Source organism: Harpia harpyja, chromosome 4 (genome assembly GCF_026419915.1).
Source record: "Harpia harpyja isolate bHarHar1 chromosome 4, bHarHar1 primary haplotype, whole genome shotgun sequence".
Classification (NCBI taxonomy): Eukaryota; Metazoa; Chordata; class Aves; order Accipitriformes; family Accipitridae; genus Harpia; species Harpia harpyja.
This window is the reverse complement of record NC_068943.1, coordinates 54,361,542-54,485,651: the sequence shown is the minus strand read 5'-3', so window position 1 is coordinate 54,485,651 and position 124,110 is coordinate 54,361,542. Positions and strand designations below refer to the sequence as shown.

Sequence of the window (124,110 nt, the reverse complement as noted above, 5' to 3'; positions counted from 1 at the left end):
CTCTTAAAATATTCAACACACAATGCCGTTTAATCCTTTACTAATGCAGCCCCTCCCACCTAAGAGGGGCTCTGTGTGTGTGTAAGTAGGGGTTAGCTGTCTGATAGTCTGCTCTTATTTTAGCACATTTTCCTGATGAAGCTGCAAGTTTGTTCTGGTAAGGTGCTAGTACAAAGCTGAAGGAACAATTAACAGTGTGAAACCAACTCAGTTGAAAAATAATAATTGAAAAATAGGGTCAGGCTGCTGCTTGTACTTCAGCTTAAAGGAACCCACTGCAAGGTTAGGCCTTTTCATCCATATTTTGTTTATAGTAAATAGAGATACTTTATATAATGCTTGCTGTGATATGAATACAACGAACACTTAAAAGATCTGATAGCAAGATATTCTCTGTTCTGTACCTTCTTTACAGCTGTCTTAAAAAAAATGGATAAAATCTATTTAGTGTTACTTTTTATTTCAACCTCACTTTGGAAAATTCTAACTTGTTGCTACACTACCTTGAAAGGGAGACGCTCTTACTCTTTGCAATCACATGCCATGTAACTTAAGCACTGGAGAATCATCAGTTTATTGCCTGCTGAATGGGAAGTCAATAAGGTTAGCTTCATCTGACCACTTCAATAATTCCTCATCCAACAAATCCCATGCGTATTTATTTCCCTTTGTTCCCTGACTTCTACAATCTGCAATAAAGCAAACACTTTGTGTCTAAAAAAACTACTTAATAGAATCTTCCACCTGCCTCAGAAGTACAAAGTTGAGGCCATTAAATGAATGCTTTTCCATACTTTCAATATTGAATTAACCATCTTCCTGATATCTACTGTTCACACAGGTTTCAAATTCAATGCTGCAGAAACCAACTACCTTTTCTAAATGACTGAAACATTTATACCTGAATTTGTAGGAATAAATCTGAGTCTGCCTTCTATTAAGCAAAGGCAAAAAAAAAAAAAATCAGGCTTTTGCTAGTCCTGGGAACAGGGATTTGACAGGCTACTTCAAAACCTACTGAGGCAAATTGTAATTACAGACTTAATCGTTTAATACATTGACAAAGCTGTTTAGATCTCTGAAGACTCCATGTAGAGCAAAACCTGGGTTCCTCAAGCTTCAAAACTTGTCAAAGCCTTGAGCGCTGTATTCATTTAGTTAGTTATTTCCAGCCTTTCCTGTGCTACAAAGTACGGTACTGACCATGCGGAGGTTTTGTTACTGCCAAGTTTCTCCATACATAAACTATTTTTCCCATATAACTCATTTCATTGCTACCTCATAGCGTTATAAAATTAGAGCTGCACAAGTTGTACAGGGGGAGAGAAGCTAATTCTGTGAAAATGCTATAATGATATTTTAAAATTATATCCTCTTATTTCAGTGGTAGCTTCAAAATTTACACTGGTGAATATAACACAAACGCAGTCTTCCAAAGCCCAGAACCACCACCAAGCTGGGGGCTGGTATATGAAGTGTTTTCCGCTGCCGTGAAAATAAATAGAAACACAAAGTTTAAGACCTTCCCATTAGAAATCCAAAGCACATTTATTTTTGTGGAAATTATACTTTGCCAGTTCATGGTGTACTACTCTGGGAAGATACATTCTCTTTAGTCAGGAGAAGTTTCCCGCTGCTCGTGTGTGTTTGTTCTTTGGATCCTTGTTCATCTAAGAACTGAAAAATGTGTGCTTCCTGAGCTGCCATTTAAACATAGGAGCTTTAAAACAAAATAAATAGCAAAATTACTCCCCTTAGCACCCTCAGCTTTGCTCTACCTACAGCTAATTGAACCTGTCGAACCTGGGTTTGATTCAACTAGAGCTGAGAATCACCACATCAAAGCCTCTGCACCTCCGCATGGAAAGGGCCCATCTCACATAGAGGCAACTTGCGAAAAGGCGCTGATCGTGCACGTTTTACATCAGCCATAACGCCAATATATTCATGTCACTGGGGGAAAGACAGCCTTGGGAACAGCTATTTCTGCATTGCTAATAGGAGCAAATGACAGCCAGCTAGCGCTCGTACATCTGAAGCCTAGCAAGTGACTAACATAAACCAGTTTAGGGCCTAAACAAGCCATTTCGCTGATGAAGCTGTTTGCCTTTCCACAGAAACAACACTTTTCTTACACCAGCTGACAGACCTACCCAGCAAGAGTTAATATTATTAATCAGCTCTCTGCCAAGCTAGAAAATGTACAAGGCTACGCTCTCAGTTGCTCCTTGCGGACTGCACGATTCGGCTCCTCACCCGCCAGCCCCCAGGGCGGCTGCCCCAGCCCTCCAGCTGAAGCTAGCCTTGCCTCCTCAGCTAGCTGGGGGCCCACATCGCTACCCTTGCCCTTTGCAGAGCCCCCCCCAAGAACAAGCCACAAGGCAGAGGCTTAATGTTTTTATTGGTGTATGCAAAGACGAGAAGTTCTGACAAGGGAAGTACCAAATTCAGCCTTTTCCTCCCCAGAAGACGGAAGTGATTGTGTAAGCTCCCCCTCCCCTTCTAAACGGAGCAAGAATATTCAAGTGTATTTAAGAATTTTTTAACTTCCTCTTTTTCAGTATTGACACCAGCAGCCATCATGGTTACTGTTCACCAGTGCACACGGAGTTTGCTTTTAAAGGTTAGCTGTTACTCCCCAAAGCGGGAAAAACCAGCAAAATAGCTGTGCAATGATTAATTCCAATTTCTGGGGGTGCGGAGGCGGAAAGCGGTGAAGGTTCTGTATGGTCTGCTGCCACCGGATGGAGGTTCAGCAGATGGCTCACCTAGCACTGGGGCAGTACTGGAGCGATGTGGTATCAGACAGGGTGTCAGACCAGAGTTCCAGCCCAGATCTTCCAGTGAGCGCCTTCTCTGTGATGTGCAAACTGTTTCAACCAGTTTCTCTACAGGGTGGAGAAATAAGACTCTATTCTTATCATTCTAGTACTATGAGATCATATTAATATTAAAAAGGGGCGTGCCCATCTCTAGAATTATAGCTCAAGACACTTTTCTTTAAAGATCTGATGCATAAATCAAAAAGACAGTTTTTCTGGCAGCAAGTAAAGCAGTCATGGAGCTAGATCACCAATTCCTGCTACCAAGGTACTATGTCTCAGTTATACTAAAGGATTGAACTTTGACAGAATGGGAGCAAATCAGCGAAATGCTCATTCAAAAAAGCTGCATTGTCAGCTCTCACAGGAACCAATTCCCAGCTCTGGAATAATTGAAATGGATAGTAAAGGAGGTAGGATGGTGGAGGTTAATTCCCTGGGCGATTTCCAGGTTACAGCTGAAATGCCCTGTGACACGACATCATTTGCACAACCCTTACGATTTCTCAGCATAGGCCGACACCACCAAACAAACAAAAAGTCCCCGTCTAAAAATGTCACCTTTTGCCACTGTGGAAAGGACAAGGTCACGCGCTACCAGGTTCCATTTTAATTATCTGATAAAAAAAGAAAGTGAACAAGATGGGAGAACCGTGTTCAAAAATACTTGAACGAGTTGATGGAAGAGTTTGCAGTACGAGTTCCTTAACCAGCTTGCTTTACTTCGAAGAAATTGCTTACCCTCAGTGCTGCCCCAAATGTCAAAATAAGCATATTCATATCCCTCCCAGGTTCAGCTGCAGAATGCTTTGATATCCCTTTGATGAAAGGCTCCGTGTGCTGCTATTCCCCCATCCCACATCTTCTCGTTCACATAGGTTTTTGGATCCTAGCTAATGCTTATTAGAGAAGAAAAAAGCAGCAAGCAAAGAAGTGAGGAGTGCCTTTTATTAAAGCTAATTTCTGAGGCCAACCCACACTTCCCACTGCTGGCTAAAAGACTCTTGATACTATTAACTCTGTTTGCTCAAGCCTGCATTAGAGTGTTTTAATACAGTATGAAACTTTTTATTAGATACTGATATGGGCAAAGAGATAACTACTCATAACATGCAATCTGGGACAGTCTAACTACATTTTACATCTTTCTGATTCCAATTACAAACAAAAAATTCTTTTCTCCAACTTTTTCCTTAAAAAAGGATCCATTTTCCACTCAAAAGCCAATGAAATTAAGATATAAAAACTTCAATTAAAAATTAGCCAATGAGACCCACATGCAGAGCGGCGAGAGGGAAGGAAGTTCACACTGACAAAATAAACGCCTTCCGAAGGCTACTTAACACCTCACTTGGTCAAAACTTTCTGCAGCGAGGAAAGTTTTTGTTCTTAAAATTCTCCTTTTTTGTTAGAAACAGGTGCTCTTGAATTATTCAAGTCAAGCGTAACACAGAAACGTGGCTACGCAATTGTAGTAACACACTAACATACGCTGTAGACCCTTGTATGCAGAACGACAACCTGAGATAATATCAGAACTAGCAGAAAGCTTATTACTCAAAATAACTCTTGCGATAGTTAAAACCTTCCTACCGATCAACACTGGGCAAGGGAGATTTTACATCAGCCTGCTTCCTCTTTATAAATAAATACGTAAAAGGCTGGTCTAGCTTTTGATGTGTGTTTAAACACAAAAGTTCACTAAACAAATATTTTTCGCTACTTTGATGTAAAGAATAATGGAAACGATAGTCTGCACACATTAGAAAGTGTTTGGCTAGGAAAGGACTGTTTGACTATCAGCAAACAGCACAGACCAAATTAACCAGATATTCATTAAAAAAAAACCCAAAACAAACCACAAAGCTGGCTGGTTTGGAATAGACAGTTATTTCTCGTGAAGACAAACATGTATTTTTCAATGTGAGCTCTGCATTGTGGGCTTTAGCCAGTCTCAGATCTACACATATTTCAGAAGAGTTCAAAGAAGCTCTGAAAATGAAAAAAACCAACATAACAAACACACACAAAAGAAACTGTTTCTGTGCTTCAATGGCAGTTTCAGAACAGAGCCTTAAATATTTATTACTTTTAACAGAAAGGTATGCTAATGCTGCTCAGAAGCAAATTGGTAACAGAAAGCCACAGCCAAGACTTGCAAACTGCTAATTTTACTCTAGCTCAGTTTCCAGCTTGCTTTTTTTTTTTTCCCCTAAACCTGATTTAGGAAATCAGGTTTGTGGTTCAAGAGCATGTCAGACCACACCTCTGCCAGTCATCTGGGTGCAGGGGGATTGTTGATAAACACAAAGCCTGAGAAGACAACCTTGGGCTTAAAGTACAGAGGTAACAGAGACATGGTAACAATACAGCCTGGATGTCACAGCACCGCATAAACACCCACGAGGTTTGCAAAAGGGAAACTTCTAGAATAGTCCTGCTGCACAGGCAAAAGAAAGAACAGTTTTGAGCAGCGACACCATCTAAAATCCAGAAAGGACCATGAATTCAAAGCTTTTTTCCCTGAATAACTGCATTTCTGAGAGGATCCAAGAGACAACTTTTTAAAGTAACTAAGCGCTAAATACACAGCTACAAAGAGCATAGGAATCTAACAAGTCAGTAATTACAGTAAGGATGATGCAACTATGCACTTTTGAGGAAGTCCGCTTGTATTTGTTCTGTCTGTCTAGGCTCTAACACCTTCATTTGATCTAGCCCTACATTTCTTGTTGTTGCACAATGACTGTTTTAAAAGGAGGATGTTCCCATGCTATCAGTGAGGTGATGGAAAACAGCATTTTAACTAACATAACAAAATAGCCTAAAGGAAAGATCAAGTGTTCTTAGCTATATAGACAATGGTTTAATCTACCCAAGCCCCCTATAAATGTATGACATTCATTTGTAAGGTGTATGCAGGTATGTTATTCAGTTAAGATTAAAACTAAATTGTAATTATAAGGTTGAACTATATATAACAACAGTATATATGATGATACAAACTATATGTGGTTGCCCTCTGGTTTCTAATACTTGAGTGAAATGGGTTAGGAGAGGAGAGAGGCAATAGGAAAGGAAGCTTCAGAATCCGAAACTGTTAGCAGTAATAGCTTGGGGGGTCCTTGCTCAAGACCATCCACAATTTTCACAGATACCATCAGCGTGTTCGCCAGTTTGCAAAAGCATGCATAAGGTCTTTTTCCTAATCAGAATGAAATGAAAAGAAGTAACTGAAATGACTTTATAAACTCAGCATGTGGCTGTTACTGCATAATCATCTAAACCTCTCCCGCAGGTACCTGCTACAACCGAAAACATCATCACAAAGATCCAAGGAAAAGCAAAGTAAAAATAACGGAAATTTAAAACTGCAGTCTAGAATATATGCTTGTACCATTTTCAGCAGTTTATTTGTATTATTATTTTATGTACATTATTTATTATCAGTTTTTATTCACTGTGAGAACTTAAAGAAGCCACCCAGAAAATCTACACTAAGACTTTAATATAAACTATCAAATTATTCTATTTTAATTACTCTTATTTTTCTGATAAATACTTAATTAAACATACTTATACCTCTTTTAAGTTGATCCAAAAGGTGCTTTTTACTCCCTTCCTGGCCCAGTATCTCGAGTCCATACAAAAGACAACAGTAAACATACCTCAGGCTATTCTTCCTCCAAACCCAGGTTCATTTGCAGCCTGGGTTTTGCTGTTACTAGGAAAGACCTTTGTGCAGAGCCTGAAGACTGGTAAGCATTAGCAACCTTATTGCAAAGCACTGTGAGAAACATCACACAAACAGGCTGAAAGAAAAAAGAGAAAATGTCTTCTAGCAGGCACACAGGATCTTTTTCATTTATAGCAAAAGCAGAAATTATTTATAGCAGAAAGATGCTGTTCAACTGACAGTATCTTGCTGTCAACTGCCAAGTTGCTAACTCTCATAAGGACCTGAATTGTAGTACCAACTCTAAGGCTGATGGATGTGAATCTTCTTCTTAACCTAAATGAGGATATCCACAGTTGTTAAGTATTTGTCAGTAAGATTTTTCAAAATGCTTCACATAAAATGTCTGTGGTCACACTGATTTTAAGAGAATGATCAAAGAAAATTGCTTATAATTTTATTTTAAACATTTAAAAAGATAAGCATGAGATAAAAAGTTACATTTCTTTAGCTCATTAGCATGTAAGTTCCAAAAGCAGCATGAAAAAGCACTGTGCAATTAAAAATTACCTCTATCTTAAAATAACAAATAACTCGGGTATTACTAACACATGATAAACAGTGTGTTGCCCTTGCACACAAACAACACCTGACTTTGAAACATGAATGCGTGAAGATGCGTATGCATGTTTATGTATGAACTTTTCCCAATAGCAATGTTTGCACACATCCAGGTGACCGCATATATAAAACCAATCTTCATTTTTTCCAAAGATGGAATGCATGATCACTTGAATCCACAACTCTAGTGAGAAATAAACGTTCGTATCAAAACTGCACAAGCAGAAACTATAGTTATTTTGAAACCTCACTGAAAAGGCAGGCCTTAAATTATCAGCAACATTAAATCCTGGTTAAAGATTTATTTGAAATAATCTCAATTCGCCTTACTGTTGTAAAGATCATGTGAATAAATCATGAACTTCCTAACACAGAGAAAGGATTTTTACTAAAATAAAGAAACAAGCAAAACACTGAATAACTGCAGCTGCTAACGGATCACAAGTGTTTTTTTTAACGTTTGCTGTCATCAGCTGATATGACTTTTTAATACTAAAACATCCATAGATCTAAAATTTTGCTTAGTAAATATTATAAGATTTTTCTTTCTACAAATATTACAGTGCTTCATACAATATTAACATCTAATTCCTAAAGACTTAACAGAATTACCTTCATTACAGTTCCCAATGACGAAGATGCTTAGTTAACTAAATTTTCTTAAAAAGTTATATCTAATTTTGACTTTGTATTTTTATTATTTTTCATTACTTTTAATTGCTTCCTACTTTTTGCACATGCTTTCCAAATGCAAATTTGGCTGTCCACCCATGCCATCAAGGTAATATTTCAGACTTTATGACTTCTTAAGCCTTATGACTTCTTAAGCCTTCTCAGTTTTAACTTCCTGAGACCATTTTCAACTTCTTTTTTTCTTTTTTGGATAAGCTTCTCTGAAGATACAGGCTGCAGTTCTAAACAAGATGATGGCATCACAAGCAATTCTTCAGTGGTTGCGCTTGGCTCATTTTGGCTTGTCTGCACTATATTGTTTCTCACAGAAAGAGGCCGGGAGAGGTTTCTTCTCAAAGCTAGTGACTCCTCATCAGACACAGTCTTTGTCATGTTTTTGTTAGAAAACAAACTGGAACTAAGTGGGGTCTTCTCCTCCAGGAACAGACCTGAACAATCATCATTGCTCTTGCTCATTTCTGTATTGCTAGGAATTAAAGGAGTCCCTTCAGAGGATACTTTTTTGAAATGCTGTAACTTTTCTTCTGCACCACAGCTCTTTTGTTGAGCCTCTGTTTTGGTCACTTCTTGACTTTGTTTTGGACCTAGCGCTGCTGACTCAGAGCTACAAGGAGGGTTTTCACTTAGAAGACTCGACTTCAACCACTCCACAGAGTGAGGTTTTTGCTGGCTGCTAACATCATCTGGCTGTCTCTGATTAACATAATTTTCCAGCTCTAAAACAGGAAGCTCCAAGTTGCTCTCAGCTGTATTTATGCAGTCCTTTAGCAGTCCTGTACTCCTACATTTCACTTCAGACTGAGGACTGAGAGAAGTTTGACAGTCGTTCTTTCTGTTCCCTGTCTGTGAGTCCACTGAGCCAAGATACACTTTCTTGGAGTCCTTGCTGATTTGAGGTTTGCTTGTGCTACTTTTCCTTGGTTTTGTCCTTTTCACACTGCAATAAAAAGGATTTTTTTTTTTTTTAATTAAAAAAGAATCTTCCCTGCCTCAATCTGCCCTTCTTACAAACTCTGAAACACCACTAGGGCAACCCTCTTTCTGAATGTGGAAAAAAACCCTGTATATCATCTTGACAAGCAGTAATGTTTGTCTAGTGTGGATAATATCAAGTGTTATCCATCTGATTTCCACTGCACTAGGGGAACCCTATTTATTAATGACTAAGCCATGAAGGAGTTCACGTTCTATTCCAAGAGGCAGAACTGGATTCATTACAGATGTTAAAAGGTCAACACAGCATAAGTATATTGAATTCCTTCCCAAACTGGCTAGATAAAATAGTATTTCATAAGTGCCTAAATGATTTCAAACCATTCCCATATATTCACATGCATAACGTATATCTAAAGAATAGAGGGGGGCAGGCAGGGAGAGGCAGCATATGCGTCTCTGTGTAAGAGTTTCTAATCTCTATTTTAGAATGTTCCTCTGGAATTTTTCCCAGGACATTTCAAAGCATTACTTTAAAGTTAACCACTACTCATCTAGTATCAAGCCCGTTCATCTGGGAAGGACTTAGGTAATGCAAGTAGATGATATTCTAAAAGGAATTCTACAGGAAAATGGGATCACAAGGGACCTGATAGTCAGTACATAAACACTCCTTAGCAGCATGTTACCTACAAATCTAGATTTCACACAGGCTGCAAGATGAACTTTATGCACAGGTACTGAAGCTGCCTATGTAAGATTTTGAGTCTAAAGATATTACTATAGATCGTCCCATGCTGAGACCGCTTTCTGCTGCTCTGCTGCTTCTGAGCAGTTCCCAGGTCGGCGTATCTAACTCTTCAGAAAGAGGGCTCTTCCAAAATAGGTAGAGCTGGCATACTTCCAAATCTAATCTCATTTCTAAAGACAACACAGATGAGACAACATAGGTAAAAAGGAAAGTTGCCAGGGTTCACAGCAAATCCCTGATTCCACAGTTGATTTGGGGCTACTGGCAACTTGTGCAAGTAACAATGGCATCCTGGCACAGCAGAGGACCAGTAAAATGTTCAGCTGACCAACTAACCCTCCCCATCCACTACACCAAAGACACTCTTTAATTGTGACCAAAGATCCAGCCTAATATTGTGGTACACTGCAGACTCTCAAAATGAACAAAAAGTATATTTGCAAAATGTTTTTCACCAAACGTCACATATTTATTTTGGCTCAGAGCTTCATTCAAGGAAAAAACACCCTATTTTGATTCTGCCTAGTGCTATGGGAGATATCTATGTGGGTTGTAATAGCTTTTTTCATGCCATACAAAACAACAATGATCATTTTATGTGCTTATTCATACTAGAGTAGTAGTTTCTTAGTAATTTAAAATAATCTTTTGTAAAGGAGTTTATATGATTTGAAATGTTATTACATAGGCTATTTACCCAAATTTACCAGATTATAAATTTAACACCTTAGAAAGAATAGTGACATACATTTCTTTCAAGTTGTCTTGCTTTATTTGTTCATTCAGACTAATCTTAAGCTTCTTGTTCTCCACAGATTCAGTAAAATATTCAGACGTCCCATTGGAAAGTTCTTTCTGCTCCAAAAGAAAAAACAGGTTTAAAACACAATACATCAAGCTATGATCATTCAACATAAAACTCCATTTCTAATACTAAGACTTACAGATGTTCTTTATTATTTTGATCTGAGCAGTCTGAGAGAAACAGCATTATTTTTAATCTTTTAATATTTGCGAGTCTAGTCAGTTCCCTCTCCTTTCAGACTCCCAAGGAACATATTTCATATGCTAAAATATACCGCAAACAAACAAGACTGTAACGTAAAGGACGCAGCTTTCCAAACCATCTGAGGAAACTGTTGGCAAATATTTGACATCTTTGTGGCTCAAACTGTGACAAATGCCAGGAATCTCTCTTGCAGACAGGAGCATATTTGTCAGGTTTTTTTCTGAAGAGACTGACTGGCGCAGTGGTCTATACACTTATTCTCAGAAGAATTCCCATAATTTTCCATACTTACAAAAAATATACAGTATTATTTGCTCATTTAAGAAGGCAAGGGTTAAAACTTTTAATACTAACATTCAAACGCTCACAGCTTGTAGTGGTTGGCTACTACAGGACAACAGGGGAATTCTTTCTGGTCTCAGCTAACAGCAGCACCATGGTTTTATATAATACGAGATTGGGGTGAGAGGGAGGGAAGGAAAATGCTCTTTTTCTTCAAGCTGTGAGCATTTCCCTTCACAATGAAACAATCTCAATGAGAGAAGGGCCATTTGCTGACTTCACTATTAACTACCACATACTTCAAAAAAGTATTATCTCTGAGGCTATGGAGAAGAGAGAAAAAAATGCTGCAAAGTCAAGAAGAGAAGAGGCTTTGTGCATCTCCTTTTCTTTGATAGCATTTTTCGTCATCAGCCTGCATGATGCAACTGCTGACTGGGGCTCATCAAATGGAGGGAGTGCTTATTTATACTGTTTCTTGCTCCGCACTGTGAAGCTAGCACACTGGAGCAGGGTGGTACAAAAGAACTGGAGAAAGTCGAGAAAGACTGCGGAGGTGCAAGGCCAAAGCATGTACATTACCGCTGCCTGGAACACCCCTCAGGAACTTTGCACTTCTAGGGGATTAAGCCCTGCCCATTTTTGTTTTCATTTCTATTTTAAAGGAGAGGGGGTAAACCTCACTGCTCTTTCCAGAAAAGTAAGCCAATGAAAACAACTTCCTGTTTTGTAAGCAGAAAGCGTAGTCAGGCAAAGAAATAAAGCCATTTCGACAGTTTAAAAAACTACAGCTGTTTTGCACCCTCTTTTCAGAGGCAAGTTACGCAAACGTTTTTGTGTGTGTACTGATAGATGCATGAAGTTCTGTCCACTAATGCTGAATCACGTGTGTTTATAGTAGGCAGAAAACACATGGGACATACGTGCAATGTGATTTCAACCTCAGAAATCAAGCCTAACTAGTTTAATCTGAGGGATTAATTGCTGCTTCTACTTTTGTTAGAGGTATGGATTCCCCTAATGTGACTAACTACATTTTCATGTTTTGTAAACTATTAAAGAAAGGAATATTAAGATACTCAAGAGCTTTGTTAATTTTAAGAGAAGGCACAGACTCTTAACTGTAAAGTCTGTAAAAACTGTTCTGATTTCCAGTAACGTTCATACAAGTCAGACTGAATGATCTTGCACAATCATTCTGCATGAAAGCAGCTGGAGAGCACTCTTACTTGGCCAGAGAACAGGAGCGCAAGCAGAAGCAGTTGAACTGTCCTTGTTCTGCTTTATGGTAACTGGTAAGGCTAATTCTATTAAATCATCTTCAGTCCTCAGCTGAAGCCATCAACACAGCAGACTGACAGGATCACCAGTATGCAAAGGCAATTCTTGTAGATGTGGTAAGCAATGGGTGGAACGTAGCACTTTATACAAAATCCAGAGGAGGACTGGGGACAGTTCCTGTCCACACGTACTCACTACTGCAGATAAGCAATAAACCTCAGTTCAAACTTACATCTGATTATGAACAGTGCATGATCATTGCCTGGAGTGTACACTCATGCTAAGGTGTGAAGAGCAGACCCTGGGGAGAGGCAAAGATGATGAAGCCATGTCACTTGTGAGTTGAGTCAGACTGGAGTTAATGGTCCGGAGTTGAAGGGCTAACACATTCCCTCACTATGCCACTGTCAACCTTTTATTTTGTCTTCAAATAACTTATCACATAAAGCAGTGACAGAAAAGGGTTAAGGCATTAAAAAAATTAAAAATCAAAATGATTTATATGTGAAACACTTCTGAACATGCCCTCTAAGTACAGTAGATTTTCCCCTTGGAACCACACCCTGTAAGTGCTGTATTTTGAGAGCTGAACAATTAACATAAGGCATATGAGTCAGTCTTTGAAAGACTCTGTGGGAACCAGAGAGCCTTTTGCTATTAGGAGTGATGTAAACTCCCTAAGGCTGGAATAAGTCCACAATAGAAGGCAAAGAGAGTCATAAATAACAACAATGGGCACTCCATATACTACTAAGACACTCAGCCATTATTGGTGATACTTCCTTTATTTTCTTTATTAGACTTAATAATTTTAGTTAATTAAAAAACATAAAAAAACACAGTCTGTTTTGGGAATACTATTTATTTCCTATGGGAACTTCAGGACTTGTTAAAGAAAGAAAAAAAGCTAATCTGCTCTCATCCTGTCTAGTAATTCCAAATTCCTTTTAGGCAGTGAAATAATTAAAGAAAAATATTCCAGGCATAAAAAGGAGGACAGCAGAAGCAGACATCATATAAACAATGACACCATGACAGAGAAAAACGTCAAAGCACCGCCAGACTTGTGACTTGACTCTGAAACTGCTGCAGGGAGTGGGATTGCTGCTAACAAATTAAAACCACATTTCTTGGCAAATTGTTAAAGACAGACATATTTACATTTGTATAGAGACTGGGTGGGCATGAAAGATTAAAATGCTTCTTTAGCCCTTGAACTGCCAAGTTCTATTAGAAATATGTGCTCTTAAAATCCTAGGGTAAGCTCACCTCTTTTTGTCACTAAAACTCAGCAAAGGAGGGCCTGCAGAAATTAAGCTTACAAAGTCTTACTACCCTACCTGCTCATAATATTGGCTTCTCCAAACCTGATTTTAAGATCCTTAGTACTTATCTAAAGAAATGTCTGGGAAAAACACTCTATTAAGACCTACAGAGAAACATGACTGTTAGGCAAACAATATACTTGCTCTAAGGCTTATCAAATGGAAAATTCAGTCTTTTATATCTTAATCAACTTACTATCTCACTCAAAATGAAAAAGAAGCCCTCAGAAATGTAAAAGCGGTGACTGTCATCTGCAGCTCTCTCCAGGACAGCTGAGTTCAGCAATACAGCATTAAATACCTGTAAAAGAACTACTCATGGATGTGCACTTGTGAGGAATCCTTACAACTCATTATCCTGAAGAAGGTGGAAGGTTTGACCTTTTCAGCCTGACAATAATATTCATACAAATATTGATTTTTTTTTTTTTTTCTTTCAGTCTAGGGTTTGGGATGCTGGGCTGAAAGAAGAATTTCCAAAGTGAACAATGCTGCCCCCCTTCCTGCCTCTCATTTTGTTTCATACTTTCTAGTTGTCTCTTACTATGCTCAGATAACAGTTGCACATGCTTATGCACCAATAAAGTAACACTAAGGGATAAGTAAATTTTGTGTCTGGTTAACAAAAAACCCCCCACCACACAGAATAAAAAAACCACACATTGTTTCTGAATTGCATTTATCAATGTGGCTCAACTTGCTCATCAAAAAATACTTAATAGAAAACATCAATGGGTCCAATAAATCAAATTTAGTATCAGAGAGCCATACGGGAGGGGACTCTGAATATAATAATGTAGATGAAGCAATGAAATAAAGTATTATCCCAGGCATACACAAATGAATAAAATTAAAATTAGTAAAAGGAATCAGACAGAAACAGTTATTTAGGGGAGCTTTATGTGAGCGTGCAATTGCATGATTTCTCTTAATGTCACTCTAAGCAGTATCATGAGCTCAACCATCTAAGATAACCTTTAGGTCTCAAAACTGTTCTAGTAGATGATTGGCAGATCAGAGAGGTCATACAGGACTCTTTCCAATCTGATAAACAGAAAAGGGCTCCTAAAGCAAGTGACAAGGCTTGTCAGTGAAGGCTGAATCGGATGCTATCATCTAACTGACAGAAAATCGACAGAGACAGGACTTTGGGTCTAGTCTTCTGCCCTCTCCCATCCCACATGAAGGAAAAGCTTCCCACAATTTCACAATGCAAATTTTTCAGCGTTTCCAATGTAGTGATGTATCTGTCCTAGCAATTCTACTTAGTAACTCCCACCACATCATAAAACATTCATAGATGTTGTTCAAGTACAGAAATGGATATTATTCTCAAACTGAAATACAGTTCCTTGATTGGACTTGCAGACTATTGCTCTACATTTTAAAATGGACTGTGCTGCTCTATATGTCAGTAAGTTCCAGTAAAAAACATTAAGGATCATTCTATGTTAGACACGGGAGTACTGAATTTTAATTTGAAATAGGTATTTTTAAGCAATGCTGGTGGTTTTGAAAAATACATTCTTTTCAAGATTGAAATCAGAAAAACAACCAGAGAAAACTCCATCTCTCCGGTGAAAAGCGGAACTGTATAACCTACCTGTGTCCTAGCACAGAAAGCAAAATCTAACTTATGGATCAGTACAGTCTTCATTATCTACTACCAAAATTCATTTTGATTTGACACCATGGATCTTAACTATTAAGATTTTGCTTGTCAAGAGTCTCTATGGTCTGTACTATTTAGTCCAAGAGTTGGCCCAATCTGTTACAAGCCCCTGTGACACACATTCCACTTTCTCAAAATGCAAGGTGTGAATCTGGGTTTCTCACTCGATAACGTAAGTCCTGGCAACTCCAAAGGTCCCCAAAGCATCATCAGATTAGCTTAAAGCAAATGACTTCTATGAGGAAAATGCCTTCTTGCTTTTTAAGTCTTTTGTTTGGATTTTAATCATATTTTACAAATAGCAGGAACCCCAGACTATTCTGAATGTAGGAAATTCAGAGTTCTCTAGATTTGCATTTGAACGCTTGCTAGATAATAGAAAATAGAAAAATTCCTAATAAGCTGCAAATGGCATAAAACAAATAAAATGTGATACTTCATAAAAAAACTAAAGTTGCAGGGGGGCCTTTTTAAAAATTGATACACATTTGTAACACAGATTGCGAGAACGTAGATAACACTTTCTAAAGCCACAGAAGGTGCTCCCGAAAAAACCAATTTATTTACCTACTGAGAAGCATATGATACATGCTGTGTATTTGCTTGAAGGCAAAAAGTGTTAAAATTAATGTTAAGTAATTGAGCTATTAATCATTCTGATTTCATATACTGATGCTACAATACTCAGATTCTATCTACAGAGAAAGTGTCCACTGATAAGAAATGGACAAAAAGACAATAGCTTTTCAACCAAAATAACTTCTCTCAATGACACTGAAGAAAAATGTAAAGCATATTAATGCTGAATTTTTATTTTTTTAAAGAAAACCAATGTCTTAAAAGCATGCATCTTTAGGTAGCCTTTCCCATCCATTTTAAGGTTCCTGCCTCCAGTAGTTATGAAAGAGAACATGCATGCAAGATACACATTTTATACTTTAAAGACCTTTTTATAAAATAAGAAGATACATATTTTATGTGGAGCTCAACCCCTTTCCCCAACTTAAAACCATGAGGGAAGGAATCTACTACTCAATTGTCACATGAATATCTGAAAAAGCAAGGCACTCCTGTAATCCTGTACTACAGCTTTTAACAGTCTGACAGAATCCTCTCTCTGCCTACCAAACCTAAATGGATATCAGAGTTAACCAGTACAGATGTTTAAACAGCTATCAGTAATACTGAAGTAAGCTTTGTATTTATCTTTCCAGATATAGCATGGGTTATGTGATGTAACAGAACACTACTTATAGTACATGATGTATACAACAATATGATTCATATACTTAAAACTTCAATTCTTACAGAAAAAAAAATCTGGAAAAGAATACATCAATTTTAAAAAACAACTGTTCTCTTTATACAATTACAATAGTGTTTAACAACTGTAGGAGATCTTGGAAAGAATAACTAATACTCTTGATCTGCTGGTTATACAGAAGCAAAATATGTAAAACAGGCAGAACTGCACTGCCCAGGAGATAATTGCTGTTCAACAATTTAGTCAATGTTTTAGCTTGGTTTCCAAAACAACACCACCACCCCCAAAGCCCCCAAGATTTCTGAGCTCACACTGGGGATCTGTCCCTCCAAATAATTTCAAATGATTACAAATTGTTCAAAAATCCTTCCATGAACTTTACCATCATATATTTCAGCTTACTGTTCAGTCAAGTTATGAAATTCCTATTAGTCGTAACAGATTGCTGATGAAGGCTAAGGAAAGGATTGCTCTTTAAAACAATTTAAAAAAATAAATCCATCAAATATTCTTTGCCCAACAGGAATACAGAGACTTATTATCAAAACCTGAAGTAATTTAAACTTTTTTAACTTCTAGAGTCATTAAAATCTCACAGATACACAGCAGCTAAATAAAACCTTTAGCTCACTGTAGCTTTAAACATTATCACTGCCAGCCTTCCACCCTGCACCTTTGCTGGAGGTGCCCATCCTCTCAAAGTCTGTGGAGAGGAAAGAACATCATCCAGTGCAAAGTCCAGAATCTTAGCTCAAATCCGCATTAACCACCAGCATAAGCTGTGACAGCAAGAGAGTGAGAGCGGAGAGGAAAATGAGGGAGGTGAAAGGATGATGACAGATGATAATATCTTAAATAACCACAAGGCTTTGACAAATGAGATCTTGTGAATGCTGCTAAGTAGTTACATTTAAATCAACTGGAGCACTCATATGAGAAGCAACTACCAAAACTACTCAATTTGTTCCTAGTTTTTGAAGATTGCTTCACATGTGCTTAATCATTTATACTGCAGTAACAGGACCTTTTGTATTTCTGCTATCCTTCATCTGGATTTTGTGCAATGAGAGGTACATAATCTTTTATTGAATATGTATTAAACTTACTGGCTCTAAGACAATTTAAGTAACACTTTTTATTTCATTCCATATATATTCTAATATTCTGTCTGCTTTTCAGATAAATAATGCTACAGAACAAAGATTTTCACATCAGTTCCTTGTAGCAATATCTTGGCCTTTTTCCAGAGATTGTACAGTTAATTCACTCACCAGTATGCATGAACACTGTAATTGCTCTTTTCAGTAAAAATACTGTGCATTTATCAACAGATGATTTTCATTTACAGTCCTAATGCCCCCCTCTACCCAGCTCTGTGAGGTTTCTCTGAAATTCTCCACAACCTTTTCCAGTCTTAGCTAATTGAAATAATTGTGTCACATTTCATTTCATCATTTGTCCACTTCTCTGGATCATTAATATAACAAACAGCAGACAGCTATTAGACTTTTGCCATGCAGAAAATAAATCATTCAGTTTGTAAGCTATAAGAAGAAAGTAAGACAAGTTCAGACAAATCTCATTGAGGCAATTCACATTACCGCTCTCAGGTATCCTCCCTCCCCTTTTGCAGGAGGTTCCTACCCCCACTGCAGAGTTGGCAGAAGGGAGCACCCACCCACCCACCCCAGCTGTTCCCACCAGCGATTCAATGCACCAGCTTAAAAACCAGGGAAGTTTGGTTTGCATGAACTCACAAGACTGTGATATGCAGCAAGAAGAGATGCAGGCACACAGCCCTTTTGGCAAACTCTGCTATAGGAGTGGTAATCTCCAAGGAGAAGAGCCAGACAGCTGGGACAAAAGGGAATATTGTAAAACTGCCGTAGCTTTCTTCTTTATGACCAAGTCAAAGACATTAGTATCATTACTTTGTGATGTAGTTTCTCAGAGAGCGCAGTCTTATGATTCAAGCTAATTTAAAGCTATCCTAACACTGAAAGGGAAAACTCACCCTTACCCAACACACGGTCCTGCCAAGTCTCTGTATCAACACTAGTGTTTATGCAGCCATGCAGTAAGTCTGACTGAAGTGATCCAGATGAAAGCTAACCATGCAAACAACAAAAAACCCTCAAAACCAAAAAAGCCCCTTGTTCTCAGAGGGATCAATGAATTAACCCAGCTCCCCACACATGCCAGTACTGACAGACACCAAGGACAAAAACGCATGGCCTAAGAGAAGGGAAAAGAGGGCAGGAGGGACTGCATGTTTCAGTATCATCAGTCTTGCATCAGCTTGAGCAGAATACGAAGGATGAGTAGGAAAAAAAGTGATAGAAGCTTGAAATGTCAGAAGTGAAACTCACCAAGGAGAAAAGCAATTCTTTACCTGTTCCACTATGTGGTATTTGGATAGGGTTCATTAGTCTGCAGTTTCCGCCTCTACCTTTTTGAAAAAAGTAGTGAACCCTGTTCATACAGGGTTAGTAGTTACCAAACTACAGCTTAATATTGTTTTCCTCTAGCTATGTTTCCTATAATGACTGAAAAAATTTAAGCATATTATCTGAAAACACATGAAAACTAGATTTTATGAAATTTAAAAAAGGATAATGAAATAAAAAAACATCAACAAGTATTACAAAAAATGTAACATTAATGTGTGTTTTGGATGTTACTTCCAAACCAGGGTAACTCAGCTGCTACCTAAAGGGATGGCCCTGCTCTCTTCATCCAAATCCTAGATGCGTGCTCCTGCAACATTTTTTGTGTCACACTTGGCAACTGTGCAGGTACAGGATGAGTTGGTTCAGTGACCTGACATGACAGCAAGCTAATCCTCCAATAAAAAACAGAGAAACTTCACAAATAAATAATTTTCTGCTGGATCAAGTCAATGAACTAATTCATTCTCAACTGAAGAATCACTTGCTCCATTGTAACCAGAAAGGAAAGGAATATGTAGCTGGAACTAGAGGGGGATGTGGACTGACCTTTTCAGTAGTAGCCCACCATTACAGCAGTTTAACTCTGATTTTTTTTTTTTCTCTCTCTATGTATACACACACACACACACAGAGTGCCATGCCAAGATTAGCACTTACACAGTGTGAATTTTGCAATTGTATTTCACAGCATTTCCTTCTTCCCCTACCCAATCTGATATCACTTAATAAAATACTCTTTAAAGTATCTAAGATAACTAAATTCCACATAAAGTCTTCTACTGATCTTTACAAATTGCTGCTTTCTGAAAACAGTTTTCATTCTACCTTCCAATAGACACACTATTCCAGCAGCATATACTCTAATGTTAAAAGTCTCCTGTTAATTACAGCTAAGTGTACATGTTTTCATGAAAGAACCAGAAGCCTCTTCCCAGCATGATCAAAATGCAAGCAAATCATGTCATTTATGCTCTTATGAGTTTTAAGAAAGAGAATTCTCTAATGTACCTGAAGTTTGTTACAATGACACAATTTATAAAGTCAGACATGTATGAAGAAGATGAAATAGTTTCCTTTTTCCTGTCTCTGTTGGGGATTTAAAAAGTTTGCTTTTATTTCTCTGTTGGGGATTTAAAAATCACTGGGCATATCTTTAACACTTTTCTTCTCCTTGTGTACCTATGCAGGGTTTTTTGTTTGGTTGGCTTTTTTAAGAGTAATATTCTGTTTGGGAAAGAATCTTTATTTTTGTATAATATTCTCTGTAACTTAAGAAGGCTCGGTGGAAACCCTGAGATCTTTTTAATCAAGACAGGATCTCCTACTCCCCACTTTCTTTTCTGATTTCACATGAATGGTAATTTCAACTTTCCACTTTAATATCATCATTAGCTTAACCTCCTTCATGCTTTCCCTACAACTGCTTCCTCTCATAGATTCTAGTATAAAGCCAATGTGGTTATCAATGAATACTCCATTGTTAGCACATTTTCAAATGCTCACAAGTCTCCAGTAAGCTTTCCACCCATTTCCATTTCCACTTTTTCTTCAGATAACCCATTTCCAACTTTCCATTTTAGCTCTCTACATAATAATCACCAAGAAAATGTCGTCATTGACAAAGATGACTAATCTCTCCAGAGCTCTTATATATTTTCCTGGGTTTCCTCTTTTGCCATGGTCCCAAAACTGTCGCCTTTTCAAGATAAAACTATTCAAGATTACAAATGTAGTTTGACAAAACAGGAAACAATGGTTTTATGTTTAAACTTAGCATTAACCAGCCAGGCTATTCTTCCATCTTTTCCTTGAGACTTCCAATTTGCTTATGTATTTTCAATAACTTGCTGTATTGTTTCTTTAATAGAGATTTCCCTTCTTCCATAATTATTATTACTGCCTGCAGCCTGATCTTTAGATATGACCACAGAAACACCTGCTTCTAAATAGATTCTAGAAAATAGAAGATTACATATCAGTAGGTTTTCTTCTATTTTATTTCAGCTCTACTCCTTAGAAGTGCTCTCAAATCTTCTATTAGTTTATGCTTAAAGCTAATTTGACAGAGACTGCCTAATCCACCTTTTCCTTGGTCTTACAAGATGCATCACAGAAGGCTTGAAATTGCTTCTCTCAGCAATTGATGCTAAGGTTTGTACTTGTGAATATCTCAAAAGCAATCTAATTATGATATTTTCTAAGATGTAGCACAGAAGAATTTCATTTCGCATCTGGCTACATCCCTTGAAACTCTTCATTTAAGCACAGTCTATTTCAGAGATACAGACACTAGCCTAAAAGGCAATGAAAAGGCAAAGAATAAAGTGCTGAAGGTAGGTGAAGAAAGAGAGTGTTGCAGTGAGTGAAAGAAATGTGTATCAGGCTGACATAAACCTGGTTCCAAGTAACGGGAAAGCAGGGCATTGAGCCTGACTTGTCTTGACAGAACTCAGGAATGAAAGCTTGACCCAAACCATAAACCAGCATAAAAGCAGTTTAAAAAAAAAGATTGTTAAGTCTTGACTAAGTTAATCGCAGTGACATTCAGCAACACTGAAAAGTGACAAAGTCTCCATTAACATATAGTCAACTCCTTTTATAAAACACAAGATAGGCCCTCAAAACCAATGGCATGAGCTGATTAAACGTTTAGAACTTGCATGCAAAGTTATGAAATTATTCAAACCCAAACAACATACAGAGGAAAACAAAACATATGCCTCATTTTTAGCCCATGACAGAATACACTGGAGTATATCAACGGAAAGGTCTTCTGGGTGGTCTTTTGTAGCCTAGTTTGGAGTTCAAGCATACTCGCTGCTAAATTGCATAGAGAAAAGTACACACACAAAGCGCAGATCCTTAGCCTTTACTTACGGAGTGCCAAAAACTTGAAATTACCTCTCAGTGGCAATCAAACACTCCTCCAGTTTGGCAAAGTATTGGAGTATATAAATTCAGTACTAATGTGCTGTAGAAACTCTTGATCAACGGTCTGGACTGGACCCTTTAAGTTAGAGTGGTAAGAATTAAAAAGATACTCCAGAACATTTGCTGAGAGTCTGTTCACATCTTGTTAGTTTTTCAAATCAGGGAAGATGGCTTAGGGATAACTTTATCTTACTCTCTCCTACCAACATACTACACTGACTGTTCCAGCTGGTTCTATGCACAAGTATTGCATCTGTAAGTAAAGCAAACTCCCAAGACTTTATTATTGATTAGGTTATGATCCCACCAAGAGATTTTTTTTTTTTTAAACAACAAGGAGTTTCCATAGATCAAGATCAAATTTTGAAACAGTCGAGCTAAAGTCCATAACATTATATTTTTCATTTGCCTTCTCCTTACTAGACAGAATCATGTGAAAGAAACTAAAGAAAATTCTCATTTTTTATTTTATGGAAAGATTAAAAATACCAAATGGGGGAACTGGATATCTTATAAGAGATACTTAAGCAAGAAAAAAAAGAAAAGATCATTATTTCTCAGTCAAAATGCAGACACAGGATTTTCTACCTAAAGCATCTAAGTAGTTTTCAAGACAATACCAAGAAAGTAATAATTTTCAAAATAGCAAAGTACTTCTAAAGCAGTTAGATTTTTTTCTGAGAGAGAGAAAAACATTTGCTTGATCCTTTGACATTTAAGGATACTCACAAACCTAGGAATCCAGATAATAAAGTCTGCATTTAGTATAATAAATAAAAACACCCTGCTTGATATTAAAAAAATACTAAGTTGAATGAGTAGAAGAAAACCTTTTTTTTCAAGGGTCAAATATGCTTTAATACATCAAGATAAACTACTAAAATATACATAGACCTCAGTGTGTAATTCTGACTCTTACTGTGAGCACAGAAGACACTGCCTGCCATATAACAGGCCACCTGGGTCAATGTGAGCACTCCTGAGACAATCAGCAGTTAACTGCAGCATAAAATTCATAAGCCTTTGACCCTGATAAAGCCTTCAGGATGAAATATTTAAGTAGAATTGTTTATGGTATTTAACTACACACCAGAGCCTTTTTCTCCATAAATGTTTAGGCATTTTTTTTTTCCCAGCAGGGCTAGCACTGATCCATTTGAGTTGTTTTGCAGAACAAGTGCTAAGAAAACATACAAAAAACTCATGGACATTAAAAACTGCCCCGTTATAATTCCGGAAAGTAAAATGTTACAAGGACAAAATATAGAGGGAAAAAAGATCCTTAAATCAAGGTGCTAAAATCATACCTAGCTTTCTAAATACATGGTCTTTTTCTCTGAGCCTTATGCGGCTCAGAAAATGCTGAGCTTCCAAAAATTCCCATTTTAGTCTGCTTCAGACTCACTTCAGGGTGTCCTTTTGAATACTTTGACCCAACTGCTAATGTGAGTTTCTGGTTCCAAGATGACAGTCACATATATGTGAATAACTACATCTATACATAAACATTCATCTTACCACTATAAAATAAACCAGAAAAATTTATAGAACAGTTTTGTACATACCAATACACCATTTTCACATGTCCAAGCACTTGGATTAGATTCAAGTTTACTGACACAAACTATAAATCTGTCTGGAAACACACGGAGCTCTATAAAAAAATAATTTAACAGAAGATTACAAAAATTATAACCATATTCAAAACCAGACATAATGACAACATATATATGTGCTATTTTAGTAAACAAAATATTTTTTTTTTTTTTAAATTGCACACTAACTCACTTCATGTGCTCCACTAGTTTCTTACCTACTGTCTTACCATCCCTTCTTTTGCTTTGCTTTTTTAAACCATTCAAAAAAATCACTAAGAGTAAGCCTAGTTCCCAAGAGATAGTCATGGCTGCAAATTAGTCCACCTACACCACTGGAAAAATATACCAGACAGAACCAACAGACAAACCACTTAATGATGATTTCTTTTGTGCTATTCTGGTGATGAGTCTTTTCATCACAAAAGCCGTAAATTATGTTTGAAATACAGCACAACATATTCAATCAGGACTTGGCATAAAAATGCAGCATAAGGCTGTTTCAAACTGAGCACAGTGATTTTTGAAGTCATTAAACAAATTGGTTAACTGCTACCGAATTACATATCTTAGTCAAGATCACATGGTTTGCTGTGAACACAACAAAGTTTCTATTTACAAATGATTAAAAATTGAAGGGTTCTCAGATTAGAATAGACCAGACAAAGCTTTATTCAGTACCTAGCAATGCTATGAAAAGAGCATAGCTGGATATTTTGTTATTTTACATATCAGGTTATTTCCAGATTTCTCTCTTCATATTTTCAGCTCAGATTTTTTTGTTCTTGGTTTTTGGTTTGGTTTGGTTTTATAAAAAGAGAGTTACTAATTTTTAAAGTTTGTTATACTTCAAAAACAAGCCGTAACACCCTGTTCTCTGGGACAAGAAAGAGACAAGGCATGCAGAAAAAACACAAGGTTGACCTCACAGATTTTTTTGGTACAATATCTCCTCACAATGAATTGAGTATAGGCAAGATGTGCACATGTGACACTCAGGTCATCCATACGGCTGACTGCCTCTCTACAAGGTACTGCTTCTTCACCAACAGCATATCTCCAATAGTATCTGACAAATCCCTCTGAGTGAGTACCAGCAGTGACTTTTCTAGAGTCATTACAGTGAAAGATGGGGATGTTGAAACAGATTACCTTGCATTTGCCATTGGTTGAAAAAGCATACACAGAGACCTCAGATGCATCTGTATTGGTGCAATAGCTTGTTAAGCTACTATAATTTGATAATGAATATGAGCTTTTAATAATCCTTTCAGAAATGACCACTTTGTTAGCAAAACTGTCTCCAAGGAAGTATTCATGCTGTGCCTTATGTCCAGACTATTCTTTCTCTGCTTGTATCCTCAAGACCTGAAAAGCCACCCGCAAAGGTCTAGTACAATGGCTTTCAAACTGCAAGCAGTCTATGGACATCTTCCGAATGGGCTACAAAAGAAAACCTGGACAACTTTGCAAGGACTGAATTTGTTATGTGGGGTTCCAATAATAACCCCTTAAGTAAGTTTACTTTAGATATTGAGTGAGCATCACCGACTGAAGTATGCAAGATTCTTATTCTATTAGGCTAAACGTCTGCTTTTTGTCTGTGAAGTACTAGGTATATCTTACAGAAAGGAAATATTGGTGCCAATTTTTTTTTTTTTTTTTTTTAAGGATATGTGGTTATTTTGCTATTTATTGGGAGCAAAACCCAGCAAAATGAAGTTCCTTTCTTGTTAGGAACTTAATGTGAAAGCAAAGTTTTGACTGCAGCATCACGGCCTCTCTTTTTGGCAGTACTAGCAGGGCAAGTTACAGTTAGACATTTTTATTGTTGCATTTTATAACAATCTCACTTGCTGGCTAACAAAATGAAAGTATCTTTAGGTATTCATTGATGCTTAAGAAAAGTGCAAATTTAATACACAGAAACCAGTGTTGAGCAGACACTCTGCTATTCTATTCTAACTATTCTTCCAGGAGGCTGGGAGAACAAGTTTGATGAAATATTTAAAATCAAAACTGCAATCTTTTCAACCAATATGGACTTAGAAAACAACTAGTTAGCACTTGAAGAGAGATTTAAACATTTTTGAATATAATGAATTCCTATAAAAATAAGAAATTCTTTAAAAATATGCATTCAAGTATTCAGTATTTTTCAGCGCACCTAATTGATTTATTTTGCTTTTTTGGAATACAAAAAGGTCAACACAAAGGGCAGTGATCGTTATAGCTCCTTTTTGTTGCTGTTGGCGGGACAGGATTGATATCACTTCCTTTCAGAGCATGCTGGCTTGAGAAAACATGAAAAAAAATCCGATCCAATGACATCACCTATGTAAAGGTTTTATAGAATTGAGGTGAATGAAAGCCTTTTCTTGCATACACTTGTACTGTACAGTTGATGTCACAAGACACTGGAGCAATAATGAAGTGATTCATACTGCAACCTCTGGTTGATTCACCCTGCAGAGACTCAGTAAAATGCTGAGTCTCATTATACTTACAGAATTTGGTGTGGCTTAGCTGATTACCCTGGGGCAAGGCATACACAAATTCAAAATTAAGTTTAAAAAAAATCCATCATATGTTAAGAAACACTTCTCTTTTTTTAGGAAACATCCTCTGGGAAAAAAAAAAAAAAAAACAGAACCAAGCTCTGAAAGAAATTTTGATTAAGTAGACCAAAATCTGACAAAGTATTAGTTTAAGTTCCCTTTTTTTTTTTCCAGAAATGCAAAGTTCTAAGTAACGATATAAGAAACTCATTTCTTACCACGATAATGTTTCCCTACAGCACAACGGAGATTAACCCATCTCTTCATAAAGTAGGCGGTAATGTGAAAACTGTTGGCTGCAACATAAAACAAAGGGATAATAGTAAGTATAAGGGTATCTTGGGCATTCTAGTCTCACAGTGTTGCACATCTGCGAAGATAGGATTGAGAGAAAGCAGCAGCAGCAGCTCAAGAATACAAAAGAAAACGTAACTTTAAAGAAATATTTTTAAAAAGAAACTGCTCATATTGAGGTCTCAAGAAATCAGTATCTGAAACAGGGGAAAAATCTAAACAAATTACTAACCACCAAGTTCTGGTCTCCAAGTGCAGAAATAAATTTAAATCAGTTCATTGATCAGAGATGTCATCTGCTTAGTAGCCTAGTGTCACAGTCACTAGTCCAAAAGGCTAGAGTCCTATTCACTACAGTGTTTTCATACATACTCTACAAGAACACTGCAGATGACCATTTACTTAACTGCCTTCTAGAGAAAGGTGACATCCTCAAAGCTGATAGAAAAAATGCTGGCTATAAAACAAACAAACAAACAAACATGAAAGGTCTTAATTATCTACAATTCTACTGAACTAAGTGAGAAATGCATACATCTGAACTTCTTAGTATCTACAATTAGACAGAGCTAGCCTGGCTGACCCAGCAGATACCTGTAACGTACACAGAGGCTCTTCTGTTTCTGTTCCTGAGAATGACAGAAATCCTTGTGCACCAGGAGCGTAAGAAAAGGACAGAAAGGATTATATTACAGCAAAGAGACTATTAGACTATGGCTAAGGAAATCAGCTTTTACTTTTGTTCTACTTAAATTCCCAAATGACCCTTAATAAATCAGTTAGGACTTGATTCATAAAGGTATTTAGCAACCTAACTCCCACTGAAATTGAAAGAAGTCAGCATCTGTGACATCTCCTCCATAGTCTCTGTGTACACCTCACTAAAATGAATGTGCAAAAGAGGGTTAGTTGTATTTCCCCTAACTCTGATGGGTTTTGCAAGACATACAATTATTGTTGCTTCCAAGACAGTCAGATACCCTAGGTGCAATTACCACAGAAAAGTTAGAAAATAAACTGCTTCTGTTGTTCTTCTAATCTAGTCATTTAAAAAGAAGTAAGGAAAGCTTGTTTGTTCCAGTCTCAATCTCTACTGAGCAAGTGCCAAAGCATGCCTTATTTCTAAGTATAAGCCTCTAAATGTATGTCCTCTCCTGCACAGTCGACAGCTCTCCTACTTGTACAAGATCTCCTGGAGCTCACCATCAAGTGCTGTTCAGCATCACCTCTCATTAAGAACTATAGTTATCGATCACAATCAATCCCTTTGAAATTTATCAGCCATCTTTTTTCCTTCCCCTCAGGAAGATACCCAAAATTTGACTTCCCTTTAGAGATCAAGTCAAGATGTGACAAGTTGAACCATCCCTTAAAAATTATGAGCGCTAGAGAAAAATTTGGATGTAATCCACCAGCTTTATTAACTGTATATTTATGAGCACAATTAAAGAAAATTACTTTTAGCTATTTCCAGTTTGGCATCCACAATTCTTTAACGTTGTACTAGGGTTAGACAAATCAAAGAATCTGCCCTGTATATAAATAAGTTATTAGTGTGGTAATACCATCTTCCACTGTGACCTCCGTAACACTGAAAAAGTAACATTCCTAAGAGTACAACTTTGCAAACAAATCTTCAAACAGAGAGTAAATAATAAAAGAGTTTTTTCCACCTCCATTTGTCTGGGATATTCCAAATGTATTTTTCTTGAGAGGAACTTAACATGAAAAAGTGTGAATTTTTTTGCTTTTCACAGGGAAAAGCACAATACTTCATTCCTGAAATTCTTTTATGAATCAGTGACATGTATATCTGTTTATTTTTCTTGCTATCCTGGTATTCTCCGAGAGGTTAAGTGTTTAATCATATTTGATTGACTAATGGCCTGAACAAAGTTTCAAATTCCTCTTAAAGGCCCTTGATTTGGCTAGCTACTGTTCTCTGGAAGAGAACACCTACCTCAAGTCTAACAAAATAAATAATTACGTAAGAGATCAAGACACCTCTACACTATTTTTGCAGTGTCAGCTCAAGTCTGAAAGTCTTATAAAGCCTTCACAGGGAGTTGCACCTGAGCTAATGAGCTCAGCCCGAAGGGACTAGCACTAGACAATAATTTTAGTTTCCATGACTATTTACTACTTGACTTTGCTGAAAAAGTCTGAACAGATGATTTTCTGTTACTTATTGCTAACCATGAGAAAATTTTAAGATGCATTACATTCAAGATACCTGTATTTCAAAAGTATCGTGCAGCTATGCTCATCAAATGTTTTGAAACTCTCTTGTATGTGACATCTGATCTAATCCATAGTCAGCTGGAGCATACAAAACTTCCCTAGTTTTGAAGTTGCCAGAGTTACTGCAGAACTATTAAAACTGTGATATCCTCTTTCTGCTTCCTTCAAGGGAAATATATTATCCAATCAACTATTCTGCTACATGAAATAAGAAACTAAAAAATAAGCCCCACAAGAAAACCTTCTTATTTGACAACCTCATGCAACTTGCAGCTTTTTAAACTTTCTACACAGTTACTCAGCATGAGTCTAAGTCTGTTCTCAATTCCAGACTTGTCCACCATCAATGCTGTGTATATACTAGCATATACTAATGTTGGCTTTGGGCAAGCTGTGGATTATGCTCTAGGGAAGATGGCCAGCACATACTCAGCAAGGACCAAAAGCTGCTGTTCATGGTATCTGGAAGGAGGGACCAACTGATACATACCAAATGATCCATTACTAACTGCTTTTAAGCACACCATAGAAGTTTTAACCTCAAGCTACATACAGTGTTCTGAGCCAGTAATGTAGAGAGAAAGTTCACAGATCTTAGGCTCAGACAACCCATTTGGCCCAATCTTCAGTCTCCTCTTCATCATGCAACATAGACAAAGCTCCATGTGTAGATTACCACCACAGAAGGAGAAATAAAATTGTCAGTGATTTGGAGTTTTGTTTTTCTTACTTCAAAACTGTCCACCTAAATCATCAGAACCAGGTTCCAAAAACAAACAAGAAAAAAACAACACCACCAAAACAAAACAAGAAACCCCAATCCAACAAAATAAATAGACCCTGAAGCCCAAAATGTGACTGAATAAAAGTGGTTCTAGAAAAGCCACAGTTCAGTTTCAGCTGAAATATGTACCAGTGAGAGCTGCCTTTTAAGGGAATGGTAATTTGCCCTGCTTGTTATATTTCATAGTCCCACAACACCGGGAGGAAGTATCAGACACTGACTCTTTACTGTAAGACTATCCAGCAACACTTGTTTTCCAAAGGAGTCACAGCCAAGCTGACTTGCGCTTCCAGAAGGCTGCCAAGAAGAGGCTGTGGTACAGCGTGGAGCAGCAGGAAGCCCTCTCCCACAGCTATTACGGACCATTCATCTGGGAGCCTGGGAAAATGCCTCTGAGCTGCTGAGTTATCTGGAGCAGCCTGGCAGGTGTTCACTTCCCAGCACAATCTGGCACCTGCATGGCTCTGTAACTAAATTCAGGCAGGTCTTCTCCAAAGTTACAGTACAAGCCTAAGGAGGCTGACTGCCCCCCAAACATTTCCATATCTGACAGGCACCTATTTCTCATTGCACAGTATTTTTATACCATCTTTAAAAAACACCTATTTTTTCCTCTCGCCCTAGACGTTTCACATTTCTGACAGGTTGTTCTGGATTAGGACTGCCTCTATGTTTGGAAAGTAACAACAAAGTAAATCATTGCAACACATAGGTATTAAAAAAATAAGAGGATGAATTTCTTATGTTACACTGTGAAAGTAAATACATAGGTGCATTAGACTTTCTGAAACACTATACTGTACATTAAAAAAAAAAAATCTACATTTTGCTTACACTAATTATTCCATACAGATTAAGCTATACTAGTAATAATGTTTACAGTATATAGAGCTTTTCATCTTCAAAGTGCTCTACAGACATATTATTACACTGCTTTTTAGCAGTCATATTTCTCCACTTAAAATTCTTCACCACCAAATCCAAATTCCTGATTGTTTGTAAACAAAACCAAAAGGAACATTTTATTCTAAACCTACTGTTAATCATGCAGCTTTCCTTCCCCCAAACAAATGTTCATATTCATAGCATGTACTCCAGAGTAAGTTGCCATTTCTAATTTAGAAGAGATTCAAAACCAAACATTGGCATGTAAGTTTAAGCCCAAATCTAGGATAGGCCAGGGACAGCAGATGCAAGACAGCACATACAAAAAGCCATCAAGACTTCCTGAGCCTTTTCTGGTGTTTGGAATGGGTACAGAATTTCTGTATCATCTCAGACACACACAACACACACACACTCCAAAAAAAAAAAAAATCAACTTCATAGTTAATGACAACAAGCATCTTCACCTACTGCAAATTTTTATACACTAAATAGTGGGTTTCAGAACAACTCAAACAGCTCAGGATGGCATCCATTCTTTCCATCTATTATGCCTTCAGTTCAAAGAATTTTTAGATGATTTTTTAAAATTTTCATTATTTCAAGTGATAATCACAAGCAAGTACACAGGAAAATGTGTACTGATCAATGTAAAATAAAGCCCATAAACTTTTAAAAAATGTTTAATACTGAAGAAAAAACATTCAGGCCATTAAATTTAGATACATAAAATTGGGATTAAAAACAAAAACAAAAACAAACCATGACTTGGGTGCAGTATTGAGTATTGCTGCAGGGCCTGATTTTGCAAACTCTAATACTTGTAAATAAATTCAGTGATGTGATCTGCCTCTGTCTTTTTCCAGGGTGCCTTACAGTCAGCTTAAACCAAGCATAGACAAAAACAGATTACTGATTTTCTTCTCCTTACTGTTTCACAATTTTATTAGTATTAGTGCTATTCTTCTATCTGCTAAAACTTCTGAACACAGGCCAGTTGCCAACACAAATAGGTGAGAGATCTGTCCCATCAAAGATGTGGGGACAAGATTTAGTTCCTATCAGGGAACAGGGTCCCTGACTGGAATAAAGACATTAAACTTTAAATGAATTTGATCGAGACAGGATGAGATACACCTAGCAGAATCCTCTCTGCTATCAGAATATTGATAGCTGGACATGGCACACTGTCTAAAACCTTTAGAATATGAATCATTAACAGTGAAACTGGACTGAGCCATTTTATGAAATCCAAGAGTAGGGTTGTAGGGCTCTCCTCTAGCAGGAAAGGTGTGGAATTTACTCCAAAATCAGAACTATACTGGCCAAACTGGATCCAGGATAAGGCATTTCTTAGCCTGCTTGTCATGGGTATTCTGGAGGAAAGAACAGAGAAGAAAAGCATGTATGAGGCCATCTGGCTGCAAGATGATAAATGCACCAGATGGTGGTCCTGAGAACACACCAGCTCTGAAGGAAAAAGACCATCTTCCCCTCAGTAATACTTGAGATGGAGATGCAGGCTGATCCAGTCCTGAAAAACAGCTCTTAAGATACAGTCTCTCAATATCCATTCATAATGTATAAGCAATAATAGCTAGCACCACCTGCTAATACATTCAAACAGATAAACATAGAGCAATATATTTGATGGTCCATGTACCATTATCACAGACAACTGTTTTCTAATAGGAGACAAGATTTGATTTCACCCTTTTCTTGATCTCAGACTCAATGACCGTTTTATTAATTGTATGTGATGGGCGTTAACACATGAACTGAAAGCTATTTATGAATCCTCACTGTTTTGAGCATACAAACTGTATTCCAGAGGAAGCCACGTGCCTGGACTTCTTTAACCACTGGAACGAGTCCGAAAACTGAGAGAAAGGCTGAGAAAGGCATCTGTCGCTACCAGCCAAAAGGCAGAAAGAACTGGAAAACAAACCCTGTGGTAAACGCTGTCTGACAAGTCAGCAACAGAGGAGAATCTAAAGTCTCTTCAAAGTGGCTGTATCTCCATGAAGCAGCAACTTCGTTAAAAACTGTCTGATACCACATTGGCACATCAAGCTGAGCACCTCCCCCAAAGTGGCCAGACACAGCTGTATCCAAATGGAGCAATGTCACTTACATTACTGAATTCCTCGCAGTGATAAAAGTAAGGTAGAATCTAGCTAAAATGAAACACAGACACTGTGATAGTGACAAGTTTGACTTCCAGGGCACTAGGGAATGCATACAGCGGCCTTTAAAACACATGCCTCTTTCAAAAAATACATCCTTTCAGCCTAACTGTCTCTGTGGTTTTTTCCTTGAGGATATCCATGAGCTTCATGAAATTTTTTGATGCCATGAAATACTTGAAAGTGAGGATTTTGTATTTTAACTGTCAGGAATCTCTACAAAGCAAAGTCTCTTCTAGCACAAAACTCAATGAAAATGTGGAAATGAGCCTTTCAGAATTTAAGAGACATGACTGGTTCCCCTTATTGTTCATTAGAACAACATTATCGTGGGTGCCAATACTATGATGCTGAAAGATTTTCAAATAAAGTCAACCAAATCCTCCACAGGTCTCCAGGCTCTGTTTTTTTCCCTGGCAATAGGATATAACTTCTGCTAAACTTTTTCCCTGAGAGGAAAGGGTTTTAGCCCTATAGCTCCCACAGCTGACAAGACTTTCATCTTCTACTAATAACAAGGTGTCTAGGCAAGGGTCACTAAAAATGTCAGGAATATATTGCATCACGTGGCTACAAAACCTATGGGTTTGGTGAAAAAAGTCCAACAGTCTGCCACTGGAGACATGACAGGACAGAATGAGAGGGAAAGAAAAGCTAGTAGCAGGTATCTTCAGCAGAACTTTAAAAAGATGGCATGAACGTGAAAAGGTAGTTTCTTCAAAGCTGATCTTGATGTATAGCAGTAATAAATGTTCTTGACTTTCTTTTTTGAGGACTCCTGTTAGGATAGCCCAGTGGAGCTAAGAGGTAGATATTGATGGTCATGACTCCTCTTTTCTTCTACCCTATCATCTAGAGAACACTTCAAAAGAAAGTGAGTTCTAAGAGACAAGTGTGGACTTGAACCAGCGCACATTTCACACTGTTGTCTGAATAAAGCAAGTTGTGCCAGAGGGTCACGGGTTTTTGTCTTTTCAACACAACAGGCTCTTGCCAGGTTTATAACAACTCAGAATATAAGAAAATTCTGGAGCATAGCAAATAGGTGGAAAGTCACCACAATGGAGCCTTCCGTATTTTCTCTTTTTGCTGAAACCAGGACAAAATGCTGGGAAATAGACCATAATTAAGTCAGCTGCTGAAAGGCTCTATTTCCAAATAACTCTCAATTTCTTTCTGCTCTCACAAGCTCTGATGCAAAGAGGATACCACCAAAAAGACCAAGAATGACCCATGATTGTGATCATCTGATCAGCACCACTCAGCTCCACCAGTGAAGCAGGTGCTTGTTGTGGTACAAAGAGCTGGAGACCGACTGCAAAATGGTTTGTAACAAACTGCTCATTTTAGCTTACTCAAGAGTGCAGTGTTGTAAGGGTCCACCTGAATTATGCAGCTCAGTATCCTGCAGTTTCTAGCATCAGTGTAACAGATGCTAAGTGCAAAAGAAAGTAAACAGAACATCCTCTTTCTCAATATTAAATACCAAATTTAAGGATTTTTATATAAAAGACCAAAACCCATGAACCTGTCTTGTGCCATGGGAAGACAACAGAAAACAAGACAGGCATTGCCCATATCCTATGACACACACACAGGCACACAAAAAAAAGAAAACTATCTTAATTAAAAGAATAAGAGAAAGATACTCTGTAAACAAATACAAGATGGTCACGTTCTATCCTCTCTAAAGCAAGCTTCATCATTTAAGCAACTTTGTTTTCCATAGATTTGTATAGTGAATATTTCACAGGTAGAATGTGTCTCTCTGAATAAATGTAATTTGCTTTGCATTAGAATATCTCTTATCTGTTTGAAGTTGATGGAATACCTCAAGTTCTGTTACTATGCCCACAATGTATATTCAAGATTGCACTGGACTTTTTTTCCTCCTCAAGTATTTATTTGCTGCACTACTAAATGTTTATTTACTTCTACACATTTTTAATAAATTAAAGCCTGGGCCCTGCAAAGCTTTACTGGTGTAGTTTTGTTTATGGTCTGTCACTTGTCCCTTTGTAGTAAATAGAAATACTCAAGTGTGTAATAAATACAACATATCTAGTACCTTCAATGGTGAATCAAATGCACATAACTGCTCTCCCTGAACTACTTCTGCAAAGAAAGTATGCATAACTTTTTGCAGGAATTAGCCCTCCATCTCTATCTGCACAGATTTCTGTAAAGCCTCATAAAAATTTTCCAAATATAAACCCACCCACAAAAATGTTTGCAATTTAAAAATCTGTATTTTCTCTCTACCTTTGTCATATGATAATGACATTTAAGAACAAAAGAACAAAGGAGAGTATTATTGTGTAATATGGTAACATGGAAAGTTTAAAAGAAATTCCCGTTCATATTTAACCATGAAATTACACCCACAATTACTTCCAGTTATAATGAAAACAGAAAGGACTTCAATGTTCAACACATAGCTATAATGATTTTCTTAAAATGCAATGACGATTTTTGTTTTTCTTGGACTGCTGGTGATAGTTTGGGGACTTTTATATTGAGACTTTTAGGGAATGCAAGAGTTAAAGATGTGTAATACAGATTTTCTCACAGTTTAAAGAGAGCAAAACAACACATTTAGGAAACCAGACAGCTAAAAGGTCAAAACGTTACACTTCCAGGTCAAACTTCTGGTTGCAATTAAGTAAATTCCTCCAAACATTTCTAGGGAAATCATATTTCTTTTAGGTTTTATTTCAAATCCCTATTCTTTCTTGCTTACATTGTAACCAAAACAATATTGCTCTCTTTAGAAACGTTTAATAAAGCATACTTAACTTTTTTTTTTAATAAAAGGAACCTGACATTTCATCTCAAAATAAAAATCAAATCCTTATTTTTTTATCTCATTTAATATACAGTTGAATTAATTAAAAAAAAAGGCAAAAGAAGCTATCAAACCTAGCTAATTTTTAAAAAAACAGATGCAGTTTTTCTTTTTCCCCTTAGAAATCACATATCCTTTTTCATCCACTTTCATTATCTGTATTTTCATAGCAGAGTTTGGTTTGGGGTTTCTGGGGTTTTTACTAAATCAAGCTATTTTCCCCCTACCGTGCAGTAATTAAAAAAACCCCTCAAACCCAAGATGCTGACAATGGTCCTGATGTAAATGCTTACATGCCTGCTAAAACATGCCAGCAATCTCATGACTCCTATCTCTGCCCAACAAGACTACTTAGGTCTAAAACCAGAGAATCTCTGCCCCAGTAACATAGAGATTTTCAGAGTTTTTTTCAGAAGTCCCAAATGCACAGCCACCACAGCCACACACAGACACAGCATTATCTGCACAGGGACAACAAGCACAACAGGAATGCAGCATATGTGGTTTTTGTAACACACAAGAGGTAGACCTGGTATGCATCTAAACAACACAACACACTATGTATGTTAGTAAGTGATATATGCAATCATACGTACCCAAGCTGAAAAAATGAAATCCTAAAGGTGTACTCAATACTACATTAAAAATTTAGCCAAACACAGAAGATACAACCAGATTCAGACATTATTTGCAAACACTTTACTTCAGCAGAACGCACATATTATGCTAAACTGCCCTCACTATCTGCAGCATATTCCAGGCAGCACAGTCTTCGAGCTATCCCACACACATATTTGTAAAGGTCAGACAGCTAAGGAAAGTCAGGTCTACCATACTGACCAAATAATTTCTTCTCTGGTATTTTAGACATTCCAATGCAAGGAATTTGAGCATTAAATGCAGACCACAGAATCTATAAAATGCTTCTAGAAGAAATCCTATTTGCCAGGTTCACAAAGGATGATAATTTAAAGTCAAATTTATTATTCAGAAGATTTCAACTGAAACAGTAAGCACTCAAAAAACCCCAAGCCTATCTGCTACCTATTCCAGCTGTGCATAATGCTTAAATAGGTCCATAGAAGCTGTACACTGATATCCTATCCTCTGCATTCCTGCTTCCAAGTGACTACAGAAGCTTTAAAAAACTATACAGAGCACACAAGAAAGAGTACCTTCAAGAGGAACAGATGTTACAAAGAAGAATCAGGCAGTCAAATAAGAAATGGTAAGTGCTTAAGGACAGATTTCAAAATCACTCCGTGAGGATTCCAAAAATGCTGAATTCCCAGTTGGGACAAACAGATGCTAAGGGCTGTTTCAAAAGGTAGCTGTATGTTCCCTGGCCTAGATGAGAGTCACTTTGATATTCTCAAGTGAATATCAAATCAGAAATTAAAGGTAGGGTTCATCTTGCCTAACTTGCAACATCTGCACCAAACTAATATCCTAAACTTCATTTTTAGCTGATAGATATTAATTCCCTATTAACTTCTAGCCAGCTTTGATAAACTGAAAGAGGAGACATAATTCCACTTTGTAAATACACATGATGAATGAATACTTTTTGCCTAACTATATAATGAAAGCTCCAAAGATAAACTTTAAATTTGCATAAATATATGTGCCTTTGCATAAACGGAAGTGCTAACAGCAAAATTACTATGCAGAAGTACTTGGATGCTACAGAAAGACCTTTATAGCTTATATAGGAGTGTAAGATAGTAGCTGTCAACATTTGTGCGTGCAAGCACACATTTTTTTGCACACACACACATACTTAAGAGTAATTTTCATAATTTTTTTTCTTTTCATAAAATGAAAAGAATCATATGCAAACAAGAGACAAACAAAAGATGGAAGCAAGAGATGGAAGCAAGAGAAAGAAACAGAATGAACCAAGGCAGATAGTAATTAAAGATTATAGGTCAAGGCTGTTTTCAAAACCAACACCAAATTTCTTTTCACAAAAATATACCAAATTAAACAATTCTCCTGTTGTTTTCAATAAATATTGCTTTTCAATACAATACTAACTACATAAACCACTTTATTAAGGGTATCTTTGAAATAAATACACTATTTAATTTCCTATCCAAGACCATCCAAGAGCTGCAACTAGGGAAGATGTAAAATAAGGAGAAGGCATTCAACCCACCTGGTGCTGCAGCTGCAAATGTCCCATGTAAGACAGGGATAGCAATTGCTGAAGTCTCTGCAAGTATCAGTGTAATAACAGGAAGACAAAGGTAGGTCCTTCAATCTAGAAAGTGCAGAACTTTCTCTGACAGTCTTTGAAACACAGTGACTCTCTCTGACATACTAATGAGTTTTCAGTTTATAGTGCAGGCTTTTTCCAGAAAAGTACCATGATAAGAAAGGCCACACTGGGTAAGATCAAGGTCCATACAGCTAAATGCCTTGCATGTAGAAGTTGCTCTAACTGGCTACAAGGGGAGACTAAATACAAGAGCGAAGTGCATGTGATTATTTTCCCAATACTCTCCCAGAATCCAAGCACTCTCAGCTCAGGCCTTTATTGAACCACAGGAGATTTGTGAATTCTGTACCCTCCCTGGATTACTCTCCCATGTTCTTGTGGACTCAGTGTAAGCTTTTATCATACCCATTATCCTTTGACAAAGAGTTCCACAGTTCTGCTAACTACCATGGCACTTCCAATACCTTCATTTGATGCCCTCTTGTTCTCAAATTGGAAGAGAATGAGATAAGAAACGATTTTGTAGATCTCTGTTGTGTTCCTCCTAATTCATATATTTTCCAAGCTGAAGAGTCCTAGCACACTTAACTGTTCCCCGTATTTGGCATGTTCCCCTTATTTGGCATGTTCCCTGTATTGTATTTCCTCATCTTGGATCATCTTTGTTGCCCTTCTTGGAGTTTTTCCCAATTCTATTCTATTATAATCTAAGGTAAGAAAAAAAAATCCCTAAAAAGAAGATACCCAAACAGTGCGTAAGTATGGGGTTTTTGTTCTTGTCAAATATCCTCTACCCTGAGAAAAGAACAACAACAAAAAAATCAGATATATAAACTTGATCTTCTAGAAGAAAAATGTTTTCATGAAAAAAGATGCCTTTATTCCCCATTATCTGGCTGTAAAAAATGGAAAAAATTAATCTAAGGCAAATACAGGAAATATTAAGTACAAGATACTAATCAAAACATTTTTCATAAGTTCTCGCATAAGTTACTGCATACTTCAGGGAGCTATGAGGCTCTGTTTTCACAGACAGATGACTGTAAGTTTAAAGTTCACAAAGGTCTGCAGGACTTGGCCACAAATCATAAATGAGTCCGCTGTAAAGAAGCTGCAATATAATTCTTTTGAGAGACAGAAATTATGATGTGCAACTGCAAACATCAAAGTTCATTTAAAAGACTTCTGTCCTTCTCAGTCCCCTATGGTAGCTTATCTGCCATAGCTTACTTTCCCTCCAGTTGCACCCATCAAATTTTTGGGGAGTTGCTCTTTAAGCAAGACAGGTAAAATTATTCTAGCTAAAACCAAAAAAACCCACTGTTTCATAGCAAAGGAGTAAGAGTTAACAGCTGGGAGGGTGGGAATAAATCAGTTTTGCTGCTACAGGATTGTAACATGGAACATTCCCTATGAACGTCTTACACAATTCATGTTCTGCAGTAATAGTGAACACTCCTAAAGCAAACTAGGGCAGTCTGAAAAGGGTGTTTTCCTTAAAAATATCATAATGCTTAAATTAAAATGCAAGGCCGGAACAGTTTGGAGTATTTACCATCATGATTTATTGTATATTTTTGTGAACTTACAGGAGCCAAACAAATAGTTTCATTAGGAACAGAAATGTATTTTCTTATTAAATGGTATCTCATGCACTTTTTATACTAAATAAGATGTGAACTTTGGCTCCAGATCTTTGTATGGCTGAACTATTCTTAATAGCGCTTGTACTTCTTCCAGTTTCCCATTTTAGTAAGCTTATCAGAAGTTAATGTCTAAAAAGTTAATGTCTGAGACTTCTACCTGTTAATAAAGTTCAATCACATTTGCAAAAAGCAACAGGGGTAAAAGGTGGACAAACAGACACACACAGAGAAAACATGGTCACAATAAGCCCCATTTCCTTAGAAAACTAGGTTAAAAATATAAAAAAAAAGATACACAATCCCAGAAAAAGCAGATAAAATCAAGCTGGGAGCTCATTGTGCCATATGACAGCATGCTAATTATTTTCACTGTAGAAGAGACTGTACAATAAAAAGATCTGAAATCAGAGCAAAAATGTTTCACCCTTAAGCCAAGAAAAACAACAAGGATGCTAGGGAAGGAATGAGAAAGGATCTGAAAATTACTTGTAGGATAAGCATAGTTAACTTTTTCCTCCCTCAAGAGGGGGAAGAAGGTCAGTTTATGAGATACCTTCTTCCTTCCTTCCATTTCAAACACGGACATTTCTACCAGCCATATTTTCTTTCCACATCCTCCTTTTTGTTTTGTCTGTGCCCACATAAACTTTGCCTTTTTCCTCAATTTGCCACAGTCCTCCCTTTGTCATTCTCCTGTATTTAATATCTGCACTCTGTCCTCTTTATAGTTTCTTGTTACTTAATTCTCATTGGTCTTAATCAAAACCAGCCACCTTCTGCAGAACACAAAAAAACAGGCTCTGCTTTTAGCTTGTTTAAGTCTACAGTAGGTGAGCATTATGACACACTAACATGCTTGACATCACTAAAACCCAGTACGTGTTATTGAATAGCACAAGTGGTGCAAAGTGAAAACGCATGGTGCATATATATAAAAACATAAGTTCTAACTTTAAAGATTATACATTTGTAAAGTGAAGTAGCGGGTTTTTTTTAACAAGACAAATTCACTAATACATGGACTTTGTTATTGGATGGCTTACATTCATTGAACTTCAAATAATGCAAGCAAACCATACCTGATCGATGCCTTTCTTGCATGATTTTGGCCATGCAGATTGGATCCAGGCAAAATTAAATCTTTGAAAATCTACCCCATATTAATTTTCTCTTAAAAAAATAAAACAAACCAAAATCAAACACGTTTGGACATTAATTAAACACAGGAAACAGAGTTTATACCAAAGCCTATGTCCAAAGACTAAATTAAAGCTTACTTTGGCAAATCGTTCATACTGGCCATTTGGGAGGGGTGGGGAAATTGTTCAGACAGAAGGAAGAATAGGAAGAACTTGCTTGTCTTGGCTACTTTTTCTCATTTTTCCATTCTTTCTTTCTTTCTTCTCCTGTGTGTAACACCCACAGATTTCCTAATGAGATGGTATGCGACCCACCACACACTGCCGTGTGGGTGTAACTTAAATGAAAAAGAAATGTAAATTAACAACATGCATGGATATTTATATTATGTGCCACAAAACTGTAAGGTGGTATTAAATAATACTAATATTAAACATAATATTAATACTACAAAGAATTTGTGATAGGTGAAAATTTTCTCTTCAAAATAGTTGCAGTAACCAGCTTAACAACAGCCTTCTCTGCTCAACAGATCTAGACAGCAGGACAAGATCTGCTCATCAAAGTAAGGTAGCTTAGCTTCTATTTCTGAAGAAAATCCTAATATAACATGCTTTGATATTAGAGGTAGCCTGAAATCGTACTAATGCTGGTCTGATAATTCTGATTCTAATAAATTTTGAATACATCCTGCAATGTGGACAGCAAACCAATTAAAATTGACCTGAAAAGACGCAAGTTCAAATAGGGGTGGAACACTGACGTGGGATACTTGAAGCAGTAAATAACCAGCTAATAAGCATCTTAATGTTCCTTCTATAGATACACTCTTCCTTACAATAGCGGAGGTTTTACAGCAGTAAAATGCTAGACACAGAGTTGCATAACTTTGACCAAAAGAAACCACATTCAGTTTGAAGAGCTCAAAAACTTTTAATAACCTCCAAATGCAACAATAGCTGAAAGCTTAAACATTTCACCAGCAGCACCTACAGTATGTGTATGTAGTTAGCCACATACCAAGTTTGTGCATTTCTTTCCATGCTACAAAATACTGTCAGCCAAACACTGGCCAGATACCTTGCACTTAGCCTGTTCGTGAAAAAACACAAAAACATATCACTGTACTCTACAAACAGAACCTGTGATCCTAGAGAGGAAGGAAAAACACAAGAGGTTTTGGAGCCATGTTCTTGTGGTTCACCTAAAAGGGTCAGTCCCTTAGAGGTAGGTCCCAGTTTCTCCAGTGAACACCCATCTATTCTGTTATTTCCTTCTCAGGTAAGAACAGACTTGAATGTAACTTGAATAAACTTGATTCTTGGACTGGAACAAAGCACTCCTTTCTTACAAATTACAGCCCTGAGCAAAGCAGGCTGAGAGAAGAGGAAAGAGATGGATTTGGAAATTAAGTTCAACATGAATGTTCGTTATCACAGACTGTTTTCTTCCTTTATTTTTTTAGTGTTAATTAATGACAGTGAGAATAACTGCAGAAAACTGATGGAACAGTAATTCTGCCTCATCCAAAGTAAATATTCTTTAATCTAAAACTGTCACAGATCTTACTGATGACCTCCTCAAATGCACATCCTTAAGTTTTTCATTTTCAGGAAGCAGAAGATCAGTTCACAATCCTGGGACAGCATACCAGTATTTTTACTGAAAAGTTCATGATATAAAAGAAAACATAAGACCCTAAAAATCTCACAAACACCTTCGAATTAGTGTTGCATCTGTCTGCATAGATAAAAACAATTATTATGTTAGGCAGTTTTATCTTACAACATCATTGTTTTTGAAAACCTACTTTTTACTAAGGCAGCAAACTTTAAAAAATAAATAATAAAAAATATCACACTGTAAAAAAGAACACAGAAAAACCTGAACAAATCTCAGAAATTCTGATCCCACCCTCTGTAATGTCCCTCTGCTTTCACTGTAAGAAAATTGTTTGTTCACTCAAAACCAGAAAAGTACGGGGGTCTGAAAGTTCATGTGTTTTATAAACATTGATACTATTTTAAAGGGATAAAATGTAGTTACAACTTGCAAGGAAAAAAAGGGTTTGAAAGTCCTTCAGTGTCCTGAAGCACTTTTGCTCATGCAGTATTGTGTTCTTGTGGGTGGAAGAAAACCCTCTTGTCATGCCATGACAATCCGGCTCCCACATATGCCTAAAATTTTGCAATAATAAGCCAACCATACAGTATTTAACCTGCATTTTCTTTATTAAAAACGCTCATTACTATTGATAATAGTGTTTAAAGCTGCAACCATCAACTAGAATTCTACAGGAATATACCTTTTCAATAACTGAAAACATTTTGAGAGGCAAAGTATTTGTTCAGAATTAAATTTGTTAACATAATAGACACTGAATTCAAAAATTTGTATCAGTATACTGATTGTACATTGCAAGTATGTAATTACATTCATTGTGGAATTCATATTTCAGTAGAGATCTATATCAGTATATTTAAGGAAATGTGAAAAACTGTAGCCAACCCAGGGCTTTACTATTGCAGCCGGTTGGCTTTACTATTGCAGCCCTTCTCTTCCGTGACAAGTTTATAACATGCTCCAGGCTGGTAATAAAAAAAGTCATTATTTCCTAAGAACTATTTAAAAATAAATTGCTTGTGTGATATAACTCCAACAGATAAGCCTATCAACTTTAAAACCCACCACGATGACCACAACAGCTAGTGAAATAACATTAAACAAAAACTGGCAAGCCATTTAGCCCCAAAGCTGATTTAACATTAGAGCACAAGCTATAGTGATCATTATCTTTAGTTTCAAACATGCATGTACTGAAATTGCACCTATTAGTCTCACCACCCTCACACACACCAAAAAAAGTTCCAATTGTGTAAATGCTCTTAATACTACTGTTCTCTTCTGCACAGTCACTACCCCCAAGGTCACTGACACTACTGCCAAACCTGCAATAACGCCGGTGAAATGACAAATGCTGTTTATCACATCATAGCAACTTTTTGAGACAGAAGAGATGGTCAGAAGAGGGACATTATTTCTAAATAAGAAACTTCTAAACTAAATGTTCAAGTGGAAAGGAGACTTAACAAACCAGCAAGATTTCCATCAATTTTGGAGGACCCAGGATTATACCATTTATTCTTTTTAATTCTAATGATAGGCTCTCATACTAATAGTACAAGCACTATGCTCATTTTTCAGGAACACAAAAAATTAAAACCCACTTTCTTTTTTCAGTAACACAGCTGAAGTAATTTCAGACCCAAACACCAGCTGTTTCAGACTTACTGGCTTTCCCAATGGCAAATTTCTCATGGAAAAAATAAAGAACCGCAGTTTCCACCATACTTTATCTTACTTTATCTCACAATAACTTAAAGAATTTATTTTACCAGTAAGAAACAAAGGACCAGATGGTGCGTGTTCCATTGATTTCCATTGACCACGTTGTTTAGGCGCTTCCAAGTAGTGTTTGACCCTTGAAGCAACAACTTCTTCTAGCAGCATGCAGACCTCCTGCAAGAGTAACCATTGGCCTATTTAGATCTACAGTTACATACATGCCCACAGACACACAGAAGAAATCAATACAAATAAAATCACATAAAAAGGAAAAACATTATCTGCAATTAAGTACTGGTATTACATAGAGGTGAAGCATGCATAATTTAGGAAATTAATGGGGCAGTCAAACAATTTTGTTACAAAAGAAGAAAGGAAGGACATTATGAAATTCTCACTTGGCAGATGAAATACATTATATTACGATACTAATAATTTTTGAACAGCAAATTAGTTTCATTTGTATGCAAAGTAGGAAAAATACATGTTAAAAATGTATCATAACATTAGGTATTTAAGGAAAATATGAGTAAAAATCATCCCAGGAATTGTCAACACACTATTTCTCCGCAAGAATCCTTATACACCACAAAGGATATTTTAGTTCAATTCAGTGTAATTTTGGGGGGAAGACTCAGAGCTAATTAGGTCACAGCAACCTAATTTCTCTAGTTCATTTTTATTTTTCTGCTTCTAAACATAACTGTCCGTATCTTTCATATTTCCTTCAGCAAAGCACAATAAAAACCACATACAACTCAAGAAGAACAAACCCTTCAGCCAGAAGAACGATAGAAAAAAAATTTGACTAAAAGCAAAAAATTAATCTCTTGAATACCAGAATAAATTTTCAGATTAATACTTACACACATATTTGAGACTTTTCCCCTCGGTATTCTCATTTTCCATTGTGCATAACTATGTGCTCACAGAAATGATACTTTGTGGCACACAAAACCATAATTTTACCTTTTTACAGTGTTTGGACAACTGACGAAATTATATTAGTACTATCTAAACTAAAATATCTTGGCTTGAAATTTACTTTTGATTAATCTAGAAAGTATGCAGAGCAACAAATTTTTAACATATTACTCTAAATGAAAGCAATGCACATATATTGGTCAACCACAAACAGTATTTTCTCCTTACAGTAAGAAATACATTTTCCTTTCTGCTTCAAGAGTACAATTATAAAATACTATATTTACTTATTCTTCTGTTTAACTCATTAAAGTGATCTCATTACGCATTCTTTCACAGGACTATGCATTCAGGTTAGAATGAAAAGGTCTACAAAGCAGCGGAAACATTGTGTGCATTTTGTTCCTTCTGCAACAATAAAGATTACCACGCACTTCCTTAATTTACATGGAAAATTTTTTAGTTGTTGTGCTTATGGAAATATTATTTAAATGGTTCTCCACAAAGAACTATACAGACCTATATTTAAGAAAGCATGAACAAGAACAGGCTTCAAGAGAATCATCTCTACATACTTTCCACCGCTAAAAAGCACTTGTAACTGAGACTTTCTATATGGACAGATCATAGCAATGACATGAATAGAAATCAGTTTAATACATGTTTCTCAAAGCACAAAGATGAAACTTCAACTTTATTATTCCAGGGGAAAAAGAGATAGGACAGAAAGGGCAGGGAAATTTGAAGGGCAGAGAGAGAGAAAAGTTCCCAAATGCCTCAATTTGCATCTTGCAGCAATCCCAAGATGACCCTCTATATAACACATGGTACAGCAGTGTGCAAACTGGCCTCTACAATGCCCAGCTAGACAACATGCACTGTACTTTCTTACACCAGCCTCACGCGTATGGGCACTCATTTAGTTCCCAGCCTGCTCTACACAACCCATGCTCCAAGCAGGAGCTGGTAGCTGACAGGCCAGCACTGCTCTCTCCTGCTTGGGACCACGTCACCAGGCTCCATTTGTTACAAACAGCAGCCGCTGACTTTCACCCAGGGTAAGCAGGGGATCAACGGAAATAGTGTTTGTGTTACGAGGGGTCTAAGAGGCATCTGCTTTTGCTACAGACAAGCAGAAGGCTGTACCACCATTAGTATTTTCCAGAATTTGGAAACAACAAAAATGTAGAAAACCGCTTGTGATGAATATATAAAAGCTCTCATAAAAAAATATGTAGGCATAATTTGCCTATAATACCTTACTGACCTTTTTCTTCCCACTTTAACAAAGATTCTGCATAGGACTTTCAGGAAGTGAATTGTAAAGCTATTGGAATCACACTTCTCGGTTGTCAAAAATATGCAACCTTTGTACTTCACTCAAAATGTGCGGTCACAGAAATGTAATGAATGCTGCCCTGTCATGCCTCTTGATTAAATCAATCATGATCTAATTTCCTGAAATTCGTATCTTTTGTTTTGGCAATCTTACAAAATACGTTTTGAAAACACTTAAAAGTCAGATAACGAGGACAGTAAAACTGGTTATAGATAGAAGAAGTAATGAGTATTCATTTAGTCACAAAAAAGTAGTCTGAAAGATTTCCCCCTATTTTCTTCTTTCTCTGCTTAATAAAGCACAAATCAGATGAACCACATGCTGTTAAATATTCTGCTTTCACTCCCTCAGGATATTAATTTATTGCTTCTTTTAACTTTATTTAAACGTATTACTTTGAGACATACGGGGATGCTCTGGAGTGACAAGTTAATTATGCCATTATTAGGAAAGCTATCTGCTGAAAATTACCGTAACGGAGACTTGCGGGAAAGTCCAGAGGCATTTGAAACATGTCCTGCATTCATTTTCAATAGGGAACTTCTCAAGTTCCCACACAGACTGAAACAGGGGAAAACTCCCACCCGCAACTCATCACAAGATTGTAGCAGAAATCACACAGAATCTGATGAAAGTTACATTCATAATTTTGCTGGTCACTGATGCACTGATTTTCCAAAATTTCATCTGTTGTCAGGAAATACAAATGATACACTTTAAAAAAAAAAAAAGATTGGGAGTTTCTTTTCATAAGATACAATGGTTCTACTATAGTTTATCATGCACTTTCATTATGTTTTCGTGCACTCTCTAAACGCAACATAATTCACACTTCTCAGAACGAGAAAAAACAATCAAAAGATATTTCACCAACAAGCTCTGCAAAAATGATACGTGTCACAATTTGTTTTATATCACTCTGGATAATTTACAAGCATTCATGAGAAATATGTTTTTAAAATTAAGTTAGAAGAATCAAAACAGCCTCCACGTATGCATGTATGTGCACACACTGAGTTTAAAAATGAAAAGGCAAATTGAAAGTGGTCATTAGTGACCCAAAAAGCACACATGGTTGACTTAGGGGTCCCACAGCAACTGTTGATGGTTAGGTGTAACTAGCAATATTCTCGTAACACTGAAAAATTCTGAACAGTTCAAGGCAATCCAACTGTTTTCCTGCAGCTACATGCTTTTGAAGTAGAACTGATATTTGTTGTACCTCTTTCTCATGACCTGAAAACCAGCTGGTGTCTCTACTGGAGCCTTGAGGCAAAATACGAACATCCACCAAAACAGCAAAGTTCCCACACTGAAAAAAAAAAACCAAAGAAAAAAAAAGTTCAACTGTAGCTGCTAGGAAGCACATGTCAAGCAGACAAGGAGGTAAACAATCAGGTAAGCATATGCATCTGATTCAGACATACAGCAGGCAGAACATAAAACTGTGGAAGATTATGAAGTATGGAATTAAAAATTTACCATTGTTTGTGGGCTTAATGAGAAACAAGAGCACCAGACATATCTTGGATAGCTCACTGAAAAGTTTAAACAATAAAAAGCACAAGTACATGGAATTTTCTTCTGCTATCTAGATGCCACTTTTAAATCTGAGTTCAAGCAAATTTTAAGGTGTGAAAAATTAGCTATTCCTTCACCGAACTCCCATCCCTCTATTTTCTGAGAATTTAGTACCATATTGGTTATCTAATTTGCATTTTAAATTTATTAAGTCCTTAAAAACTCAGCCTCTCTAGAAGTATTTTCCTCTCTCCAAACTACCTAATGTAAAGAACAGCAAGTTTGAAGAACTTGTGGTAACTACCCAATAGTCATTGACATCCATCATTTAGCCAACACTATACTTTGAATAGTTAAATGATAATAAAGCTAGCCTATTAATAAACACTATATGTAGTTGTTAGGATGATACAGGCTACATCCCAAGACACATCAACTATTTCTAAAATTCCTTGATAGGCTTTAATTGAGGACAGTGTGACATATGAGGTTTAATTATTTTCTTTCATCAATACATCAGTCATTACAAGGACCTTCTAATGTAAGGAAGAGTAAACAGCACAAACACATCTCCTTAGTTCCGTCGTGCACTAACTCACCCCTAGCAAGAGAATACTGACTCTTTTCATGCACAGAGATACGGTGCATTAAAAACTAATGCTTTCCCTTTCTTCTACTATTACACAGCACTGAATCTCACTCAGACATCCTTTAACTAAACAACTTGCAAGGTAAAAGCCAATTTCATCATTCTGTTTTGGCTGCTTGTGCTGCAGTTGTGATGCAATAAACTCACTCTTTGAGAAGACTGGACCTGTGCGGTCATGGCAACCGCACATCTGGAACGTCTGATGGAATAGAAACAACATCCCGATTGCAGACAAATCTCAAATGCGTATGTACAATCCAGCATTAGACTGGTCTCGTTTCAAGTGGATGCTGCAGCACACACTTCCTGTCCTAACTCACTCTCTCTCCGTATTTGCTCTTCACTGCCAAACATCTGCAAATGCCACACCAGAATTCCAATTGCTAACAGTTAGTTCTAGAAACAGTATGATATATATTTTTACACCATAGTTGTACATCTCCTACAGTCTAAGAGGTACATCTATATCTTAGGCTTATGGTACAGCAGAAGTACAGTCTTTGAGAGTACCCTTACCAGGGTTACAGTTAGTACAGACAAGATTTAGCATCGGTTTTATTAATCATGACAGCATATTTGGTAAATTAGAAATTTCTGGGTTTACAAAACACTTAGATCTGTCAATTATCCATGAACAGAAGTATTTAAATAATTACTTAAATATAATTAAAATATAGTTCATGAACAGTATTGTATTGTAACTAGAACGCAAAAGTTTAGCAAATGAAACCGCCATTGTGAAATCATTTTGAGAAACTTCTAAGTTACTTATAGGTACCAGTCACTGAAAGAGCAGAATGCTTTGATCTGTTTTATCAGAAGGCTTCTCTTTCCTCCAGAGAACCAAGAATTACCAGATGGCTGCAATGGCAAACCTCTCCAAGCTTTAAATTGATGACAAAATATCTCTCAAAAATCTCTGGTGAATCATTAGTCAGCTCCAGCAAACTTATGAGTTGACTACTGAACTTCAAAGTTAGGAGACACTGCATATTATAAAGTCAGTAAATTATTCATGGTTCAGCACTTTAACAATGAACAAGTATTTGATACATCAAGAAAAGTCAAATTATCAAATGCTACATGTTAACTTGCATCATTTCTATTGACTACAGAAACTTTATATGTAGATAGAGGTGCAAACTATAGAGCTGTGTTTCAAGAAGAGATAATGTTAGTAATTATTTTCTTTTGAATGGCAACGTTTGTCTCATTTGCCAATCTTGAAACAATTGGAAAAAAGAAAATAACGAACCATATTTGAAACTATATAACAGAACAGTTCAATATTATCTTAAAAATATTACAAACAGACCAAACATTTGTAGCACTTCAAAGAAAAACAAATAGATATGAATAATGCATAAATCCTTGTAACAGACAAGCTTTCGCAATGGAAGATTTATATCCCTCTGAGTTTTGAAGCACTCTTCTTGTAGACAGCATACCTGGAACTATTTCAACATCCAAAAGCCAACAGTTTTGCCACTCAGAATAGCTTTGGGACAGGACACAGGGAAGCATAACTGTCACAGACAAAGAAGAATATGGGGAATAAGAGAATATAAGCACAGATCTTTCTGGCTCTTTTTACCTCCTATTTTTCCTAAGTCCTGAATATGATATAAGCAACAGCTCCTATGCAGGCTTCTTTGCACTCTCAAATTATACAATACATTGTATACCCTACACCTGCATTTATACTTTATATGCCTTCACACAGTACAGCTTTATGTCTGATATTTACACCAAGCAGCTCAGTACAGCTTTGGCTGCTCCAGCAGCAAAGGAAGAGTTCTCTGTAGAGACTAAATGCCAATACAAGTAATTGTGGGGAACAGAGGGAAGCGGAAGAAAAATTTATACTGTTTATACTGGCAGTTAGATGATCTTATAAAAGTTTCTAAATAATTTTTATTTTTATTCTGAAGACATGCAATTCCATGAAAATACTAGCTTTTATTTTAGAGGAAATTAAGCGTTTGCAGTCATTGTGGCTACAAGAAGCAATTTGTGACTCCTAGGTACTGAAAAGCAAACAAAAAGAACAGAAATTTTTAATTTTATGTTTTCAATCTCAAAATTTGCACTGGAAATGATTTTTAGAGGTGCAATTGTCAAAACTGAAACCCGAACGCCTGATTTGAAAGGAAATACTTTTGTCAAGAATCAGTAGGAAAACATTTCACTGAAAAATTAAAGACAGAAATAGATGCACCAATTTTATATCCTCCATAATTCTAGAATGTGAAAAGTCTTCATTTTTACAAGCTGTTTTTTAATGTTAACATACTTACTGTAACAGTCTAATAACATTCACTGTGTTATTAAACAAAGGACTTTAAATGATCTCAGAATGTTGTTAGTCTATTGTTGTACAGTAATGGCATCTGATTCAGAACATATTTTCAGGAATCAAACTGTTCATACAAGTACATCAAACACTTCATAGATTCTGCAAATGGAAAAGATAACCAGACATAACAAACAGAATGAATACCAATGCAAAGTAGTTAAGTCAGTCAAAGAAAGTTATTTGCTCATAACCTGTTAAAATCTTGACCCTGGATAAGCACATATTAGATGGTGGATTATTATCTCAAATCCCCCAATAAGCAGATAAACCCAAACAATTTTTATTGATATACTCATCTTTACAATCAGGGTGCTCCTACATGGGTGCTTCTATTTCTTTAAACTGCATTACTTTAAATAGTGTAACAGTCATTATAAACAAAAATACTTGGGATGCTGGGAATAAGCATGATGAGTTTGTATTCAGTTACATAATTCCAAATGTGCTGTATCATTAAACCAGACAGGACTGGAGAGCCAGCCTCCCAAGACACATATTAGCATTTCCTATTTCTGTGATTATTCTACAGATGTGGGCTGTAGGGTCAGAATTAATTGATGCTTAGTTGAAAAGGAAACATATGATAGTTTGGCTAGCTCTTGGGGGTGGGTGGGAAGGAGGCAAGCTGCAACTGTCACACACGCTTTCACTTTCCAGAAGGACAGCTGCAAACATAGGTGACACCATCAGTATAATAGTAGCAGTTAGCTTGAAGTTGGCTGCCTCTGCTTCAGATCAGAATGGTCTTTGTAGTACCAAAAGCTTGGGGAGTTTGTTATATTAATTGGTCTACAGAAAGACAGTACCTTTCCCTATAAGCCTTGCTTTGTTTATAATAAATTTTAATTAAAGATGAATTTGAAACACATTTCCCAGTTCCACTGGGAGAGAAGCATGCCCGACACTGTAAAACTTTAGCTCTCCAGGCTAAGCATATAGGGACTGTTTCTTTCTAATGTGATCTCTTCCCTGAAAGGTGCAATATTTAGTTACAGTGATAATTCTATTCCATACTCAGATGATGTCAATGGTTCAAAAAAATAGACTAGATCCCAACGACCAATCAAAAATGTCACAATGCTGAAAAGGGCTTCCAAAGTCCTGGTTTCAGCTGGGATAGAGTTAACTGTCTTCCTAGTAGCTGGTACAGTGCTATGTTTTGAGTTCAGTATGCGAAGAATGTTGATAACACTGATGTCTTCAGTTGTTGCTCAGTAGTGTTTAGACTAAAGTCAAGTATTTTTCAGCTTCTCATGCCCAGCCAACGAGAAAGCTGGAGGGGCACAAGAAGTTGGCACAGGACACAGCCAGGGCACCTGACCCAAAGTGGCCAGCGGGGTATTCCATACCATGTGACGTCCCATCTAGTATAGGAACGGGGAAATGGGGGTGGGGAATCACCGCTCGGGGACTGGCTGGGTGTCGGTCAGCAGGTGGTGAGCAATTGCACTGCGCATCATTTGTACATTCCAATCCTTTCATTATTGCTGTTGTCATTTTATTAGTGTTATCATTATCATTATTAGTTTCTTCTTTTCTGTTCTATTAAACCATTCTTATCTCAATCCACAGGTTTTGCTGCTTTTCCCAATTTTCTCCCCCATCCCACTGGGTGGGGGGGAGTGAGTGAGCGGCTGCGTGGTGTTTAATTGCTGGCTGGGGTTAAACCACGACAGGGTTGGAAGGGACCTTAAAGATCAGCTACTTCCAACCTCCCTGCCATGGGCAGGGACACCTTCCACTAGACCAGGTTGCTCAAAGCCCCATCCAACCTGGCCTTGAACACTTCCAGGGATGGGGCATCCACAACCTCTCTGGGCAACCTGGTCCAGTGCCTCAACAACCCCCACAGTGAAGAACTTCTTCCTTGCATTTAATCTAAATCTACCCTCTTTCAGTTTAAAACCACTACTCTTGTCCTAGCACTACATGCCCTTGTAAAATGTCCCTCTCCGGCTTTCCTGTAGGCCCCCGTTAGGTACTGGAACGCTTCTATAAGGTCTTGCTGGAGCCTTCTCTTCTCCAGGCTGAACAACCCCAACTCTCTCAGCCTGTCTTCATAGGAGAGGTGCTCCAGGCCCCTCATCATCTTTGTGGCCCTCCTCTGGACTTGCTCCCACAGGCCTATGTCCTTCTTATGTTGGAGAAAGTGATATGTTTTCCTTTTGTTTATACATTTAGCACCAATGATTTTCAGTATTTTGACTTTTTCTCTTCTACAGCAATAGCAACAGGCAAAAATCATTTAAGCAAGTGAGCATACAGCACAGGAAATATATTTGTCATTATACAAAATTAATTTGCCTTTCATTTACAAGCATGTCTAGGAGCACTATGATTCAAGGTAATATACAGAGTTTTCCAAAATGTAGGACACACTTTTCCATTAGTCAAATGCCTCAACCTGCATAAACATGAGTCAGGATAGCTATTTATGCCACCACCACTGCTGATGGCTATAGGGGAGCAAAGGAGGTTTCGTGACACCTGACATTGTACCTTTCTCATTCTTTTTAAGTAGATAAAGTTACAATTTGGTATGTGCATAGCTTTTCCACGTATTTTTCCAGAACCTCCAGGGTTTGTTTGGGGGGGGGGGGGGGATCCTCCTAGGAAAAAGAAGGGGGGGGGGGAGAAATTTTTTTTCCACCATACAGTCAAGTTGCACAGAAATAGTGCCTCTCTAGCTACTGTTCAAAGCAAGGTAGTTTTTCAATTTGGAATTTCAGGAGAGTGTTTAGAAACCAACAGGTCACCAGTGATTGGTTTTACCATCATGAGATTAATCAGAAGGTCACCTAACCAGAGATACTGGTGATTATATAAGGATTTCTCAACAGCTGATTCAGAAAAAGAGCAGAACAGAGAGAAGACTCCAGAAGGAGCCACAAGCAGGAACCCTCAAGGAATTTATAATACAAGTCGATTCTTCAGAATGCTCAATAAGAAGCAAATGTCCAAAAAAAAAAAAAGTCTAGTCCACTTTTGACCTTTTCTCTTTTCTGGATAAGAACTGGTTCTGGAAATTTTGCAAAGCTTGTAGTTTGTTATAAATATTGCATGGCTCTGAGGAGATGAGCTGTAACCCAAAACCATCCTCAACACTGAGCCATTCACTATATTATTGGGGAATCCACAGCTGCTTGTACTGGATACAAAATGGGACTACAGGATCTCAAATCACAAAAAGGGGAAAAGATGGAAGATGTGCACAACTGGAAGAGTAACCAGAAACCCATGCCAACAAACTGAGCTCTGCTATGTTTCAGAAAACTTTACAGTATCTGGGCTGTATATTGCAGTTCCGTGATCATCCGGCAAACAACAAGGCTGCCCTTCAGAAATATCAAATGGGATTCTATTTTATTTACTAGAGTTGTAGAACAGTTTTGACAAATAGCTGATCTTGTTAAAGAAGGATTATAGCCATCAACTAAACATTGCCTAGATCTTTTTAGTCCCCTGCTTTCAAAAATCGATAGGATCACTCTGCAACAGTAAAAAGGGAGCAACAGATCAACAGCAATTGCACAAGGGGATCTAACTTGAAGATCTATCCTCAAAGACAGCTGTACTACATTACACACAGATTCAGCAGGAACTGGACAACCTAAAATAGATTCAGACTTTCCAAAAGCAGGGAGGAAATTCCCCCTTTTACAACCTGAATACAAGCTGTATCTAAGTAATCTTTCACAAGTGGTTGGCTTGCTTTTTTAGGAGTATAGTATATGTATGAGAAATTCCTAAAGAGAGGAGTATTTAATTTTCTGGTGTTTTAGTGGAAGAGCAGAAGCAGTTATCTGAAAAGTCAATGAGCTATAGAAGCATTACAATCGCATTCAGGGGTTCCCATGCCAAGCAAAGATGTGCAAGCAGAGAACAAGCCTTTAGAACAAGCTTTTGAGAAATGTGGTCTGAGAACACAACAAGAAACTAGGATGCAACATCAAGGTGATATTTAAGACTCTTAAAAGATGCAGATGGACAGGATATTAAACATGAGAAATGATGGGGGAAAAGAAAACAAAAAATACTTGTGAATGATTCAACCCTTAGGAAAACATAAAGAAATCCAAGTAGTTTCAAATCCGATAGAGCTGCATATGATACTGGAAGACTTTCAAATTAAGGACTAATACGCTGTTGTTAAAGCACCTAATTGTGAGAGATCCACCCAAATCAGCAGATTAAAATAAATTAACAAAGACAACTCCTTAAAGAACACCCTAAGTATCTGCCGAGGTAAAGGACCTGCATGTTTTTAGCGACATCAGAATGCTTCAGTGCCAACAGAGCCCTTCAGTTCATCACCCACAGTCAGGCTAAGCAGTAATTACTTAATCTAAACATCTCAACTGGTCTCAGAGAACTGCTCAACCAGGTACAATGTTGAAAAAGAGGCCTAAATTGCATGGGAGAATTAAGCTTAATTTAGGTTGTCAATCTGTGCTGGTCTGATCCCAGTTCTGTAGGAGGTTTTGTAGCCCACATATTGAAAGGAGCCATGAAGCTGGAGCTCAAACAATTGCAAAAAGCAAGTTTTTCTTCAGGGCAAAGTCTCCAAGTAACAATGCAATCTCAACATTGTTTTGAAAGGATATATACCGTGTCCCTGCCTGTGTCAGAACTGATCCAGAAAAACAGAAATAGCAGCACAGTATTTATCTCAAATTATCTTGTTATTATCTTGAATTCCAACAAGCTGCTTTCACCCTTATGTCATAAAATATTATTATAAAAACTATGGTATTTTTTAAATCATAGCTAGCAAGAGATGAAGAAATACTAATCTCAGCAGCAACCTGCAGTTATGACACTTTGGGTTGGGGAGGGTGAGAAGCCATATTAATTGGATAGCTGAACATACTCACAATCTATCTAAATGCAATTAATTCTTAATCGTAAATTTTAAGGACATTTCCTAGGGCTTGGACACACCAGTAGAGTGCCACAGGATAACACATTGTTATGTATCACCTGGTCTTTGGTAAGTGGGTGCAGATAAAGATTAGAGCTACCTTACCTAGCTCTCACCCTCAGCTATCACCAATAAAAGTTTGGTATTATGAAAGTGATTCATGACAAGAAGAATGGCCTCGTCACTGCTGTACTGAACTGGAATTTGGGATGTCCTTTGTGGTTCTAGAAAGTCAGTGCTGGGATTTAGTTTCTTACCCAGGTGGAAAGAAAAAGGAACTAGTATGCACCCTGTACAAAAAGCTCTGCATGTCTGAATCATTCATTTTGTAATGATCAGATACTACAGTAATAGGTATCATCACATTAAGTATTGAGAACTGGTAACCCTAACAATGACAGTTACTCCCTTTTATTTCTGCACTGTAGATCAGAGAAGTACCTAGTTCACTACCAGCTTCTTCAATAGCTCCTTGTAGAAATAGCTAAATTTGAAATTCAATTTAGTTACTATCACAGGTCTAGCGATTGCTTAAAACAACTAGAATAATTAGAGGTTCAAAAAGGGCTTGCTTAAAGTCCTGCTAAGAAACAGCAGGGATGACTAAAGCTTCCAACAAACCTAAAAATCATGAACAGTAAAGTGACAATATAATTTTCTGAAGAAATTACAGCCAGTATTAAAAAGGCTTGAGGGCCTTTTTCAGACCTTTAACCTGTTAAATAATTTTCACAGGTTTTCACATACATGCTCTACATGCTATATTTTAATATTAATAAGCCAAACTTTATAAACAAAAGATCACCAGGTATGCATTGGCAAGCTACTGATGTATTTGTTAAGCATATGAAAAGAAGAACCATACAGGACAGCTAAGGAGCTTAGTAATGTACCACCTGATTTCATGTATTTCTGCATATGCTAGTCATGACTAGAAAATTAAGCCCAATAAAAATTAGGGTAAAAAGACACCACCCTCAGTATCTTTTGCTGTAAACTCTGTCAGAGGAAATAAATTCAGCAGCCATTGGATAGCATGGAAAACAATTTACAAAATTCTCATAAGTTGAAGAAGAGATAAACCACAATGTTTGTTTGGTAAGGTAACATGCACATTACTAAGATGAAGGGTGCAGCAGTTCTCAAGCATATGATGCATCCAGTAACATATTTCTTGAGTTTATTGTACAACAGCTGCAGGGATGGGCCGACTTCCCTCTCACAAAAACAGAATGGGGAAGTGAGGGCAGGTCCCCCACAGGAAATTGTTCCACGTTCCCCAACTTTGCAATTATTTCACAAAGCCTCTGACTCCTTTTTATACTAAGAAACAAGGTCTCACCTGCTCTAAAATTTACTTACTTCCCTCCCTCTCATGAAGATGTTACCTACCACAGCATGCAGCTACTGAAGAGGGAAGCAGGAGGCAACAGAAAACCAAACCAAACATCTGCAGTCCATGTTTCAATATAAAATATTTGCAGATGTTAAATCTTTATGCCAAAATAATTTAACAGATTAAAGATACATTGATTACACATGCTCAGACTTTAAGACAAATACATAAAGCAAAAGTATTTTTTATTTGCAAAAAAGGACTAGAAAGCCAAATTTCTCAATATTGTTAAATTTGCTTAAATGGTTGAAACGTTACATTTTCCAAGTGCAAAAAAAGTACTTTTTAACTCTGTGTTTTAACTAATTTGTCTTTGAAACAAAGCTAAGCCAGGAAAGTTTCAGAACTGCATGAAAGTTTTTTTCAGAAATAACATAAGACAAAAGTGATTCACTTCTGAAAAAGGCATATTACAAAAGTGACACCCTTTGGACAAAACCCTTCTCTTTAGTGGGAGCATATTTAGTCAACATAAAGCAGAGGAAAGCTCAACAAAATAATCAATGCTTTATCTACAAAGGTACAAGGGAAGAAACAGATGAGCCTTTCAAATGAACAAGTGATGTTCTAAATCTTACTGCTGAAAAAGCAGAATCAAATGGATGGATAATACATGGTATTTCAAAATGGAAACAGATCAGCAAAAACCTTAAAGAATTACCAGCTGGAAAGCAAAAGATTTTTATTTTTTTTTAATGTCCAAGGGAAAAATTTGTTTTCATCTGGCATTCAACAGAGTATATAATAGACAGACTTTGTGCATAAATAAAAATAGACACAAGAGGAATAGGAGCAACAACTGATTTATAAAAATATGTAAAATATTAACACAGTTCAACACTGAAGAGTTAGCGACAAGCAAGAATGAGTTGTGAAACGTACCACTGATTCCTGGTGGAGGTGTTTGTCACCAGAAAGGCTGCTTAAACTAAAACTTAACCTGCTAAGGAAGCTATTTCTCCATTTGTCTGTCCTTGCCCATTCTGCCTCCATCTTACTTCTTCCAGAACTGAACAGGTGTAACTGTCCCCTAACTAAACCAGTTTTGATATAACATCTATTTTAAAATGCATACTAAAAACTACTGAGCTTGATAGAAATAAATAGGGAGTGACTATTCATGTATCTCTCGTAACAAACTTAAGAAGTGGTAACCTCTGGTAGGAGAATAGGGCAATGAAAAGCAGGTGGTGGATGACTAGTTCTTAACTTAAATCAGATGCACCTGAAAAAGTACACCTGACTGTTCTAACATCAGGCCTTCAGGAGGCACCCAGTAACACATCACATACCTATAACGAAGGCAGGTGTGTACAGCATTCAACCATACACATTAATCAGTATTTACATGCACCTAGCAGGCACATTAAAAAACTGTAACAAAAAAAAAAAAAAGTGAATCCTTCTGCAAATATTCCTCTTTCTACAACTCAGTTTCTCAGGTTGGGGGGGCACATGCCTACCACTTTTCTTCTAAAGATTTGTAAAAATGAGTTAATCAACTCAAGTCTCTTCCACTAGGGGAAAAGAAGATCCAAACTAAGTGGGATTGCTTTTAACATGAAAACAAATATTTAATGGACACAGAAAGAAACAAACTGTGTATACTTTACAGAAGTATAGTTTAATCTATAACTGGTTTTGTCAGTTTCTTTAATTCTTTTTCACACTAAGTGCATTGATAGGTATTATATTCACATGTGGTTAATTAAGTAATGAAAACCCAAGGGAAAACACTTGTTTTTAATACAATGTACAGACAGTATGGTTAACACATTGCTCATTTTCACCTATCATGAAGTATAATAGAAACAACATGCTCCCCAGATTTCAGAGAAGTCCTATTTTAAAGCTGGGAGGTGGCGAATGGCAAAGACTGAATTATTCTCAAAAAATAATTACCTATTTCACTGAGATCAAAAAAGCTGTTGTCTCAAAGAAAAAATGGACATAATTTTAGTAATATTAAAAAGGACTATCAGTACCTAGGATTTCAACTGGTATTTGGGAATGCATTTAAAAAAAGTTGAAGCTTTAAATTTCAAAGCCATTTTTTTCAAATTTCCCATGGATTATGTTACTAATTGGGAATATGTGGGAAATATTTCCCACAATTATGTTTATAAAAGTTAAGTTCCAGTGATAATTAGCAGCAATCCTAACATGTGGAAAACATTAAAATCATTTAAAGTGATAGTGTTGATTTAATGTAACAAAATGTACACTTTAAATACATAAAAAGTTATATTGGGTCAAACCAAAGGTCCAAAATGACCCATATGCTCTGACAGTGCCTAGTAGTATATGTCTACAGGAAAAGGTTAAAAAAGATAAGCAAATAATGATACTTTCCTCAGTAGATGTATTAGACATTCAGCAACGCGAGATTCCGGGCGTTTCTATCCCATAGGCTGTATCTGTATTTAGAAGTCATCGGTGATTGTTTTCTCCCAAAATTTGTTAAACTGGTTTATAAAACCGAGTGAATTTTTGCTTCCACAATATCCTGTGGCAAGCAGTCCCACAAACCAATCACACGCACATGAGGAAGTGTATCTTCTAGTTCATTTCAAATTATCACGCTGGTTTAATTACATGCCCTTGGTTGTTAAATTAGAACAAACAGTCATTTCTTATTAATCTCTTCCCGCCATCCATGATTTAATAGATCACTATTATTCCCCACCCACCCACCTCCAGCTTTCTCTCTTCCAGGCTGAAGAGTGTTAAATTGTTCTTTATACTGAAGAAGTTCCACATCTCTCTCATTGTCTTAGTTCCACTAAGCAGAACTATAAGCATACACAGTGCTTAAAAAGTAGATGTGCCCTCAGTTTGTACCATGGCACAGTGATGGTATTACTTATGTTTTCTTCATTCCGTTCCTACTAATTCCCCAGGTTGACTTTCCTTTTTAAAATGCTACTGTGAATTGAGTTGATGCTATCAGAAAATATTATAAACTTTAAGAAGTCATTCCTGTGTGGTGGTCCTGTGTGCAGGACCCATCACCTCTATCTGTAAGTTTGGAACTGTTCTCCCTTACCCCCACATACATGGCATTTACCTATTCATCTGTCATTTTATTGACCAGTCAGTCAATGGTCTGAGATTTTTTTGCAATACTTCATTGTCAAGCCTTTGTTATTCAGCTCCCTTCTTAGGTCATTTACAAATCCAAACGGCGTCCACCCCAGAGTACCCTGTTTGACTACAGTACTGCCTCCATCTCCCTTTATCCTTTAGTCAGGTAATCTATGTAAGGACCTCCTTTTTCAGCTCACTTAAAGCAACTTTGGTGAAGCACCTTGTCAATCACTTTTGGAGAATCTAAATGGGTTATAGCAACCACATTTCCCTGTTCCTTACAGTCACAGTTCCTGTAAAGAAGCCAGGAGGCTGTGATGCATGACTTCTCTTTACAATGGATGTTCTGACTTTCCCAATGTACTACACAAATCTGTATATCCATTCATTCTGCCTTAATGGAGTTTGTGCTAATTTGCCTCCTACAGATGTTAGATATTGATCTGACAACCTTCTAGTCCTATCATATGAGGCACTCTCAAATACATGGAACTAGGGCAGTTTAAAAAGAACACAATTTGCCAAAGTTTATTATTCACACATATGCTAAAATCTGACTTCCTGTGTACTTATTCCAGTGCAGAGTACCAATTAACTAAAATAGGCAACTATATTAAAACCCATTGTTTCTTTTGCAGCTAAGAACACTATGGAACTGGAAAATTAGTTTCCAAAGTTAATGTGTCTGTTTCAAAAATGTCAGCTTTTTAATGACATCTTAGAAAACAGCAAAACTCTACAAATGCATCTGAGTACCCTCTCCTGTTGTGTACAAATAGAGACACAGAATCATGCTCAAGCTAGTGCTTTCCCCCTCAGGAAACTAATTCTGCTTCTCTCGTCTCCCAGACTCCCCCCATACTGAACCAAACTGCTGAAAAAAAGACCCGCCTTCTGTACATAAGATGAAAATCTTGTGTAAAACAGCCCCTTAACATTTTTTTATTTTTATCACTTTCTAGCGAAAGATACATATATTTCTACATCTATTAGATTCTTTTTCTCCTTGCTGTATCAGTAAGCCTATCGCAAAAAATTGCCATAGGTCTCCTAATGCTTCATGACTTTTTTCATGAGTTTAAGTTCATCATTCAAGACTTTCTCCGTGCCTGCCAAGGTCACAATTCCTGCTTAATGCATCTTCTAAACAGGTGAGTGCTATAGTAAAACTGACAGAAGAAAGCAGCTCAGTAAAGTAAGGTATACCATCTAATAACGAGCACCTAAGATGTCACCTAGCTGAATTAAATCTTGCTTAATTGCAATGTTTATGTCTATCCAGCAATATGTTAAAATGGAAAACTAAAACTGATTTACTTAACATGTCTGCAGTACAATCTTCCACAACCTCCATATACCTGCTTAGCTTTGTAAGGGAGAAAGAAATACAGTTTACACGCAAATGTCCCTACCTGCTGCATTGCAATTTGATGCTCATAATCAATAAACAAGACAATCATCACTATCAACTGCTTCGTATCCCATAAGGGTAAATAATTTTCATCAGTTTTCTTTTTACTCCTCTGAAAAATGAAATTCTGAGAGTGATACAGCATTTTGCATTAATAAAAATAGTGCATTTTTTTTTTTTAAAAAGTCAATGATCAGTTGCCAGAGCTGTAAAAAACTAGGCCCAGTTTATACTACATGCCAACAAAACCAAATGTTTCTTAACTTGCCAGTCCTTTTAATTTATTACCATATCAAAGAGATATAACTCAAACTTGTAATCAACAAAAAAATAATTATTGGTGCATCAACATAAGAGAAGACTTTTTCCCCTGCTTGCTGAAGTACAGTTCTGGTCTATATCACTCTCAGTTCCCAAGCCTCCTTCCACCTCTCCTTATCTCGGTCTTCATTTTCCCACTGTCAAAGCCTGTTTTTCCAGGAAGGAAAGTTATGGTAAAGATGAGGAATATTGTTCAGCACCTCTTTGCCCTTTGGCACTGCTATCAAACACTGGGATTTTATCTGCCACATTAGCAGAGATCTTACAAAAAACACATTCCTTTTTGTATAATGTACATGGTGGTCACTCAAACAATAACCAGTAACAGATGTCTGAAGTGAGGAGAATGGACTATTTAAATAGAACTTTATAAATTCTGATGATACCTTCCCAGATTTGAAACCTTGACACTTAATTTATAACTATCAGTATGGTCGTATACTTTCCTTTGTGTGTTTATTTCTAGTTCCAACCTCGGTAAGTATACTTTGTCCATCACGCTTTAAGTTTCACTACGACCTTACAGATAATCTTACCCTCAACTTGCATTCATTTAATAGTGTAAAGATAGTGGTAAAAAATGAAAAACCCTTTGCAAAGGATCCAATACCCAAATAAGGAATTTTGACAGGGGCTATGAACCTAAATGATTACATAAAATTACTGGTCACATTCAGTACCCTCCAATGACCATCTGGGAAAGTTTTTCTTTCAAAGGAAAGAAATGTAACATTAAAATTTAAATGGAAAAGACTCTGGCAGGTTACAAGATTTGTATTTAGGTCTGCTTTCCAGGGATTTTTCAAAAGTACTCTCACTCAATATGCATGGGAAATTAAATAATAACTGCTTTAAATATCCTTACAGTTTAGTATTACAAGAAAGTGTTGGAGGTTTTAGAAGAAAATTCTCCATGAATCTACACAGGTAAACCATATCTGTCAATAGCACTTTTACTCATATAGAAACTGTAGAACTAAAGATCAATTTGGCATAACACAGAAGCAGTAAACACTACAGTCTTTATAACACTGCATTATGTTTAATTACCTTGTTTTCACAATCCCTTTTAACAAATAAAGATTCCTATTATGTATTTCTGGTTACAGCTGCTGAAGAAAAAAAAGTAATTTTTTTAAAATGTCATTAAAAAACCCATCTCAGCTACAGAAACAAAGGATACCAACAATAGTAGCAGCAACAGAAGAGAATAGATTTTAAAAGACAAGGCCAAATTCTGCCACTGTAACATCTCTGCATAGATGCAGAAAAGTTTTACAGACACACACTTAGAGACAGTTTGTTGTACTTGAGGACAAAACATATCCTTCAGGATCTTTGAACTTGCCGATATGTAAAAACAAGCAGATCTAGTAGAAGTTTCACTTTCCTGATTAAATTTTTAAAACAGTTGAATAAGATGAATAATAATCCCAGAAATCATGTAACTCTAACATTTTAAAGCTTTGTAATCAGCTTCAATAGAATAAATCCACTTGCATTTTGCTCAAGACATTCAGCCGTGAATTTCAGAGTCATTTTCAGGGAATACACGTCCCCTTTCTTCTAAAGGCAGTGCAACAGTAGCATCCTGTGTAAAGGTTTTACCCTCTGTGGGCAGTAGATAAACAGATCTATGAAGCATTCTTCCAACAGACAGATCATATTACAGGTCAGAAAGTTTCTTTTCTTCCTGTTACAATATTCACCTGTACCCATGTTATTGGAAACCCACAAAGGTCAAAAAGACAGGCTGACAAGACGGAAAGGCCTCTTTGTACACAGCAGTAACATTTCTGATACAACTTAAGCAATGCCTACCAGTACTCATAAATTTTATACTAAAATACATGATGATAGATGCTACTAATATAACATGATTTCATTGGTTTTAAAAGAAGCTACAGCTATCATACAATTGTAAGTGTGAAAATCATAGGAGCAAAACCACAGGATGAACTCTCACATGCTGGAAAAATCACCTACCAAAGACAATGGCTGATACGACTATGCCAACTAAGGGTCTTCAACACTATCTGCACAGCTAGACTGCTATGGCTGAGTTGTCACTTCCTACACGTCTGCACCCTTTTTAAAGCGCCAAGCAGGAAAGAGTATACTTTATGAATTAAGTAAAAAAATCCTAATTTTTTTCCATGGATTTCAACAGAAAAAAACCCTACATAACAGATTAAGAGGGAATTACCCCTTAGAAAGCAACAGCTCATTTTTTAATTAAAAAACAATTGATAGTATGCTAGCCTCACAACTGTCTTTGTTAAAAGGAATGAAGAAACAAAGATGACAGCACATGACACATTACAGTTCCTGGATGTCAGGAATGCAGAGTACCACAGAGACAGGAACAAGTGAACATACTGTCCCTTCTATCCGATTCACATTAGTAAGAGGAAGACAAAAAAAAAAAAGAACTTTGCTTTAACACGTTCGAGAATGTTGTTAAGCTTCATTATACTTACATATAGCCATGTATTTACATCTTTATTATTTTTTGCTTGAACTTAGTAACAAAGGTCCACTCAGAGCTTTTTAAAAAGACAGAAAGACAAACATTTGTATATAGCAAACACAGCAAAAATACATGTTATTAATCAACTAATAAGACCTACTATGTTGCTAAGGGACACAGTTAAATGAAAAGGAAATATTTCCTTACTTGTCTGACACCAAGAATGAATTTATGTGATCTACTGTAAAGTAATTAACATCAAAAAGAACACTAGAGACCAGGGTGTGTAAACATTTTAGTTCATTAATATTAATGATTGTCACATGATAAAAGCGCTAGATGCTCCAAATCTTGCTGGCTTTTAAGTTTTTCAATACGGCTTTCAACCCTCCTTCATTAGGCTGAAGATTACTCTGAAACAGTTACAGTAAAAGTTAATAGCTAAAAAGTCATCCTGAGCTTAACAAGAGTTACATCTTCTTGAAATTATACAGTAATTCAAGAATAGCTGAATAAGCATGACTAGCGAAAGAAAAAAAAAAAGTTATTAACTGATAGTATTCAGTGAAAAGTCTTTCACAGACCAAAACTTTACATTTGATGCTTCAGAAAAAACAATGAAAAATAACAACCTACCAAAAATCTCCAATTTTATCAACAAAGCATTTTTGAACTATTCAGGCAAATATACAAGTGTTTAAAAGCCATTAAGAGAAATATACACTTTTTGGATAAAACGTTAGATCTTTTATAGATGACAAAAACATAATAAAATCAAAATTAAAAAAATCTATTCATACAGATTTCCTGTTTTAAAGGGGGGTTGATTTGGGTTTTTTTAAAGAATTAGTGTCTTTCTCTACTACTGCAGATGCAAAGATTATCCAAATTCATTTTATTTGCCATTAACTGATTAAAAGTAGAAATAGCTAGGAGATAAATGTTCAAGAACAGGTCTGATGTTTCTAACAATGTCTTGAAAAATGGACCCCTGGAATAGCTTACCTATGTTCCAGTTAAGTACACCTCTAAAGACTTGCTCCTGTAAGAATACCACACTGAAGTGAACTTTTTCCCAGCTTTACACGGATACTGTTCATCTCTTCATAAGAAAAATGCACACAGTGAAGCAGTAATACTAAAACCACAATCACAAATATACTACAGAAAGACTTCAAAAAAGACCAAGGACATCACACATGCTCCTAGATGACTGCAGGTAGATTTGTTAAGTTACACAGTTTCTGAATAAGACCTTGGTAAGGGCAGGTGGAAAACTGATTAAGGAAAATCTACCATATGGTGACACGTTGACTCCCACGGGGAAATTAGCAGGATTGGAAGCACCGCAGAAGTCTCCGCCAATTGAACCAATACAATTAACCTACAGTAAACCATCATCCTTTCTTTGGATTAGTACTGAAGAAGGCTAAAACATTTTGCAACTTTGTTTCACTTCAGGGGCCTTAGGTTCTCCTTCCAGGGTGCAAAGGAGAGCATAGACTTTAAAGCAGACAATTGTGCTCATCACCTGCCAAAACCTACACTTTCCAGCATCCGGATATTCCTAATCTCTTCCCTATTTCAAGCTGCCAAAACCAGTCTTTCGACGAATTAGATTTTCCATCAGTTTGAAATCATTTACTACTCTTAATCCTCATCTCATTATTGAGCCATTACCAATTTCTGTTTTACTCCCCCTGCTCCATACTTTGGAAAAAGAAAGGGCAAGCAGGAGACTATTGCCCTGTTCCTAACCTGCTCTCCAATGAACCTTTTAGTTCAGCTTTCAGTTTGACACTACCTGCACATCCCTGTTCCAGTGTTGACATCCACCAGTAATTTTTTCCTCACTCCTGCTCCACTGCTCTCAGAACAGTCAGCCTCTGTTCCTCACCCAAACTACTGAATCCCTGTAGCCCATTCTCATGCCAGCCACCCCCAGTCTCTGCCCTATAAGTAATAAGGATCTTCAGCAGGTTTTGGGTTTTTTGCTTTTTGCTGTTGTTGGGGTTTTTTTGTTTTAAGTCATCCCACCCTTTCTCTTCTTTACTTTCAAATTACATAGACTCCATCTTCACCCTTCTCATCTCCAGTCCAGTGGTGGCCAGTAATATCACAGGAGATTCACTCTCAGTAGAGGGTTTTCTGAACCAAAAATTGAATCTACTGAATAAATATAAACTGATTTTCCCAGATGTGTACAATTTGGTGGGGAGATTTCCAAACCAATGCCAAAGGGCTCATCACAAAACTCAATTTACAGTTACTGTCCCTTCTTAAAGTCTGTGATTCGTTACCATTCAAAAGACTACAATACATAGCTGGTATGTCCAAAATCTACCATTTACAGGGAAACAGCAAGTAAAAAATTAACTTCTTTTTAAATATATGTATTAAGATATACATTAATATAGAAACATTATATAAACACTATACAGTATGTATATATGTTGAAGAGGCCAAACATGTTGTCAGTTGACTTTTTGGAGGCAGGGGTGGGAACCAAAATGGTTAGGAACAGTTTTAAAGGAGCTCCTTTACTGTGCTATAACATGCAGCTAGAATAAGATCTACTGGTTCTGGAAAAAATACTCTGTTCCAATTACTGTACTAAACAAATTCTTTGCACAAAATTCACAATTTAAGTTAAATGTTTAAAATCTTGGAAAACAGAACTGGTATCAAGAATTTAGTTTTAACTAACAGATAAAAATAATTTGCTGCCTCACTTCGTAATTTATATTTATCATTTTTCCATCAAAGGAAATGAAGCTAGGCCAGACAGCTGAACAGGAATGATGAAACACATTGATTCTCTTTGTTCATATGCTGTTTGGGAGAATGGTATGTTTGGTTTTTACTGGGCAAAAGATTTATTCAAATTCTAGCACTTACAAAACATCTGGTCTGAGTAGTATTCAGTAATGGTAACGGAATTTAAGCAGCAGAGCATTTAAGTCTTAAAAATGAAAAGATAGTGATCTACACACTGAAAGCTTTACTAACCTCCTATAGTAATAGTGACACATTTATTAAATACTTTATAATAGCGACTTTAAAAATACAGGTTTGCCTTTTAAGAGTTTCATATAATAGCTTATTCTATCAGCTGACTATTTCTAAAACTGAATTTCCCCCCAATAATTCAGCTCATCCATATTGCAATTCTGTCTGTATTTTGAGATTTTTGAAGTATGGATTGGTGTGCATTCTATACTATGCTGTTATTGTCTAATTGTTGTTGTCTTATTGTCTAATAAGTTCTGGGGTTTGTTTGGGGTTTTTTGTTACCTGTAAAACCTCAAAGATACACTGAAATTAAATTCATAAATACATTAATAAAGACTTTGAGAACAGAGATGAGACACTATATAAAAACAAATATTTATTATTTGACTAGATATGATGTCCATAAAAGTGCTTCTATGCCTTCTTACTCTTACTAGCTCCATACTATAAACAAATGAAGAACAGTCTATCAGAACTGGTAGTCTTCACAATTCTTTGTGATGAAGATGATATGGCGCTTGGATAATATTGCACGACCACTGCACTTGCAGTTCCTAATGGCCATAAGAATGCTGAAAACATACATTAATCACAAAAAATTAAACAAAACAAAAAATCCTAGCCATGTCAGGTCTCACGATAACCAAGGCCTGAGAGGTGTACGTTCCTGCCTCTATAGCTAAATTCATGTAAAATAGTAGGTGCGGAATCTTATTTAATATATTGTACCTGTGCCTACTAACATCAAACATGTATAAGAACAGTATTTATGAAATTTATTGCTCCAATGTCCCTTTAAAGAGTCCAAAGCCAGCTGAAAAAAAAAAAGTAATCCTTTGTTTTACTAAAACCAGAGTGATGATGCAAAATAATTCTTTGATCTACTATCTATTTGAAAGTACTAAGCTAAATGCAGACAGTAATTGCTGACAAATCCCAGTAGTAAACAAACCAGTTTCACATTTTACATATTATCAAGAGGCTACAGAATTAATGGTTACAGCCAAAGAAATGTTGACACAGTTGCAGATGGAGCCTTAACATGCTGATCATGTTAAAATACTGCACAAGAAATATTTTTCCACTTTGTAAAAAGCCAGACTGTTTACATGCGTAAGTGGCTAGAGACCTTGTTGTCTGTGTGTGGTCTTAACATTTCAGTATCATAACCATGAATATAAAGAGAAACAGCATGAAATAACCTATTATACTTACAATGAATGCCAGGCTGTCAATATTAGAAGCGTTGAGATTTAAGTTTCTTAAAATGAGCATTACAGCATACATATACCTACATCTTTACCCCATTTTATAAAATTAATTAATAAATAAATTGAAACAAAGCTTTTCTAAAAGTAATCAGAGGACTCATACTTTACAAGAGTTAAGTTTTCTTCCCTTTACATTGATTAGAAAGGGAAAGAATTTGGAAAAAACAATCAAGAAATTAAAAATAACAAACATCATCATCGTTAAAAACCAAGACATCCTGAAACTATGGTACCTTCACTCATATTCTCTTTGCATGCAAGATGTATTAAATTATACTAATTTTCATTACAACTGTAACTATTATATCACAGCTGTAGTACATGTATGTCTTAAATCTCTAATTTGCTTATTTTTAGCAGATTTTTGCTGAAAAAAATTTTACAGCATATTGTTGCTGTGAATTGCTGTTGCTAATTTACTTAGAAATCACTAGAAAGTCTTCTGCAACTAGCGGTAATTTTTTTTTTTTTTAATAAAAAATAAAGCCCTACTGTTCTCATCATTTACTGAGGAGAGCACTGTGAAACCATTAAGGAAAAGAAGATGCAAGCTATCTGCAACACAGGGACATCAATTAGTAGCGTTACCATTCACACACTTATATCTAAAGATTGCCATAGCTAAAGCATATCAAGCTGTCCCATCTTCCCATTCTATGTCTAGCGATAAAACATACAATTTTAAAAGGCAAGTATGCAGTATAAATCAAAAATATTTTCTTCAATCACTCAATACAAGAATTCTCAATATTTTTCACACTAATTGAGATTTCCTCCCACAGCCAGCCATAAAAAGCAGAGGCCATCATCTTGCCAGCACATATCTGTGAACCCCACGTACCTATGGCTGAAATTTCTAAGATGTCATTGAAAAAAAGACATTGAAAGTACAAGGTTGTTATCAAGAATGTGGGTATAAAAAGGTGAAAGACAGATTTCTGGTTCTATTTGCCTTTTTTTCCCCTAATGTTCATTTGCATATACGGGAAGGTGAAGGAGAAATTGCCTATTAAGCTTTCCATATCCTTATACCCTGTTGGTATTTTTAATGTGTGCATGGAAACCAAGGTTCTTCAAAATACTTTCTTCTCTAAAATTACAGGATTAAAGTTAGAAGAGAAAAACTCAAGAGATATAATGAATGAACAGAATTAACACTGTGGGACCATTCTAATTCCATTTGGGACACACATGCCTCAGGAGGTTGTGTCTCTGTTCCATAAGCATTTAAGAAAAATAAACACATCACCAGAAGTCTTTAAAAGTCTACTTCCCAAATCAGAGAAATGATCAAGAAGTCATTAGAAAAGAAACATGTACGAAGGGTAATTCACTATAAAAACAAACAGTAAATGACCCTTGAAAGGGGTTCTTCTGAGTTTCCTCATGGGAAGCAGTATGGCTCTGTAACTAAGCAGAACTGAAATGAACTAACACCGCTTTCCATCCCTCTGTCTTTGAAGAGCACGCCTAGTGAACTCAACTGTACCAGGGAGGAAGAAACCAAGCAGCATCACTCGATTCCCGCGTCCACACCGGCCAGCCAGGTGGGAAGTGGGACCAAGTCCAGGCGGCGGGCCGGCCCTCCCACCGCCGGGGAAGGCACCCGCGGCCGCGCAGGGCGGAGAGCCGCTGTCCGAGCCGGGCCGGGTGCTGAAGCCTCCCCCCACTCCGCCCCGGCAGCGGCCCGCACCCACTAGCGGGGGGTCGCCGTCCATCGCACTCACGGCCCGAGAGCCGCTTCCTCCATCCCTAACATGAGCGCCACCGTTTTTTTAGTGCCTGCTGCTTTGATGCCATCGGCCAGCTAGACCTGACCAATCACGTCAAACTTCATCTTGCATCAATGGAGGAATGCAAGAACTGTATCCCACCACGACTGGGCTCTTTTAACAATTCATTTTTATTTATTTATTTATTTATTTATTTTTAGCTAAACAAAGCTTTACACTATGCATTTCTTCAGTGTGGAATTATTTGTAAACATTCAGCTTTTGGTCTAGTCCAGAAACATTAATGGATTGGTTGAAGACAGCTGCAAACAACAAAGGCAGGCCTCAGGATTTATTTTGTGTAACGCCAGATTGCAGAAGCTTCCTATGGAAGTCACAGGAAGAAACTCCAGAATACACAAGTATTCAGTGACAGATTTTCTTTCCGTTTAGGTAGCAGCATAATCATTCCAATACCCTCACCTGTTCACATGCAATCTGTTCCTTAGAATATTAGTGGCGTGTTATTGTGTTTTCATGCTTATAATCTGCAGTTTATGTGCAATTTAAAAAGTTAAACGTACACCTCTGCTATTCAACAGCACTTACACAAGTGAAAGCTTCTCCAAAGTTGCTTCCCCCATCCGACTCTGACCTTCCGCAGCCTGTTCCACAACCCTGCCACTTTTCATTTTACTCTTTCTTCCCCTAGTTCTGTCCGATTTGCAAGTCCCTATAAGGTGCTGTTATAAACATGAAAATAAAAGCAAAGGAGATGTTTGCTGCTGAAAATGAGCTCTCACAGAACAGAATTTTCATAGTCTTTTCACTTTGGGGAAAAGTCTGGAATCTTCACCTTAAATACATGGGAACCTCCATCACGCAGCCCACAACAGAACTACCATTCGAAAAAAAAACCTTGCTGTTTTTCACCACACTAATAATAGATAGCATCACATTTAAACTACATTACATTTTTAATAGATTTGACTAATGTCTTACTATAACATTTAAACATGTAGCATACTGACTTTTTGAAGGGGTCCGAACTGTTACTGGAAAGACAAGGGAACTAATCTAAACATCTTGAGGATCACTGAACTGATTCACAGATGGTCAAATTAGAGAAACAAGCATACAACTCGCTGATCAAGGTTTAACCACTAAATCTGTGTGGCAACCCAAAGAGAAAGAAGTAATATTTCAAAAATCAAGTACCAATGTGATGACAGCCATCAGCAGCAGAGAGGATTTTGATTTGGGCATAACTATAAAGTAGATGTTCACAGTGAATGAGCTCACGCTCTTAAATACCATTATGTTGCCTATTCTGAAACTACCATTTGCATCAATTTAAAGTCACTACTATCTATGTAGATAAAGTCTGGTGTTAAAGACACAACCACTTCTTACATGGAACAGAAATACTTAGAAGGAAGATACAAGCTGAACTTACTTCAGGAACACCTGTACTCTCTGAAGAGTAGGCACAGCTCTCTATTACTATTCAGGCATCATCTCAAAAAGGTCCATGTAAGAGCCCACAGCTAATGAGAGTTAATGGTGATACTGAGGTTCTCCACTTTTTGCTTCTTAATAAAAAAAGCTGAAGTGTTTGACAATCTACTCTTCCTGGTATCTCATGCAAAGGAGGAATACCAAATTGGCAGAGCAACAGAATGTGAAGCAAGGCTCTGCTTATACGTGGGTCTCCAAGGAACATGACAAGTAAAGCTGCTGGTAATTCCAGAAGTATTTTCTCTTTCTAAACTAGTTTTGAATTTGCAGTCCATGGTGAAGATCAAACTTTCTATTATGTTTTAACAGTCTGTGATCATCAGTGGTACCCATAACACTTTGTCACAGATCGAATGGCCTACCCTACTTACAAATCATGAAAGTATTTTGCCACCTTCATTTTCTCTGCTTGCAGTAGGAATGCTGTCTCATAATGGTACGTGAACAACAGTTGCCTCACTCTGTCACAACGCTGGCTACCAACAACAGAGCTTTAAGTGATTTTCTACAGCCTGATATACTGTGAGATTTGCTGCTTGCAAAAGATAATCTAACAAAGAAGTAGGTTCTAATGATAGCTGAATATCATTATACTTCTGAACTTACAGTATTTTTTATTGTGTTCTTCATCACTGGATTTTTCCCTCCCAAAATTTGTATCAGTTTTATTTGTATCAATTCAAATAGGAATTTACAAAACCAGACTAAATCCCAACAGTTCCTACATGCTTAATAATGTAGGCCTCTATAAAACAACAACAATTACAACGATGACATATGAACCATCTCCAATAGCCCTACAGAAAATGGCTTCAAATTAGCCAAGAGTTTTCTGAACTATATAGAATATGCTGGGCATCTGTAATTAAATCTCTTTTCAATTCATAATCAGCAAGTACCCCTAGTTGTACCCTCCAAACATTCTGCAAATCAAATCACAATTCCTGCCAATTATCAGGGTGAAGAAGGGATATAGGCAAAGAAACATCTTCCTTAACTTTTTTTAAGTCTTTTAAGATCATCTCTAAACAGCACCCTCTGTTTTCACCAAACAATAAAAACAAAATAAAATACTCAATTCAATTTTGTGAAAGACATGTAAATTGACGTATAAAGATTTAACACTAATGACAAATTCTAACAATTTTCTGAAGAAATCTATAAGCCAGTATTGTTCTTTTATTCCAAATCCTCCTGTAAGATTTCTCTCCACTGGGACACCCATAGCACCCAATGATGTAATCACCAGTCACTAATATTCAGTCTATTTCATAGTATACTACAAACACTCAGTACTCAGCACTTTTTTGAAGCGAGAATATGTTCTGGTTGATCACTTTTTTAAATTGTGGGCTTCATTGTCAACTTTTGATGTGTCAGAATTACTCCTATCGTCTAAATTGTTTGTAAATTCACCAAGATATGGACTGCGACTATGTGACAGTTTAACACCCAGCAAAATAAGAACCAGAGACTTGCACACAATACCACAAAGGGAATAACTCTTTATAAGTTTGTTTTCTATTACTGCAGATTACCTTATTATGGCAAGAGAATGCACTATGGTAGTGCTACTTGTATTACTCTCCTTCCTATTTTTGGACTGTAGGAATGTCAAAATAAAGAAGGAAAAGTTATATACTGCATGACTCCACTGACTGTCAAATCCTAGGATCTTGGCATTGAACAGATCCTCTTTAATGGCCAAAGACTTAGCTCTTTCCCAACTCTTTAGTTCAGCAAATACTTTAAGTTCAAAGCTATATACTTCTCCTCTATCAGCCTTTATCTGTATGATACAAAGCAGGATAAACCACAACCATGTATATTTGGTTAATTATGAGTGCTATTAAATCACTGGTATATTCAGTGAACAAAGACAACCCGCTGAGTTTAAAATAGGAGAACATTGGCTTGAACTTGAAAGGCTGTATTTAACTGTATCTTATATAAACTATTGTTTCACCAGCTGAGTGGTGTCAGATATGCCAGGCACCTTACTACTTCCTGGAAACTAAGCAGGGCTGTGCAAAGTGAACCTTGCACGTGGGATAGAGCTTAGTTTAGTTATTGCACAGGTTTTTAGGGCAAAATGAGGACAGTCACCAACAATATGAAAATGCTGAGAAAAAATTCTTATGCCTGTGTCACATTTTGTTACATGGAAATCAGTGATATGCCATTCTTCCTTACCTCTGTTCTTTTCCTTGATCTCCCTCAAGACTAACAACTAACTATTCTTCAACGTGCATTTGATGCAACATCTTTATAGAGATTCTCCACTTGAATGCTATTTAATGTGTACATGGCAAGTGACATAGAAAAAGGAATAAAATCTTTGTTTTGCTGAAGCTTGTAGATTCAGCATTTCATGCAAGAGGATCTGTCTGTAAAACACACGGATAGCAGAGAAAGTATGAAACCAAGACAGACGACACTTGCTCTTAAGGCTTCATAAATGGACCATACTTCCCTAGCAAAGTATACACAGCCAACAGGAAAAGATGATCACTCAAATCACTGAAGTTGAGATTCTGGTTCAAACCTGTCTGCACATGATCTAGACCACAAACTATTCTTTCCTCACTTTCCCAAATCAAAATCTCTCCACTACAAATACTCTTTTGTAGTAAGAAGGCAGAGTTGTCTTTTGTGTAGGCCTCATTAAAAATACTGCATTCTATGAAGCAGGGAAATAAAAAATAGGTTAGCTTGATATACAAAGGTATAGACTCCATGGCTTGGCAAGACCTATCTTCATTTACCATTTCTTTGTATGACTAAATGAACCTACACAGCTAATCTGATTTTTATTCATTATATATTCTTTCTCTTCATTGGCCAAGCACAGAGGCAAAAGTAGACAGATTCTGTTAAAAAACAGAAGGATAGAACAATGCACAACAGAAGGGCTAGAATATGGACAAACTCTACAGAACTTGCCTTCTGTAGTAGGAGTTCTTTTTTGTCAATTAAGGTACCACTTCACTCCATATTGTAGCTTGTTTTTCAAATGTGTTTCTGACATTATTACTAAATTTCTTTATTAAATCTGCAACTTTTTGCCTCTTCATTACCAGACTGCTTGTGGTGATGAAAATAGCAGAGAAGGATTCAGGGAAAAAAAAAAAACCAGCACCACAAAAACAAGCCATGACTTTCCAAAACATAATTTGTTGACATAGTTTGTATGACTGATATTATAGCATCTAAGAAATTTATCTTGTTTCTAGCTTTTTTTTCCTCAATATCTGAAATTAATATTCAATTATGATCAGACCCATTCTTTTTCCAATTAGATGAGTCCCGGTTTTTAGCACAGAATAAATACATGCTGTCCATCATATAAGTTTGAAATCAGTCAGCTGAAAAATAAATGGAAAAAACCAAACAGAAATGGAGACAGAACTAAAGAAATTGTAGGAGTCTGCATGTTTAATTTTGAAGCATGAATTTTACTTAGTCAACATCTGTTTAAAAAGAAAGAGAAAATAATATTTTCATATTGGTTCCGTACACACACCGACATTATCCATTCTAGCAAAAGTTTCAATCATACACATTTGAAATCACTTAATATTTTGATTCTCTTAAGCATGGTGTCTCACAGCATTTCAAGTTAGAAATATTTCCAATCAAAAGAGGGAAACTAGTGTAAGACAAAAATCACCAGTCAAACTCCTGATCATTTAAGAGTGAACCATCCCACACTACCCTACATTCAATAACTTGTCAAGAACCTTTTTCTGCTTTATAACATAGAATCATACACACCTAAAGTCCAATTTAATGTTTTTTCATAGTTCTATTTTCACTTTATCCATCTTTTCACAGACCCTGGGTAATCACAAGCCAACAACACAGGGGGTTTCATTTTACTCTTTTCATATTGGAAAACTTATTTATATTTTATTATTTGGCTGTATGACTTTTCAATATTTTTCCAACCTAACTTCTTTAGACATTGACATTATAGACAAACAGACTGCGTTTAAAAAAAGACAGATAAACCAAACCGAGGAAGGCTGTTTTTGAAATAAATTAGTATGTCCTTAGTTAAGCTACAGTGTGCTACCAATATACTCCTACAGGCTCTGATCCAAAGCCCATTGACTTCAGTGAGATTTGGGTCAGATCCACTTTAAAAAGAACTTAATTCAGTAGTAGTAAATGAAATCTAAAATGTATAATTTCATTAGAAAACACTCCAAGTAACACTGCAAATAATGTTGGTGACTTCTTCACAGCTCATACAGATTTTTAGTTCCTTAAACTATTATTAAAAAAGTCTGGAATTTATAGTTTTTGCCAACCACATTGTCACAGCTTAATTGAGCAGCTGTCAACTGTTAGAAAAAAACTGCATCGTCATCCCTTTTAGAACAACTAGTGTGGGAAGTGAAACACTTACATGGGATCTAAAGTTTCTGGAGTCATGGTAATGAATCTGTTTTCATAAGGTGACCATGAGTCATCATTTTATCAGCAGTTTAAAGGGTTTTCACAACAGTTGAGCGTCATTAGCGCTCATGCTTAGCCATGACTGCAGCAGAATACTGAAATAGGGTGCCATGTCCTGTGGTACCATTATTTAAGGAAAAGTTTGGCTGTTGAGTCAAGAAAAATACTGCAAAGTCACAGCTGAGTAAGTGCTGCAGTGAACACAAAATGTCCAGAAACTAAGCTTTTATTTGAGAATTGAAACCAAGCAATAATTTTGCTTTTAAAAATAGACTCCTTTTAAGGAAGTTGTGAACCACATGGATGAAACACAGGGAAAGAATAAAAATGTGTTGTCAGTCTCTCTTCTCCATTTTACTCCATAGTCCAGTCAGAACACACTTGTGTATCTTCCACATATCAGAATCCATCTACATTGTCCAGGGTGGGGAGAGGCCACATAAAACAATATGAAAAATTTTATATTAAATTTTCATGATACTAGCATCAAGAGCAAAAACTGCATCATTAAACTGTTTGTACACGACATTAACCATTAACAGGTACTATATGAAACATGGATCCCTTTACCTCCCAGCCTACTAACCTCCATATGAACTCAGGAAAGAATTGAAGAATTTCACCTACAGCACAAGCTGAAGCCTCTCCCAGGACCTAAAGACATTCAGTGACCCCATGCAGCATGTCTGCTAAGCCCTGATGTTTTGCTGGACTCAGAGAGATTGAAGTGTGCTTCTAAGTTTCCCATCCCTTCCTCCTTCACTGCTAGACTCAGGGGTCAAGCAGGCAGCACCACCAAGATCTCCAAGAAGCAGAACAGTGGAGGTGTAAAATATGGTAGTGCTGGTCAGAAATAAGGCATATGGCAAATATCATGGAGATTACGTCTTTGAATTAATTAGTAATTAATATTACTTGGTATAGTGTGTATTTAGAATCCCATATCACTGCTACAGTAGTATAGTGTTCACAGTTAGCAAAAACCTGATTTTCTGGCACAACTGGTACTTTTAAAACTAATCAAATTTATCTGATTTACCAAAAAAAGTAATGCAAGTTGAACCATCCTTTTATTCCTTATTTGAAGTGATCCCCGTGAAAGCAGTGTTTCCACTATTGATGTTTATCCCTCTGGCTTCCTATTCCTTTCTCCTTCTGCTAACACTTTAATCTCTCAACTCCTTCATCCACTCATCATTTCCCTAGGCTTGAAAATTAATCCTCTGAGGTCAGTGAGGAAACTTCCACTGACTCCAGGAGGTTTAGAATTAGATCGTACACTTAATTTTCCTCCCCCCCTCTACCTCCCAACTTCCTCTTTTCTTTCTTCTGGAACTTATTTACTCATCACTTTAGTCATTCCATATCTGGTCCCATGAAACTGGGAATTAAATGCAGACTTAAGAAAGAGAACTAAATAGATGTCCCTCCATCCACTACTATTGTTTTCTACTTCCTATTTTAAACTGTACTCCCCCCACCCCCCCAGTCCCTTTTTATCATCTTCTTTAAGACTTTTAAGCCCTTTTAAACAAGTATCATATTTTATGCATTCATATAGAAATGAACATCACAGCTGAGTGAAGTGTATGATGCTATTTGATAATAACAGTTCCAACCACCTGTATTTATAGTTGTTCTGAGCAATGCCACTTTAGGAGAACTCCATCTCTAGAAAACCACTATTTAATGGTTAATATAGCTATTTCTTAATTTTTAAAGACCCCAAAAGCAAATATAAGAGAATACAGTATATTTAAAATTCAACAACCTTTAATCAGTTTGGAGAACACTAGTACCTTCCTTTTAAGATTTAAAATACTTTTACAAATTCTATCTAATCACAGAACACCTAATCTTAGCACATTTCTATTGAAACATTTGTGAGTACTCCAACTACAGGAGTTTCATGTACAAATGTCTTAGTTTTGCAATGGGGAAAATAAATGGACATCAGAAAATATTGTATTTATTAGTTATTTCAACCAAGCACTCTCTAAAAAAACCTAGCTCTCAAACTAAAAATCAGTATGCTAACAAGACCAAAACTATGTATGTAAAAAAAGCATCTGTAATATCCGTCTAGTAACTCTGAGCCGTCACAACATATGAAAAAATTATTTTAAACACAAACAGTATTCCTTATTCTCACTCTCCACTTGAGAGCACTGCATTCATGCATCTATGGACTTAATATAACAGTAAAATGCATTTACTATCCTCCATTACTCATTATATGGGATCAGAGAAAATTAAAAAATTAGATAGGAAACCTGCTCATCTCCCTAGTTTTATTCTCTCCAAACAACTCGCAAGAAGCAGCAAACACACCACTTTCTCACAGGGCAAAATATTTACAAAAATATTGATCAGCTAATTCAATGGACACACTTCACAGAAATGTGAACTTTAATCTGTCTAGCCCTCTTAGATGTCACCTAAGAATCATCCAAACAGACGTATCTGATACAGCAATCTTTGTTGACATACTATCACTGTAATACAGTTCAACTGGTAGCTAAAAAAAGAAAGCACTGGAACGGCCAGAGATATGGTGAAGCTTTAGCACTGGAAATCTATTAACATATTTAAACACACATGGAAATATCAAAAAAGACCCCTTCAAAATAAACTGCTCATTTTCTTCTTCCAGACCAAAGACAATAATACCTTCTACAGGCCTGTGAGCAGACCCAAAAATGACCCATATGTACATGTGCTGTAAGTACATACTAGCATATTGTCTGACAGGAAGATACCTTTCCATTTCCTTCTACCTACCGTTAGGGCCTATAATCAACATTCTTTCTATGCACACTTTCTTTCACAGAGCACTTCTAAGATATGCAAGGACAGATGTTAAGATGCCTTTGGTTATAAATAAGTATCTTAATGATTACATTAAGATACATCAACATAAAAAAAGTAAAGGATACATACACAAGCAAAATGAAGGGGAAAATTGACCACATTACAGTTGTACTGTCATTTTTCTGTCCAATCATTTCCAGTACTTCCATCTTTGCTTCCAATACAACACAGAAAAATATGCTCGCTGCTTCAAAGGAACTTGCAATTTAAAGCAAGCAAAAAGTTTGAAGGAGGAAGGACCAAAAAGTTTCATATACACTTCCTGCATGCAATAATTTAAATTGATAACAAGGAACACTGCTGAAAAATCGATTGCAGTGTGCTGGATGACCTGAGGGAACACTGAAACTATAATTATCTTAATCTAAGATATGTGCTAGCAAAGGCCTACAAATCTGAGACAGAAAAGAGCTCTTCATTTCTCAAAGTAGGAAACAGCAAAGTAAAAAAAAGCTTCCCTTTGAGCTGAGCTATTGAAATTTAGTAACAACTTAAAGTCTTCAGTGTTTGGCAAATGAACTAATTGCAGAAAACAATAAATGAAATTTTTCTGTTACAGCCATAAAAATTACTATATTTAGTTCTGCAGTTTGGCATGAATAAAGTCAATTTACACAATTCTGTAAGAGCAATTCTTTCTAGTTTGTCCAAAGTTTTAAACAAGGCCCTAGTGATATTATTTTTCAAATCCATATAGAGTTCATGATTTTGCTTTAAGCCTCACCAATTAAAGTTAAGATTTATTTCTCAGAACAGCAATAAAATATTTTAGCAACACACAGAGAAAGCTTAATTAAATTCATGTGTCTTGTTTTCCAGATTTGGGGGTATTTTACCATGCACCACTTTACCAAGTATCAATATTTCCTAAAATTGAAAATTGCTGATCAAATTAACTCGCATAAAATATTATCTATTGCACATCACAACACTATGGCATCCAGCCACTTGGCAAGTGAAGAAAGTGTGTTTAGGACCTAACTGTAGTTTTTGTATTAAGATTTAAAACTATTTTACTGCATCAATTATTTTATTTCAATCGCTCTTAATTGCCCATAAAACCAAGCTTAGGCTCGCCTTTCAAAAATAGGCCAACTACTCCCTCTACTGAAAATAACTGACCATTACATTGGAGGTACAGAGATTCTCATATAAAATACGTTGTTAAGAAGCGAAGCCATTAAACACATTGTGTTTTCCTCTTAATTACGTTCCAGTCAGCTAAGACTTGAAAGACTGATAAGCTGTACTTTTCACTCTCTTACCAAAAAGATTAACATACACATGCTTACAAAATCTAAAAACTTAAAAGTAGAGAATGTAGAAGATGAGGCATGCGTGAAACATTTTCAGACTCAGTAAAATACCCCTATCAATTTCAAACATGAGGAACCTAGAAGAAAGAATATAGTATTTTCTATACTTCCCCTGCAGAGAGGAGTGAGAATATTTTCTGCCTTTTAATGGAGAATCTTCTGCACAGCGATCTTCCTTGAAAAATTTATGTGAAAGTTGAACAGTCTTTAAAAAGGGAATATTCACATTAAATACAAATCCAGTGAATGTAAAGCAGCAAAAATTCACACACAAAATCCCTGATCTAACAAGTAAAACATTACGCATCTGTGCACAAAGTGAATTTCAATCAGCTTTTCACATATTCACATTATATATTTGATACATTTTAGTCAAAGCAAAGTTAATTTTCAGCATTCAGTAAATGCAAAAACTTATCCTCATTTCTAAAATACTATCAGAAAGAAAATAAAGTTGTATGTCATTGACACTCCCAAAAGTTTTATCTGTGATATTGCTCACCTAGAAACACATGCTCAATGAGAACCTATCCATTTGCTCAGATAGTCAGTGATGTTAAATTACTTAGTGATTGCCAGGGTACATGCTGAAGACCAGTAAAGTGTCTATGCTGAATCAGCAAGCTGTAATAATGTAGGTCAGTAATCAAATATCTTAAGGCTTTTTATCTAGTGAAGATATTTCAACTCGCACCACTTGTTTTCTTGGGCACTTATATTAATATCAACAATATCAAGAGTTCTCAGCTGAGAAAAACCATGCCTTCAGCCTCAGCTCCTATTGTTATTGTGGCATATAGCTCAGAGTATCAGTTAAAATGTGCTCAAAATCAAGGATATTTCTCCTAACTCCTATATGAATTCAGCAGCAGTGAATAGTATAGACATGATACTGTCAATTTAAGGTTTACAATCAAGTTAAACAGCAAAAAAATTAAAGCAAATGTCCCACTAAATGACAGCAGTTTTCCTTGGAAAAGAACACAGCACACAAAAATTGTTTGGTCTGCTTGTTGAACAGGTTGCTTACCCACAAAACCAAGCTTCAACAGCTTCCACAGCCTGATCAGCCAGGAAAGTTTTTGTAGCTGCCCTCCAAAAAACACAAGCAAATACACAGAGGAAAAAGTCTCTCCTGTTAAGAAAACTCCTGGAAAAAACATTTCCAAGAGAATAATATATTGTGCTAATCACTTTGAAATGTATGCATTACCAAAACTACCCTAGACATACAGGAACAGAGAAACAAGAGAGAAGGTCAAAACAGAAGGTTTCACAATTTTTACTGAACAATTGCTTTTATTTATTGATAAGCTGATATAGTTATGGTAGAAGATTATGAAGCACTGTATTTATTACAGAATGTTTTGAAAAGCATTACTCTTCAGATACATAATCAAAAGTCAGAGACTGTTTACAGAGTAAACTGCAATGGCATTTTACTGGATGTAAGACAACTAATCCCTGAAAATGGGAAAAGAGGCAAAAAAAGATGCAAATAAAAAGTCAAGTGTGATAAATACTTTAAGAACATTGCTACACCTTAAACCAGGAACTCTTAGATTATCTGGGAAGTACATGAATAATATTGCAAGGTTACAGTAAGAGAAGAATCAACCCTAAATTTTATTTCAGGTGGCAAATACTGTTTTACTGAGAATTCATGCAGTTTCAAATACTAACTATACAACTAACCACTTGTAGCTATACAATTTTAATCTTCAGCTGACCTCAGACACATTCTGCCATGATACAGCAGCAATTCAAGAAGTTTGCTTCCAAAGAGAGAAAAAAGCTGATACAAAATACACTGCTATGACCAGAAGCCTGAAGGATGCACCTCTTCATCATTAACTTTCAAAATCAACGTACACATATTCTAAGCAGTATTACAGACTATTTTTTTTTTTTAAATGAAAGCTATGACATCTACTTACCTTAATGACAAATTTATTGGATGCCATGATAGGTCAGTGTTAGCTGGTCCTATAAAAATATAAATTAAAAGTGATCAGCACTAGAGAAAAACTCAGATCTCTACACCAACTGAGAAGGATTTTTAAAATCTATTACTCATTTTTTTCATTACTGCTCTTCTTCAAACCCTACACTCTGCTTTAAAAAAAACAGGGAAAACTCTTATTTAAATGAGAATTACTTAGCTACCTGTGTTGGTTTATTTTAGTGAACCTCATAACTGTTCAGGCACTTGGCACGCAACACATGAAATACAAAATTAGAACTATTTTTCAGACCAGTACCAAGACAAAGATAAACCCACCTAACATCCTCAAGAAGCCTTTCAGAGAGCAGCAAACTAAACCTGGAATATTCCTTTACTACTGTATTGGTTTTGTGTGGCAAGGTTTTGGTAGTGGGGGGGGGTTACAGGGGTGGCTTCTGTAAGAAGCTGCTGGAAGCTTCCCCTGTGTTCGACAGAGCCCATACCAGCCGGCTCTAAGACGGACCCGCCGCCGGCCAAGGCCGAGCCAATCAGCAATACTGGTAACGCCTCTGTGATAACATTTTTAAGAAGGAAAAAAAAGTTGGGACGGAGGTATTCGGCAGCCGGAGAGAGGAGTGAGAACATGTAAGAGAAACAACCCTGCGGACACCAAGGTCAGTGAAGAAGTAGGGGGAGGAGATGCTCCAGGCGCCGGAGCAGAGATTCCCCTGCAGCCCGTGGGGAAGACCATGGTGAGGCAGGCTGTCCCCCTGCAGTCCATGGAGGTCCACGGTGGAGCAGATATCCACCTGCAGCCCGTGGAGGACCCCACGCCGGAGCAGGTGGGTTCCCGAAGGAGGCTGTGACCCCGTGGGAACCACGCGCTGGAGCAGGCTCCTGGCAGGACCTGCGGATCTGTGGAGAGAGGAGCCCACGGAGCAGGTTTTCTGGCAGGACTTGTGACCCCATGGGGGGCCCACGCTGGAGCAGTCTGTGCCTGAAGGACTGCACACCGTGGAAAGGACCCATGCTGGAGCAGTTCATGAAGAACTGCAGCCCGTGGGAAGGACCCACATTGGAGAAGTTTGTGGAGGACTGTCTCCCGTGGGTGGGACCCCACGCTGGAGCAGGGGAAGAGTGTGATGAGTCCTCCCCCTGAGGAGGATGAAGTGGCAGAAAATAATGTGTGATGAACTGACCGTAAACCCCATCCCCGTCCCCCTGTGCCGCTGGGGGGTTGGTAGAGAATCCGGGAGTGAAGTTGTGCCCGGGAAGAAGGGAGGGGTGGAGGGAAGGTGTTCTGAGATTTGGTTTTATTTCTCATTACCCTACTCCGGTTGATTTGTAATAAATCGAGTTAATTTTCCCCAAACTGAGTCTGTTTTGCCCGTGACGGTAATTGGTGAGTGATCTCTCCTGTCCTTATCTCGACCCACAAGCTCTTTGTTCTATTTTCTCTCCCCTGTCCAGCTGAGAAGGAGGGGGAGTGATAGAACAGCTCTGGTGGGCACCTGGTGTCCAGCCAGGGTTAACCCATCACAACTACTGTCTCAATCACTGGTCCCTTTGTATATGGCCTCTAACCTAGTTTCTCTTTCAAAATAATAGCTTCACATAAAACCTCTTCGCATAGCTTAAAGAAAGAAAGAATGAAGAAAAGTCTTATGAGGAGTGGCTGAGGGAGCTGGCGCTGTTTAGTCTAGAGAAGAGGAGGCTGAGGGGAGACCTTATAGCTCTCTACAACTACCTGAAAGGGGGTGGTAGTGAGGTGGGTGATGGTCTCTTCTGTCAGGTGGCCAGAGATAGAACAAGAGGAAATGGCCTCAAGCTGCGGCAAGGGAGATTTAGGTTGGATATTAGGAAAAATTTCTTTACTGAGAGGGTTGTCAGACATTGGAATAGGCTGCCCAGAGAAGTGGTTGAGTCACCATCCCTGGAGGTATTCAAAAAGTGCGTAGACGGGGTACTCCATAACATGGTTTAGTGGGCATGGATGATGGTTGGACTCGATCTTGAAGGTCTTTTCCAACCTAAATGATTCTATGATTCTAAAAGGAAAGAAAACACACAAAATTTAAGAAGGTATTGTCTTCAAGAAAAAACAACCTTAATACATGAAATAATACCTGCTCTAGTCAAGAGAGTCCTCAAACCTCTCTACATAAAGTTCATCCCTTCCTATCTTGTAGATATTCCATTTCTACTTAGTTAGGGAGCCTACATCAGCCTGCATACATCAGTGGCCCTATAGAAATAATATCCTCCATCATGCTCTCTTAACAGGGGCTCAGCAACACTAAGCAAATTTCAAAATTTGCTTTCAGACCAACCAGCAGTAAGCAAAATTCAGAACTGAGACACCCATTCACTACCTGCAGTTCTGCTAATCAGTAGTATCAGAGTTTAAAACAGTTCAAGAACAAAGCACAGTCACTTTCTTTTTTTTTTTAAATAAGAAGCTATGGCTTCTGCTGCACCTAGTATGTGCATATATATATACACACACACATATTATGTATATTTAAAATTTTAGACTACTACCTGCATAAAGCAACGTGACCTGGGCATTACTGTGGTTGCACAAAAGTAAAGTGAACTTTGGACACGCTCTTCTCTTGCTTATCCCAAACAGGAATTAAGATTGCTTAATTTGGGATATTAAGTGAAGTATGTTTAGCTGCACAGACCCTGACCCTGCCTCAGACTATTGCAAGTAACTCAGGAAGCATTAACTTGTGCTGGAAGTTAAACACGCCCTCCCTGGGGTGCAAGAAGAAACCTTTGATCAATTGCAAAGATTCTCCCCACCCCTCCTTAGAACAACACTGTATCTCACTCAAATGACTACAAGCTTCAAGTTGGTTTGCAAGCCAAACCACAAGTCTAGTCCCCTTCCACACTGATTTCAGTTTTTTAACTGCTTTTTTTTTTTTCTCCCAAACTGACAACAATTAAGGTCACAGCACTGAAACTACTGGGGAAGTTCATCATCCTCCACATAAATGGGAGCTAAACATTCACTTCTCAAAAGGCAGAAAATTAGGTTAAATTCATTAAGTCCTTCCAGCTAACCCCACAATGTTGGGATTCAGAAGAGACATGGAATGGCCCTTATCGTACCAAATCAGTATCTACAAAAACCCAGGAATAAAAAAAATTAAGATACATTCTATTTTCACCCAGGATAGGAACAGAGGCAACTGACAAGGATTGGACAGAAAACCAGGTGAACAAGGGTCTCAGTATACTGGCAGAAGATAGAGTACCCAAACAATACACTTCAAGCTTCAAAATCAAGAAGAAAACAAGTGCCAGTAGCTGCTGCCTGCAATAGGCGAACTGCAACAGAAACTACATTGAGAATAGAGCTGCCTTTTACACTCTAAAGTTTCCTAAGGGATTAGTCTCTTAATAAGATGGACAAATCTGGTCAGTTTTGTAAAAGATGATATAGGAAAACAGGAACAATGCAGGAAGTCATACCCGTTTCTCACTGCATACTTCAAGTAATTGTAAAGTACTGCGATAGAGCTGTCAAAATTTCAGGATACAAGTCAGGTTGGTGATATGTGTCTCTGTCAGGCACTACACTTACACATTTCAAAATGCAGTCGTTACCCTTATTTAACTTCAAAAAAGTGCAAAACAAGATAAAGACCTACTTTACAACTACACAGCATAGCACAGATAATTTTGATCTTAGGATTCAACAGTAATCATTTTGAATTAAACAAACACTTCTATAGAGTGCTGTCATTCCAAATATCCAAATGCCGAGATCCAAGGTTTCAAAACAACTATGAGAAAACGTGAAAGTATCAAGGGCACAATTCCGTGTACTGGCTCAAGGAAAGCTCCCAATTACTTCAATGATTTTTTTCCATGTATCATATCAATATCCAAGCAGGAAGAAACAGAAAGGGTAGAAGGATCGTAAACAGTGAGAAGTAAAACCTGGTTGTTACTGTAACCAGGTTAAAATGAGTTTGAACTGAGAACCCTTCTGCAAGTAACTACTGAAAATAAACTTTAATGTACTTAATAAAATGTTTCAACTATGTTCTGAAAAAGCTCAAAGTTAGAGCTTTTATCAGCTGCACAGGGATAGTAAGCAGAAAGTTATATAGAGCAAATTGAATTTTCAGATAACAGTCATGCAGACAGAAGCTGCAATACCATGACTCATGCCACACGACTATCATTCTCCCTTGCACAAAACAGCCCTAGAAACTTTTCTATCTTATCGGAGTAAATTCTGTCAACTTTACTGATAGTAATTTCGAGAAACACAATGTAAGGAACAGTGCTCTGGACTACTTCTGACTTTATGTTTCAATTCAGTCAGGTAGTAAGGTGCTACTCTATAGAAACAAACATAGTAGAACAACTATAAAAAGAATCTTAGTAGGAGATAAAACACAGAAATTCTTGAAACAGCAGCTGCTAGAACCAGGTCAGAAGAGATGCTAAAGGGAAATGGCAGCCACCAAGTGAAAACCAACTGCACTTCTCAATTCCTTGTAATGGTGAACAAGACTGTATTCTTGGTGTTCAAGAACTACCCACCCCATCATGCAAAAAACAAAAAGCAAATAGTAAATTACATCACATTCCTTTCAAAATGTCTCAAAACCTGGGCATGTACGACTCATCAGATTCTCTTTAAAAAAAAGTCTCAGTAGCATTTCAGGATTGGGTTTTTAAGTTTAATGAAAGGCTAGTATCTAGAGCTTTACTAACAATCCCTACCTCCTCCCCCCAACCAAAAAAAAAAAAAAAAAAAGAAAAAATAAATAGGAGAAACAGTACGCAAGAAACAGCAAAAAGTAGAAGAGCGTTAAATGCTAGTCTCTTCTCCAAGCAGCTAGAATCATAGCCTGAAGTTAGGAAATCTGTAATTACAAACACAATTTGCTGTGGAATGCACCATCAACTAAGAGCTCCTACAAAAGCAATGACAATATTGAACAAACCTAACATTTACACAGAATTACCTGTACCTTGGGATATGGTAGAACACAAGGTACTTTGCCTCATGCTTCCAGGAACATAGTTTACCTAGATTATACATAATTTTTGAGCTGCATATGGCATACAATTCATGATGGTGATGCCGGCCTGTGATCTGTAGAACAATATTTGGACTGCTGATGTTTTCTCATTAATCCTTACAATAGCAATAATATGAAGAAGAGTTGCAACAAAACATGCCAGAGCATCATCTCTTCTCCAAATGTTCATGTCCTGCTTCAGAACAAAGCACAGATGAATCAGCTGAACTTATCCTGGCATCAGGGATCTCTTTTTTGTAACAATTTGCCATCCAGAATACTACTGTTGCAACAAGTCTGCTACTACTGATATGAGAAGAACTGCTGGCAGGCAGAAATCCTCTCCAAATCCAATTTACAAAATAATAGAAGGAAAAAAAAAAAAGATGCATACAAAAAGTTACCTTTGGTTCAATTTGCTCTTCATGGGAGTAAGCTGACTTTGGGAGTTTGCCAACTACCCCATTCTTTGCATTGACCATAAAGATAAGACAAAGGAAATACAGCAGACAGAATAAATGTAAGCAAATCCTTAGAAAACCAAAAAGAATACACCTAATGTGTGAACCATCAGGAAAGTCACTGAACTGACACAGATGAAAAAATACCCAATACTAAGACATCCGAAAATGAGGAAAAAACCCCATGAATTGTACAAGGAAAAAAAACCAGCAAGCCCCAAAACACTTTGCCATTTTCTGTGTTGAAAAAAAACCACAAGAAACACAGATCTATTACAATTGCTGCTATCTGGTAAGAAGACTCTGTTTGATTGAATACCGGATCTATTGCAAACTAATGTGAACCTCTAAGGAAACTGCACATAAGGAAATGCAAAGATAAACCAATAAGGCAGAAAAATGCCTCTCAAAAGCTACATATATTTGTACATTTTAAAAAAATTTATATGGTATTTGTAGTATTTCAACATCTGGATTTTTGAATAGACAGCCTGTATAAGGAAACATGATCTAGAATTAAACACATAGGTTCCCTGTAGCTAGAGTGAGACACGCTTCAAAAATAATGTGGCAGAATATCATTCTTTCTTAAATTTGATGTTAAGTGGAATGGTAGACACTTGAGAGAAGCCAGGAAACATGGCCTTCCTGACAGCAAGCTTAAGTGTTTTCTGCCAGCTGATGAACAGCATCTTACCTTAGCAAAGAAATAGCTTCCTGTGGTGAGGGAATTTAGAACTCAGCAGGAATGAGAAACTGAAAATTCCTGTTGCACATGCCCACTTGAAGATACAGTAGCTTCTAACACAATGGCTGCAAACCATTCACACACTGCCCATCTTTGGGTGCCTTTACCATGTGTGGGGGAGAGGTGGGCACCTGAAAAAGGCAGAAACAAAACCACAAACACTAATTAAGGAACTCTAGAATAAGTTAATATTAACTATTTTTGTAGTTCAAAATTAACTGTCACAACATAAAAGAGAATTTTTCTGAACTTTCCAGTCCTTGGGTATCGGAGTCAAACCCTGTCCAGCCCAGACCCAGCACTAGTCAGTTTCTGAGAGCTGACAGTAAGCATAGAATGAGCAGTGTAATACTCAGCTACTCGCATATTTACTAAAGCGTTTCTAGTTCTGAAGACATACCAAAACCTTTGCATTTTGCAGTTTCAAGATTTTTAGGCCCACTGTTGCAAATTTGTCCACTTAACCTTTAGAAACTACTCTTCCAACAAGTTAGCATATTTTTAGCTCGTTAACATCTACATTCCTTCATTCATGAACTGCCAATTCACCTTTAAAGTTCAACAATTCACTTTCAAAAATGTTACCCATTCACCACACAACCATATAGAACTAGAGGAATGAGAGATTCTGAGGAACATCAGAGTGCTTATTACAGACAGGTGCTGGCTATTATCTTTTTGCATTGCTGAATGGCTTTAAGTTTTGGGGAACAGCTGAATGCAACGAACATTATACTCCTTTCTGTATGGAGACTAGGCATTTAAAATTTGTCTTTTGGTTACAGTTGTAAACTCTGTGACTATGCACAAAATTAAAAATAAACCCATCCATTAATGTGATACAAGATATTCTCGACAGCGATTGCAGGAGTGGGGGGAGCGAGAAGAGCGAATACAGAAAACACGTAGAATAGAAGAGCTAAGGAAAAAATTGCGAAGAGGTCAGGCAACAAAGTCTTCTTGAACTTCTTTTGGTCAGGGCGACGCCGCCCACCTGCAGGAAGGCTTAGCCAGGCGCGCGCAGAAGTAACGCGGAGTGACGGCAACAGGAATTAAGAAAGGAAGAAAATTCAGATAGACGTATTTTTAAGCCTGGCCGGTGCTTTACCGGCTCGCGCCTCGCCGGGCCGCGAGGGGGTGCTGATGCGAGGGGCGGCGCAGGAGGGAAGCAGCCGAGGCGGCGCCTGAGGGAGGCGCGGCGGGAGCCGGCTAGCACCATCGCCGCTCCACTAGGACATCACCTCGCATATTTATCTAGAGAGGAAAGCGAGACTGAAGACCGAGGCGCGGCCGCTCCCCCCGAGAGCCGCCCAGCTGAGGGTCCCAGCCGGGCGGCGAGAAGGCTGCCGCTGTAGTCGCGCTGTACCTCCTCCCTGCACCGCGCCTGCCTCCAGCCGTTCTAACAGCTCCTCTGCCCCCAAGCAAGATGGCTGCCGAGCACGAGCTTCTTCTCCCCTATCCAAAATGGCCGCCGGCTGTAGCCGCCGCCGCCGCCCGCCCCGCCCTACCCTACCCTACCCTACCCTGACGCTGCCCGAACGCAAAATGGCCACCGGGGCAGCCGCACGCGGGTGGCTGAAGCCAACCAGGGCCCCGCGAGAGAGCGAGCGCACCTCGTGGCCACGTGACGGGGACGGGGGCTTAGCCAATGGCGGGCGAGAGGAGGAGCGCCCCCGCGCTAGCCTCAGCCCCGGGGAGGCGCGGCGCGCGCCGCACTTCCGGGCCTCGCGATGCCGCGTCTGGCCGTTGGGGGTTAAAACGCGCAGGGGAGGGTACGTGGCCCGGGGCCTGTCCCGCTGAGGCGCCGGTGGTCGAGTCCTGTCCTCGCCTCCCGGGGCGAGAGCCCAGGTGAGCGCCGGGAGGGCTGCTGGCGGCGGCTGGGTAGCGCCTTCATCACCTTGTCATCACGTCTCTTGTCTGCGTGAGGAGAGGGTAGAGGAGCCTCAGGTGCGCCGTCCCCCTTCCTTCCTCACTCCGGTCCCTTCCGCCGCGCCGATCCTCCTCAGGCGTCTCTGGCCTGAGGAGAGCCGCTGCCCCCCTCAGGCGTCCGCGCTGCAAGGTCGCTGGGACACGGGATAGAGGGGAAGGTCGGCTGGGGACACGTCGCGGCGTGACCGAGGGCGGTGGGGTCCCTGCCGCCGGCCCGCCCGTCAGAGGACGGGGTGGCTCGGGCCGGGCCGCAGCCACTCGCAGCCGGAGTGCGGCTGCCTCACGCGTACCGGTGGGCTCTGCAACTTTAGAGTCCGCTTTGTCTTGCGTGCCAAGTGGTGTGAAGCTGTGAACTCTCCACAGCATGATGGAGAGGGGCTGAGTAGGACACGTTACACCTGTCAGGTGGACGAAGTTGGGCAGGTGCAGGAACATTTACTCTCCGAGTTGTAACTTTGTAGCTGTTTAAACCAAGACGTTACTGTGATATAAAGCCTGAGTATATGTACCTTTGTTTCCTATAGTAGGTACTTATTATTGAAACCCTGTGGAAAGTAGACTTTTACACATTCTTTTAAAATAAGGGTGAATTTATTGTGTTTGTACTGATACTGTTGTAACCCCTGAAGATCAAGGGCTAAGATAGGCATACCTGCTTCTCTGGGCAACATCAAGTGATGTAAGAAACACTGCAGCTTGTTTGGCCTGCGAGGTAAAAGTTCCGTATTCTGTTACGAGCTCGGTTAGTCATTGAATTTTATTAACTATGGGGAAAAAAGAAAATGGTGTATTTTGAAACTGCTTTGTTTTAGACTTCAAATATTTACCATCTGAAGCAGTAACATTTGTAATTAGATAAACATAACAAACTAACAAAGCTTTAAGGTTTAGCATGCCAAAGCTCGATGCAAATGTAGCAATTAACATTTCAAGATGTCTGAATTGAGGTTATTTTTATAGCCTTTTTTCTTTTTAAGTTCATAAAGTAAGACTTTCTTTTGTCATTTTGTGTTTTAATTATCTGCTGCACTGTAATTAAAGATATTAACTTTCAGGTTTATCTGCTCTGTGCTATTATTGTAGAGTAAAACAAGGATTTCTAGAATATATTTAAAATAATAAATTCTCTTTACCTACATAGATGCCAGTTTGCAATGGGTCTTAAAACCATCTGGAAGGACTACAAAGTTCTGATTGTTATGGGAACTAGCCTTGGGCTGGTGCACTGGGGGTGGTTTTACATCAAGTCCAGTCCTATTTTCCAAGTGAAGACAGAGGAGTTTGTTCCAGAACCTGGGATTGTGGCATACGTGATGCAAAGCGATCACAAAAATAAAGAAAAATAGCATTAGTGCTATGTATTGTGGGTAAGTTGCCTAATTAGTTGTATCTGTATCTTTGAGGCAGGAGATGAGTCAATTAAATGAGAATTTTCTAACAGATGCAGTCTTGCTGCTCTAACTTTAGTCTTCCAGAGTTTTATTCTTTTTCTGCAACTGAGTTAATCTGGTAGTTACATGGAGCCAAAAAATGCGTCATACATCTCAAAAAAACTACTGCTAAATCCTATGTGATAGGATCAATTAAGTGATGGTATTATAGGTCTTAAAGATATTTAAAAAACAAACTCTCTTGTCTGGGTCTGCAGAAGTGTCCTTTCAGGTTCAGAACTGCTCAGAAATAATTGTGACTTCATATAGTAACATATTCTGTGTTGTTAGTAGGGATGGTGATTACAATAGAAAAGAAACTGAAGTATGAGAGAAGTCTAAATACTGTACATTTACATAGAAATGTAATTAAATATACCTTTAAGTTTTGAAGTGTTTAAGAACTGAAAAAAATTGTGTACCTGGGGCATCTTGAAGTAAGAAACCTTTCTTTCAGAGGCAGAGATTTCTTAAAGTTGTTTGAACATTAAAAGCTTTTGTTTCTGAAGCGGTTGCCTGGGAAGCAATGCTGTAGTTCAGTTCTTTTGTTCTTGAGTAAAAACAGCTTAACATTGCTACAGTTTTGACACATTCATACAATTAAGTACAGTTTATAGTGGCCTGTTACTTACAGACCTACAGGTAAAACAGTATATGAACTGGTGGTCAGAATTGAAGTTGTTGACAAACGTGTATAATTTGACCTATATGCTTGTGTTATATATAATATTAATAGGTTTTCTCAATTAAATAGCATTATAGTTTGGTATTTGTCCTTACGTGAGTTTTTTGGTGAAAAATAAAATAGCAGTTCAAACTATGCAATATTGTTAGAAGATTATCCTAATACCTTTCTGGTTGTTATTGTAGGTATAACTAGCTTTGAAGCTTTCTGTCTGTGAGTGTTGCCAGAAGAAGAGATGAAGAAAGCTAGCTGGAGTAGAAAGAACTTTCTGCTTGCGGCAGGACTGTCACTTATAGGTGTCCATTTTGGAAGCATGCTTGTAAACCTTGTTGCAAAAAAATCTGTCCGATCACATTCAGAAGCTAAAAAAGGAGATTGTCATGAATGAAATAGCTTACTGCTGTCATTATGTATCAATTTCACGATAGGATTTAAGCCTCATTGTAAGAGGTACATCATGAGCAGTCATAGGAATGTTGTTGCTGTACTGTATATACTGTTTCATATTTAAAATCATAATCCTTAGCTGCAAAGAATTAAAATGTACTACTTTAAATTTTAAAAGTGCTATGAATTATAGATCCAAGTAAAAATAAAATCTGTTTTGTTAGCAAGAATTAAAAATCTTACTTTGAAAATGTCTCGTCTTGAGGCTAAAAAGCCTCCATTATTTATTAGTGAACCTTTAACGAGAGATACACTGAGTCAGTCACTGTCTCTGCTAAGTGGAATATTAAAATCTTGCTATGGTCCTGCTGGTAGGCTCAAACATCTTCACAATGGTGTGGGAGGCTATGTTTGTACAACTTCACAATCTTCAGCTATACTCAGTCATCTTTCTGTCAGCCATCCTGTATTAAGGATTTTGATGGCCTCTGTACAGAACCATATATCCCGCTTCAGTGACTGCGGCTTATTTGCTGCCATCCTTTGCTGTAGTTTGATTGAAAATTTTAAAAGCCTAAATGTTGCATCTTGCACTGTCATGAAAATAAGCAAGCATCTTTTGAGTTTATGTATGGACTACCTCAAATCTGAGGCCTGTGGTTGCCGAGTATCCGTGGATTTTAGCAGTGTTGAGACACTTCTTTGTTTGGTGCGTAGCATATTAGCAAGCAAACCTGCTTGCATGCTTAATAAACCAGAAGTTGATCATCTCACCATGCTGATTTTAAAGGCTTTTATGTTTACTGTTCCATGTTGTGTTGAGACTAATGCTGTTTTAGGGAAGTGTGTAATAGTACCTGTGAAAGGTAGAAGAGTTGTGGATTCTACAGTTCTTCCTGGACTACTGATAGAAACACCAGAAATTCAATTGGCAGAACCACTTATTGTCAAAAGAACTTGTTCAAACATGATCAAGATAGCACTTTTCTCTGTGTCCATGTCAGGAGACCTCTTCAACCCTGAAGAAGGAACTATAACAGTCCATCATGGAATTTCTCTTGAAATGTCAGAGCTGAATCAGTTGCTTAATGTAGGAAAGCAGCTGATCAATGATGAGGTTGGCCTTGTAGTGTGCCAGAAAGTTATCCATCCATCCTTAAAACAGTATCTGAAAGAGAACCATGTCATCACTGTGGACAGAGCCGGGCTATCTCTGATGGAACGCATGAGTCGGATGACAGGTAACAAGCAAGTTTTCTGTACTAAACAGTTGTCCTTAATGTTCATATCGTAATGAAAACCTATCTAGGTTGGTGTCATTGCAGAGTAAGGATTCTCTTATTTCTGTCTGTATCCTACCTTAGCAGCTGAGCAAGAGTTGTTCTTTTCTAGTCTGAAAACCATCTTTTTAAGGTGAAACTGGTCTTTTGCAGGCTCTAATGATGGCATATTGCACGTGATTACTAACTGATGCATGAGGAATATCTAATTATAATAACTGTCTGCAAATGTAGATTATTTTTAAATTCTTGTCTAACGACAATAAAACAATTACTTTTTTTTATCTTAAACTATCACTAAGTCTTGTACTTCAAAAACATGTTGGTTTCTGTTTGTGATTTCCTGTGTAGATTGAAATGTTAGGTATTGAATAAATATAATTTAAAAAGCCAAGAGGAAAAGAGTGCATGCATTATGAAACACAACAGATAGCTGTTCTGATGGCAGCAATATGTATGTTCTCTGCTTTTCTTAATTGGACAGGTTCAAAGCCTATAGCTTCCATACATTCATTTTCTCCCGGTTGTTATGGCAGTTTGAAAGATGTGTGCATTGAGAGTTTTGCTTCAAAACATTTTGTGCATCTAATTCCTAATGACACAGTTGTCTGCAGCTTGATACTCTGTAACAGAAATGAAACAGCATGGGATGAATTGAAGGTAGGCAAGTTTCCTTGAAACCCTTTTTGAAAAATTATGTTTCTAATGGAAGAATAAAGTTGTGAGAAATATAGATATGGTGAGTTTAGAAAAGTGATTTTTCAGTACATAAATGAAGTTTAGTTAGAATATAGATGTACAATTTCAAGAAAACAATTCAGAAATGCCCTTATTTCCAGAATTTAAAATTCTTTGAAGTGGTCATGTTGATTTAATGCCTCTATTTTAATACTTGCTTAGAGACAGAAACATTTTTCACCTGTTCTTGGGGCCAGTGCTGGGTAAACATTTTTATTCTCATTACTTGGTCTATGAGAGCATAAAATAAAAATTGCCCAGCAAAAGGCCAGCAGCAATACTTGCAATGGTAGTCAAGCATAGTTTTGCATTGAATAATTGCTCTAGAAATGTCATTGATACTGATTGACTTTTTATATATAACCCTGTTTTGCAAAAAGAAGGAATAAAATACAGCTGCTTTTTATTTCTGCTTTTCCATACTGAGTGTGGACAAATAAAGACAATTTCTCATTAAGTGAACATGGTTTTGGAAGTCACTCAGCAGCTTTATATCCACACGTAATTCAAGTTTATGAAGTCTGTACCAGAAACTACTGAAAATTTTATTCCAGTAGTTTTTTCAATGGGGCAAGTCCTATTAATCATGGTATGTCTAAACAACAAATTCATATGGTTTTCAGCGCATCTGTGAAACTGCAGAACATGTGTTACAGTTAACAATCAAGGAACCTTTGGCATTATTAGGAGGTGGCTGTACAGAAACTCACCTGGCTTCGTACATAAGACACAAGGTATGTAAGACAAGGTTTTTTAAAGCTGCTTAATATACTTAGGAAACAAGAATTTATGTAGAATCACTCCTACAGTTAAAACACTTATCTTTTCTAGATTAAGGTTGCATTTTTGTTGTCTAACTACTAATATAAAACAAAGGGGTTTGTTTGAAGCAGTCAGTGCTAATTACATCTTTCAGACTTGTTAATACTGTATTTGTACTTGTTAATCTTTCTTTAGGTATGTATTATAGTAAGTGCTTGTTTTTTAAGTCTTAAAATAAAAATGTGTAGAATTTTTATATTGAAAGATAGTCATGCAGAACTCAGCTTTGACTTGCCTAGAAATCTTTCCTGTTGTGGAATAATCACATGAACAATTTTTTTTAGTTAGGACTGAACCATCTGTTTGGAAAAAAAAAACAAACAAAAACACAACAGTACAATATATGTTCGATTAGAATTATTTCTGTAATACTGTTCTAATTTTCTGTTTTCCTGGTTTTGTTTTGTTTTGTTTTAGAGTTATAGTCTGTCCACCAGCAGTTTTAAAGAAATAGATTGTTCTCGGACACAATACCGATTGGTTGCTGATGGTTTTTGCCGTTCCCTGGAGTCTGTAGCTTGCTCTCTGAATCATGATGATGGAGAAATTCTTACAGACATGTTTTATGGACACTGTTGGTTTGTTCCATCAGGGTTTTCTTCTGTGTCTAATTGGTCAGATGTAGTTTCAAAATGTGGCTGTGGGATTAATGGTAACACTGAGAACCTCAACTGGAGGCTTTTGCAAGGCCAATTTGGCTGTCCTGTTGCACAGGGCTGCCCTAAAGAGCCGTCAGTAAAGGTTGCTGACTTTCTCACATTGGACTGTTTTGCTGCAAAGTGTAACGGCCTACAAGTAGCTCTGGAGACAGCCAATCTTATTTTGGATCTCTCATACGTAATTGAAGATCAAAATTAGTTCTGTTCTTATGTGAATTGTGTTGCACAGCAAGATACTTAATTGAAAGTAGAGTAATATATAACATATTAAGATACTTTAAATGGTTAGAATATGGACAACAGACAGAAATTTAAAATCAAACATTTGGCCATTAAGTACTCTTCTGATTGTTAATCTACTGTGCCCTCAAGCATTTTCAAATGTTTAACATTTTGCTAGGAACTGTTAAATGATTAGCCAAATATACGATGAATCATAATAACATATGACTTAGGAGTATTCAAATTAGTGTATTCAAAAGAATGAATGACTTTGATATTCCCTTTGGATTAAGCAAAGTTTTGGATGTTCGTTAGCTCTGTGGCATCTTCAAAGGAATGGGAAAAATGGGTTCATTTGCTGAGAAAACATATGCTATGGATTAGAATTTATGTAGTCTCAGCAAAAGCTTTACACATTCAAACAGGCTTTCATATCGCAGCAGAACTTTATCACTGGTATTTTTAATTTTGTAGGTAAAAAAGAATGCTTTCCTTAGCAAATATCATGAGCCACTTGTTTTCAAATTTTGTTCTGAAGATCTTGTCACCATGTACTATAAGCAGTTTCTGTTTCTAAATGGCTGGAAGATTTTAGTTCATATATGTAATTTATTTAGCAAGTTATTAATACTCAGTCTGGAGATCTTAAGGTAGCAGGTAGGTAAAAGAAAATTTGAAAAGAATGTGTGTGGAAAAAACTTTTGTAAAGTGGACCTTCATTGTCTTCTGTGGAATACAGGAGAGTTTATAAATAATGATGTTTCTATAATTTAAGCAAAGCTGCAAGAAAGAATGTCCCACTTACCATTCAATTAACTCTTTGACTGTGCATAGCTTCTTTTCTTTTAATGAAGTAAGGCTTTAAGCTGCTCAGGCTTGTTTTGATCTTTAAATAAAACTGTGGACTGAATGATCGAAACTTTCTCATTTTCAGCTAGCATGCAAGATCAAAAGGGGTGTTACAGTTTCTTGCTTATACTCATTTTTTTTGCCCCTTTTCTTTTCCCTCTCTGCTTTCAGTCACGAGGGACAAATTGCTCATGACATGCTTTTCCAGAAAACATCCGAGTTAGTTATAGACTAGTCTGCTTATTTGTTTCCTGGTCTCTTAAGTTTTTAATATACTTACTGACTATAAGCAGTAGAATTGTTTTGTATAACTCAGTTTTGAAATATGTAATTAAAACCAGATCTTTCCAGACCTTTTGTACAAAGTCCTTTTTATTTTAAGAGCATAAATAATCATTTTCTCGCTGGAAAAAAATGAAAAGTTAAAGTTCTTTATCTTTTTATGACCTGAAATGATTGCTTCGGTGCTTTAAGGCATCCTTTGGGAATTTGTGGAAGAATGTTACAAGGGTTGAGATGGAGGCTGTTCAAAGTTGGTTACTAAAAAGGCTGCTTTCATATCTTGATCCTCCCATGTACCATAAACCATATGAAAACGTCAGCAATAATGAAGCCAAATGATGGTGTATATCTTAAGGCACAGAAGAATCTTGGTAATACTTCATCTAATTATGAGTCTCTAAGAGTGTTGAATTAGAGTATTTTACTTCCTATAATAGCAGCTTGTTATGCAGTGCAAAAATGTTGAGGTTAGTGACTACAGCTGTGAAGTGAAAATTAAAACAATATAAGTAGAAGTAGTTGCTAGTGTTCTTTTGTCTTGGTATCAGAAGGTTGGTTCACAGCTGCTATAAAATGGTTGTTAGTTCTGATCATATTCCCCCCCCCTCCCCAGTTTTAAGAAAATTGCACATTAGAAAATTGTGAAAAAATTAAATTTGATTTTTGGTGAGTAGGTAAAAATTCATTTATACCTGAACCAAAGATTGTTTCATATATAGATAGTTTTAATAGCAATGAATTTTTGTCTCCCAGTGTGACTGAAAAGGATAAATAAGCAGCTGGTACTGCTGCTTATGGGCAGTTCAGGTTCAGTTCTCAGTTGTGCTACAGTCTGCCTGAACCTTTAGTGGTTAGTGTTACCCTGTTGTTAATGGGTAACATAGGAGGAGTATAACTTTGGATACCGTTTAAAATGCATGTAAATAGAATTTTGACTCTCAATCCAAGAGCAGCATAAAAATAACTTTGCTGAACTCCCATGTTTCCTCATAAAACTTAGGTGCAAAAATGGTGGGTTTTCCCCCTGTGTCTTGAAATTGGCAAAATGAAATATCCCCATTTAAGTCCTCTGAGAAGCCACTATGTTTTTATTCCTGCTCCCCTTGGAATTTAAAGTTTGTTCAGTGAGAAAAATTAGTATTACATAAGTATTATTAAGAGACAGGTGTTTTCTGATCATGACCTCAGTCATGTCTGTTGACTTCCACAGATTGCTCAGAGGCTATTAATTTAAATTTTAATAATTCTACTGGTAATGCACAAGTAGTAAGACCATTCATATCCAGCCTTTTCAGCTGTGTTAGTGTTCCAGGCCTAGCAGGAGTGAAAAGAAGTGCTGATATTATAATCACTCAGGTCAGCATATTTAAGTAAGATGGCATTTTAATGTAGTTGCTCCTCAGTTCAGTATTTCAGTTTTCGTTCAGTATTTCAGTTCCCATTTGGTATTTAAAACTTCAAAGTGAAGACGACCTGAAAACGCTGATTAATTTAGGGATCTTTAGTATCTCTATTACTGCGTCCTATTTCAAGTAGACATACCATTAAACATTACTGTTTTGGCATTGGCAAAGACTGCAGAATGCTTGCTTTTCACTGATTCTGCTACTGATCTGTGAATTTGTAGAGTTACTCTGAGCCATATCTGAAGTATTTTTCTGTCTATTTTCCTACCTATAAAATGGGAACAAAGATAAGTTGTCTTAAGGCATGGAAATTTGTGTGTGAAGAGTTCTAAGTAAGATCCAGATGTAAAGTGAAGAACTACTTGCTGCACAGGAACAAAGAAATAGCTAATTCAAAACAAACTCAAATCCTTGCTAAAATACTGTAGTCACTTCATTGAGGGAACTTTGGCTAGGATTTATGTAGACTCCTTAAACTAGCCTGCAAGGTAAAACTTCACTGTTCTCCCTGTATATTGAACCTGGATGCATTTTCTTTTTCTCTGAAATTTTGGCAACAGGATATTACTGTTGCTAACAGGAACCTAATTTTATTGCCTTACATCTTCGGTACACGCACCCAGAGAAATGTGACTTTAAAGCCCTGTGCAGGAATGGTTGAACTTCAAGACGAGCATTGTCAGACACCTCAGCAATCCTTACTGTGTCATGTATGTCTTCAGAGTCTGTGCTCTGCATGTATTTCAGACCAGGTGTTCATATGATGCTAATCCTTGAAGGCAGGGTAGAAACAGATTTAGGAGTTTGGGAAACCTAACCTTGCTGTATTGGTAGCGTAACACTGGTGGGCTTTTGGGGGTTGTTTTGGTTTGGTTTTTTTTTTTTCAGAAGTGTTTGGGCCATTTTTAGGCTAATCAGCTGTTATAGTGTTAGATCTGTCTCAGTGAGGGAAGAGAGTATTTATTGTTGTCAAAGCTTCTAAGAAAAACACTGCCTGGAATATTGTAAGCACAGTAGAGCATGTATAAAACAATTCACCTTACCCAAAACCTGAACTTTTGAATTTTACTTGTGCCCTTATTTTGCTGTACTGAGTAGCAAAATGTAGTATTTGTCACATTTTCAGCAGTGCCACGTGAACTGAGTCATGTAAGCACTACACTCTTCAATCTCAGAAAAATCGATATCCATGAGTCAGTCAATGTCATAGGAAGAACTTAACACAATTTGCATTTACTACTGCTCTGAAGATGCAGAAACAGTCTGTTCTTATTGCAAAGAGAGTGCCTCCAGCATGCTCATAATCTGTGCAGACAGGCACTTTGAGAAGTCAGTTGCTAGTCACATTGCAATGTTTATTTCAAGAATTTTAGTAGCTTTCATCCAGTAATGTAAATACAAGTTATTTCTACCTGCTTCTCAGCAGAGACAAGTTGCACAGTACTAGTAAATAACTTTTTGGCCAGTAACACTGTGATCTTAAATTCTCAGTTAAGAAATACCTTTACTATTTGTCTATATACATTACACTGTATAAATTAGTCATGCACATTATAAGCTCAAAAGTATATATAGATTTATTCTTTATGCTGGAAGCAGAAATGTAGTCACAGCATATGTAGATAGAGCCACCATGTCATTAGTCCAGACACCAATAAAATTAATTGCAGAATAGGTTCCAGGATTGGGCTGGGCACTTTGTATCTTTAACTGTGCTGACTTCCTTTATTCTTGACCTAGATTTACATTAAGCATATATAAATGTCTTGTAGACATATCTCCTGCAAAATTTTATTTTCATACCTTACTACAAACATCTTTGTAAACCTGAACTTTCAAATCTGCTTGCACGTGAAAACCTTTTAGTTCAAGCTTTCATCATGTGCCTTGAAGGCCCTAGCTATATACTGTCTGGCTTCTGCAAACTGATTACTGGTGTCTTTTGTTATTTTCTGTCCTGACAACGTCAGCTCTCTTCAGGTACACATTAAATGCTACCTGCTTATTATTGTAACACCACTACATGTTGTCTGCTAAGCATTTGTGTGGCAGCATACCACAACATCAACAGCTATTCCTTATCAATAACTGTATAAATTGTTAAGTCTTTTTACAAGTAGAGGAGCTGAATCACTTCTCTTTATAATCTTTAAAAGCCATCCTTTGTATCTTTTCCTTTAAGGCTTATGATATTGTTAGTCTGATCTGTTACACCTGCTGAGTATTGGGTAAAAAAAAATGGGAGGCTGAGGAAAAAATTAGTTCCCTAGCCTGTAGCGGTGACTTGGAAAGACCCACTTGAGGGAGGGGGCATGCAGGATCCTCTGCTGATGGATGGTGATGACTGAGTGATTTTCAGGGAATTGTAGGGACTGTGGTAGTTCCAGTTCTTGAAAGACTTTGTGACTTTAAGAGGCAGATGGAAAGCTATTACACCCTCATTTATTACTCCTTGTTCTTGTGCTAGCAGACCCTAAGCTCTAGCAGGGTTTGTCTTAGGGTTTCTGGTATGTTTGATTGGATTATGAGTGCGCTTTTGCAGGTGAATCTCTGTGGGTTGTCCATGGCCAGCTGCCAGGCACCTACCCAGCTGCTCGCTCTCTCCCTGCCTCAACAGGACGGAGGGAGAAAACAGGCTGAAAAACCTCCTGGGTTGAGATAAACCTTCTCCCCCTGAGTTTCTCACACTTCTCCCCCTCGTTCCTCACTGCCAAGTGGTGGCTTGCCCTTTCTTAAATCTGTTTATGCAGAGGTGCTGCTGGCATGGCTGAGGGGCTGGGCTGTGCCCTGTGGTGCAGCTGCCGGAACTGGCCTCTCCCCACAGAGGCTGCACAGCCCCTCCTGCTGACACCTCTGAAATACCTCACAGGAGGTCGTTTTGTGAACACTCTCTGTTGAAGGATGTGGAAAAATTGCTGATTTTAAAGAAACTTGGAGAGGAGGAAGAGCGCTAGAGATGTTAGCAAAGCCTAATCCTGGAGAAGGTGCTGGGAAAAAGAGATTTTGCTTGTGCGGTGAGTGCTTCAGGAGGGACATGTGCCACCCCTGGAGATCAACCAGCCAAAAGGGTTGACCTCAAAAAACAGGCAGGAGCAAAGAAAAACCCAATTTCTGTTGGATGTGGATGGTGTAAAGGTGTGGTTGCTGATGGCTGTTATTTAGGGCAGGTGTGACAGGGTGCTATCCTCCCTGAAGAGGCAGGTCACTAGGGCCTACCTGTGGAGAAGCAAGGGTTCAGAGGTGTGCTTAAGGACTGAGAAGCTTCTTGAAATGAGTGCTTTCTGGGAAGGCTGAGATGACTTCCCAGTATCTTTGAGAAGGGGAATGGCCCAAGAGCCACTTCGTGTGGGGCTCCCTGGCTGGAGTTCAGATGGGAAGACCACCTACCCGCACCCATAAAAGCCTCCTTAAGCGTGGTCTGAGGATACGAGCATGTGATACAGACAGAGGATCAACCTGTGGCCTGTTCCAATCCATGAGGTGACTCCAAAAAGTGAGTTTTTCTATATTTACTTTGCACCAGCACAGTCCCTACTAAAGAGGAGTGTGTGTTGTATGGCTGTGTGTTTATGCCAGCCTTTTTTCGTGTTTTTGCTTTCTATTGCTTCATTTTTAAGGAAGCAAGTAAATATTTCTTCTGTAACTAACAAAGGTAGGACAAATTCTGCACTTGGTTTTACATGTCTTAACAGTGGCCTCCTGTTTTTCTTTGTTGGGGTTAGCCAATAGAGTTGAGAAAAGGAAAATTAGATTTTTTTTTTTTTTTTAATTTGTACCTGAGTTCTTTTTGGGTATTTAAAATCACGATCCTAGAAAGCATCTCCTGAAATTGTGCCTGTATTGCTGAAGTGTCATGTAATTCTGTGATCAGTGTTGCAATGACTTCTGTGCTTTGTGTTTGGCCCAGATATCTTCACTGAATCAGGCCTTGAACTGTCCTGTCGTGATGCTTTACTTATAAACATTAATTTGTCTATAAATCATGCTTTTTCAGTATTATTCACAGGCACTGAAGTGTTTGGTCTGGCCACTCAAATGTGTTAATGTTCCCCAGCCGGGAACATTTCTAATTGAAAGTTGCTTTCAGCTGAAACATGATTAATCAGGCAGTAGCTAAGACAGTTGAAGATGTCCCTGCCGTCTCTTACCTTTGAAATAAACTGTTTTATATGTGTTCGTAAGTAGAAGAATGTAGTACCAAGTGCTAAGAAGGTGGAATACTTGAACCCTGCATTGAATAATCCAGTTGTCTTTTTTTTTTTTTATTGGTATGGTGCAGGCCTTTCCAAATAAAGTATTCCTCACCAAAGCAAAGCAGCAAAGAAATAAGTTTAGATTTTTAATAATGAAAATTGCTCTGTAAAATCCTCCTTTGACTACTGAAATATAGCGTCAACTAAGAAAAGCTGTATGCACTTGATGTCTTTGTGAATGTAAAATCTCTTCAAGGACTTCTTCATATCAGTGTTCAACAGAATAGCAGCATTCTGAGACGAGTGTCAGTGCACATGCATCCTGGTTTTAGGTGTTAAGAAGATCCATTGCATCTGCTTAATCAAAATGGTTGCTAAATGAAAAATATTGTTCCTAAAACTGCATGTGAAACAGCAGATGTCACTCCAGTCTTTCTCTGTGTGGGCCAGAGAAGAATTTGCTCCTGTACAAGAATAACTCATGTGTGACATTATTGCTTATGTTTAATATAGTGTGTGTTAAGGAATAGATACAATACACTACAGAATTTCTGAGGATAACCATGGATTGCTGTTTTATGTACTAGAGAAACGCTGTTTCTTGTCTGTCTCCATTTGGATCTGTTAATATTGGCATGGGGTGGAACCAATTATGAAGAGATGTGGGCAATGAGTAGCAACACATACCTTTCTCTAATGCATGGCTTATATTTAAGACAGTGGGATTATTTATTAACTGAGAAAAATATACAGTTGCATGGCTGAATTGTTCTAAGCAATTGCTTTAAGATTGCATTACAATTCTTAAGTTCAGGATGAAGTTAATACTTTAAGCAAACTGCAGCAAATAGTTTGAGCAGTTCACTTCAGTGTTCATATCTTGGTCATAATTGCTAAATTTATTATAAATTTGTACGTATAGGAGCCCAGAATGAAAGTCTTAAGGTTCTTATAGTAGTGCTGATTTAAGTATGCACATCTTGTATGACTTTATATGCAGTGCATGCTGCAAAATATAGGCCAAAAATCTCATGGCAAGGTGGCAAAATTAGTTTCCTGCATCACAAAGAGAATCATAAGCATCCAGAAACTCCATAGTAGATGCTGTGAGTACTCAGTGTAATCTTGAGAATGTGGTTTTCAGTGTGTGGGTGGTTTTGGTTGGTTTTGTTTGGTTTTGCACACTGGTAGGGATCTAAAGCCTACCTTGCTATTGGCTCTAAAGACACAAGAGGAGAAAGCAAGCTATTTGTTTCTTATAGGTTACTTTTAGTTGCTTAACACTCTTAGGGGCATAAAGTCACCCAGGACTACATCTGTCTGAATCTAGTGCCTGTAGGGGAAGGAAGATGGAGTTGTTCTTGCATTGGGGGAAGAAAAGAAAAAAAGTTTTACAATATCAAAATGTACTTTACAGGAAAAGAACTGTGGTGGCTTTGAGTTTTTTTTTTTTTTAATTAAAATAACAGTATAGCCCACATCATTTTGTTTTAAGAAAATTAGACTTAATGAGTCTGTGTTGTTGCAGAAGACAGAAGCTTAGGAATTCTAGATGTCTTTGGCACTGCACAAAAGTGCAAATTTTTTGTTTACCTGTAAGTTCAATCCTCATGATTGAGGATTGAGGATGAGACGTGGATTTTAGTAATATTAAAAGTTCTGCTGTTTTAAAAGCTTTGCAAGCACATACAGCCTCTGTTCCAGTATGTGAACAATCTGAATTTTGTTACTAGGTCTTGGTATTTTAAATAACTGATTTTTCCCTTCCACCTTTAAACCCTGATTTTTTGAATCTTGTGATATTTTGAGAGGGATGGGAACAGAAGAACTCTTCCCTTTTTTGTTTCCTCTTTTAAATCCACAACTCCATTAAGTGATTGAAAAGACCTGAGCTTAGTTGTAAGAATTACTTTTGGGCATTAGACAAGATTGGGGAGGCGGGGAATTCCTTGAGTGGTTCTTGACAGTTCCTTAAAGTGCCTATGAGCAGTGTCTGAAAATTTTGGGGACGTAATTTTTGACTATGAAATGCCTGGTCTTCAAGAGAGGTGTCCGTGTGAACTGAACAAAAAAACAAGGCTTAACATTTCATCTAGATTTGCTAGTAATAGTTCTACCTCTGAGATAAAACAGAGGTGATTTTGCATTTTGCTGACAGACATTTTGCCTGAAGCATTGCATAGTGAAAGGTGTTGCAGATAGTTACCTTTTTAACAGGTTAATATTATCCTCTCTTGAATATGCCTACCAGCCTTAGAAGGACTACCTGTATTATTGGGAAATAGGAGTTTATTTGCCACGACACTTTGGTCATACATAGCAGTTGTTGCAAGGTGCCAGGCAGGTGATATTAAAGGATTCAAAATAAATGTGCAAGTCTGCTTTGGAAATCATATATTTCTTTTTTCTGCTGCGAGGCCTTGTGGCAAGGCTGCCTGGCTTACTATGAGTTTTGCCCTCAATCCATCGCTGGCTTGCTGTTGCTAGAATTGCAAGTCTTTCTTACTTATCTGTATTTATATTTATAGCTCCAGATAAAGAATATTTGCCAGCCTAAATGATGACTAGGCATAGTGAGTGGCAAACCCAGCAGTAATTGTAGTAAGGCATAAAATCAATTCCATAGCTGTAATAAATACAATTTTAAAAACAGCCAAGAAATGCAGAGGAGTGAGTAGATTTGGAGCCATGGGCCGAAAGATTATTTTCATACGGGGGGGAAGAAAATACTCAATTTTATCATAATTGTGTAGAAAGGCTCCCTGAATAGAGAATTAGATTGATATTTCCAGGTAATAAAAACATAGAATAGTTTGTGTGGTGAGTACACTATGGTCTTTACTGTGCTTTTAGTGAAAAGAATACCTGAACAAAAAAAATAGTGCATTGTGTATATAAGCTTGAACTTTATTTGGTAAAGTTGGGTAAACTATGTCCAATATGCTTGTCACTTGCGTTCAGTAATGTTTAATCAAGAATTGGTCTAAATTCCTACATAGACAAACTCTCTACAGCTGTCACAGCTAGGAAGAAAGGATTGGTCCTACCTGGGGATCTGGCTATCAGTAGAAGTCCAGCTGAATGTGATGCTTATCTTTGTTGTGGGCAAGTCACTTAAATATTTAACTTTTTGCCATAAGGAGACATCCAGAAGCAGAAGCGCTGTGCTTCAGCCTCTTCCTGGCAGAATTCTCAGGGACAGGATGATAATAAATTGAGTTGAAGAAAATTACCTCAACAGAAGGTTCTTAGTGTGATGAATTTGAAGACAGTCGTAGGTCTGTGTGGTTCTGGTAACCATCAGAGTATGGCAGGCTGTGCTTTGTGTGTAGACCTTGGAGAACCTGGAGATTTTGTGTGAAAAGTGTCTTCCAAAGAGATTCTCACCTTCAGCCAGACGGTAGGTGCAGGAACTGCTATGTTCCCAGAGCTCTTACAAACACTGGTTTCTTTTGGCCTTAAACAGTGCACCAGGAGGATGTTGTTGTAGTGCTGTGCACTCAGCTTAGCTTGCAAGAGCTGCAGTTGAGATTTTTGCCTTTTCAAAAACTAGTGCTTTTATTTTTATTTTGATTGTCTGATGTGTTAAGCTTTTTTTTTTTTTTCTCCTTTTTTAATGGGGGGATTACAGTGACTTGTATGGTAAGAAAAACTAAATCTTATTTTATTCCAGTTTTTTAAAAGGGAAATATTCAAAATTTGGGCCAGAACTCAAGAATGTCAAGGAGACTTTTGTCTCCTCGTTGTCCTAGGAGCATGGAAAAGTTTCATTTCCCTACCACCATGTTGAGAATTTGGTCTGTTCCTTGACACTGTTTGAGTACAGAAGGCACAAAACAAGGTACAGGCCAAAAAGATGGTCCCTGTCCTCAAAAAAGATGACTGATGATGAGACAATGTAAGCACAGTCTCAGATGAGATACAATTATCTTTATTCTCTACAGTGGCATTTAAGTGCTGAGGGAAGAACAGCAAGAACTCTCCTGGACTGTTCTTTTAGCTTCTAGCAATCCACAACTTAAGGACTTTCTGGGTCAGGCTGCATCTAGAGTGTCCGTTTTAACAGGCACTGTTAGGACTATTTCTCAGTTATGCCTAAATGCGTGTTTCTTTAGGTATGTCTGTATTTGGAGCAACTGTTTAAAAATCTGGCTCAAAAGAAAATAAGGGGACAAAGCAAGGAGATGCTCAATTGCTATTTCAGATCTGCAAAGGAGTATGTCTAGGGCTGAGCCTTGCTTGGGCTAGTTCTGACTAACACCAGTACCTAAAAGTCATGGTGAAAACACCGAAATGGCAGGGTGAGATACAAAAGTGTTTATATGGATTGTCTCTGAGGCCCTGGGTCATGCATTAGTGAGAGATTTTCAGGCTCTGCTTTGCTCATAAGAATCATGAGATCATGGAGGTCACTTTTATCTGCTTTGGGGACAGAGCAGGAGGTCTGAGCTTAAGATCCAAACAGATTTATCGTGTGACAGCAGGGAAAGAAATCTGAAAGATGGGCATTCCTATTCTTGAATTCTCTAGGTGTCCCTGTTCTTCTGCCCACCTGTACTGAATGCCATCTCTTCTATAGCTCACGGAATCAGATGGTAACAGTCATAATAAAAAGATTTAAGAATACAAAAGATTTGTGGGTGAAGTTGCCTAGGGAACTAACTTAATAGTAAATGTACTCCAGACTGGTTAGCTATTCTGTAATAGCAAGTATTTAAAATGGTTTAGGTTCCTCATGTCCAAGTGGTCACATTGCTCTGAGTAAACCAATGCACTAAGTTGTTACAGGCATGCAAAACAGATTAAAAAATACAACTGCAAAGCACAGTGTAGGCTGGACAAACCACCCATGATGGAGTACTGTCCTCTGCAGCAGGAGCATCCTTGAATTATTCATAATGTAAGTGCTAGTAGTAAGAGACCACAAAGTGAATTTAACAGATCTTTTAACATACATTGGGGACTTAACTTTGGACTTGTTTCCTGTTGTGATAACAAATAGAGTAAAATAAGCCCTATTTGTCTTTTTTTTTTTTTTTTTTTTTTTTTTTAAATGGGGATGAAGGAAGTTAGGAGACACCCACTTGAGTGTAGTTGATATTCTACTGGTTAGGGCATTCACCTGAGAATCTTGTTAAAATCCTTGTGCTGTGTAGCAGCATCCCACAGTCCATGGGAGTGCCCTAACTACCAGGCTGAGTCTTCCGAGAGGAAAAAACCCATGTGTGTTTCCTGTTTTTATTTTAAAAAAGCAAACAAAAAACCCCTGTTCTTCAGTCAGAACTGTCTGCATATAAAATAAAGAGCAGAGTCAGGCTCACTTTGTTAGATAATCCTTAAAACAGAACAGGTGTAGAGAGATGCGGCTTCCAGATAGATGAGAAGAGGAGGCCTAATTTAAGATGCTGTAGGTCACACCTTAGGTGAGAAGAGGTGGTATTTGATCTTTTGTCTCATGAGTCCTAAACTCATGTCTTGTCTACAGAGGGCCTGAGATTTTCTGCTTTACATCCTCATCCTTATAAATTAAAGAGTAAGTGTTCATTTGATCTGGACATTGGGGATTTTGCAGCTCTATACGTCTCAGTTCTCCTATACCTATGTGTGAAGTTAATACTGAAGTTCATGTTGCAGTGAAGGTTGAAACCTTTGAGATGTCCTTGATATCAAGGATGAGAAGCTCCATTCTTCTAGAAGTAGCTTTTTGGCAAATTGTTGAACTAGGGAAACAAGCATAAGAGAGAGGAAATCTGTGCCTTTTGGTGAATTTCTGTCTGGAGTAACTATGCAAATTAAAGATCTGCTTCTTTGCTTTTGCTGCTTTTCTTCCCTCTGCTATTTGTATACTTTAACACTTTTGTCGGCTGCAGATGGGCAATAAGTGAAGGACAGAAAGTGGCAGGTCTCCAATTCTTCCAAACCCAATCCCATTTTAGCAAAGTATAAAAAAAAAAAATTGGTTGCTATGATAAGACTAAGTCATCAATTACTCTGTGTTGCTGCAACACTGTCATGGGACTGCAGTCAGGCTGCTGTGGTAAGGCAGACACCTTACTCCCAATACTGTGGTTTAATTTGCACAAAACGCGTATGAAATTTGGAATGGTGATGAAGTTAGGTTGCAAATGTACATTTTATGTTTCTCTTGGTATTGGACATATCTATTTCCAGAGCAGCTCGGGCCTTAGCAGCATTTGTCCCCTACCCCTAATACACCAGTGAAACACTGCAGTGTTGCTTATGTTGGTTCACAAAACTGGCAAGTGAAATATGCAAGACTCATGGCAAATCTTTTAAAGAACAAGCTGTTGAACTTGGATTCTCTATATTTGGTTGTGGCTGATGGGTGGGAATAGCAAGACCAAAGAGAGGTCAAACCCTGCAGCGATCTCGCCAGCCCCTGTGCTTTTGTTGCTGAACTGCAACAGTTTAATGCACTGCCTTTTAATGCAAATAAGTGATGACTGACACTAAAACAATGCTGTGCTATAAATTGAGGATTTCAACAGCTAATTCCTAGATGTTTCAGTCCTTTGTATAGTAGGTGTGGGTCAACCAGTTGGGGTTGTTAACCTTGACCACTGTGCCATGTCTGCTCATTGAAGAGAGCTCTTCAGGCCATTGCCCATGTCAGCAGTCAGTCTATCCTTTCTCTTTCTTGTTATCCCCTTTGAAATAAACAGTGGTTTGGATTCCTGGGTTCTTTGGTGATTGGGGGGGGTACTTTTTTTTTTTTTTTTTTCTCCAAGTGAAATGGATTAAGTTAGAGAAGAATAGCCAGCACACTAAAAGTGACATTGGGGGCATGACGTGATGGGCAAGAATTGTTCTTGAAAAAGGGAGCCAAAGCAGATAACCTTAGGGGAAAGTGTGAAGTCAGTTTTAAGCTAACATAATGGTGCTCTGTAATGATCTGTTATTTGGCTATTAGCTATCTGTGTGGTATACAGTGTTCTAAGGAAGAGCTAGTCTGGATAAACAAAGGAACTAAAGCTGGAGTCTTACTCACATTGAAAGTGTTTATTTGGATCTATATTTATAACCACATTCTTTAATAAATACCTCTGTTTAGGAGGTACTGTTATGCCATATGTTTCAACAAATCTAGTATCCTAGATGTCCTGATGGCTTAAAAGCATTTTATGAAATGTCTAGTCTTTTTTTTTTTTTTTTTTTTGCCTTTTCAGTGGGTAAAAGCAATATATGAAGTCATGCACAATGTGTCCAGATGCTACTGTTCTTCCAAGATCTATGTAAAAAAACATTCTTCTTCTGTGGTTTTAAAAGCAGAAAAGCTAGAGATCCCGCTTGGTTTGAATTTTCCACTTTACCAGTGTGTCCAGGATGAATGGAAATAGTTCTTTCCATAATGGCTGAGTGGGGTATGAATACTATCTTTTTTTTTTTTTTTTTTCATAAGGTCGAGCTAGTGTATTGTTTTGGGGTGCCAGGCACTATATTGGTCTGTATGGTAAGTTTTATATTTAAAATTAGTAGTTAATGGGTTCAACATTTTTTTTAAAAAATGCAGTATGTAAAGCAACTTCCACCAAACACATCACTTCCCCCTCCATATCTGGCCATGACTGTGTCTCAGGATTTCTGTTTTTAAGACAAAATTTTAAACTTGCTTTCCTTATACAAACAAATGTGTCCTGGACTATGTCTGAAAATATTCTGATCCCATTTTTTTATTTTCTAATATATTTGCTAGATTCACCTATTGGTCTGTCCTAATCTTGACAGGGCATGGAGAGTGTGGGGAATGACTTTCTTTTCCGTGAGATCAGCAGGAGTGATCTCCAGCAGCAAAAAGCCAGGGATGTGGTTTGTGTACTTAGAGAAAATGAGAAACTTTAGTGCTTGTCTGTTGGTGCTTATTTGAATTGCACAGCCAGAAGTGTCATGACATTCAGAAGACTGAGTTACATGAGTGTTCAATGCTTCTGTCATGTTAAGGATAATCATATAGTCTTGGAGCAGTGCCATATAACGTGCAGCATCTCACTACATAGCGTTGTCATGGCTCAAGCAAATCCCTTCCATGTAACCCATCATTTGTTCTCTGTTTTAAAATGGATCTTTGCATACTATAAAAAGTTTGGGGTCACTTCAATAGGTACTCGTTACTGTGATTCAGCACTTAAATTTGCATATTTGTTACAAAGGAAATAGCTGGTCATGAGCTGTAAGTCCTGTTAAGACATCTCACATTGAGTCATCTTGAGCACCTGTATTTCACAGGTAAAGTGACACTGACTTTATAGTCACCTGCCATAGCCAAAGGGACCTTATCTCCAAAAGGTGCCAAGCATTATCTTTTTTAAAAAAATGGCAGCGTTCAGATTTTTGCACTAGTCACAAACTGTTTTATAGCAAAAAATCATGAGTCATCTCTGGCAATCATCATCTTGTGGTAGGTTTGTGGTTTTCTAACTGCTTCACACCTACTCACAACTCCCTGTTGCTGTGACTCAACAGCAGGAGTGCTTCTGCACCTCTGTGGCTGGCCTAGAGCTATGCTAGTCATTGTATTTTTGTCAGTTCACATCTAGGCAGTCCTCTTGGTTCTGATATATTTTGATTACTTGATGTGAGCTCTGGGTGGGGTGAGCTAGTGAAGCTCTCTGCACAAGCTAGTGGTTGTCCTAAGCTTACTGTGAATAGGAAGGTGTTGGCTGTTAAGTGGTTAGTGGGCTTCCTATGTACTCCCATCTTCTTTGCTTGCTGACAGGCTGTCCCTGCTGATCTTTCTCACTTCTCTTGGAGCTAGCCGGGCCAGACAACAGATAGTTTCCTCTGAAAAAAATAAGCACTCTTACTCTCCAGTTTCTTGCATGTTTTCTCTGTGGGTGCTTCTCCTTTGCCAGTGGTCCTAGGGTGTCTTATGACTGTAGCTGATCCCGTGCTTGGATGTCTTCTGTATTGGTGTATTGTGTCAGCAGTGTCTTTACACTTTACCTGGGCATCTCATTCCACCAGCTTGGTTAATTAATATGGGAATCTTAAGGGCAGAATTGACAGAGATAAACTATTCAACCAGCTTTCAGAATTGAGCACTGTAGTTTATAATCTGCTTGCTAAAAGAAAGCATTCTGGGGAATAAAATGTATTTTAGTTACTGAAGTGTTCTTGTAATGAAAATATGGGAGTTTTGGACAAAGAAGAAAAGCAAAACAAAATACCAAAGTCCTTTTGTTGTTGTTTTAGTATCACAGAGCAAATGAGTGCTTAATGTGAAAGAATTATAGATAAGATTAAAGTAATCATTACCTAAACTAGTTTCACTGCAGGAACTTGATTGAATCCATTTGAGGCTATTGCTTTGTGATATCTTCCTTTTCAGAGTGTGTTTTAGGTTAAAATACAATGAAACATTACTTGATCACCCAAGGATATGATGAAAATAGGATTACTGCAGGGTTTTTGAGGAAAAGAACTGGTGCTATGTAATTTGAGTGTTTAGACACTGCAGATGGGCTCATTAAATTAAAGGTTACTCAATAAGAGTGAGTATTAAGTGGCTGCCTTAAGTTATTATATAGCAATTACGAGGATTTTTTTTAAAAAGATATTTCATAGGTATATTTGAAGTTAATGGAAAGTCTTGGTATAATTCTGTTTAAAAGTCAAGCAAGAAATTTGTGGAGAACAGAATTGTACAGGAATAGAAGGAGTAGTCAGAGATTGCAGGACAGAGAATTGTCTTAGTTTTGCTGTTCACAGGACTCCTTAGTGTGCTTAGGTCCAGTCATTGATCAAGAGATTTCTAGGTTTAGCCAGCCAAAGCAAGGATGGTTTTGTTCGCTGGAGACAATTTAACAAAATAATTTGTGCCACAGCCTATGCTATTAACTTCCATTCTGTTCTTCCATCTCAAAACAGCAAAGAAGAGCAAGCACACTTACAAACACAGAGGGAATTCTTTGTTCAGGCTGCTATGCACAAAGACCCAAAAATTCCTTGACTCGCAACCCTAGGAACACAAAAACTCCTGGGCAATCACAGAATAAATTACCAGGATTTCTGGCCCATTGATTTGTTGGAGAAATGGCTGTTGAGTATGCTTCAGTCTTTATTTCTTACAGCTGGCTACCTATGTTGCTTCTGCTTTCTATCCAGATCAATCTAAGCTTTTCAAGTAAAGTTTTCCAAAATAATCCTCTGTCAGTGACCTTATGAATTTAGACACATATTTTTAAATCCTACAGTTCCTTCTCTAAAGTGACTAAGGTGTTTTGTCTGTATTTCAGGACTTTGGTGCTTCCTATCTTGAATCCAAAGTCAGTGTCCTCCTTTTCCTCTTTGTGTTATTCTGACTTTGTGAAAGACATTCAGCAGTATAGAAAGCCTGAAAAAATTGTTAGAGCTTCTCTGAAGATCTGATTCTCTTCATCCCAGTAGTGGATTGACTATTATTAGTCCAAGCCCTGTTGTACTGATCTTTATGTCCCTTGATCTTTTTAGGGAACTGCTTCAAGTGATGTTCAGTCTATCTGGATTCTCAGACACCCATCGTGCATGTATATTGTTGCTCCTAGGAAGGCTGCCTCTTAACCACTGTAGTGGCAAATGCAGTAGAAAGTTGCTGGAAGAGCCTGATAGGGAAATATCATGCGGGCGGTTTTCATTTTATTCATAGCAACATTTGAGGCAGTAAGCAACTTTTCACAACTGTGACTGTAGGGTGTGGACCACCAGAAGGCCTCTGAACATAAGACTGCTCTGAGAGTTAGCATAGAGGATGAACGCTGAGCCTGACATCTGTATTAGGAAATTGGGAAATTTGTGAGTTCGGATGAGGTATTTTACTAGTCTTTAAGAAAAAATTCTTTAAGAAAGTTCCCTTTGGAATCAATCAAACAAACAAACAAAAAAATCATAGTTGCTGAACTCTGAGGTAAAAAAAAAAAAAGCCTGGTTGCTTAGGATAGGAACTAATGGTAAAGATCCAAATCAACCTCCAAGAAGTAACAAGTGAATTAATTCAGATTCTTTTCAGTTAGGAGGGTTCCCTCGGTTTCAGTTGGACTGTTTTACTTTAGCCTTGTTTCATCTTGTCCTGTCAGTTTTCACAACATCAGCCAAATGCATTCCTGGGAAGTCATACACTGCAATGGCCTTCCTAATTTTTACGTTTTAATATGCTTTCGTATATGTGAATGTATATGTATGTATATAAATGTTTTTTACTTGGAGCTCTACTCAAAAGAAGCAGCCATCATGAAGTGTTAATCTCAATTTGAGTCCAAACAATCTCTACAGAAGTATAGTGGAAAATCAAATAAGTACTCTTTTGTTAATCTGCTCAAAAATGTGATATTATATTTGACATATTTGGATCATAAATAAGGCCTAGCTCTTCCTTTACATGTGTGCTTGTGCAGCTAATAGAATTACAGTGAGGATATTATATGTGCAAGAGAGGACAAATGCAGGCATCATACAGCAAGAAACCTGTCCCAAATCCCTAGGTTTGGAATAATCTGTAACCTTAAATTCTGCAAAGATACTCTTACATTCATGCCCATTTACTGATCTTAAGTGTCCTCTGGGGTTTTAGAGCATGCATAAACAGCCACAAGCAGTTCTGCCCTTTGGCAGCAGCAGTTTTAATGTGCATCTGGTTAATTCCTTGTAAATCATGGTGCAAGTGTCCACTGTTGTTGTCTAGGAAGACTGGAGTACTCCTCTACTGCAGTGTTAAATAATCAGATACAATGATTTAACTTGGAAGATAGACAAAATTTAACTCTTGAGATTTCTGTCTTGAAGCAGTGGAAATAAGCATACCTGCACTACTGATTGAAGTACAGAGAAACTTGAAAATATGAATCTGACAGTTTCCAAGCAGATGAAAAACTGTAACTACAAAAACAATCTTTTGGTCTACTTTATTATAAATGGGGGAGGGGTCATTGGAGGGGGTTTAAAGGTTTGACATAACTAGTATTGGTTTAAAAAATGTAGGTTAGATTAGTGTGTATGCTAGGGGACTCAGCTGGGGAGTCATGATTAATTTTGTCCCAGAAAAGCATAAGGAGTACGTTTGCTTTCCCCACTGATGTGTGTAGTGAGACATACTTTCCCATAGCGCAGTTGGTCATGTCTATTAGCTCTGTAGCTGCTGTAGGGGTTTTAATTTTTTCTTTTTTTTTTTTTTTTCCACCCCCAGCCCTCACACTTTCCAACTTTGCCATGTCCATCCCAGCTTGAGGAATTGGACAAGCCACTTTTCTTCTTTCCCGTGGGCAGTGAGTGCAATTCTTCCTGGAAGTGTGAGCCACAGGAAGCGTAAGGAACAGCCTGTTCTCCACTGTAGTGTTATATAAATAATGGGCTCCTGAGACCTCTGCCATCTCTGCGGTGAGAGAACCAGCTGACTGACATGCAGCCAAAGCAATAACTGGGAGGTACGGGGCTAGAAAAGGACCCTGCTGTTTTGGAGGGGATCGCAAATGCCATTGCTATCCTGATACTGTCAGATAAGATCTGTTTTTGTTAGGGCCTTGTCAAATAATAGGCACGTGCTAATTTATTTGGCAGTTAACAAACTAGATTCTCTCATAGTCTTTCACTTTTTCTTTTGGACATGAGGAGATTAAAAACAGAAGAATGAAGAAGGAAAACAGCCAGATGTCAGTAGCTGTCCGCTATCAATCCTTGCTGCTTTTCCACATCATCTGTGTGGCAAGGGTAGAAAGCAAAACACAGGACAGGTACTCAAATCTGCACTGGTGGGTTTTTTGTTTGGTTTTTTTTTTCTCTTTTAAGGGAGTTGCTAGTTGTCGAAGGCATAAATGGGTCACGTAGCTGCTTGTATCTTAAAAATAAACTCATTGGCAGGCTTCCCTGCCTGCAGCGTAGTGTGCTGAATTTCAGTGAAAATCACCCAAATGTACAGAGCTCATAGGCAGCTCGGAATGCTCCAATATAAAATACTGCAGCATACGTTTCTAGGCAACTTCCGTGCCATTTGATTTGCTTGTTCATAAATCTTTTCTCAATCAAAGTACTATTATTTTTTTTCAGACAAATATCTAGAGTCTGAACTGAGCAGCATTAATAATACTCTCTATTTCCTCTTTCATACCCATACAGGGGATGACGGTTACTTTGAAAATATAAAATACATTCTTCTGAAAACAGTTAATTTAAAAGGGAAAAAACAAATCCAAAACCTATGGTTTTGAAGGAGCGGAAAAAATAGTTCATTGTCACAATTTATTTTAACAGACAGATATGAAGACTTTGTCTTGCTCAGATTGTTGAACATTCTCTTTTCTCTTTGATTTTTTTTTTTTTTTTTTTTTGGTAGTGCTTTGCATGTGCTAAAACTATCACAGATGTGAGATAGCAATATAGGATTATTGCTGTTTAACCAGCTTCCTGTCTGGTTAACAGCTGCCGTGTTGATGCTGGCATTGTTCCCCATGCTAGTTAGCCATTAGTTCGTTTCTACCACGTTATGCTTTTATCGTAGTACTGTGCCAGGTAATATGTATAAACATACTGCAAAGTATGTGTGATCAAGTCTAAATTGTCAGCTGGGCTGGGATGAAATCTCTAGAGCCTCTCTTGGATTCTCCTCTGATATCTCCCATTAGCGTGAAGTGCAGACTGAACAAAGCAAGCACTAAGTCTTTTTATTCCTGTATTCTTCCCACCAGCCTCACATTTTTTCATTGTTCTTCATCTACAGACTGATCTTATCTAAATGACTAGCATTAGTAATAAATTGTATAACGCAAGGGAATAGAAGAATGATGTGTGCATATGGCTGGCAGTGGAGTCTCAGTCTGTGTATCTCATCTAGTGGCTGAATGTAAGTGCTGAAAAGAGCAGGAAGAGGTTTGATTCTGGTGTGATCAGTAAGTGAATTTCCTAGTGGAGGGTGTGCATCCTTTTCACAGGGAGGAATCTCTCTCCAGAAGGGCTAGAACCACTTGAGTACATTCCCCTAAAGGGCTGCCTCTTATATCTGGCAAACACGCAGCAAGTTCTCACTTTTCCTGCTGCTGGGTAGTCCAGCAACATCACAGAAGGTGAAGATGGGTGTCTATCTTTTCTCCTTTGACAACACATCATGCATGAGTGATATTAATGTATTTTCAGTTCTGTGCCTCAGCTTAAACCCAGACAGTGGTGGACCTAAAGTATAAGCTTTAGAGGGCCTGGTGGCTGTGGTTTGGCAAGGTCATTTATGAGGTTGCTCAGGAATGGAAATCTTGGTAGTGGTCAGCAACTGGGGAGGTCTCTGACTGGTCTGTCCACCAAAACTGTCAGTAGAAGGGAAGGGTTCTTCTCTGAATGCTTAAGTCACATGATTTTACATTCACTGACGCTACAGAGTATCTAGCTGCCTTTGCCATTTTATCTAGTCAGTGCAGACAAACTATTCATCGTATATTTTTACATCAGTTAGCACTTGCTCTTGTGAAGTTTGACTGTGGTAAGAAATGTCTGATGTCACTGGACAGTGGGGTCATATTCTCCAAATATTAGTGTTTTCATGTGTAATATCTAAAGGGGATGTTGGCTACATTTCAGTCTAAATTAATCTCATTTATGTTTGTTTTGAAAACATTAGCTGTCCTGTCTTTCCTTCTTCCTGGTGGTTAATTTTCCCATATTTATTCTTGCTGGCTGATGAAAGTCTCTGTGCTGTTTTTTTTAATTGGCAGTTGGGTTCATTTAAGTTGATAGAAGACCTAATTCTGAAGGGAAGCATGTTATCAAAATGCATAGACTAATCTTATTAGGTGAAAGCATTTTTGGTTAAATGGAAAATGATTAGACTGTATCTTCAACATCTCTTCAAGAGTGGCTATAGTTGATTGCTGTTCCTGGAGGCTCATTTGGTGTTTCCTGAGTCATGTAACTGTGAACAGAGAGGCAAAGGAAAACGGCTTCCCCTAATTGTAAGTGGTGAACTCTCTCTCGCTTTCCATGCTGAAATCGTTGTATTGTTGTTTTCAAATATCATTGGAATAAGCAATATGATACAGTGCATGTTGGGAAGTATATGGAATCTTTTTTTTTTTTTTTTTTTTTTTTTAAAATCCTCCCCCTAACTGAATCCACTCTGTTTTATTCCTGGCTGTGCCCGCAGCTGAAATCATGTGGTAGTACATCTGCTTTACACCAACAGGACCATTTTACATAATTCATTATGTGCAATCACAATGTCAGATGCTAATCTGGGCTAATCCAGCACTTCCCTGAAGAGCGGCATTAACAGATCTTGCTTCAGCACTTTCAGCTCAGCCCTTAATGGCTAGCAGTCCACTGGATGGCATGTGGTGCACATTGCTCGGAGGAGGTCAAGCCAGGGTGTGTAGAGCCACCGGTCTCCGTTCATCCCTGATGACTGCAGCCCTCCAGGGCAAGGCTGCAGCAGAAAGCCGTGGGGTGCACTGCCGGACTTGCTCCTCAGCCCTCTGTCTCCAGAGGCTACAACGACACAAGTAGACATGGTGTCTGGGAGAGCCAGCACTGAAAGCAAAGAGCTGATGTGCCAAGACGGGCAGAGCCCTTAGTCTGCATCAGTGACTTCTAAAACAAATCCTGACAAGCACATCTCTGGGGGAGTGCAGATTGTGGTGCGCAGTGTGTCCTTGCATCCCCGCATGGCCAAATCCATGCCTATCCAGAGATCCTATTTGTTTCCCTGAGAGTGAGTGGGGGGTCACAGTAATTTCTGCAAATTGGAAGAGTATGGGGGTGAGGGGGGTGAATGTTGAGGGGATTTTTACTGGCTTTTTTTTTTTTTTTACCTGTGCTGTCAGGAGGTGCCTCCTAAATGGCAGTGAACACCTGAACATACGTTCCTGAGGTGGAGCCAGCAAGAGCTAAGAGCTCAGGCTGTACTCCCACAGAAATTGTTGAATTTCAGTCTGCTGCTTCAGAGCCCCTTCTTTCACTATTACAGATCTTGCACCTCTTTGTTGAAAATTACAGACTTGAAGCTGTTTTCTTTCTTGATTTACCCATAAGTCCTTATTTCTGACTGAATTTTCCTTTTCTACCTATGTATTTATATGGCCCCACTTTCCTGGTATAGGCTCTGTATATCTTGGCCCTGCCTGAAAAGAAAAATGGAGCTTATTACTTTTAATTTTTCTTTCTGGGCAAATATAGATGTTTAGGTCTGATTTTTGTCCTGAGACTGCTCTGATGGAGATGATGGCACAATCTTATGTCTTCAGGGTCAAGAGAGCACAGCCTGGCATACAGCCGTGCCACAGGTATGGATGTGCAGAAGCAATCGCTACCCTACACTATCTGCTGTCAGGAGCAACTCCAGGTCATTTTGGTGCATTTTTGAATAGTATTTGGCCCAGAGCCATAGGGATCTCCTGAAGGTGTCCCCTGTCCAGGCACCTAAGTCCCTTGGAGCAAAACTAGATGGAATATCCTCAAGTGTTTTCTCAGTGTTGCTGTTAGCTATCCTTACATCCATATGGTTGTGACATGCTGTAACACATGGGGGTCAACATCAGAAACCCATTGGCAGCCAGAGAGTATGTGCTCCGTTTTAACACTTAATACTGCTTGTACAGCCATGCTGATTTTAGTGGGGTTGCTTGAGACTGGGAGAAATGTTCTCTTCTCTTCTGAAGTATTTGTTCAAAAACCAGCAACAACAAACAACCCAAACCACAAGCCGTGGAAGCATGACTTCATCTTCTCTGTTTTCTCCATGCTGTGCTGGGCAGAAGAGCAGCTAAGGCATTTGCAGATGCAAAAATACACTTCTGGGACTTCTCCCTGTGGGAAACCATTGCTTCACAGAGGAATGATTTAAACAGCCGTAGTTTGTCTTGACAGCATATTTTCTTTACTCTGAGCTGCAAAATAACCTTTTTGCCAAAGTTATTCTCAGCTGTGAAAATCAGATGCTGCAGTATATGCCTTTGCAGGTGTTGGGTGTTTCTTGAAAGAGACAGAAATGGTTGAAAAATGGAGGGACACTTTGAAAAAAATACTCTTTTCCTGCCAAAAATCCAAAAATTTGAATTTAAAAGGGGGGGGGGAGAGTGTAGTTCATCTAGAAACCAAGATAAAATTTAGGGGAGTGGGGGAGGAACCCACAACAGTATTTGATCCAGAAATGCTGCCATTTTGTTCCACAGAAGTTGCTGTCCAGGGTCCAGCAGCACTTTCTGCTTTGGGGGGGTTGGGGTTTTGGTTGGGGGAGGGTGGTGGTGGTGGTGGTGGTGGTGGTGTTTGGGTTTTTTTATTCCTCACACCACCACCTCTTTCCCATGCCCACCCTGCCACCTGGGATAATCTTCCTTGTCCCACAATACTTCCTGTTACTTATGATTGCACCAACACTGTGTTATATCCCCTGTCAGCACTGAAATTCAGCTCAGACAAAAGAGCAAGAACCACTGGTGGTACTTCTAAGTTTTGAAACAACTAGACTTTGTTTTAGGCTTGCCTAAACAAAGTGTTGGGTTTTTACTTTGTGGGGTTTTTTTAATAGAACAATGAAAATTCTTCATGAGGAAACACTTCTTACAAGAAAAAGAATCGCTCAAAAGACTTCATTTCTTTAGTGTAAAAATAGATTTGATGTGGCTGGTCTTTCAAGTAAGTAGAAAGATGTTGTAAAAAAGACCACCCACGGTGGGGAAAAATATCTGCAGGGATATTCTGTAAGAGATGAGCCAAACCAAAGACTATACCAGACCCAAGAGGTTTGGGGTTTTTGTGTTGTGTCTCAAGTGTTCAATTCACACTGAAGTTTTGTCAGCCACTCCTCAGTGAAACGATCGACAGGGCTTGTTTAGAGAGTTGTCCCTTCCTCACCTTGCTTTCTGCCTTTTTTTTTTTTTTTTTCACTTTGCCTCTGTTATTTTCTATGTTTGTGTGACTCGCAGCAAGTCAGTGTCCTTGTGTATCATGCAACAATTTACTTGTACATTTTCATCATATTTAATTCTTGTAACTTCCATGATACATTGATTTTTGGGTGCTTTGTGAATCACTAACTTCATAAAGCTGATTGTATCACAATGTTGTACAATACATAAAGTGATTCTTAATCCTAGAGAGTTTTCACAGGACAGTGACAGTTGTTCAGAGTATTTTTGTTTGAGGAGATGCGTATGTTACTGAGCTGGTATGGACCTGCACCTTCTTTGTTTTTCAGATTGATTTTACTGTTACCTGTGTCACTTAATTGACTGAAGTCACGTGTCCTGGTTAGTCTCCCTTTAAGTAAAATAGGATTGAGGAATTCAATTTCAGACTTAATCTTGAAACTAGCTAGTTTGCTGTGCTGGCTCAGGATTGAATACTTGACTAGCAGTCACTGTCAGAAGACTTGGGAAATAAAGGAGAACAAATGTTTTGCTTAGCACTCTGTTATGATTTCATAAAAACCATAAAATGTCTAGTCCCGTCACCCTCATCTTACACTTTTTCTACATTCAGAAGATTTTCTGTATTTCTAAGGATTTTCAGAAATAATTTTGAAATTATATTAAAATGTTTCCTACCCCTCATGGTATTCAGAGCATCAGGAGTTTGTCTTAGGCAAGACCTATCGAACTGAGCATTTCCAGGCAGTACTGTACAGGGGCTGGCAAGAGGTAAAGTACACCTTAAAGATTTCTGTGGTGGCTGGAACCCTGCTCATCATTTCCCAGTTTTTCCTTAGTATTTTGTTGGAGTGGAACTCTAAATGACTAATAATGTGCTTAGGTTTTTTGGACAGTTAAATAAGGGGTTAAAAATCAAAGCTGGTACATAGCAATGATGGGTTTTATGTATGTTCCTCCTTTAATAATGAGCTCACTTCTCAGCAGCCATTTTCACTTTTAAAACTCTGCAGAACCATACTCTCTGTGTTGAACCATGAATAGCATTGGATTTTGGTTAGCGTAGGATGACTTGCATCATTGCAGAGTCTCTAGATAGCCATGAAAAAAAGAACTGCGTTCACTCCAACTTCTACACTGTCAACACATTTGCCAGCCAGATTGAACTAAGATGAACCTTTATTGGAAGAGATGACTGAAAGAAGAAAGCCCCGTGCCAGTTCAGTTTCTCCCTCTGACGTATGGATATTGACTTGTGAGCAAATGGCCTACATATAGTTTCTTTTCTATAACTACACCTTGCCTGTCTTGTCTGCTTAGGCTGCAAGCTTGTTGGGGCAGCAGTGGGCTGTGTGTGCCTGTACCAAAGGGATGCTGATCTCAGTAGGAGCCTTGAGGTGCTGCTGTGACACAAGTGCTGTTGGTGCAGAGGATTTGATGGGCAGGGAGAACATCTGGCTGACACCTAATGCGTAACAAGTCAGACCCTTTCCTGCAATAAACTGCAACTGACTTAAGATGAACTAAGGTTTTTTTAGTTCTCCTGATTGGCTTTAAACAGAAATATTTTAAAGGGAGTTATAAGCAAATATTTTGAGTAAGTTACCAAGATACTTCAGTAGAGTTTTCTCCCTCCCCCAGATTTCTTTTCTTGGTCTAACTTTTACTATCGAGCATACTCAGAACTATTCTAGAGCAATTTCATAATACAGTAATCTGCAGTCTATAGTTTTCCAACTCGGTATCAACTGAGCCCCTGATCTTACTCAAGTCTTTGCTTGCTCGAGTAACTGTCTGTGTTTACAGGGGTCTCTACTATCAAGTCCTCACTGTCTGTTTTCTGTGTCCTTAAATGAGGTCACTGCAGAGCAGAATGCTATTGCTGGGCTGTGGCTTGAGTTCCCACTGTGTCCTGTCATCCACTGCAGCAGCTCTGCTTCGCAGCATGTGTTTTATTGTGTCCATTTTCAGCTTTGATTTCTTGTTCTCTGCACCCTCCTCTGGCCTCAGCCCTTTCCCCTTCTCCAGCTGTGTGACTTACTAGTGCTTCTGGTATGTGTTTAGGGGCTTAAAACCTAATTATACTTTAGTTTGAGGGCAAATAGGCTTTCTCTTTTTTTTCACCTCAAGGCCCAGCAAAAGTCAGTGAATGTGGGTTGACTTCTGAGGGTAAGGCTGTAAGGATCGCCCGAAAGAAGCAGCAGTTCATTAAATTTTATGTTTCTGGTTAGTTTCCCCTCATATTCTAATTTAATTCAAGAAACAGAAATGTGCAGTAGGCACTGAAAATATGTTTTAAGATAAGGGCTTAAGGCTGAATGTCAGAATTATAGCTGCTGTTTCTTCAAAATTAACTTTTCAGCATGTGTTTTCATGGAGTTTATAAACTGACTCAAGAGCCACCTAGGCTTTTAGGGGTCCTGCAGAGCATCAAAAGTAGTTAATAAAATAGTCATCAGCTGGATTTATTATTGTTGATACAGTAAAGTCTGGGAGTACTGTACAGAAAAGTCAAAATAGGTAAGGTTTCTTAAAGATATTTTGCTCAGGTTTGCATACTGTTGGTGTTGATACCCAAGAATACCCTTAGTGCAGTGGGTTTTATGCATATTCATGCTTTGGAGGTCTAATCAACCCCCCACGAATGTGGAAAGGAACCATTTTGTTCCTTTTAATGAACTTTTGATCAGAATTTAGATGGAGAACCTACTGTGCTGTAAGTGGAACTTACAGCTGCCTGTATTTAAGTTAACACTTAGCAAATAAACTTCAGACTGCCTATAGCAAAGTTTACTAAACCATTTCTAATATAGTATTTCATTTTAACTTTCTTATGCCAAATTGAGCTGTTCTGGATTTTTGATTAAATAACCCAGTACCACATAATTATCCTAGCTGGAGTGAGGAAAATTTACCTCCCCTACCTGCTTTTTGAAAGCACAGGTTTTAAAAGCTTCAGTAAAAAAAAAAAAAAAAAAAAAAAAAAAAATCTTGGTAGTTTTAATGAATGAAATTTGGGGAAGAAGGGAAGAAGAGTTGTTTTGCCTGTGTTAGAAAAGATTTTCCAGCTGTGTCGTGGAGAAGCACTACTATCCAATAGTGCTGTGGACCAGAGCCATAAAATTTAGCAGGCTGGAGGGCCTCTCAGTTATAGCCTTCCTGTGAAATACCTGCCCAGTGCTTGCC

At 37.7% G+C, this 124,110-nt stretch overlaps 2 protein-coding genes across 9 annotated transcripts; one reads left to right on the top strand and one right to left on the bottom strand.

Annotated features, from left to right (window-relative positions):
- Window positions 1-6,941: 6,941 nt before the first annotated feature.
- SLX4IP (SLX4 interacting protein) lies at window positions 6,942-89,854 on the bottom strand. 8 transcript variants are annotated; one of them, XM_052784088.1, is made up of 12 exons: window positions 89,725-89,841; window positions 89,578-89,686; window positions 88,161-88,342; window positions 83,699-83,779; window positions 81,944-81,992; window positions 46,936-47,025; window positions 43,501-43,624; window positions 26,763-26,804; window positions 26,082-26,159; window positions 23,276-23,364; window positions 10,245-10,354; window positions 6,942-8,749 (listed from the first exon to the last, which is right to left on the bottom strand). In XM_052784088.1, the coding sequence occupies exons 5-12, from the start codon at window positions 81,968-81,970 to the stop codon at window positions 7,933-7,935; spliced, it is 1,377 nt and encodes a 458-aa protein (XP_052640048.1). In that variant the 5' UTR covers window positions 81,971-81,992; window positions 83,699-83,779; window positions 88,161-88,342; window positions 89,578-89,686; window positions 89,725-89,841; the 3' UTR covers window positions 6,942-7,932. The 8 variants fall into 8 exon arrangements, with proteins under 8 accessions (XP_052640048.1, XP_052640047.1, XP_052640052.1 ...); XM_052784087.1 differs by lacking the exon at window positions 83,699-83,779 and having other exon boundaries at window positions 89,720-89,854; XM_052784092.1 differs by lacking the exon at window positions 83,699-83,779 and having other exon boundaries at window positions 10,245-10,351.
- Window positions 89,855-92,863: 3,009 nt separating this feature from the next.
- On the top strand, window positions 92,864-97,564 carry MKKS (MKKS centrosomal shuttling protein). The gene is made up of 4 exons (XM_052784086.1): window positions 92,864-93,883; window positions 94,407-94,582; window positions 95,284-95,394; window positions 95,900-97,564. The coding sequence occupies exons 1-4, from the start codon at window positions 92,893-92,895 to the stop codon at window positions 96,338-96,340; spliced, it is 1,719 nt and encodes a 572-aa protein (XP_052640046.1). The 5' UTR covers window positions 92,864-92,892; the 3' UTR covers window positions 96,341-97,564.
- Window positions 97,565-124,110: the final 26,546 nt, after the last annotated feature.

Bases quoted from the DNA above. Each gene is read 5' to 3' on its own strand.
- SLX4IP (XM_052784087.1), bottom strand. From the start codon at position 81,970: ATGGCATCCAATAAATTTGTCATTAAG. The intron at 23,365-26,081 runs GTAAGAAATGAG...ATTTTTTTATAG, and splicing joins TGTAGGGAAACATTATCGTG to AGCTCCGTGTGTTTCCAGAC. The intron at 8,750-10,244 runs GTATGTCACTAT...TTTTTATTGCAG, and splicing joins CAAGACAACTTGAAAGAAAT to TGTGAAAAGGACAAAACCAA.
- MKKS (XM_052784086.1), top strand. From the start codon at position 92,893: ATGTCTCGTCTTGAGGCTAAAAAGCCTCCATTATTTATTAGTGAACCT. The intron at 93,884-94,406 runs GTAACAAGCAAG...TTAATTGGACAG, and splicing joins ACGCATGAGTCGGATGACAG to GTTCAAAGCCTATAGCTTCC. The intron at 94,583-95,283 runs GTAGGCAAGTTT...TATGGTTTTCAG, and splicing joins CAGCATGGGATGAATTGAAG to CGCATCTGTGAAACTGCAGA.